The sequence below is a fragment of the Silene latifolia genome, chromosome 2 (assembly GCF_048544455.1).
Source record: "Silene latifolia isolate original U9 population chromosome 2, ASM4854445v1, whole genome shotgun sequence".
Classification (NCBI taxonomy): domain Eukaryota; kingdom Viridiplantae; phylum Streptophyta; class Magnoliopsida; order Caryophyllales; family Caryophyllaceae; genus Silene; species Silene latifolia.
Genome location: NC_133527.1, coordinates 4,550,078 through 4,661,854, shown reverse-complemented (window position 1 = coordinate 4,661,854; position 111,777 = coordinate 4,550,078). Strand labels below are relative to the sequence as shown.

Here is a 111,777-nt window from a genome sequence, read left to right as displayed (position 1 = left end):
TTTTTCTTAGAGGGTAACTCAATTTTTTTTAATCTTATTATTGGTAATCTAATCATACACATTTGATACGTTATAGAAAGTCAGAGTTTAAACTATTTCATGCCATCGTTCAAGTTGTTTACTTCTAATATTGGCATTGTAGGAATTTTTCTCTGCCAAATGTTAAGTAAATGTTAATCTCTGCTTCTTTTTTCCTATTATGATATGTTACTTTTTCCAGAACTATTTTTTTAAAAATAAAAATCAGTTTTTTCCTATGGTTTTTTAAAAATATTTTTTTAAAAATAAAAATCAGAATTAAGACTATTTTATGCCAACGTTGAAGTTTTTTATTTCTAATATTTTCACTGTAGAAATTGTCTCTGCCAAATGTTAAGTAAATGTTAATCTTTACTTCTTTTTCCTATTATAACATGTTGCTTTTTCCTGAAATATTTTAAAAAAAATAAAATCAGTTTTTTCCTAAGGTTAATTTTTGTAAGACAATTATGGATTTGGTTATAATTAATAACCCGAATCTTTTGTAAATCTTTTAAATATTCAAAAAAGTTTTTAAATAAAATTATTTTTGTTACTACACGAGTTTCACTTTAAAATCGAACAACTTAGATTTTTGACAGTATTTTATATTTTTTTTTTGCGTTATAAATATTTCTAAAATAAATATTCTTTATAAAGTTATTTTTCTATTATTATTTTAGTAATTATTAGATCAACTTCTATTAATATTATTTTTCTCATAAATTATTAGATTTACCTCTATTAGGATTATACTTTCTCATAAATTATTAAGAAGAAAAAGCTAGATCTACACCTATTATGATTTCTAAAAAAGTTGGACTCTCTAATATTGCTCGAATAAGTTAACTTATCAATTAGTATGACTAATGAAATTTAAGATATAGTATAAGAATAATGTTTATGTTATTAATATACTATATAATTAGTTACATTGTGTATTTTGAGTATCACCTACTTATATTGGGATAATTTTATTAAAATATTAAGAAATCTACTTTTATTAGGATAATTTTATTTATTTAACTTTTTTCGAAATCTACTTTTGTTAGGAATTCTAAAAAAGTTGGACTCTCTAATATCGCTCGAAAAGTTTCTGCTTTATATATATGTATTGATTAATTAATTTTCTTATCCTTTGCGAGTTCTCACCGTTGACCAACTTCTTTTGATTGATTGATTGACCCCGTGCTATATTATGTACTCCCTAGTCCCTATCCTATAACATACGGAATACTTCATATAGAACATGAGTGAATAAGAAGGTGAGCTTAATAAGAGAAGTTAGCCCAATAATAAAGAGAATTAAAAGCCAAAATAAGATCATAAAAACTTCTGAGAGAGCTCTCTCATTAACATTATTGAGAGATCTCTCAGTTGATGAGGTATGATGGGTGAGCAAATTATTTAATTTATTTTTCCCCTCTAATGTCAAGTGAAAGATGGTTTCTCAGGAGACCTTATAAAATAAAATATGACCGCCACCACCATTACAATCGTCGATTCTTAGGGTAATGGGAATTATGGCTCCATAATTCCTAGTATTTAGTTTAATAATAAATGGTTAGGTAAGGATCTTTTGCTATATCTTAGGTTTTGTTTCGCACGCCACTTCAGGTACCTTATTTGATCAAAGTAACTTATTTATCCACAATTTCAGCTACCTGATTTTTTTGGACGTGTTTAGCATGTAGCTTATTTGGTCAAATAAGGTACCTGAAATGAAATGCTACCTCATGTAGCATTTGGGATTTCAGGTACCTGAAATAAAAATTATTCCATTTTTAACCCCTTTATTCTAAATAATTACTAGTCTTATACCCGTGCAATTTTAAGAAGATTCTTTAAGAATATATATATAAGATAAGTTTTACAATAATTAATTAATTATCTTCTTTTAAAGTTACTTGTTTAAAAAAATAAATCTCTCTATATTTTAATGAATTTTAAATTACACTAAAAATTGAGTTATAAAGTCGTATTTAAATATTTAGAGTTCAATTATAAATTTTATTTGCAATTAACGTAAATAATGGATCAAGGTCAATTGACCAGGTAGTTATTGTAGTACGATATATCCTTTTGTTAGCTAAATTTTAGTTACTACTTTGTCTTAATATTCAAGCGATTTCAGGAAAACTCGACTTACATATCAAACAAAATTATTTGGATGAAAATAAAACAAACAAACTGAATCAGCCAGAATAGTTGCAGAGGCTAAAATATTAAACTTGTTTTTCATTTAGTCAAACTCGTGCAAGGTTAAATGAAAATTTTGATCTGTGAACGTTTTAAATGAAAATTTTGACCCCGTTTTTCATGTAGTACCACTTGTTAATTGGTGAAACGGAATTAAGTGAAGATTATGACCCCGTGCATTTTTAAAACGAAAATTTAGTCTCATGCACTTTTGAAATGAAATTTTGACTTGTGTATTTTTAAAACGAAAATTTAGACCCATGTACGTTTGAAATGAAATTTTGACTTGTGCCCTTTTAAAACGATTTTTTTTTTTTTTTTTTTTGGACGGCTAGACATAGAATAACCTACAACAATGCTCGCTGAGCAAGGGAGTGAGCTATTCTATTAACTCCCTAGGACAGTAACTAAGAGAGCAACAGTGAAAATAAACTATTTCCGACTTAATTTCATTTAAAAGGAAACTAATATCCATATCAAGGAGTTCCGCTCCGATCATCTGAAGCACAAGATTGAGGCAGTCCGTATCCAAGTGGATGTGCAAAATTCCATTCTCCCTAGCCCATCTTAAACCATGAAGCATAGCAATACCTTCCGCCTGAAGGGGAGATGAAGCCATAAAAGGATGTGATCCTTCCTCACATCGTACACCATACATATCCAAAATAAACCAACCCAGCCCCGCACTCCTATCATCCTTCCAGGCCGCATCACACTTCATACGAAAAACAGTATCACAACCCGACTGACCCACAATCCAAAACGGGTAACAGTTTCTACACTTCAGAACCATATCCGTCCCTAGGAGATCCGTCCTATCATTGTCATCCGTAGGGATTACATCCCTCACTTCTGCAGACACCCCAGAATTCATCTTCCATTCCACCGCCTCATGCATACCCTGCACATCCTCAACCACGCTCCTTAGCGCAAGCAAAGGAGAATGGCAATGCTTCCTGAACACCATTTCATTACGACAACACCAAATCCACCACAGAGTAGCCACAAGGGTAAAAATAAGCGATCTGGAATTGTCACATTTAACAAAGTAATTAATCCAATTAATGAACCAAATTCTCACATCAATGTCAATCCCAGCTGAAACTTTCAGGCTAAGCTGACAACCGAACCAAAGGGATTGTGCAAACCTACAGTCCATGAAAAGATGGTTGGCTGTTTCCACCATATTATCAGACGACTGACAAAGGGTGCAGAAGATATTATAGTTCAACTTTCTCTTAAGAAAGCCAATCCCCAAAGGGAGAGCATTTGCCAAAAACTTCCATATAAATAGGCGCCACTTCAAGGAGATCGGCAACTTCCATAATCTACCCTTGCAGAACGACACAATATGGGGATTCATTCGATAAACATCAGTCCTAGTCGAAGATCTACTCAAGTTGGAATCAAGGGCGGCATAATATCCCGTTTTAACCGAATACCTACCACCCTTAGACAGTTTCCAATAGGCAGCATCACAAGTATTTCTCAATGGAATGAATGTTGCATAAATCTTTTTTCTTACATCCACGCCCAAACCGAAATCGAAACACGAAAGATTCCAATCTCTGAAAGCACTTTGCAGCTCCCCCACAAAAAGAGAATTATCAATACGATCATGAAACTGGGAATCAATAAGCTGAGACAAACAATTCCCTTCAATCCACCTATCCTTCCAAACTCTTAACTTAGATGGAAAACCTAATACCTTCCAACCAATATTGGCCATAATAAGCTCCAAACCCCAAAAGAGACTTTTGAGAGCCCAAGAGGAAGTATTAGGAGCCCCACAAAAACTAAGATCAGTCATAGAATCTATAAAACCTAATTTTGGTCCAATAGTTTTACTAATTAAACTATTAGTATCAAAGAAGACCCTCCAAGCAACTTTAGCCACAAGAGCCTGGTTGAAACATATCACATTACGAATACCCAATCCACCTTCATCCACAGGCTTACTCAAAAACTCCTTACTACACCAGTGAACTGCCTTCCTATCCTCAGCACCCCTCCACCAAAAATGCACCATCAAAGACTGTAACTTCGATGCTACACTTACCGGTATACGAAATACCGATAGAGAATAAATAGATAATGAAGAGAGTACCGATCGAATAAGAGTCAATCTCCCAGCAGAGGAAAGAAGAATATTGTTCCATGAGGAAAGTCTCATCTTTGCACTTTCTATGACAAATTGAAAGAACACCTTTTTTGAAGCACCCATAGCCGTTGGGAGGCCCAAATAGTTAGCTAAATCTCTCTTAGGTTTTGATGGGGCATATTCTGCACCGCTGACCAAGTCAACACTTTGAGCAAGGTCAAGGATATCCACAGCAAGGTCAACGACTTAGACAGCCTAGCCGATGAAGCCTATCGGCCTGTCACCTCGGTCTCGGCGTGGCAACCCGCCAGCCGGGACACATATCCGCGTACTCATATCCAAGACCCTCGGCCGGCCTGCCATGGGTCCAGCGGCCGAGGGTAGAACGGTCTTTCCACCTGCTAGCCACTTGGCCACTTGGCCACTACGTGACAAAAGGTGAAAGTCTATAAATACTCCTCAACCTTCATTGAGGAAAGGATCCACAAATTAACCTAAGAATCACTATTCATCTGGTAATATCTTCCTTATCTCTCTACAATACATCCTTAGCCAAGTAACAACAACTTACCCCTCTAAGTTTACTGACTTGAGCGTCGGAGTGAGTACGCTTGGCACAAAGCCAAGCCCTCAGTTCGTTCATTGTTGTAGGAGAGGCCGAGAGGAACGACAGAGACGAAGGATCCAACTCAAGACATCATTCCACAAGCCACGGGTGGTAACAATACTTGCTCTGGAATTACACCCGGAACAATTGGCGCCGTCTGTGGGGAAGACACTAGAAGCTAGTCACATTCATTCCCAAACAAAAAAAACAAACAAAAAAAAAACCCACCCCAAAAGCTAAGAAGATGTCGAAACAACAAGAGGCATTCGTGACTGACGAAACCGAATCCTACCAAGATAACGCCATCCACAATTCCGGAGTTGTGCAACCCTCCACCGGCGGAGAAATCCAACCGGAATTCGGGATGCCGATAATACCAGACACGCCGCCGTCGCACAACTGGTCACCATCATGGGACATGTGGTGGACGTAGCAAAACTGAAGATGCTCCTGGACCTAATTGGTAGTACGCCTGCTCACACTGTCACGCCGACAAGAGCGGCGGAAACCGTCCAGGAGACCAGGGCCCAAAATGTGACCCCAAGAAACTTGGACGGAGCATTAGGAGAAGCTGACCCCGTCAAGACACCGGAGAAGCCCAAAGTGGTCGTGGTAGACCTAAGTCCTTCTCGCACTCGTGAGAAGGCGGCGTCGCCGCGGCACGAACGAGGCACACCTCGGAGGAGCGAAAGAAGCCCAACCCGTCAGAGTTGGAGAAGAAGCCCGACTCACCAGAGTCGGAGGAGAAGTCCTTCTCGCTACGAGGAGAGAAGCCGGACTAGGAATGCGAGGAGCCGATCGCCGCGTGTCGCTCGACATGTGGTCGACGGCCCCTCGGCGCCACGTCCTAGATACCCGGTCGACTAAGTGAAGTTACCACCTATAGCATACAAAGGAGAAGGTGACCCAACCGACCACGTCGAGGCTTACGAGTCTCACATGTCGGTATGGGAGCAACCCGATGAGGTTTGGTGTCGAGTCTTCCCAACGACACCGCACGGGATGGCGCGAGTTGGTACAAGGGGCTACCCGACGGGTCGGTATCGTTACGCCGATCCGAAGGACACGTTCCTAGCCCGGTATTCGCAACGGGGAGGAGGGCCGTGGAGACATCAGACCTCCTGACTATCAGACAGGAGGGAGGCGAGTCCCTCCGAAGTTATGTAAAGAGGTTCGACGCCAAGGTTCAAGCAAATTCGTGAGTGAGCAATGAACGGCGACCTTCGCGGCGATGAAAGGCCTCCCAAGGAGAGACCTAAAAACGAGCTCATCAAAAGCGGCGGCCCGACCTTGGACGCCGCCAGAAATTGGCCGATCAAGCCATTAAAGTGGAGGACTATCACAAAACCTGGGTAGGCCCTAGCGAGGCCGAACCCTCGAAAAGCGAGCGCGGGAGGACAACCCGGATGAAGGACGCCGTGACAACATTCGGTCACGGTCTGGTGAAAGACGCCGAGACAATAATCGGTCACGGTCTGGGGAAAGACGCCGTGACAATAATAGGTCACGGTCTGATAAACCTGCCAGGAAACAGGACTCGACGGGCGCCGGGTGGAGTTCGGGAACGTACCGCCAGAGGCGGTATAATGATAAAACCCCCCTCGTCGTATCGGCCGCCGAGGTCTTCGCCCTGAGCAAAAACGAGGGCCAGAAGTGGGAAAGGCCCCCCAAGCCGAAGGGAGACGGTGACGCGAGCCAGTACTGTGAGTACCACGGCCACACCGGTCACCTTACTGACAACTGCCGGCATCTGAAGAATGCCATTGAAGAACTGATCCGGAAGGGAAGCCTCGGCAAGTACGTTGCCAAAGGCCAAAAGACTGACGCCGGCAGTTCAGATAAGAAATCCGTCTTCGAACGGATATGAGTGATCCATGTCGTCATCGGGGGCAACGAGAACGGAGGGTCCGCTCATTGGCACAAACGACACCTGAACGAGCTATATCAGGCCATCAACTTTGTGCCCAACACAGCGACCCCCGCTTCCAACATCCCCGATATGACTATTGGAAGGAAGGACTACGAAGGAGTCATCGCTCCTCACAGCGACCCACTTGTGGTCAATTTGGACATATCCAACCACCTGGTCAAGAGGTGCCTGATTGACACAGGCGCCTACACGAACATCATGTTCAGGGAGTGCTTCCTCAGCCTCGGTCTGAAAGTCAAGGACTTAAGCCCCTGCACCAACCCATTATACAGCTTCTCTGGGGCCGGCCTGGTACCACTGGGGTCAGTCAGACTGCCGGTGATGTTCGGCGAAGGGAATGCGGCTAAGAATGTCCTAGCTGAGTTCGTGGTCATTGACGGCTCGTCCGCCTACAACGTTCTCATAGGCCGAGTCACTCTGAGCGAGGCCGACGCAGTGATGTCCATCCGGGCCCTAACACTGATGTATGTCTCGGACCGGGGGGAAGCGCATAAGCTCGTCTCCAAGGACGAGAAGGACGAGGTGGTCAACGTCCAGATAGCTGCCAGAGGATGCAACATGCAATCCCTCAAAGTGGCAAAGAAGTCGGAGAAAGGGAAGAGTCCATCCTTACAACAGGAGGGCGACCTCATGGATGCAACTAGCGGCTGACTGGGAAGGTGTGCCTTAGATGAGCCATTAGGACGCTGGTAATCTCGGGAAAACTTTGTATAGCGGCGGAGGTGTCCAAAATAGCTGTGGGCACTCCAACGCATATTTATACCTAATGAAAAATCGTCCAAATCTTCCATCAAAATGTCCATTTTCCCCATAAGTCGCCGGCAAAAAGCAGACGCCAGCTCACACTGTCACATCGACAAGAGCGGCAGTCACTATCAAGAAGCAGGCGCCGTCGCAGTCACCCCAAGTAGTAGACGCCACGGCAGTCACCCCAAGAGGTGGACGCCATCGCAGTCACTCTCATCATCAAGAAATAGACGCCATCTCACACTGTCACATCGACAAGAGCGGCAGTCACTATCAAGAAGTAGGCGCCGTCGCAGTCACCCCAAGTAGTAGACGCCACGGCAGTCACCCCAAGAGGTGGACGCCGTCGCAGTCACTCCAAGTGGTAGACGCCACGGCAGTCATCATCAAGAAATAGACGCCAGCTCACACTGTCACATCGACAAGAGCGGCAGTCACTATCAAGAAGCAGGCGCCGTCGCAGTCACCCCCAAGTAGTAGACGCCACGGCAGTCACCCCAAGAGGTGGACGCCGTCGCAGTCACTCCAAGTGGTAGACGCCACGGCGATCATCATCAAGAAATAGACGCCGACTCACTTTGTCACATCGACAAGAGCGGCAGTCACTATCAAGAAGCAGGCGCCGTCGCAGTCACCCCAAGTAGTAGACGCCACGGCAGTCACCCCAAGAGGTGGACGCCGTCGCAGTCACTCCAAGTGGTAGACGCCACGGCAGTCATCATCAAGAAATAGACGCCAGCTCACACTGTCAAATCGACAAGAGCGGCAATCACTATCAAGAAGCAGGCGTCGTCGCAGTCACACCAAGTAGTAGACGCCACGGCAGTCACCCCAAGAGGTGGACGCCGTCGCAGTCACTCCAAGTGGTAGACGCCACGGCAGTCATCATCAAGAAATAGACGCCACCACACCTTTGTCACATCGACAAGAGCGGCGATCACTATCAAGAAGCGGCGCCGTCGCAGTCACCCCAAGTAGTAGACGCCACGGCAGTCACCCCAAGAGGTGGACGCCGTCGCAGTCACTCCAAGTGGTAGACGCCACGGCAGTCATCATCAAGAAATAGGCGCCAGCTCACACTGTCACATCGACAAGAGCGGCAATCACTATCAAGAAGCAGGCGCCGTCGCAGTCACCCCAAGTAGTAGACGCCACGACAGTCACCCCAAGAGGTGGACGCCGTCGCAGTCACTCCAAGTGGTAGACGCCACGGCAGTCATCATCAAGAAATAGACGCCAGCTCACACTGTCACACCGACAAGAGCGGCAGTCTCCATAAAGAAGCAAACAACGCGACGGTCACGACCAGCGCAGTCGATACTCGCTAAAGCGATCGAAATGCCTTGGAAGCGGTAAACGCAATTGAGATACACACTCTAAACTGCCTCGGCCAAGCCGAGGCGGAAACAAAAGAGACGCTCAATCAATAACGTAAGAAGACAACTCGGACGAAGACGAGAAAAGACCTCGGCCAAGCCAGAGGCAAAGTAAAAACGCTAAGAACAGTTGAGACCCTCGACTATTAGCACAAGGAAAAGAAATGAGGTAAAGACCTCGGCCAAGCCGGAGGCAGAAGAAACGAACTCTTATTAAAAATGATCACATTTTACAAGCGAGGAGAATACGGACGACGGCCGTCCCCATAGGGATGAGCCAAAACACAACTTACCGAAGTTGTACAAAATACAGAGAAGTTACAAATATGTCATTTAGAGCGCCAAAAGATAGCAGGGAGGAAGCTATCCGAAACGCCGGGTGAGCCTGGTGACAACCGCCCGCCTCCCTATGCCTATTGCTGCTTGCCATCAGCAGCAATTGCAGCATCCTCTTCAATGGGCAACCCGGTAGTTTTCCTAGCAGCCTCAGCTTCAGCAGCCTCAGCTTTAGCCTCAGCAGCATCAGCTGCCCTCATTCTCTCGGCTTCCTCCTTGGCCGCCTTAGCCTTCTCAGCAAGGGCTGCCTTCTCCGCGGCCACCTCTTCCTCCTGCTTCACCCTCACTGCCTCCTTGGCCTTCTCCGCCACGGCCTTCTCCTTAGCTTCGAGCTTGTCGTCAAACAGCTCGTCAAATTTGCCCCACGGAAAGGAACCGGCAAGAGGGAAGAGCTCCTCAATCACTTCCCTGGCAGCTTCTTCGGCCAGGTCCCGGAATTCGGTGCACATGTTGGGGAGCATGACGGTTTGGAGCATCTCAATGTCCTCCTCCTTTTGTCTAATAATGGCCTCCTTGCTCCGAATCACCTTCCCCTGGATCTGATGCATGCCCCTGAATTCATTCCTCTGCTGAAAATAAAGGTCGGCGTGCCTCTGAACAAGGTCACACTTCTCCAGCAGCTTTACAACTTCGGCCGCAGCAGCCTCGGCCTTGGCTCTCTCAGCAAGGACCTCCTTTTCAGCGTCCTCCCTGAGTTTTCTCTCAGCCAAGAGCGCTTTCTCAGCATCTCCCCTAAGCCTCTGCTCATTAAGGAGATCCAGCTTCGCCTTCACGGCCACCTTCTTAGTGGCATCAAGCTCAAGAGCGGATTGAGCCACGGCCTTCTCCTGCTCTATAATACGAGCACCGGTCAGCTCGTTCCACCTCGCCAGCTTCTCGATCAACCTCGCGCTTTCCGCTACAAGCTGGGAGGGGGTAACCTTCTGGGATGAAGAATTAGCGGTGACGTCTCAATCACCGGCCTGCAGTCGGGAGGGGGAAACCTTCTGGGATGAAGAGTCAATGGTGGCGTTATGATCGCCAGCCTGCGCGGGGTTCTCCTCCGCTTGCTGCTCAATAAAAGCGACGGCCGACAGCGGCTGATCTGCAAAAATTTAACGAAAGCATCAGTATCAACATGCATAGACATGCCAGGGAGCCTGTCATCAGCAGCGCCTGATGAACCGGCCAAACCTGAGCCGCAGGATAGATCAGTACCATGCTTGGCCTTCTTCGCCAGAGGACGCATTTCCTCGCCAGCAGAAGAAGCAACGGCAGCGGCAGAGGCTGTCTCTTTTCTCTTACGGACAAGGGGAGACCCCTCCTCATCGGAGTCCTCCCCATTGGTGATATCAACAATCTCCACCGTCTCCTTCCGAGCAGGAACAATGGGAGGTGGAACTGATGTCGACACCCTCGCCGCCGAAGACTTTGTTTTTCGCGTATGACGCGTCATGCTACTAACAACCTTCGCCTGAGCCTCCACCGCATTCAAGCTTTTCAGCTGCTGATCCATGAGATCATTCGGCGACGTCCTGCGGTCATGGGTTAGAGCCTTGGGATGCAAGTTAGCAACGGTTTTATCTTTGTGCGGCCCATTCTCGGAGGATATCCTCGAGCAGTCCGGTCCAAAGTGGTCTGCGAAGGAAACAAAGCAAGAGTTAAGTAGAAGAAATGAATCGAATTTCGAGAAACAGGAACATTGAGAGCGGTGATGGGCCTCACACCGACCCCACTCACTCTGTGCTAGGGCCGGTATGAGGCCGACATGGCAGAGCGGCTCATCCTGAAGGATAATCTGCGTTGGGGGAATCCATCTTTTCGGCACCCCACTCTTGTCCGCCTCAAAGAGCCTCATCGCCAGCTTCTCATCCTCCTTAAGAGGCACCTTGCTGGCATCCATCTTGAGCTTTTTCCGGGCAACCCATCTGTCGTGCTCCGCCTTAGTCTCACACAGCAAATTAACTTGGTGCTGAAAGGAGCGGGGCAGCGGATAGTCATCCGGCACCTTAACGTACACCCACCGATCTTTCCAGTCCTTGCAAGAAGTAAGTTTGTCAACAGAGACATAACCCTGCTCCGTTTGCACACTATACCATCCGACGCGGCCAGAGATTGAGGGCCGGAGATGATGAAGCCGGCGGAATAAATTCACCGTTGGGGCCTCTCCCTTGAAGAGACAAAGCCAGACAAAGCCGACTATGGTCCTCATAGCCAACGGGTGCAGTTGGGCAACAGCAACGTTCATGGCCCTAATGATGGCCATAACGTACTCATTCAGCGGAAACCGGAGCCCATACTCCAAGTGCCGCATGTATACGCCGGTGTAGCCCGGTGGAGGGCAACAGACGGCCTGACCCTCCTCAGGGATAACAATTTTGTATCCCCTGCCAAAGAAAAAATGGCCCTCGAAAAATTTCTCGCCGGAACAACTGGCGAACTTATGGGTCCAAGCACGGTCAAGGCGGACCTTACAGGCGTCGCCGTGATCCATAACGTACCGCCTCCCCTCATTAGGACGAGCCCTTTCAGCATCATCACCAAAATCGTCTGCGTCATCATCAACATCATCGTCATCCTCCCATTCCTTTGAGGATCAACTTCGGGAGAAGGGGACCTAGGACCCCCAAACCTTATCGGGATGGCATCTAGTATCCCCTCCCCATCAAGACGCGACGGGGAACCCCCCGGCGCAGAAGTGCTAGTCCCAGCGTCAGCAGAAGACATGATAGCAATGATTATTTAACAAAATAAGAAGTGAGGAAATGTGTGTGTTTACCTTGAAGAAAAACACTCGCCGGAGTAACAACTCTGAAAATTAGAAGACAAAGAAGCCCTTGAAAGTTTAGAGAGAAGAAAATTTTGGAGAGAATGAAATTGGTGGTCAATTTCACGGAACAACTGCCCTATTTATAGGGAAAAGCCCATGAAGAAGGACCAATCAGAGAACAGCCCATGAAGCGCCAGCCAATCAGCAAAAAGACGCGTGTCAGACATGCAACCATGGAATGTCAATCGTTGCAACAGTTGAACGTCAATCAATGCAACAGTGACCAAGCGTCTTCAACACGCCCATTCACATCTCTTCGCCTATTCATCTTCCTCAAACAAATTCCTAGGTATATGCTCTCCGCCGGCCACATGATCAACCAAGCTACATAGCACCGGCCGGGGACAATCAAAAACAACCGGCACTCTCAACCCTGGTCTCGGCCAGCGTCACTTTCTCTTCCACATCGGATGTCCTTTAAACATCCATGCGGAGGGGGGATATATATGGTACGGCCTAAAAAGAATGATGCCGAGGTAGAAGAAGCCGATGCGGAATAAATTTTTCAAATAATTACTTGCGCAGAATATACGCTCAACATACATCGAAGCCCATACCACGGCATAGACTACGCTGGGGGGCAAATTGATGGGGCATATTCTGCACCGCTGACCAAGTCAACACTTTGAGCAAGGTCAAGGATATCCACAGCAAGGTCAACGACTTAGACAGCCTAGCCGATGAAGCCTATCGGCCTGTCACCTCGGTCTCGGCGTGGCAACCCGCCAGCCGGGACACATATCCGCGTACTCATATCCAAGACCCTCGGCCGGCCTGCCATGGGTCCAGCGGCCGAGGGTAGAACGGTCTTTCCACCTGCTAACCACTTGGCCACTTGGCCACTACGTGACAAAAGGTGAAAGTCTATAAATACTCCTCAACCTTCATTGAGGAAAGGATCCACAAATTAACCTAAGAATCACTATTCATCTGGTAATATCTTCCTTATCTCTCTACAATACATCCTTAGCCAAGTAACAACAACTTACCCCTCTAAGTTTACTGACTTGAGCGTCGGAGTGAGTACGCTTGGCACAAAGCCAAGCCCTCAGTTCGTTCATTGTTGCAGGAGAGGCCGAGAGGAACGACAGAGACGAAGGATCCAACTCAAGACATCATTCCACAAGCCACGGGTGGTAACAATACTTGCTCTGGAATTATACCCGGAACAGGTTTAATAGCAAGTTTCGAGAGGCAATTCTGAACCGTAGAGAGCGAACAGCTCGGGCTGAAAAGAATAGAGGATTTATCCTTGTTAAGACGTTGTCCCGACGCAATGCAGTACCCATCAATGATGCTCACAAGAAAGTCCATATTTTCAAATCCCCCACGTATGAAAAATAACGAATCATCCGCAAAAAGCAGATGAGAGATTTCCGGACTCCTCTTACGCACCTTAACCCCTCTCAAACACTTAGACTCCTGTGCATACACAACCATTTGTGATAAAACCTCCGTGCATAAAGCAAAAATATACGGTGACAACGGGTCCCCTTGTCGAATACCACAGGATGGTTCAAACCTTTCCATCGAAGCCCCATTGATGAGAATTTCAAAAGTGACAGACTCAATACAATTCATAATCACATACCATAGTCATAGGAAGATTCAGCTTATGCAAAACCCCTCGAATAAAGTTCCACTTCAATCTATCATATGCCTTGCTCATATCAGCCTTCAGCGCTAACATACCATGTTTCCCATATTTATTATTGTTAATTACTTTGAATAATTCCTGAGCAATCACAATATTATCAGCGATACTTCTCCCCGGAACAAAGGCATTCTGAAAAGGGCCAACTAACTTATCCATAACATTCTTAAGTTTATTAGAAATGCACTTCGTCACAATTTTCATGATGACATTACAAAGACTAATCGGTTGAAATTCCTCCACCCTCTCCGGACAATCATTTTTAGGAACAAGGACGATAAAAGTTTTATTAAACTCTTTACAAACCCCCCTCCGTTGAGAATAAATAAGGCCCCTTTCACCACATCATCCTTAACCACCGCCCAATATTTTTGATAAAAAGCGGCAGGTATACCATCCGGACCCGGAGACTTCAACGGACCCAACTGAAAGACTGCCTTACGCACCTCACCCTTACTGTAGTCACGACCAAGCACTAGTTTTTCCTGATCAGAAATTTGCAGTTTCAGATTGTCCAATAAGTAACCATGTGCACTCATATAATGCTCGAAATTTTCTTGTTGTTGATCACAATTATAAATAGACTTCAAATGATTAAGAAATAATCCTCCAATCTCTTTTAAATCAAAGGTCCACTCATTCTAATTCTTCTTAATACCCAGAATTGTATTCGCACCAGACCGACCTTTCACCCAATTAAAGAAATACTTGGTACAAATATCACCTTCACATTGCCACTTTATCTTAGCCCTCTGTTTCCAGTAAATTCCAGCAGCTTTTGAAAACTCCATTAAATTCTTATGACAAGAGATATACTTGTCACAATCTCCACCATTTTCAATCTCATAAAGTTGACATTCAAGTTCCTTATCAAACTCACTCCACTTTAGACCCCATTCATCCTTCTTATTGCAAGCCCAAATTCTTAATGCATTCTTAACACGACGCAATTTTCCACAGAGAGCATTTGCATCATCCCCTCTATCCTTCCAACACCAATTCTGTTTCACAATAACACCACATTCCTCATAGTTAAAACACCAAGCTTCCAACCTATACACTTTCCTCTTCATCGGCATAGTCATATTAGTATCAATGATAATGGGTGCATGGTCCGAAATTTGAATTGGTAAATGTTTAATAAAAGTATTTGGAAAAAAAGACATCCAATCCGCAGAGGCATAACCCTTATCAATTCTTTCATAAATGCGTTGCGATGACTCTCTATTATTACACCAAGTAAACTTAGGCCCCTTAAATGGAATGTCCATTAGACAATTCTTATTCTTCCAATAAGTAAAAAGATCCGCCCCCCTAATTCCTTGGCTACTACCACCCATTTTATCAGATGAAAATTCCACCTGATTAAAATCACCAAAAAGCAAGAAAGGCTTATCAAGTCTCGCCAATTGTTGATCAAACATATCCCATACCACACTCCTTCCAGCATGATTTGGGTCACCATACACACAACACAAGTACCAAATACTTCCCATACATTGATTAACCACTAGAATAATAAGATTACAACTAATAAAAACACACTTAAGTTTACTACTGGGTTTCCATCCCACCCATAGCCCCCCTTTTGTCCCATCTGCATCACAACCAACAGAACATTGAAAGCCCAAGGGGCGCAAAAGTACATCCACAGACCTAACACTACACTTCGTTTCAGAAAGAAATGCAAAGTCTAAATTATTGTTAGCCCTACATAGTGCTCTTATTTTTTGAATTGCAGGGGCGAGCACGTCATTCAAACCCCTACAATTCCAGGTCATCCCTTTCATGGAGAAGAAGGAGGTTGTGACGGACCAACCTCCGCAACACCCATATCCGCATCTTCATCAGACGACGAATCAGAAAGCACAACATTATCAACAGTCATTTTAAAACCCACAAAAGCTTCAAATTTTGACGGCGGTGGTTTTTCAGAAGAGAATGAAAACCCCTTACTCTTAGGCCTACAAGAACCAGAAGACTGTAAAAGCCCAGACCTCAGAGCAGGAGACTCCACAGTCCACACCCCATACAGTACACTGCTTCTTTTGAATATTAATCAGAAACTTTCGTGCATCATCCAACATAGCCCATCTTTCCTTTGGAACATCAATAAAGGCAGGCTCAGAATTAGCCCTTCTCTTACGGGAATTCCTGCTTCCAGAAACTCCAGAGTCAGCAGGAGACAGCATCAGGCAAGACTCAGAATGAGCCCTGATCATACATTCAACACGCGGCCTTGGGGACAAATGCACACCTGACTCCTCAGCTAGAACATCCACAGAAGTTGACCCACCACCATCTACACCCAAATCAAACTTTGCACCATTATGAACTGACCCACTACCCATAACCACATCACAGCTTACACGTTCAACCGGAGACACCTGTCTCCCCACATTATTTTGAAGGAGACGATTAAGCTCATCCACATCCAGACTATAAGAAGAATTTGTAGCCTCAATATCCACAAACACCGACGAGTCAGCAGATGAATCAGAAGACTCCCTCGTACTTAGGACACCAGTAGGTTAGACCCATGCACTTTTGAAATAAAATTTTGACTTGTGCATTTTGATAACGAAAATTTAGACCCATGTACTTTTGAAATGAAATTTTGACCCGTTTCACCAATTAACAAGTGGTGAACTAAATTTCATTACAAATTCATAATGCACCGAAAAGGTGGGGGCACCAATCGTTGGTTGGCGCAGTGGTAGCATGAGGCTGCGCTTGGTAGGGAGGTCTGCGGATCGATCTCCCACAACTGCGGTTGGGAGGGGTTTAAATACCATGATTTTTGGACACGCCCCGAAATCCGGATTAGTCGGCCCAATGTGGTTTGGATTACCGGATGGTTTAGACAAAAAAAAAATGATATAAGGCAAAACCGGCCCAAATGTTTTTGGTTTGGTCTAGTCCAAGATCAAATGTTTTAGAATCGGTCTTACGCCCACCTTCATTTTCGGTCTTCGATTAGGTCCTTCGGGTCTTGAACCAATGCTCCGCTTAAGAGTTTGAGTTAGGGGTGTTCATTGGTCCGGGACCGGACCGGACCGGACCAAACTCTCTGGACCGAAGACCAAATAAGGGTTAAGAGGTGGACCGAGGACCGGACCATATTAATATTGGTCCGGTCCGGTCTGGATCACAAAAACACGTGGACCGGACCGGACCGGACCAAATGGACCAAATATTATTGTCATTGACATGTTTTACCATATAAAACTAGAACTCGAGAAGTTCGTTATGATCAAAATAAACAACATTATTTTCTTACGAGATTTAACTACATAATTACACATCTTATAATACGTGTAAACAAAGTAGAAAATAAAATCAATAATATTACAAATGTAAAATTTCTTTTATTACATAACTTCGGTCAATGGTCCGGTCCGCGGTCCATTCGGGTTGGTCTAGGACCGGACCGAAGACCAAAGTAGAGTAAATAGGTGGACCGTGGACCGGACCAAACAAAATTCGGTCCGGTCTGGTCCGGACCAAATGGTCCGGTTCGGTCTGATCTTTGGTCCGGACCACTGAGTGAACAGCCCTAGTTTGAGTCATTTAGACTCGGGTGAGTTATGAACTTTTGTTCACTATACTTGAGAAGTATTTTAATCAAACGTTAGTATAAAACCGGGTTTAATAGACGGGACGGCTCTTCGAAAGCTCAGAGCCTACGGCACACTATATTATCGGACCACCCAAAAAATCCATCTACACACAAAATAAGCCAAACTTTCTGCTGCATAAAATCTGGTTAATTTCCAACATAAATTGGACCTCCATGAATTCGGTAATGAAGCTTCTCTTCTACTCATACTCCATTTACGTTCTCTCTTTCGCCTCGTAACACTTTCCAGTTAAAATTCCGTTAATTTTTATTATTAGTTTAATATGCATGCCAACTGTTTGTCGAAATGCCTGACTGGATATTTGAGTTTTTTTGTTTGATATGGTTACTATGTTGTCACTCTTTGATGTTTTCAGCTTGATTATGAAGATTTTACCTTTTGCTTATTTAAATTTGATAACTTTTTCGTCGGGTTTTCCCCCAAATTTGTTCTCGGCCTGGCAAACGGGTCAGTCAGGTTGGGTCAACTTGGGTCGGGTCAGTTTGGAGGTGTCATACATTTGGGACAGTTCAGGTCAGGTCAGGTTATTTCGGGTTTTGGGTTTGTTTCATGTATGTTGTTTGAGGTCATTCTGTTCTATGGACTCGTACCTCTGTATTGTTGTTTGAGGTCATTCTTTTCTAGTAGTCTTAAACTCTTAATCAACTTGTTTAAATTATGTACTTTCTCCGGTTCAGAAATACCCGTCCCTTTTGTATTGATGTGAGAGTTAACAAGTAAGAGTTGAAACTCCCACGCGTGTTTCTTTCTGTTTCATATACCTCATGACAATACAAAACAGACAAATAATGATATTGCAATACGTATTTCTTAATTTATGTATGTATATGATACGGAAACTACTTGTGAATTGGAGAGAGTATGTTGTTGTACTGCTTCAAATATTTTAGTACATGGTGTTGATTTGGCTCAGAGGTAGTTCCTGTTTGTTGGGTTTTCAGGCTTGCACCTCCGTGATTCTGATAGGTTTTTTCTGGTTACTTTAAGGGTTTCTGTTTGGTTGTAAAAATTGAATGCCTATTAACTCAAGTTTGATTATTATCTTTGCTAGATGGGGTTTGGAATATAATTTGCATGCTGCTACCCGGGACAACATAGCATTGTTTTTTTATGTGTAGTTAAGAGCTGGGTGTAGTCCTGATAACTCTGTAAGTCATTCTTCGACAAATGCTACAGACACTGAATATGGCATTGTGTCCGCCTGTCTTGTTAACGCAAAAAGGAAGGCCCTTGCTTGGTGAAAAATCGGAATTTATGACCCCCGGTGTAGACAGTATGTGTAGAAATGAAAAGGTTTCTGTATGTATGAGGAGATTTAGAAAATTGTCCCTTACCATATGTTATTCAGCTCCATTGCGTGTACGAGACCGTTCTTTAGATAGGCATGTGGTAAAACAAAACAAAATCAGGTTTGTGCAAAAGCTTAGGACTTTACTCCTTTCAAAACCTAAACATTTCATGTCCATTCACATTCTATCGAAATGTCGCTCCTACCTGTGTTTAGAGAAGCCTCGATCCATGGTCTCTATGATCCAACGCTATCCTACCATTTTTGAGCTCTTCTACATTCCATATCCCCAAACGCCATTGAATGCAACTAAAACATCATCCCAACTTTGTGTGCGTCTAACCCCTGCGGCAGAAGCTCTTTCCACCCGGGAAGCTTACCTCAAGTCAATTGCTTCTACGGCTCTAGCCACCAAGCTTCAAAAGCTTCTCATGTTATCCCCTCATAGGAGGCTTGTTTTGTCTAAGCTTGTCCACTTGGGCCCTGATTTTGGCCTTCCTGTCAATTTTAGGTCCCGTCTTTGCTTTGAACATCCTGATAAATTTAAGATCGTTGACACGTCCTATGGCCGGGCACTTGAACTTGTTTCATGGAATGATGACTTAGCAATCCCAAAAGTAAAGATAAGAAATCAGACATGGGATTTGATAGTTGATCGTCCGTCGAAGTTCAAGCTGGTTAAACTTAGAAAAGGCATGACCGTGAAGCGACGCCATCATGACTTTTTGATCAAATTTGAGGAACTGCCAGATATCTGTCCGTATAGATCATCTTTTGAGGATTTTCCAAAAAATTCTCTGGAGGCAGAAAAGAGGGCTTGCAACGTAGTGAGGGAGATTTTGGGGATGACAACGGAGAAGAGGACTTTGATTGACCATTTGACGCATTTTAGAAAGGATTTTGGGCTACCTAATAAATTAAGGGGGATGTTGTTCAGGCACCCAGAGTTATTCTATGTGTGTTTGAAAGGGCAAAGACACTCGGTATTCTTAGTGGAGGCATATGATGATAATGGTGACCTAATCCAGCATGAAGAACCTCTTGCGATGAAAGAGCAACTGCTGGCATTGGTCAGGGAAGGGAAGAGAATTAGGCGAGAAAAAAAGTGGGCCCTAAAAAATGATGATACAATGCGTATTGAGTATCCTGTGACTATTTTTGAACATGAAATGGAGCCTTATCAGGTTGACGAAGATGATGCATTAGAAGATCTGTTTGACCCTTCTGATTTTGAATCTTATGATGAAGACAGTGATGATGAGTATAATCCGACAGTGCATATGAATGATGAAAGTCAGTTCTGGAGTTCAGAAGTTTCTGGAACTCCTCATCGTAAAGCTGGTGAATATTCTGACCGCTGGTAGAGTGGTAGCAATGTATGTTAATGCTGTACAGTTCACCTAGAAAAAGATCAATGGAAAGGAAAGAAATGAGTAAGGTTATTGTTCTTGTTTAATGTTTTATAGCTGTTCTTGTATGTTTTATATGCTGTACATGTCTGTTTTAAGTTCCAAGGGCAAGAAGAAGGAGGCACAATTTTAAATTAGCAGACAGCCAATATCAATGCAATGTTCGTAAGTCGTAACTCAGAGATCATTATTTTATGTTTTCGACACATTATGGGTAAGGTTTTGAGCATCTAGCTCCCCTTACCTCAGCAAAGGCGGGAGCCTTATTCTTGCTCTCATAACCTAAAACATTAATACATGCTCTTATATGTTTCCTTACACTACAGAATTGCCATGTGCTTAAATTCTGCTAAGCCACTTGATACTGACTCAAGAGTAAGATCATTACTTGGCCCATTGTTAGAGGCTTAGAGCCAGTTCTTGCCCCCTTGTACAATTAGGATCTGTTTTAGTGAATTCTCTGTGGTGGAATTTTTTTTTTTTTTTTTTTTTTTTTTTTTTTTTATTTGCATCCATATTTTCAAAATGTTTCAAGTTGATAGTCGTGCATGGGGTTATATTTCGGAGCATAGTGGAAGGTCCCTTCTAGCTTTGGAGGAGTTCTGTAGTTATGCTCCAAAAACAAGCTGGCTTCTGATGACCGCACACTAATAGAGCTACTGTGTGGACAGATACGGGTCATACATCTTTCTGATAATCAAGTAATATAACTTCACTAGCTAGCTTAGTTGACATCCGCTTGTGGAACTCTATTCCTCCCGCCCCCCTCCCTCTCCTGTTTTTGTTCAGCTGTTCGGCCTGTGATGCAGCCTTGTTGTGTATTGGTTTCATGCTTGTGGTTGTCGCAGCAATATAACCTGGGGATTGTGTTTCTCCATGATAGCTCTTTGGCATTTAAGGATGTATTCCCAGTCTCCCCTTGCTCTTTGTTCTCTTAGAAGCTTATATTGCTTGCAGGCTATTAACCTCGATGCCCATGCATTGGCCTACATTTTGAAATTACGGAGAATAATGAAAGGTTCCTTCTAGCTTTGGAGGAATCTGTAGTTTATACTCCAAAAACAACTTGGCTTCTGATGACCGCACACTAATAGAACTACTGTGTGGACAGATACGGGTCAAACATCTTTCTAATAATCAGGTCGTGTAAGGTGTAACTTCCACTAGCTAACTTAGTCGACATCAGCTCATCAGCCACCCTACAAATTTCCTATGTTACACTTTGTGCAGTTTTTATTAGGGCAGGTGTTGGAAAATCCGTTTTTATTATTATTCTGGTCTTTTATGCAGCATGTTGTACATGAGTTACATTCTTGTGGTTGCACCAGTATACCCTGGGGATTGTGCTTCTCCAGACTAGCTCTATATGGATTTGAAGGTCGCGCTTCTCTTGTTCTCGGTTCTCTTGGAAGCTTGTTTTTCTTGCAGGATCAATTTATCGCATTATTCTCTAGTTTTCTTTTTGAAACTAGTTGCAGTCTGCAGACACGGCTCCGAGCTTGGATCTGTGGAAGATTTTCCTTTTTTTGCAATAACATGGAAATCTTCAGCTTCAGTCTTGCTCAGAATCAATGCGAGAAATGCAAATAAAGGTACCAAGCAGAGGACGCGCTTCCTCAAAGCAAGGGATTACATTACTAATTTAGTACTCAGTATTATTTAGCCCCCTAGCTTCAAATTCTAGCTTTGCTACCGCTTGATATCCTTCGTCGAGGTTTGATCACAGTAAAGCGTTGGTGGCGTCAAGCCACTGCAGCCCTCGTGTGAGCCGACCAGCCTGCTATGCATTTGTCTCATGTTTCGACTTTCCTTTGAATAAAATAACATGTTCTTAGGTATACTTGACTATTGGGTGTATCATGTTATCGTACACCGAACCAATAAGAATATTGAAATTGAGAGCAATTAATAACTAAGCTGACTGAAATGAAGGAAACTTCTGGCTTGGTGTAGTATTTTCTCTTTCACATACGGTTTTTACAATCTATGTTCTCCGGATTACTAAGAGCTGAATCCGTGATCCGACATGATTGCTGATAGTAATATGCTATCATGGGTAGCAATAATCATTTATCACAAATGAAGATCTCAGTTTCACTTGGTACAAATTTGTTATTTGTGCAATGTATTAAATCATTAAATCATCACTCCCTTCGTGGGTTCAATTTTCCAGAAAAGATTGCGTAATGAGTTTGGCTTCTTCTTCCAATTAAAAGGTGTTTAGATTTCTCTATTTCATTACCTCTATTTTCTTATGTTTCTTTTCGGTAGTCTAAGTTTTATTCTGAAACGATATAACGGTTATATGCTCAAATAATGGATGGAGTCGTGAAGGTCAAAATACAGTCCCCTATTCCTTTTAGAAGATCAGTTATTAGTCTCCCTTAAGATGGATTTGTATCCGTCTTAACATTAAAACAGAGTAAGTGTAAGTTCTAAAGTCTGAACTCCTATTAAAGTGTTCTTTTCTATTACTAGTTATAAAAAAGAGTGTCCTATCTACATACTACTCGTAAATTTAGAGGTGATTTAATGCGGGCTTAGGTTGGCCTTGATCCGGGCTTATGTTAAATTTTCGTCCCACGAACAAGCGGGTTAATGGATTGAGCCTTTGTAATTTTCTTAAAATGCTTTGTCCATATCCATTTATTTTGTGTGGCGAATGACCAGATTAATAGACGAGATGATTCATAAACAACTCTCCTAGTAATGAATAGTAATATGATTCTCTGAGTTTTGCTTAGTTGCTTATATACTACTCCTACAGCCACTATTAAAGACTTGAATTGAATATGCAAGAAGATGATCATCCAAAGTCAAAATGCTCTTATCCAATCCCAATACGTACTTGATCTAGTTGACTTTCCATAAGTCAATCACCCAAGTCAACCACCAATGTCAGAATGTCAACAAACCTTTATAAGGCGTTCCCTAGTTACATGGAGATTGACCATGGTAAAAAAAATTGTATAGTATTATTGGTTTTAACGGGTGTACAACATGTTATTTAGAGAAAAAAAAAACTTGTAAGAGATTCTTTCAGTAATTATGGTAAAAACAAGTTTGTTAATTAATTTTTCATGATATAATCATGCAGTCCTTTCTCTAATTAACATATGAGCGTGTATTTTAAGGGCACGCGTTAAAAAAAACATACGAAGCAGTATTATTTACCTGCCTTTTGTCCTTTTCATATTTGATAGGTATAACTACATATGTATGTCGTCAAAGAAGTTAACAAAATTAAAATTGTTATCCTCTAGACTTTACTGTGATTGTATTATTTTAATCGATATTAGGTGTTTCAAGTTTTATGTTCGATAAATGCTGGACATTGTATTATTGTAATATAGAGTCATATAAGAAATATAAGAAATATTTAAAATAGAATGATAGAATAATATTTAACATGGTTTATAAAAAGGGTCTTACAAATTTCAATATCAAATTATAAAATCACGACAAAACATAAGATATAACCAATCTTTATATTTTGACTAAGTACCTTCAGCCTTATAGACTATAGTTCATTAGTTCGTTTATACTTCATATAATTTACATTTCTTTTTTTTTTTGGTTAAAACATTTGTTTTTGTAAATATAAGTTTTTTGTTCTTACTACGAGAAACTAACTTCTCTTTCAATGTCTCTAAAATTTATGAGTAAGTATTATAAAATGTATACTCATATCGAAATAACCCAACTACATAATTTTTATAATTTCTAGCCAAACATATTTTCATAAAAGTTAAAGTCAAAGACCGACCTTGAAAAGCAAACACGTTACTCATAAATCTTAGAAACATTGAAAAATGGAGGAAAAGTTGTATGACCTGATTATTTCAATATGAGATAATTGTATAGAAAAAACTTCATTAAAAAGCAACTTATATTATTTTTTTATATTAGATTTGGAAAGATCGTCTCTCTCTTAATATGATAGCCCCTTCATTTTTCTTGTATATACACACAATTATGTTTAATTCACGTATTTATTTTACTTGTATGATCCAATTTAATCATAATTAGAGTCAAGCATCCTTAAAAAAAAAAAAAAATAATTAGAGTCAAGTATAAAATCACAAAACAACATTTTGCGTTGGTTAAGTTAATTACAGTTAAAGGCAAACGATCGTTAATGTTGCGTTGCAACTTGGGAGGAATTGATAAAGGTTATTATGATGGATGGTCGGTTAAGTTGAAGCATATATACAAGGAAGCTAATTAGGCTAGTGATTAGCTCGCTAATTAAGAGGTTAATTTTACGATACGTATTACCGTTCTGGCCACCCCCTCCCAAGGTCCACAACATCCCTTATAGACTAAAAGAATAATACATCTGTATTATTCTCGCTCAAGTTTCCCGCTCATCTCTCCTCCATAAGGAATATTCCCTTCTAATATATTTCCCATCTAATAGATTGTAGTCAAAATATTTTAGTCAACACATATATGAAATATTTCTACTACAATATTTTACACAATTAATAATAATATTGTCGTCAATCACTATGCCCCTATATATGGAACATTTTTTATGGTTACGTTTTATATATAAAAGTACATCTACATCTGCACTAAATCTCTAGAATTAACCTTTATAAAATTATCGTATAGCACGGGTTGCTATACTAATTCTTTAAAAAGACATTTTCGTGGATGGCTATTCTCCTTGTTATAACGAATTACTTGGTAGTAATTTATGTGGGGGTGGGGAATGGGGATGAGGATCGCCCTTCTAGAATCAATTAGACAAGTTGGTGGTCCATAAACATTATACCATACTCCGTAGTTATTAAGAATTCGTCATCGTTAATATCCTATTATACCTGATCAATTTACGCCGCCAATTAATCAATTCATTAATCACAAAATCTCATTGAAGACGGCACGTATTCGTTACTTTGGATTGACGGATATCATTTTCTTTCACAAATGATCCAAATAGAGGAGAGAGGAAAGCACATGGAAGTGCCCCCACCTTGTCCTCCTATCCGTTTTGTGAGTGACATTACTCGTTACTTGCTCCGACCCGTCTTTAGCAAGACTAACTGTTAATTAATAGTGCTACAATGCTACCATCAAGATGACTGACTAGAGGAGGGTACAACTTGGCTAATAAATTCTAGATTATTTAGCTAAATCACATGCAGTCCATCTTACTTCAGATCGCCTTATTTCAGATCGTAATAAGACTTCTCACAAGTGAGAAGTACATGGGTGGTGTGACACCCCCATGTGCTTTCCCATTCACACCCTAAATGGTTTTTTTGTGAGAGAAAATGGTATCCGTCTGATAATTTTAGACGGATATGACGATCTGAAATAAGAATTTGTGAATTAGATGATATATCCATATGTAGATTTAAAATTAATTTAACGTAAATAGTATACATTCCGAAGTCGTAAAGATGTAGTGGTGTACATTTTTAAAGTCATTCATAGACAAAATTTATGATAATTTATATACAGACCACGTAAACATATATTATAATACATAAACCTCTTCTTACGCCTCTTTTATTGTTGTTATATTACAACACAATTTATGTTCATGTAAATACATTCGACATTCGTATAAGATAATTTTAAAATAGTCTAATGTACCATTTTTGTTCTTTGAGGAAAGTAATACTCCCTTATAGTCTGATTGTTGGTTCTTTTTCTTTTGGGCATCAAATTTAAGGAAATGAATTTGGATAACACAAAACACCCTACCCGATATAAAATTGAATTTAGACCACATAAAACTTACCAATAAAGAAAAGGGGAACCAAAACCCGACTAACATGGAAAAGGAAAGCGGAACCAACAATCAGATTAGGAGGGAGTATAAAATATGGGTACCATTTTCTCGAGGACCGATTATTTCCGTATTTTCTTTAACCTTTGTGGAAAATAATTTTAATATCTCATTTCTTAATGATCAATTGATCATATATAACAATTTTGTCGTTGATGGTAATTCTTTTTATTTGCTATATTATCTCATTCATGAATATTTACATTTTTGCTAATAAATTGTCTTACATAAGATTGTTTTTTTTTTTCCTAAAATCATATGTACGCTATATAGTTATGTAAAATAATAATAATAATAATAATAATAATAAATACATTTGAAATAGCATTTTTTAGCCACTAAAACTTGGGAGAGACGGTCTCTCACTAAGTTATTGAGAGACCAATCTTTCATACCCTTTTATTTGTATTTCGTACCCTTTTTATTGTTGATCGTGACATAGTAATTTCGTACCTATTTACATAATAAATGTACCTATTTTATCATTAATCATGATTTGTACCTATTTTATTACTTTTAGTACCACTTTTTCTTAAAATTGTACAATAGTCTCTCAATAAAGCTTAGTAAGAGACCGTCTCTCAGAAGACCTACTGTTTTTTAGCAGGATGTATATGTACCACAATTCTTTTGACAGATGTGAGTTAGCTTGAAACGAGCTCATCGTTTCTCATTTTATTCCCACATATGCCATAAAAGTCTTTTTTTTTTTTTTAAAAAAAACTCCTATAGGTTATAACACATACAACATTTTGTATGTTATAAAACGGTCTTATGTTTATATTGTATAAATCAAATAGAACACGAGTATTGAGTTAAGTATATAACCCATAATAATTAGGCAAATTTTCATGTAAAACAGTTTTACATAACTTTTATTGTAAAAGCAATGGATAATTTACCTTAGTAAACCTTCTAAAATAACTTCTACCAGCCACCATTCGAGAAAAAAGATTGTAATCAGATGTACTACATCACACTTAATGACTTTTTGAGTTTTTGTGTATTTTTTTTCGAGTACTATAGAGTTTATAAATTACATTTTAGTTTTATAATGTCAAAGTCAATTTTTTTTGAGCTTATATGTAATTTTTTTGAGTTATAATGTAAGTTTTTGAGATTAAAGTTTAAGTAAATAAACTCAAAATTTTTATAATAAAACTCAAATTTTTTAGATTAAAACTCAAAAACTTTATCTTAATGCTCAAAAACTATACCATTTGATGTACTACATAAGATGTATAATCCACTTACTGCCAGTCTGCCATCATTCTCCTTGATAGCGTCATCAAACTCTCTAATAAATGGTTTTTCAATGTTTATTGTAAAACTGTTTTATAAGAGACTTACTCGTTTCACGACATACTTACGCGAATTCGCATAACACAAATATTTGTATAAAGATAATATCTCTCATTTTTTTTCCTTTTTTTTTTGAATCTAAAACCGTTTTATAGGAGACTTATTCATTTCACGACATACTTATGTAAAACCGCATAACACAAATATTTGTATAAAGAAAATATCGTATTTTTTCATTTTTTCCCTAATTTTTTCTGGTATTGAAAAAAGAGAAATTGAGTACAATATAATTTCAAGGGGACAAAGAAAAGAAAGTAAGATAAAGAAGACTTTTATTTACCAGATTAGACCCAGAAACACAGCCAAACTCCATTTTCAAGGTGCCATATTTTTCCTTTAATTTCCCTTATTAATTAATTTCTTGTTATTTTAATTTTATTATTCTTTTACCTTTGATATTATTATGTCATACATATTATGTGCGTCATGATTTATTGATATTGTTTATATAAATTCCTTGTATATGTATGATACTACTCCTATGATGTATCTCAGTATCTGTGATTCTGTATATATTTTTTTTTAATTTTTATCTGGGTTTTTATTGTATTTATTTGATTGTAAATTAAGGGTAAGCATTAAAATTGAGTACTTTTTTTTGGTTGATTTATATTTTATATAAAGGATATAAAGGGGTTTAAGTTTGGGAGATGGGTTATTAAAATTTCTGGGTTTTGTTGTTTTCTCGAGGTTTATTGCATGGTACATCTGTTAATTTTTGATCAATTCTAAAGTTTTCATCTTCTATTTTTCTTGGGTTATTTAGAAATATCCTCTTTGTGTTGCTAACACAAGTGTAAGGTTGGGTACATCCGAACCCCCTTACCTCGCAATTTATGTAAGTCATTGTGGCACTGGGTAATGTTGTTTCCCTTTGGTTTTTAGGAGGGGTGTTCTGGGGATGATCATACTTTTTTGTATGCAAATATTTTTATTTGTTTAAAATTTATGAATGTGAAACTTAATTTGGTTTTTGTTTGCTGATTTTATGATTAATTAGCTTAAGGATTGGTAAGTACAGAATTTAGATTGTTTCGCTAGATTAGTGTATGGCTGTGTACATCTGACCCCTTACGCTTAATTTTGGGAACCCTCGAGGCACGGGGGTAAATTTGTTGGTTGTTGGTTGTTGTTGATTGCTAGTTGATCATGAAACCATGCCTGTGATGCTAAGTTAATTTTTAAGATGGTGTTTTATGTCTTCTTTGATGCAGGCAAATCATGTCGGATCACCCAGTCGTTGAATTCGAATACATGGCTGATGAACAAGATGCAGTAGATTTGGATGAACTGGACGGGGAGTATTATCCTAGAGATGATGGCAGTATGGAGATGGATGAGTTTGATTTGGTGTGTAGTCTCTCTTTTTGCTGACACATTCACAATCTAGGACAGTGTTGCATAATTCATGTTCGATTCGGTTCATTTACTCCTGAAACAAGCACAACACTTGCATTACACTTTTAAGTGGGATTGGTTATATTCAATTCATATACGTGTATTATGTGAAACTCGAAATCTCTTATAGATTCAGTCTGGCCTTTTTTTATTGATGATGTTCTTTCCATTCAAAATAATAAAATAAAATCTCTCCCCCAGAAGTTGATGGATTTTTATTTCTGATCACAGCTTAATAAGGCAACAGATACGTCAGCTGCTAGTGCAAGGCAAGGTAAAGATATCCAGGGAATTCCTTGGGGAAGATTGAATATAACGAGAGATAAGTACAGGCTGACTAGGCTGGAACAGTACAAGAACTACGAGAACGTTCCTTCGTCTGGAGACACTGTGGACAAGGTTACTCACTTTTCTTGAGTATTTGTCGATAGTCTATGTATAGTATGTTACATTGTGGTTCTGTGAGCTGAGCTTTTATTGCGGTTATTAGGAATGGAAGTCAAAGGAGAAAGGTGGAAACTATTATGATTTTTTTTACAACTCAAGAATGGTGAAGCCTACTATTCTACACTTTCAGGTATCTGGATTACGTCCGAGTTGGTCTTTTGTGTTTTGACTTTGTAAAAAGAAAAAGATTTTAAAGTAGCAACCTTTGTTTTTGACATATTTACAGCTAAGGAACCTTGTCTGGGCCTCTTCAAAACATGATGTCTATCTCATGTCCAACTTTCAAGTTATGCATTGGTCGTCATTGTCTCGCAATTTGACAGAGGTTGTCAACTTTGAAGAGCATGTTGCGCCTTCTGAGGTATTCATAGTACTGTAATGTTAATTTTAGTTTTCCATTTCTATGCTTTTATTGCCGTTGTATGTGAGAGTAGTGTAAAGGATTATCTTATGATTTTCTTTCCTGCTTCTTCCTGCACGTCTTTGAATGATTCTTTGTGGCTTGGTGTAGAAACACAAAGGAAGTTTCTTGGATGGGTTTACTCAAACTCAGATTAGTACACTTGCAGTGAAGGACAGACTTATGGTTGCTGGAGGTTTCCAAGGGGAATTAATATGCAAGGTATGCATTTACGTTCGTAAAATTTCCATTGCCCTTACATCCCTGTTAATATTTTTTTTCGTGGTATTGATCCCGTCCTTAGAGTACTTGCTTAACACGATGCAAATAAATTACAGCATTTGGATAAACCTGGAATTAGTTTTTGTACAAGGACAACATATGACGATAATGCTATCACCAACGCTGTTGAAATATATGACAGTTCAAGGTAATGGAGTCTTGTTTAACTTTCAGTTATTCTTTTGCTTTTGCTCTTCCTTTTGTTTCTAAATTTTTCTCTTTTTTTTGTTGATTGAGCTTCTCCTTAGCTGTGCTTTTGGTGTTACAGTGGTGGATATCGTTTTATGGCTTCAAATAATGATTGCGGAATTCGAGAGTACGAGATGGAAAGATTTCAGCTTTTAAGACACTTTTGTTTCCCTTGGCCAGTGAATGTATGTTTTCCTAGTTCCACTTACATTAAAGCCTAACTTCTCAATGGTTGCGAACTATCTATTCGAGGATTTCTAGCAGATAAGTCGATGAAAAGTCCATATGTTGGGATGGATACATAGTCATAATTTGTACTGTCTTTGTTTTAACACGAGGATAAGGCTGCATATACTCGACCTCTTACCATGCCATTGTTAGGAGCATTTGAGGCATTGAAGAATGCTGTTTCGATTGTAATGGCCTAAAACGCCTATTGCCGTCAAAAGTCAAACATTGGGATCATAATATTGAATAGAGATAATCGTCACATATTCACATGTCATGGCAGCCTATGTTACTCGGATTCGTTTAGAAGTATCCGACACGGGTGCGTGTACAAGTGTCTTACTCGGCTATTTTTTTGAAAAATAAGCATATTCTTGTCTAAAATGAGGTGTCCAAGTGCCATACCCATGTCCGAGTGTTGACTGTCGGACACGGGTACACGAGGAAATTAGAAGAGTCGGAGTAACATAGATGGCAACTTCTTGTGCCAGTGTAGAAGTAGTTGTATGGGATATATATTGCCAAAGATTAGCCAAAAACCGGGCCTAACAGCCAAATATCAGCCACTTTTAATAGCTCAGTTGGTTATTCGAAAATATTTGGTAGTGTAGAGTAGAACCTTCATGTATTAGATATCTTGTACCATGATCTAGATGGGGTAGAGAATATAGTTTGCGGCATCTTTTGTTTTGGGTATTCTTTTCGGATGTCCTATTTTGCTGATGTCTGATTTATCAACAAATGCAGCACACATCAATTAGTCCGGATCGGAAGCTTGTTGCCGTTGTTGGTGATCATGTTGATGGCTTGCTAGTTGATTCTCAAACTGGAAAGGTATGTTGAACTTTGTAGCATTTTCATTTATTTCATGCATGCGAATGAGTGAGTACCGAGCATCTTTCAAAGAAAAGGTTTTTTGTAGGTAATTAGCCTTCTTGTATTGAAAGGCCAACTTCATGATGAAGTTTTACATTTTTTAGGCTTCTTCTCGCAAAATAAGTGGTTGTGGGTCGATGGGCTTCGGTGGGGTTAAGTTACTCCTTAAAACCTAAGTACCGATCGGTTACCTAGGTAGCACCAAAACGGACATGCACACAACACGGACACATGACACGGCATCCCATGAAATTTAGGACACGGAACACGTTATTTAAATTTAATAAAATATATATTTATTAGTTATAAACGTTCGATTTTATTTTGTAAAAGTATTTGATATTAAATTTAAATAAGTGAGGCTAAAATTTGGGCTTGATTATAACTCATTTTCATTTCCTAGCCAAACCCATATTCTATTCCAGGGTTACCTAATTCGCTCGTCCCCCCTCCGAATTGCGAATTAATTCGAACGAATTAATTCGCAATTCATTTTCATCTTAATATTCGCTGAGATGAGCGAATTGTATGATTATATGCTAAAAACCAAAAAAAATCAGGAAAAATTGAAGTATAGACAAGATACCTGGTTATTTTGAAGTTTGAACTTTGAAGCCAAGCACAATGATTTGATTTACTATTGTAGATTTGTAGATTTAGCTTTAATTTGATTTTGATTTCTGACAGGAAGATGATTTTTTTTAGCTTTGTTGATATAAAAGGATAATCTTTTTGCGAATTGGATTCGACGAATTACCGAATTTTAAAATAATGTAATTCGCCATCGCTAAATTGAGCGAATCGCGAATTAGAATTAAGAAAGCGAATTGAACGAATTGCGAATCCGGTAACCCTAATCTAATCAATCTCTTTCGTCTAAAGAACATCCTTCACCCCAAATAAAGTACAAATACCAAGGACACGCGTCGGACACGTGCCCAAATAAAAGTAGAAAGTTAGACACGACTTTATAGGTGTCCGACACGTTTAGACGTGTGTCCGACGAGTGTTGGTATCGGACACGGTGTTGGACACGGGACGGCTGATTAAGAGAAGTGTCCGTGCTACCTAGTCGGTTTGGAGTTTTTCATAAAAAGTTTAATGAGGTTAAGATAAGTTTAACGCTGACACCTGCATTTGATTATCTAGATAACGGTAGCAATCATTTAGGTTAATGATAGCAATCATTTAGATTAACAATAGGAAGTCAACATATATATGCAGGAGGTGGCATCTGTGGTTGGTCATCGCGATTACTCCTTTGCTACAGCGTGGCATCCGGATGGACAAGTTTTTGCCACGGGCAATCAAGACAAGACCTGCCGAGTGTGGGACGTGAGGAAGTTGACAGAGCCAGTGGCGGTCTTAAAGGGTAACTTAGGGGCAGCTCGGTCAATCCGGTTCTCATCAGATGGGCAATTTATGGTGGTTGGTGAACCGGCCGATTTTGTCCACGTGTACAATACAAAAGGAAATTATGAAAAGAGACAGGAGATTGATTTCTTTGGAGAGATTTCGGGGGTATCTTTGAGCCCCGATGACGAGTCTTTATACATAGGAATATGGGACCGAACTTATGCCAGTTTGCTTCAGTATAACAAGAGGCATACCTATCAATACCTGGATTCGTTCGTGTGATCAGAGAAATTATCATCCGAAACTTGAGAATAAATAGGCCGGAGGTGATATATGAGCCAAGTATACAGAGTACGTTATAGCGGTGTACATACAGGTTGCTTCTGTAAAACGGGTAGACGCGTGCTTTCGTTTTGATGCTATGGGGTGTTGTGGACCTGTGGTCGTCGTCCTGTAATGTGTCCGATGTACAATGTCCATTGCTTAGATGGACATGTACAAGTGTTTTGACTCAGAGACCGCCATGTCCAGGATTGCTACCATCTATGGCTTCTTGAGTTTCCAGGTTTCTCTCTTTCTCGTTGTTTGTCGTTCCTTTGGGACAAGTGTATGTGTCGTTCTCCTGATTCCGGAGTGTAATTCTCGGTCTATTTTCAAGGACTTTTCGGCTTTTGCAAGTATTTGACTATGGGATGATCCTCTTGAAATGTATATATGCTCGAGACTTAATAATGAGTTCCAGATTCATGTGCCTTAACATTTTCTTCTAAATCTTTTTTTTTTTTTTGGCAGCGGTAAAGAACTAATGAATTACAAACCCAATTCAGCCCTAACTAGGTCATGGGCCACCTTATTAAGACGACGCGGTATAAAACTAAAGCAAATACAATGAAAATAAGATAAAAAACTCATAATATCCTCAAGGAGTCCCTTAATTATGTGATGCGGCTTCTCCACCTCAGCTATTTGGAAGAGAAGTTGAAGGCAGTCGGAAGAGACGTCAAAATGGAAGATATTATGGCTTTTAGCCCACGAGAGAAGATCCCTATTGCCCAAAGCCTCCGCTTGTAAAGCCGACTCGGCTTCAAAACTTTTAGTAAAGGTATTGATTCTATGACCATCTTCTATGGGTTGGGTGGTTTAGAGCATCTGCAAAGGTGGAAATCAAGCTCCCCATATACACTCTTTTTCCTTATATGGGGCTCCTTATTGTTGCACCAACCTCCCCAATATTTGGGGCTTCACTGTTTTTAGGGAAGGTCCCCAAAAGAAAAAGTAAGGTAATTTGTATTACTTTTGGGGAGGTTCCCAAATTTTTGTGTGTGAATTGGGGAACCTCATTGTTGTATAGATGTAGTTATGAAATGGAGAAGGTAAATGGAAAAGTTAGTGAAAAATAAGGTGGACGAATAAGAAAAGGAAAGAGAAAAATATGGGGAGCTTCACCTTTGCGGATGCTCTGATCCCACGATCTTCTAAATCTTTGTTTACTACTGATGTACAGACAGCAATCCAACTGTAGAAAGAAATGCAATGAGACTAATTTTAAACCAAACTTGGGAGAACTTCAGTACTTCACCCAAACAAAACTAGAGCTTTGAAACGCGGTTTGAGTTATTCTTGGTTAGCTTTAGAGGTGATTAAAGGCGTGCGCGGGCTGAACATAGACAAAGCTCGAGTACAATTTTTGGTCCAGTGATAAGTGGGTTAGTCGGATGGACTAGTAGACCAGAACTTTGGAAATTTCTAAAAATGTCATTCACATCTACATACTTGTTGAGCAACTTTAGTTTATAAATTCTTGTTTAAGACGATAATATTTGTTTAAAAATTAAAATGGGTCATGTATGATAGATGAAACAAGATGAGGATGCCTAAGGACTAACAAAAGATTTGTCTAATATGTGTAAGTTAGAGTATATTGACACGTTTTCATCTTAAGGCGGGTATTGTTATCCAAAGAGAGACTTCCAAACTTTAGTTAGCATTACTTTTTCAGTAGACCTGACCCATTTTCATCTTAAGGCGAGTACGGTCATCCTAATAGAAACTTACCAACTTTAGTTAGCGTAGCTGTTACCTTTCACTAGACCTGACAAACAAGCCAATTGGGTCGGGCTAGTTCGTGTCAGGTCAATTTCAGGTTTACAAGAATTTGGGTCGTGCCGAGTCGAGGTCACTACGGGTTTGGTCATTTTTAGATAAATTATTATCAAGCTATTTAGGGATAATAATCAATATGCAACAATACACATTAGGTCAGGAGATATTGAGTCAACTCTAGCTTTCAAGTCGAGTTATTTAGATCGGTCGATTTTGTCAAGCTCTAGTTTTCAGGTGGAGTCTAGTTTATATTCCGGTCCACTTTTATTTCATTATATTATCCAAGTATTGGATGAGGAACAAAGATTTTTTAAATCCATGATCACAAAAACACCAATAAAAAAATGCCAACTCACTTCTCTAAATCATACACCAACACATAACATCCTCACATATTACTTGGTCCATTTGCATTGCCACTAACACCACACTCTTTATCCTTCATTTCTACCAACAAATATTCATCAAAATTCACAAAAACAATCACTTATTTTTGTAATACAAACATTTGTCTAAGGAAAAAATGGCAGCAGCTTCAAGCACAGCCTTAATTTCCCCATACACATCAACAATCACTAGGAACACTCCTAGCAAACATGTCCAAATGGTCACTTTCCAAGGCCTAAAAGCCCTAAAACCCGTCTCCGCCACCGTCTCCACCTCCTCAATCACCACAAGCCGTCGTAAAATGACGTGCAAGGCGGAACTGAACCCGTCTATAGTGATCAGTCTAAGCACAGGACTATCATTGTTCCTAGGCCGGTTCGTGTTTTTCAACTTCCAACGTGAGAATGTTGCTAAACAAGGGTTACCGGAGCAAAATGGGATGACCCATTTCGAAGCGGGCGATTCTAGGGCTAAGGAATATGTTAGTTTGCTTAAGAGTAATGATCCAGTTGGGTTTAATATTGTTGATGTTCTTGCATGGGGATCTATTGGTCATATTGTTGCTTATTATATTCTTGCTACTTCTAGCAATGGTTATGATCCTAACTTCTTTGGTTAATTATTGGGATTTTAATGTAATCTTTTATGTATAATGATGTACTTTTATGTCATGATTATATTGTTGATTTTAATGTATTATTATTACTCTTAATTTCATGTTTGTTATTCTCAATGTTTGTAATATGGAGTATGTGTTTTCAAGTCAAGGTGAGATGAACTTTGGTTTTTATTTTCAGCCTTTGCTTGCATATTCTCCTAGCTAGTTAAGGTTAATGTATCATTGAATTGTATGATTGTAATTTATACCCCTTCTTTCTACTTTTTCTTTGTTTTACCAATTACCACTACCAAAGGTGGTAATTGGGTGATTTGGGTCAGCCGGGTTGGGTTTTGATCGGGTCTAGTCCGGTTGGGTTATACTTCGTATTGAGTTAGCATATTCTTTTGGGTCAAGTAGTTATCGGGACGGGTTATATTGGGTCAATTGATATACCGGGTTTGATTTCGGTCATTAATGGTCGTTATTTTATTGCATTATTACTTCAATTTTTTACCATTGAGTTTAATTTTCGACCATTATTTAGTTTAATTACTTCATTATGAAGTCAAATATCAAACTAAACTCTAAATTAAATCATCAAAAGTTGAACACATGGTCCATAATAATTCCGATCTACCACTTATAACAAGCTCGAAAAATGTAATAATAATACACTTTACTCGATTTAAAAAATGACTTTTCAAGGTTCAAACTTATCCTATAAAAAAACAATGGTTTATGATAGATAAATCCAAACCTGATAAACCATTTCTCCAATATAATCAAATATGCTAGAAAATATAGGAAATATGAGTAGTCTCTTTACCTCATCACTAACACAGCCACCGTTAGAGCCGATATCACCACCATCATTACCACAAGAGTTGGACATTTGTGCGGGATAGCCCGGCTCACACAAGCCACGAGCCTGCTGATGACCCGCTCCATGGTCTGCATGGTCTATACCCTTTACTCGGGCCAAGCTTGGGTTAGGATTGATGTAGCCCGTCCGGGTGTGCTGGACGGTGTGTCACTTGAGCGAGCTACCACCCCCGGTTGGCCGGTAGGCTATATGGTTCGAACGTTTGGATATTTGACTCAAGAAAATCCTAAACCTCACACCCTAAGTCAGAAAAACCCCAAAAAAGGAAAAAAAGAAATCAAACAAACCCCAGCCCACAAACCAAACCGGGTCGGTCCGGGGTCACCACATTCCCACCCTGCCCTGCCGGCTGCCGCAAACCCCCACCATCAGTCTGTGGCGTGAGCTCGAACTTCTCTCCACTAACTCGACCAACAACCAGCTCGGCCCAGCGTGACCAACTTAGCCCATTGTCCCGATCAATAACTACCATCACCACCATCGGCATCAACACCACAAGCTTTCTTGCGATGAGGGTGCTACTCAAATAATCACTACGGTAGATAATTATCGATTACAAACACCGACTCGAGCAACTCGATTGCAAAGTAAACCTGGCAAAATTGACCGATCCAAATAATCTGAACCGCACCGAGTTAACCAGACTCCCAAATTAACCAGACTCCCTTCAACCCAACCCGAATAGCTATTGTCGCAATCTTACCGTTATTTACCAAATATCTAGATAACAACCCACTCGCAAAACCCAAACTCGAATTAACCTAATACGATTAACCCGCCTACCATGTCTAAACTGCCACGTTTATAAGATAAGAGGATATGCTTGTCAATCTATCATATACTCTCCTTGGCCCATGTTGATCAAATATCGAACCCAAAGCCCAACCTAAACCATCAATCGACTCCTATATATCTCCCTGAAACCTAAATCCGCAAACTCTCTCACAAAGCCTGCAACCACACATTCTCGGAAACCCTAAATCCCCAATTCCTCAAATTAAAACCCTAAATCTCCAATTCTTCTTCAACATTCAACAATGGTGAACAAGCGAAAGGCCACCGCCGCCGCCTCCACCACCACTCCACAATCAAACAAACAACAAAAGAAACAAGAACAACCAATTATCGAAGAAAAACCAGAACCAATCGAAGAAATAAAGGAAGAAAAAGTTGAAGAAAAAGTTGAAGAACAGGTTGAAGAAGAAGTTGAGGAAGTCGAAGAAGAAGTAGAAGAAGAAGTTGAAGAGGAAGAAGAAGAAGAGGAAGAAGAAAACCAAGAAGAAGAAGAAAATCAAGAAGGACAAAATCAAGAAGTTGATGAAGATGAAGAACCAATTGAAACCCTAATTGAACCCTTCACTAAAGAGCAATTAATCATGATTGTTCGCGAAGCAGCGGAGAAACACTCTGACGTTGCTTCACGAGTACGCAAGTTAGCAGACATGGATATTGTTCATCGCAAAATCTTCGTTCATGGATTAGGTTGGGATACAACTACAGATACTTTGCGCGAGACGTTTAAAGAGTACGGCGATATCGAGGATTGTAAAGCTGTATCCGATAAATTAACCGGAAAGTCGAAAGGATACGGTTTTATTCTGTTTAAAACCCGGTCTGGAGCGAAGAAGGCGTTGAAGGAGCCGCAAAAGACGATATCGGGTCGAACTGCGTCGTGTCAGCTTGCTGCGGTTGGGCCTGTGGCGGGAAATAGTGGGACCGCGCCGGGTTTGTCGAATGTGGGTGGATTTCAGACGGAATATACACAGAGGAAGATTTATGTGAGTAATGTATCGGCGGATTTGGACCCGAAGAAGATAACCGAGTATTTTGCGAAATTTGGGGAAATTGAGGAGGGCCCACTTGGGATTGATAAGGGGACGGGGAAGTTTAAAGGGTTTTGTTTGTTTGTGTATAAGAGTGTTGAGAGCGCGAGGAAGGCGTTAGAGGAGCCGCATAAGCAGTATGAGGGACATACATTGCATTGTCAGAGAGCAATTGATGGTCCGAAACACGGAAAATCATCATTTGGTGGTGGTGGGCATCATCATAATCATCATCATTCTGGTGGTGGGCATGGTAGGAGAGGGGAGAACCCGGGTTTGGGTGTTGGAGCTGGTATGGGTTCGGGTGGAGTTGGAGGAGTAATGGGAGGGAATGTGGCAGGTGGGGCCGGGTTTAATCCGGCTTTAGGACAGGCTTTGACGGCTTTGTTGGCTTCGCAGGGTGCGGGATTAGGGTTGAATAATATATTGGGGAATTTAGGAGGTGCGGCTGCTGGGCATTTGGGACAAGGAGGGAGTGGGTATGGAGGGATTGGGCCTGGTGCGGTTGGTGGTTTGGGTGGTGGGTATGGGAATCAAGTTGGGTATCCGAATCAGATGGGTGGTCAAGGTGGAGCGGGGCGGTCGCAGCATGGGTATAATGGTGCACCGTATGGTAATCATTGAGCCTCTGTTGTGGACTGTCAGTCTGTCAGGTATAATATATGCTCATTTAGGTTTCTCAAGTGATATGTGTGTGTATGTTTGTTGTTCATGTTGATTTGTAGATGTTTGTTTATTGTTTTGGTTCGAAATTTGGGTGTGGTGGTGGGTAATATTGCATAGTTTGAAGATGAAGGGTAGTTTCTATTTTGGAAGGAGCGAATGACTAACCATATTTTGAGTCTAGAACAGTGGAGTATAGGTAATTTAATAAAGCGAAATTGCTTACTAATGTCTGTGCTTTGTGTGTGGCTTGCTTTACAAGCCAATGTTCATCATTAGTGATACCGAACAACCTATCTGTGAGGCCGTGTACATTTGAACCCCCTTGCAGACTTCGCTCAAAGAAGGAGCTATTGTGGAACTAGGCCGTGACTCGTGAGGAACTAGTTCTTGAACTAGTCTTGTGAGTTGGTGTAAGTTGCACTTGATTACGGTTAGGAGAATAATGTTGCCTTATTTTTGGGTTGAGTTGCTTTTACAATGTTGTAGTATGGCTTGTATCTGTTGCATTTAGGTTTCTTTTCCTTGATCCATTCACTTCACGCTGAAACTGTTGACAGTCTTGTATGTTCTTGTGGATTTGATGATATCTGGTATAGGTTAGTTGTCTGTTTGTGACCTTGGGTGCGGCAGAGGTCCCCATTGTTCAAATACTAAAATTTTGGTACTTTAAAGATTCTCCCATTGTGTATGATGTACTGTCTAATAAGTTCTTGAGGTGTCCTCCCTGGTTCCTATATCACATTATTTGTCATGTCTTCCTTTGTCGTTTTAACATATGAAGTAAATGTTATCGAGCTTTGCTTTTATCAGAAATCATATTGTTATCGCATGTGAAGCTGTTTGAGGTTGCTATTCCTCTGCAGACTTACAAATGGGTTATTTCGTGATATTATTGTTTTGTTAGGTGATTGTTATTCTAATCTTAGTCAACAATTTATTAGTAAACTTTTTATCTGGGTTATTTTTTTGATGTCTTGTTGAAGGGAATGCAATTTGAAGGGGACTCCATATTTATAAATATTTTTGCTGTGAGTGCCTGAATAAGTTTGCTTTCAAATGTTGATCCCGGATTACTAAAAATTTGAATCGAAAGAGCTTTCATCATTTAGCCAGTACTTGTGCTCTGCAACATTTTAAGTTTTGTTAAATTGATTTTTTATGGTTTAATTATTTCGTTGTGCAGATCATAATAGCTGATTCAGTGTTTTTAGTACTGGCCTGGTGATTGTTCTGAAGTTTGAGGAGCTTATGCAAACAAGATCTTTACAACAAATTTATGTTTGCCAAATCTTTCCAACTAGAAGGACTGCAGTATTTGAACTATCAAATGGATTTACTATTTTCATTTGCTTTCTTTATCTTTAATATACTCTTGCGCTGCTTTCCGAAAGCTGTAATATTTTAAGATTCTCTTCTTCAAATTTCCTTATTGAGTACCTTTTCCATTTTAATTTGGTTATGTAACTTCGAAAATGGTTCTGATGTTTTATTAAACCGTACTACGTACTCTTATCTACTTATCCTTGGTTTTCTACTAACATGGTTTTTACTTCTCTGTTTTCCTTTTGATATACATGTGTTTGGTCTTTATGTGTTAGCATTACTGTTTCATTAAGGTATGTTATTGTGGATACCACTTTGTACTCTTTGTTTTCTCTCAGGAAGGTGGCTGCTGTCGGGCCTGTCACAGTTAAATGATCTGAAGTTCTGAACTGCAATTTGAATGAGTGATTTTGGCCTTTTAGCAGCTTCAAAACCCTAAAAGTCTGAGATGTTCTAAAAAATATTTAATTTAAGCTCATTTGGGGAAAAGTAATTTTTATATGGTTAGCTTTGGGTCGGGTTCCTTTTGTTCCCCTCCCCCTCTCGTTTTCCTCTTTTGGTGATTTGTCCCCTCCCGTTCTCTCGATTAGCCTCTACCTGCCCTGAAGTTATGTGGTCGAGATTGATGTAGTTCACGGTTTCAAAACTACTGATTAAACAAGCCATAGTACTGGTAATAAAAAGACCTGCCAATTGTGCATGTGAAGAGCCTTGCTTTGGATCTCCTTCAACTAGGTGGTTCTGTACATCTAATGAGGGCTTGCAGCAAGTATACGTTACTATGATGGGTTGCCGTCTTGCACTTGTCTATATGTTTACTGCCCGTTTTATTTTTGGGTTGTGTCCGTTTGTGTGTAACAACTGTTGAAGTCCATAGTCTCATAGAGTACTCTTACACTCTTCTTAAGCCTTTCTCTTATACCATTGTATGATTGTTAATGGTTAAACCCAATTTTGATGTAGTTGAGATGGGCTGCTAACAGCTTATTTTAGTCGTGCTGTATCATTTGACTTGTTTCCCATTTTGATTAAACTTTTGAAGTTTGTACAGCTCTGCCGCACACATCTACACTCATCTGATGGATGCTAGTTAGGCTGTTTGCTGCATCCTTTATGTGTGGTTTTTGCCTTGAATTTCCATAATTATAACCCAAGAGTTCTTAAGCTAGTACGCCTTATCTTTGTTCTAAAGTGTTAGAATCACCCCAATTCAGTGTCCGAGCATATACCATAGGCCTCTCATTTCTTCGTGTGTTTTAAGATAGGGTTCCCTTGTTAGCTAGTTTGGGAGTTGCACTTTTGACTCGTTAACAAGTTAAACATCCTGCCACTCTGTTAACACTTTGTGTTTGGTATATGTATGGTTATGTGTCAATGATTTGTGAATTACCAAGTCAATGATTTTTTTATGCTTTTTATGGCCTCAACCAAATGCTCGTACTGTTCATAATACTGTGAATTTGGTCAAAAATCCGGCGGAGGCAAAATGGCGCTATGGATATCAAGGAGATGGGTGATATATCTTTGCCCTATGTTGGTGAAGATTTGCAAGTAGCCATTATCGCTCCTGTAAGTGCATTCTAAGGTTGTATCACTTGTACCATGGATGTCAGGCATTACCGCTGATTTCATAGTCAAGTTTGAAGTCGAGATTTAATACCATTGCATCTAGGGGTCATATTTTCGGTTTACTTTGGTTATTTTTGTGCTGCTTGTGTTAAATTGTTTATAAGACACGTTTGATTATATAAAATTGTGCTGAATTTGAATACTGAGGGCCCGAGGATGACCATGTTGAAAGCGTGTATTTCCCCCAGTTGTTTCAGACGGTAAAGGTCGGGTGGTCAAGTTTACCCCTCGTTTGCTACTTGTTTTGGTAATGGTTCGTTTTTGTAAACTGGATGATGTTCAACCAGTTCTTAGGCCGAGCTAGAAGAAGGTAGGCTTGATCTGATTATGGGTTGCGTCATTTTCAGTATGGGCTTTAACTCAATTCACATTTCTATGCCGTACCAGATATCTTTATCTAAAACAAAGTGGAGAACACAATCGTACGAAATATGGTCTTCTTATATACGATTATACGGAGTATATCATTTGTACCCATCTCTATCGAATTCTTGTAAGACCGTCTCATGAACATTAAGATTTGGTTCTTGCAAATATTTTGCGCCTAGACATGCTTTTGTAAAATTGACTTACATTGTTTATTCAAACGGGTTCAAGATAGTTTTGACGAGATGACCCCACTAATCCCTCCTCGTTTGTTTCAAATTTTTGATAGAATATACTGTTGAAAATTTTATTAATAATCGAAAAGATTAAAAGAGTGATGCACTGATGCCATTAAACTGAACTCTGAAGTTTAACAAAATGATTAACTTCTCAACCCATTTGACGGAGCGAGTATTTAATAGGGTAATTAATTAGGAAAAAGAAATGATAATAAAGCTTACAAAGTTACAATGTGGTGTGACTTCTGAGTAGACCTGGCAAAATGGGTCAGACCCGAATGACCCGACCCGTAAAGGTTGACCCGAGACCCGAAAATGACCCGAACTTGCTTGACCCGAATATGACCCGAAACCCGAACTAACCCGACCCGACCCAGACCTGACCCGAACATTGTTTGACCCAATGTTGACCCGACCCGAGGTGACCCAATCCGAAAAGACCCGACTCATAACTCACCTGATCCCAAATGACTTGAAGTGACCTAAAATGATCTGAAATGACTAGTATTAACTCATATTAATACTATATATATCAAAATAAAGTTTCATTGGTTATAATAATCCCTAATAAATAGTTAAATTTGCAAAATAGTATTTCTTAATCAAAATAGTATTAACTTAAGTGCTTAGCCATTAACTCAAAAGTAACTCGACCCAAAATGACCTATACCCGAAAATGACCCGATAACAGGTCACTCGAAATTGACCCGAAACCCGAAAGTGACCCGACCCGACCTGAAATATGTGACAGACCCGAAATGACCCGACCCAAACTGACCCGACCCGTACCCGACCCGAGTGACCCGTTTTGCCAGGTCTACTTCTGAGTATTAATTTTGGCTTGAAATTATGCTTTGTTGTTGGGATGGATATCGTGTTTTATAGGCTATCGCATATTTTGGGGTTTATCTAGTGCGCATCTTGTAAAAAGTAACGGTTGTGTGTTACGATGTTACCCCATTATAAATAGACTTAACAAAGGGTCAATAGGGATACGTCAATTCGAGTCAAGTTGCTTTTGGGTTTGCAAGAATTCGAGTCATATGACGTCGGATCGGGTTGCGTCATTTCGGTTTCCGGTCGTTTTTTTAGCATTATTAAGTTATTATAATGATCAGTTTTCAACAATAAACATTCGGTCAGGTCAAACTCATTTGGATCAAGTCGAATGTCAGACCATGTTCGGATCCTCAGTTCGGGTGTCAGATCGAGCTTTTTGGGCCGGGTCAAGTCAGTTTCGTGGGTCTAGCTACAAGTATGCACATAATGAAGACACTTGGGTGAGGACATGGTTAACATGTGTCATCCCCACAAACAAAAGACTAAACAACATAAACATTCTCGAAATGGAAAACTTGTTTAACCAAAATATGGAAAAACTTTTTGCCTAGTTGAGCGTTACTTATTGTGTCCCCCACTTTATACAATGCATGAGTATGACCCTTCCTCAATTTCATACTTTTCTAATCATAATTTATCATTTTTCACATAAATTAACACTAATTATTTTTGTTTATAGAATATTTAATGCCACTTTTTTTTTTTTAATTTATTAGTGTCAGATCTCATCATGCTCCCTCCTGCTTTGTGTAAGTGATTCTCTCCCTTTTCTCTCACTTTCACTTGACACTTTCTTCAATTTTTTTTTAAATTTTTATTTGTACTATTTATTTAGATTTTTTGTGTTATGATTTCATCTAATTTGTCTTGTTTATAAATTCACTAATTACCCAATTAACAAATCTTAATTTATCAACTTTTTTTTTTAAATTTTTATGTAATTTATTGTACTAATTTCCTTAGTTATTAATTAATTTAATTTATTTGATTATGTTGGTAGCTTGAAATGATAGAATGTGATGATTCTAGTGGGATTTCCTTAAGTTAGAATTTTTGTTTTAGGTGGGTATCTGTATCTCACAATCTTAGAAAATCCCTTTTTTCTTTGTTAACTAAGGTTTCCATTAAAGTATATAGTACTATGATTCTATGTTGGTGTGCATCCACTACCAACCACTAATTTAATATTTAATTAATTGTTTAGTCATGTAGATTTTAATATTATTATTATTGTTGTTGTTTGTTGCTAGAAATGAGAGAAGGGTTTTTGTGTGTTGTTCTTATTTCTATTTCTATTCATTTCACTAGTTTTTAGAGTTTTAATGAGTGATTTTTTTGCAGGAATGTATCTTTTCTGTCTTGCATGTGTTGGTCAGAAGAGTTATTTTGTTGATTTTTGATTTGGTTTGGTGAAATAATTGCATGTTTTGTTCAAAGATTTAAGCTTTAGATTGAGATTGAGGTGAAAGATTGGATTTTTATGTAGGTAGGTGTTGTAGATAATATATGAGGTGGGGTGGTTTAAATGGGTACTCAAACAATGGGATCTCAAGCTGGTGTTGGTGATAGTTCGGTCCCGAAACTTCCGGGTTTGTCTAGACAAGGTTCTTTGTATAGTCTTACCTTTGATGAGGTTCAAAACCAGTTGGGAAATTTAGGGAAACCTTTAGGAAGCTTGAATCTTGATGAACTTTTGAGAACAGTGGAAGCTACCCAAACTGTGGATAATGGTGGTCAAAATCTTAGTCGGGGCGGTGTTGGACAGCCGGGTCCAGGACTTGGTAAGCAATCGAGTATTTCATTGTCGAGGGATCTTAAAGAGAAAACTGTTGAGGAGTTGTGGAGAGAGATACAACAAGGAGGGAAGAGTAGTAGTCAGGGACAGGACCCCGAAAGGCAGAATACGCTTGGTGAGATGACATTGGAGGATTTCCTGGTTCAGGCTGGGATTGCTATTGATGCAGCAGCTGGTGTTGGCGGAGGCGGAGGTGAAGGTGGTGTTGGTGGTGGTAATGATAGCAGCAATGTGGGTCAAAGTAATTTGGGTGGTGGTGGTGTTGATCCAAATGGTGGGCCCCTTACCAATGTTGCACAGCATGGTCAGTGGATGCCATACCAGATGCTTCCACATCAACAACAACAACAACACGGTATGATGCCGATGTTTATGCCAGGTCACCCTGTCCCTCAGCCTTTAAGCGGTGGAGCTCTCTCAGATACAGGTTATGCTGATCGCCAGCTGGTGGTGTCAACGTCTGCTATGATGGGGACATTGTCTGATACACAGGCAGTTGGTGTTGGTCGGAAAAGGATTATCTCTGGGGATGTGGTTGAGAGGACTGTCGAGAGGAGGCAGAAGAGGATGATTAAAAATAGGGAATCTGCTGCACGTTCACGAGCTAGAAAGCAGGTATGTTGAGAATGTTTCTTTCATCTTGTGGTCCGTTTAAATCTGTTTCTGTGTTTATCAATTGCTGTCAGGTCCTGCTAAGCACTGATAATGGTTTGATGGACAGGCTTACACAAATGAGTTGGAAAATAAAGTTTCGCGGCTTGAAGAGGAGAATGAACGGCTAAGAAGAATGATGGTATGAAATTTGTTTTTCGCAAAGAAATTTTTTTCTATTTGTGTGTGCTTCAGTTAACACGGGTTCTTCCTCATCCAAGGTAGTGTGGCAGTTCATGTGAATAAAAATAACTTAAGCCTAGAGGCTATGTAAGAGTCTAGTCAAGTTTGTTATCACACGTGTTAGTACAAGTACAAACGTGACGGCTGCTCATGTATCTGCTGCTGCTACCCATATATAGTTGGAAGAGGCAAACATTTACTTACTGTGGTTAAGAAATACTCTGTCCGGTATTTGGGGTAAAGACATGTGCTTTTGGTGGGAGAGTAAGCTCCGATAGAGGCGGGAGATGATTGAAATTTTGAAGGTTTGATTAGTTTTTTCGTACTGCTTAACACGAGCATGATATGAAATTTTGGTTTCAACCTTGATCTCAAAATTGCCCTATGCGGTTTGACGGACGAATATCGCCTTAAAATGTGGTCGCTGAAACTTTCTTACCTTAACTGGTCGTGACCTGCAATTTTCGTACCATGTATATTGGTACTTTGAGTTCAAATTTGAAGGGGTAGTATTCAATCTACATGTTCATTTTCTCCAAAATATGAATGTCGCAATATTAACAAATTGAACAAAAAAGGAAAATTTTGGTGCAAGTAGGAAGCACCAACTTGGAAGCTACTTTTTCCAACCACTAGTTCTGGTATAGCTATAATGGGGGTGATGGTGGCGTGATCTATGTTGCTCCGAGTCTTTTGTTTTCCTCATGTACCCGTAGTCGACACTCGACACTCGGACAAAGGGTATGACACTTAGACACCTCATTTGAGCAAAAATATGCATATTTTTCATAAAATTGGCCTAGTCCGACACTTGGACACGCACCTGTGTCAGATACTTCTAAACGAGTCCGAGCAACTAGGGGTGTTCATTCGCGGTTCGGTTCACCGAACCTCTAATTTAATTCGGTTTGCACACGGTTCGGTTCGGCAAAACTCCGAACCTAAACCGTACCGTTAGAAACGGTTATAAACGGTTCGGTTAACCACTTTAAACGGTTATTAGCGGTTCGGTTACCGGTTAACCGATAATCGTTCTATATTACTTTTTTTTCAGTTTTCGTTAATTTTTGGAATTTTTTTCTAATAGTTTAATTAAATTTCATTATATATTATACCCAACAATAAAGTTAACAAGCAAAACTTTAGCATTAATCAATTTAAGAACTTTTAAATTTGGATACACTAAGAAAATTAAACAAACGAACAGTTTTTTATATAATATTTTAATTTTTTGCTTACTTTTTTGTGAAACGGTTCGGTTCGCGGTTAACCGGTTATCTAAAATTGCGAACCTTAACCGAACCTTTTCCATAATAAAGTTAACGGTTCGGTTCAAAGAACTGCTTTGTCGAAACGGTTCGGTTAATCGAACATTAAAAATGGACGGTTTTTCGGTTTTGCGGTTCGGTTATTGCGGTTCGGTTTATTCTGAACACCCCTACGAGCAACATAGGTCGTGATGGAGTATCGGGTTATCGGCAGTGTCTTATCAATTCCAATTACCTATACTTTCTCTGGTCTCTAACTCTATGTCGAACATGTTGCTCTAAAGCTGCTGATAAGGTTAGGTAATACCTATGATTGGACAACGGACATGGTTGGTTGGTGCAGTTGCACAAATGTAGGGTAAGTTATGCAAATAGGCTGGAAAGAGGGACCCGTGGTTATGGAATGCGCTTCTTTGAGCATATTGAGCTGTGATTTAAGTTCTTTATGCTAGATCACTTATTATAAGTCCAAAATGGTTGAACTTGTAACTCGAGTTGTCTGTAGTTGCAATATTTTGGATCAAGTTAACAGTTCCTGAGTATCAGTTGCCTTTGAGTTTGTTACAAAAATTTTGTTCTTGGGGCTTCCTATTTCCCGAGTCCCTGTTAACCGTTCTATGTCTGTGCTTAATCACCCACTTATCTCTTCAAATGGGCACCTGTATCAAGCTTTTTTATATTCTTTTAAGCTGCTGTTGGCTTTTTATAAGTTGTTTTGCTGCCGGCATACATCCGGAACTTGTCGAACTGATGCATAATACAATAGTTAAGATGAGTATCTTACATTCAAAGTAGGTTTTCTTATTATAAGCTGTGTATGTTTCGGCTTCAATATTGTTTGCTTGTAAAAGTACTGTGTAGTTCTTTTACATGGGTTGGACGCTTGACTCGGTTTAAGCAAGGGAAACTACTGTGTTAAAAAACAAAATCACTCTGTTGACCTAGTGAACAGAGAATTCGTTTAGAGGATCAAGCTACCCGTATCCTGAATGAGGCAACCGTGTTACTTTGTATTAAGCCTATTTGCCATGCTCTAATTCTCCTTTTTCTTCTGTGTCCCAGGAGGTGGAGAAGGCGCTGCCGAGTGTTCCCCCTCCTCCGCCCAAGCACCAACTCCGTCGAACAAACTCAGGGCCTCTCTAGAGATTGTTGAAAAGAAGTTGATGGGTTTCAGGCTTTCAGCCATGGAATGAGTAGGACTTCTAGGTTGAAACTATCAGTGTCAACGATGTCTGAACTGTTAGCGATAGTCATAAATTTCTGGCTTCTCCGATTCTGCAACTGTGCAGGCTTCTTTCTTTTTTTTTTTTTTTTTTTTTTTTTTTTTTTTTTTTTTTTTTTTTTTTTTAATATTTTTTTTTCATACAGACCATTGTGAATGTACATTTCCTAGTTTAATTTAAGTTCCGAACCTTAAATTGAGAGACTCCTCCTACCGTCTTACATTTGTCCAACAGTAATTCCTTGTAAGTCGGTCTTTTCCCTATTTTTTATCACAAAATCTCATTGAAGACAGGCGATATCCGTCACAAGCTTGTGACGGATACCGTTTCCTCTCACAAAATACCCATTGAGAGGTGAGTGGGAAGAAAAATGGGGGGTGCCCCACCTTGTCCCCTCTCCCTTTTTGTGAGAATGTGAGAGTTCACAAGCTTGTGACGGATTAACCCGTCACAAGCAAGACTAGCTGATTTTTTATTTTGCAAAAATTGAACACTTTTTGGTCAATAGTGATCACTTGAGTAATAGAGTTAGACCTAGCAAATGAGTCAATCGAGTCGGGTTTGGGTCAGGCTAATTCAGGTCGGATTAGTTTGGGTCTTCCCTTGATTTCAAGTTAATTCTGCCGGACCAGGTTATTTCGGGTTTCAGGTCTATTTCAGGTTTATTGGCCGGTTGTTTCGGGTTGGGGGGTGGGGTTATTTTGGGTTGGGTCACTTTCGGGTTAATGAATAGAAGGGTGAGTCCTTTAGGTCTTCTCGGTTGGTCATTTTCGGGTTTAGTGGTTTTAGATCGGGTCATTTTCGAGTCGAGCAAGTTACGGGTCAAGAAATCTCAGGTCAAGTTCGCGCCGGGTCGGGTTACTTGGGCTTCGGGGCACATTCGGGTGATGTTCGAGTCAATTTTGGATCTCGGGTGAGCCTTCTCGGGTCGGATCAATCGGTCGGGTTGCTTTTGCCGGGTCTACTCAAATATGCTATGTTGCTTTGACTGACAACGGGTCAAACGGGCCGGGTTCGGGACTGGCCAGTTCGGGTCAGGTCATTTCGGGTCTTTCACTAATTCAAGGTTAATTCGGATGAGGTCGGGTCATTTCGGGTTTCTGTTTTGTTGGTCGGGCCAGGTAAAGCGGGACGAATTATTTCAGGTCAGGTCATTTTCGTTAACAAATAAGAGAGGAAAATCAATTTCAAGTCCTTTCGGTTCAATTAGAGTTATGTTTTCAGGGTTGGGTTGTTTCAGAACGTGTCATTTTCGGGTCAAAAGTCAATAAAGGGTAAAGAAATCTCGGATCATGTTTGGGTCCGGCCGCGTCAATTCGGGTTTTGGGTCACATTCGGGTATGTAGTCCGGGTCAATTTCGGGTCTCGGGTCCGTCTTTTCAAGTCAGTTCAATCGGGTTGGGTTGCTTTTGCCGATTTTACTTAGTTCTCAAAATATGTGTGTCTGCTTTAACTGACCGAAAGAACTTTTCCATAATTTACGGAGAGTTTTATTTCAGGACCCAGAAATCACGAAAACCGTGTATTATATACTTAAGTTTGAGCCATTTGGGAGTTCGTACCTGGTCATGATTCTTTTTCTCTTAGTTTTTTTTACCACGTGTCTCGGGTCGCTTCATAAAGTACCTTATTCGATTTCAGCTCTAAATAACAAGTATTCATATATTTAAGGAGTACCCGATTTTTGGCTGAGAATCGTTTATCGCGTGCCCGTACCCTCAAATGTCATCTAATGCTTCTCAAAATTTGTGTGGTTACTTCATTTGACCTGAGAAACTGTCCATATGATTTTTTGGACATTTTGGTTGCGGGACCCTGAAATCTCGAAAACCGTGTATTATACACTTAAATTTGAGCCGTTTGGAAGGTTGTACCTGATCATATTACTGTTTCTCCCAATTTTTCTACCACGTGCTTGCGGCCGTTTCATGAGGTACCGTATTCTATTTCAGCTAGAAATAACAACTATTTATCTATTTTCAAGGAGTTCTCGTTTTTTTGTCCAAGACTCGTTTATCGCGTATCGGCACACTCAAATATTCTCTGTTATTGCTTAAAATTTGTGGGGCTACTTTATCTGACCTGGGGAACTGTTCATATAATTACGTACATTTTTGTTCCGGGACCCTGAAATCTCGAAAAATACACGGTTTTTCGGGATTACGGGTCCCGGAACAAAATTCTCCGGAAATCGCATAAAAAGTTCCTCGGGTCAGATAAAGCGGCCACGCAAAATTTGAGCACCAACAGAAGTCATTTGGGGGTGCCAGTGTGCCAGAAACCTACATTTGCCGAACCTCGGATTATCGTGAAAAATGTGTTAAAGCTCGTTATTTGAGGCTGAAATCGAACAGGTTAATTCCTGAAATGAGCTCGAACGCGTGATTGAAAAACAGGGAGAAAAAGAAACAAGGTTCGGTTCGACCTTCCGAACGGCTGAAATTGACGTGTATAATACACGGTTTTTAGGGATTCCGGGGTCCCGGAACAAAATTCTCCGGAAATCACATAGAAAGTTCCTTGGGTCAGATAAAGCGGCCACGCAAAATTTGAGCACCAACGGAAGTCATTTAGGGGTGCCGGTGTGCCAGAAACCAGCATTCGCCGAACCTCGGATTATCGTGAATAATGTGTTAAAGCTCGTTATTTGAGGCTGAAATCAAATAGGTTAATTCCTGAAATGAGCTCGGACGAGTGATTGAAAAATAGGGAGAAAAAGAAACAGGGTCCAGTACGACCTTCCGAACGGCTAAAATTGAAGTGTAATACATGGTTTTTCAGGATTCCGGGGTCCTGGAACAAAAGTCTATGGAAATCACATAGAAAGTTCCTCGGGTCAGACAAAGCGGCCACGCAAAATTTGAGCACCAACGGAAGTCATTTGGGGGTGCCGGTGTGCCAGAAAACAGCATTCGCCGAACCACGGATTATCATGAAAAATGTGTTAAAGCTCGTTATTTGAGGCTGAAATCGAACAGGATAATTCCTGAAATGAGCTCGGACGCGTCATTGAAAAACAGGGAGAAAAAGAAACAGAATCCGGTACGACCTTCCGAACGGCTGAAATTGAAGTGTAAATACACGGTTTTTCGGGATTCCGGAACAAAATTCTCCGGAAATCACATAGAAAGTTTCTCGGGTCAGATCAAGCGGCCACGCAAAATTTGAGCACCAACGGAAGTCATTTGGGGGTGCCGGTGTGCCAGAAACCAACATTCGCCGAACCTTGGATTATCGTGAAAAATGTGTTAAAGCTCGTTATTTGAGGCTGAAACCGAAGATGTTAATTCCTGAAATGAGCTCGGACGCGTGATTGAAAAACAGGAAGAAAAAGAAACAGGGTCCGGTACGACCTTCCGAACGGCTAAAATTGAAGTGTATATATATAATACACGGTTTTTCGAGATTCCGGGGTCCCAGAACAAAATTCTCCGGAAATCACATAGAAAGTTCCTTGGGTCAGATAAAGCGGCCACGCAAAACTTGAGCACCAACGGAAGTCATTTGGGGGTGCCGGTGTGCCAGAAACCAGCATTCTCCGAACCTCGGATTATCGTGAAAAATGTGTTAAAGCTCGTTATTTGAGGCTGAAATCGAACAGGTTAATTCCTGAAATGAGCTCGGACGCGTGATTAAAAAACAGGGAGAAAAAAAAAACAGAATCCGGTACGACCTCCCGAACGGCTGAAATTGAAGTGTAAATACACGAGTTTTTCGGGATTCCGGGGTCCCGGAACTAAATTCTCCGGAAATCACATAGCAAGTTCCTCGAGTCAGATAAAGCGGCCACACAAAATTTAAGCACCAACGGAAGTCATTTGGGATGCCGGTGTGCCAGAAAGCAGCATTCGCCGAGCCTCCGATTATCGTGAAAAATGTGTTAAAGCTCGTTATTTGAGGCTGAAATCGAACAGGTTAATTCCTGAAATGAGCTCGGACGCGTGATTGAAAAACAGGGAGAAAAAGAAACAAGGTCCGGTACGACCTTCCGAACGACTGAAATTGAAGTGTATATACACGGTTTTTCGAGATTCCGGGGTCCTGGAACTAAATTCTCCGGAAATCACATAGCAAGTTCCTCGGCTCAGATAAAGCTGCCACGCAAAATGTGAGCACCAACGAAAGTCATTTGGGGTGCCGGTGTGCCAGAAACCGTCATTCGCCGAACCTCGGATTATCATGGAAAATGTGTTAAAGCTCGTTATTTGAGGCTGAAATCGAACAGGTTAATTTCTGAAATGAGCTCGGACGCGTGATTGAAAAACAGGGTGAAAAAGAAACAGGGTCCTGTACGACCATCCGAACGGCTGAAATTGAAGTGTATATAATACACGTTTTTTCGGGATTCCGGGGTCCCGGAACAAAATTCTCCGGAAATCACATAGAAAGTTCCTCGGGTTAGATAAAGCGGCCACGGAAAATTTGAGCTCCAACGGAAGTCATTTGGGGGTACCGGTGTGCCAGAAAACAGCATTCGCCGAACCTCGGATTATCGTGAAAATGTGTTAAAACTCAGTATTTGAGGCTGAAATCGAACAGGTTAATTCCTGAAATGAGCTAGGATGCGTGATTCAAAAACAGGGAGAAAAAAAAACAGGGTCCGGTACGACCTTCCGAACGGCTGAAATTGAAGTGTATAATACACGGTTTTTTGGGATTCCGGGGTCGCGGAACAAAATTCTCTGGAAATCACATAGAAAGTTCCTCGGGTCAGATAAAGCGGCCACGCAAAATTTGAGCACCAACGGAAGTCATTTGGGGGTGTCGGTGTGCCAGAAACCAGCATTCGCCGAAGCTCGGATTATCGTGAAAAATGTGTTAAAGCTCGTTATTTGAGGCTGAAATCGAACAGGTTAATTCCTGAAATGAGCTCGGATGCGTGATTGAAAAACAGGAAGAAAAAGAAACAGGGTCCGGTACGACCTTCCGAACGGCTGAAATTGAAGTGTATAAATACACGGTTTTTCGGAATTCCGGGGTCCCGGAACAAAATTCACCGGAAATCACATAGAACGTTCCTCGGGTCAGATAAAGCGGCCACGCAAAATTTGAGCACCAACGGAAGTCATTTGGGGGTGTCGGTGTGCCAGAAACCAGCATTCGCCGAACCTCGGATTATCGTGAAAAATGTGTTAAAGTTCGTTATTTGAGGCTGAAATCGAACAGGTTAATTCCTGAAATGAGCTCGGACGCGTGATTGAAAAACAGGGAGAAAAAGAAACAAGGTCCGGTACGACCTTCCGAACGACTGAAATTGAAGTGTATATACACGGTTTTTCGAGATTCCGGGGTCCTGGAACTAAATTCTCCGGAAATCACATAGCAAGTTCCTCGGCTCAGATAAAGCTACCACGCAAAATGTGAGTACCAACGAAAGTCATTTGGGGGTGCCGGTGAGCCAGAAACCGGCATTCGCCGAACCTCGGATTATCATGGAAAATGTGTAAAAGCTCGTTATTTGAGGCTTAAATCGAACAGGTTAATTCCTGAAATGAGGTCGGACGCGTGATTGAAAAACAGGGAGAAAAAGAAACAGGGTCCGGTATGACCATCCGAACGGCTGAAATTAAAGTGTATAATAATACACGGTTTTTCGGGATTTCAGGGTCCCGGAACAAAATTTTCCGGAAATCACATAGAAATTTCCTCGGGTCAGATAAAGCGCCACACAAAATTTGAGCACCAACGGAAGTCATTTGGGGGTGTCGGTGTGCCAGAAAACAAAATTCGCCGAACCTCGGATTATCGTGAAATATGTGTTAAAGCTCGTTACTTGAGGCTTAAATCGAACAGGTTAATTCCTGAAATGAGCTCGGACGCGTGATTGAAAAACAGGGAGAAAAAGAAACAGGGTTCGGTACGACCATCCGAACGGCTGAAATTGAATTGTATAATAATACACGGTTTTTCGGGATTCCGGGGTCCCGGCACAAAATTCTCCGGAAATCACATAGAAAGTTCCTCGGGTCAGATAAAGCGCCACGCAAAATTTGAGCACCAACGGAAGTCATTTGGGGGTGTCGGTGTGCCAGAAACTAGCATTCGGCGAACCTCGGATTATCGTGAAAAATGTGTTAAAGCTTGTTATTTGAGGCTAAAATCGAACAGGTGAATTCCTGAAATGAGCTCGGACGCGTGATTGAAAAACAGGGAGAAAAAGAAACAGGGTCCGGTACAACCATCCGAACGGCTGAAATTGAAGTGTATAATAATAATACACGGTTTTTCGGGATTCCGGGGTCCCGAAACAAAATTCTCCTGAAATCATATAGAAAGTTCCTCGGGTCAGATAAACAAGCTACGAAAAATTTGAGCACCAACGGAAGTCATTTGGGGGTGCCGGTGTGCAAGAAACCAGCATTCGCCGAATTTCGGATTATCGTGAAAAATGTGTTAAAGCTCGTTATTTGAGGCTGAAATCGAACAGGTTAATTCCTGAAATGAACTCGGACGAGTGATTGAAAAACAGGGAGAAAAAGAAACAGGGTCCTGTACGACCATCCGAACGGCTGAAATTGAAGTGTATATAATACACGTTTTTTCGGGATTCCGGGGTCCCGGAACAAAATTCTCCGAAAATCACATAGAAAGTTCCTCGGGTCAGATAAAGCGGCCACGGAAAATTTGAGCTCCAACGGAAGTCATTTGGGGGTACCGGTGTGCCAGAAAACAGCATTCGCCGAACCTCGGATTATCGTGAAAATGTGTTAAAACTCAGTATTTGAGGCTGAAATCGAACAGGTTAATTCCTGAAATGAGCTAGGATGCGTGATTGAAAACCAGGGAGAAAAAGAAACAGGGTTCGGTACGACCATCCGAACGGCTGAAATTGAACTGTATAATAATACACGGTTTTTCGGGATTCCGGGGTCCCGGAACAACATTCTCCGGAAATCACACAGAAAGTTCCTCGGGCCAGCCAAAGCGCCACACAAAATTTTAGCACCAGCGGAAGTCATTTGGGGGTGTCGATGTGCCAGAAACCAGCATTCGCCGAACCTCGAATTATCGTGAAAAATGTGTTAAAGCTCGTTATTTGAGGCTGAAATCGAACAGGTTAATTCCTGAAATGAGCTCGGACGCGTGATTGAAAAACAGGGACCAAAAGAAACAGGGTCCGGTACGACCTTACGAACGGCTGAAATTGAAGTGTATAAATACACTGTTTTTCGGGATTCCGGGGTCCCGAAACAAAATTTTCCAGAAATCACATAGAAAGTTCCTCGGGTCAGATAAAGCGCCACGAAAAATTTGAGCACCAACGGAAGTCATTTGGGAGTGCCGGTGTGCCAGAAACCAACATTCGCCGAAACTCGGATTATCGTGAAAAATGTGTTAAAGCTCGTTATTTGAGGCTGAAATCGAACAGGTTAATTTATGAAATGAGCTCGGACGCGTGATTGAAAAACAGGGAGAAAAAGAAACAGGGTCCGGTACGACCTTCCGAACGGCTAAAATTGAAGTGTATAATACACGGTTTTTCTGGATTCCGGGGTCCCGAAACAATATTCTCCGGAAATCACATAGAAAGTTCATCTGATCAGAAACAGCGGCCACGCAAAATTAGAGCTCCAACGAAAGTCATTTGGGGGTGTCGATGTGCTAGAAACCAGCATTCGTCGAAACTCGGATTATCGTGAAAAATGTGTTAAAGCTCGTTAGTTGAGGCTGAAATCGAACAGGTTAATTACTGAAATGAGCTCGGACGCATGATTGAAAAATAGGGAGAAAAAGAAACAGGGTCCTGTACGACCATCCGAACGGCTGAAATTGAAGTGTATATAATACACGTTTTTTCGGGATTCCGGGGTCCCGGAACAAAATTCTCCGGAAATCACATAGAAAGTTCCTCGGGTCAGATAAAGCGGCCACGGAAAATTTGAGCTCCAACGGAAGTCATTTGGGGGTACCGGTGTGCCAGAAAACAGCATTCGCCGAACCTCGGATTATCGTGAAAATGTGTTAAAACTTAGTATTTGAGACTGAAATCGAACAGGTTAATTCCTGAAATGAGCTAGGATGCGTGATTCAAAAACAGGGAGAAAAAAAAACAGGGTCCAGTACGACCTTCCGAACGGCTGAAATTGAAGTGTATAATACACGGTTTTTTGGGATTCCGGTGTCCCGTAACAAAATTCTCTGAAAATCATATAGAAAGTTCCTTGGGTCAGATAGAGCGGCCACGCAAAATTTGAGCACCAACAGAAATCATTTGGGGGTGCCGGTGTGCCAGAAACCAGCATTCGCCGAACCTCGGATTATCGTGAAAAATGTGTTAAAGCTCGTTATTTGAGGCTGAAATCAAACAGGTTAATTCCAGAAATGAGCTCGGACGCGTGATTAAAAAACAGGGAGAAAAAGAAACAGGGTTCGGTACGACCATCCGAACGGCTGAAATTGAATTGTATAATAATACACGGTTTTTCGGGATTCCGGGGTCCCGGCACAAAATTCTCTGGAAATCACATAGAAAGTTCCTCGGGTCAGATAAAGCGGCCACGCAAAATTTGAGCACCAACGGAAGTCATTTGGGGGTGTCGGTGTGCCAGAAATCAGCATTCGCCGAAGCTCGGATTATCGTGAAAAATGTGTTAAAGCTCGTTATTTGAGGCTGAAATCGAACATGTTAATTCCTGAAATGAGCTCGGATGCGTGATTGTAAAACAGGAAGAAAAAGAAACGGTCGGTCCAGACGACCTTCCGAAGCAATTTGAAATTGAAGTGTATAAATACACGGTTTTTCGGAATTCCGGGGTCCCGGAACAAAATTCACCGGAAATCACATAGAACGTTCCTTGGGTCAGATAAAGCGGCCACGCAAAATTTGAGCACCAACGGAAGTCATTTGGGGGTGTCGGTGTACCAGAAACCAGCATTCGCCGAACCTCGGATTATCGTGAAAAATGTGTTAAAGTTCGTTATTTGAGGCTGAAATCGAACAGGTTAATTCCTGAAATGAGCTCGGACGCGTGATTGAAAAACAGGGAGAAAAAGAAACAAGGTCCGGTACGACCTTCCGAACGACTGAAATTGAAGTGTATATACACGGTTTTTCGAGATTCCGGGGTCCTGGAACTAAATTCTCCGGAAATCACATAGCAAGTTCCTTGGCTCAGATAAAGCTGCCACGCAAAATGTGAGCACCAACGAAAGTCCATTGTGGGTGCCGGTGAGCCAGAAACCGGCATTCGCCGAACCTCGGATTATCATGGAAAATGTGTAAAAGCTCGTTATTTGAGGCTTAAATCGAACAGGTTAATTCCTGAAATGAGCTCGGACGCGTGATTGAAAAACAGGGAGAAAAAGAAACACGGTCCGGTATGACCATCCGAACAATTTGAAATTGAAGTGTATAATAATACACGGTTTTTCGGGATTTCAGGGTCCCGGAACAAAATTTTCCGGAAATCACATAGAAATTTCCTCGGGTCAGATAAAGCGCCACACAAAATTTGAGCACCAACGGAAGTCATTTGGGGGTGTCGGTGTGCCAGAAAACAACATTCGCCGAACCTCGGATTATCGAGAAATATGTGTTAAAGCTCGTTACTTGAGGCTTAAATCGAACAGGTTAATTCCTGAAATGAGCTCGGACGCGTGATTGAAAAACAGGGAGAAAAAGAAACAGGGTTCGGTACGACCATCCGAACGGCTGAAATTGAATTGTATAATAATACACGGTTTTTCGGGATTCCGGGGTCCCGGCACAAAATTCTCTGGAAATCGTATAGAAAGTTCCTCGGATCAGATAAAGCGGCCACGCAAAATTTGAGCACCAACGGAAGTCATTCGGGGTGCGGTGTGCGAAACCAAAGATTCGCCGAACCTCGGATTATCGTGAAAAATGTGTTAAAGCTCGTTATTTGAGGCTGAAATCGAACAGGTTAATTTATGAAATGAACTCGGACGCGTGATTGCAAAACAGAGAGAAAAAGAAACAGGGTTCGGTACGACCATCCGAACGGCTGAAATTGAATTGTATAATAATACACGGTTTTTCGGGATTCCGGGGTCCCGGCACAAAATTCTCTGGAAATCGTATAGAAAGTTCCTCGGATCAGATAAAGCGGCCACGCAAAATTTGAGCACCAACGGAAGTCATTCGGGGGTGCCGGTGCGCCAGAAACCAGCATTCGCCGAACCTCGGATTATCGTGAAAAATGTGTTAAAGCTCGTTATTTGAGGCTGAAATCGAACAGGTTAATTCCCGAAATGAACTCGGACGCGTGATTGCAAAACAGAGAGAAAAAGAAACAGGGTCCGGTACGACCTTCCGAACGGCTGAAATTGAATTGTATAATACACGGTTTTTCTGGATTCCGGGGTCCCGGAACAAAATTCTCCGGAAATCACATAGAAAGTTCCTCTGATCATAAAAAGCGGCCACGCAAAATTTGAGCATCAACGGAAGTTATTTGGGGGTGCCGGTTTGCCAGAAACCAGCTTTCGCCAAACCTCGTATTATCGTGAAAAATGTGTTAAAGCTTGTTATTTGAATCTGAAATCGAACAGGTTAATTTTTGAAATGAGCTCGGACGCGTGATTGAAAACCAGGGAGAAAAAGAAACAGGGTTCGGTACGACCATTCGAACGGCTGAAATTGAATTGTATAATAATACACGGTTTTTTGGGATTCCGGGGTTCCGGAACAACATTCTCCGGAAATCACATAGAAAGTTCCTCGGGTCAGCTAAAGCGCCACGCAAAATTTGAGCACCAACGGAAGTCATTTGGGGGTGTCGATGTGCCAGAAACCAGCATTCTCCGAACCTCGGATTATCGTGAAAAATGTTTTAAAGCTCGTTATTTGAAGCTGAAATCGAACAGGTTAATTCCTGAAATGAGCTCGGACGCGTGATTGAAAAACAGGGACCAAAAGAAACAGAGTCCGGTACGACCTTCCGAACGGCTGAAATTGAAGTGTATAAATACACTGTTTTTCGGGATTCCGGGGTCCCGAAACAAAATTTTCCAGAAATCACATAGAAAGTTCCTCGGGTCAAATAAAGCGCCACGAAAAATTTGAGCACCAACGGAAGTCATTTTGGAGTGCCGGTGTGCCAGAAACCAGCATTCGCCGAACCTCGGATTATCGTGAAAAATGTATTAAAGCTCGTCATTTGAGGCTGAAATCGAACAGGTTAATTCATGAAATGAGCTCGGACGCGTGATTGAAAAACAGGGAGAAAAAAAACAGGTCAGCACGACCTTCCGAACTATTTGAAATTGAAGTGTATAATACACGGTTTTTCTGGATTCCGGGGCCCCGGAACAATATTCTCCGGAAATCACATAGAAAGTTCCTCTGATCAGAAAAAGCGGCCACGCAAAATTAGAGCTCCAACGAAAGTCATTTGGGGGTGTCGATGTGCTAGAAACCAGCATTCGCCGAAACTCGGATTATCGTGAAAAATGTGTTAAAGCTCGTTAGTTGAGGCTGAAATCGAACGGGTTAATTACTCAAAATAAGCTCGGACGCGTGATTGAAAAACAGGGAGAAAAAGAAACAGGGTTCGGTACGACCATCCGAACGGCTGAAATTGAATTGTATAATAATACACGGTTTTTCAGGATTCCGGGGCCCCGGAATAAAATTCTCTGGAAATCGTATAGAAAGTTCCTCGGGTCAGATAAAGCGGCCACGCAAAATTTGAGCACCAACGGAAGTCATTCGGGGGTGTCGGTGTGCCAGAAACCAGCATTCGCCGAACCTCGGATTATCGTGAAAAATGTGTTAAAGCTCGTTATTTGAGGTGAAATCGAACGAGTTAAATCTGAAATGAACTCGGACGCGTGATTGCAAAACAGAGAGAAAAAGAAACAGGGTCCGGTACGACCTTCCGAACGGCTGAAATTGAATTGTATAATACACGGTTTTTCGAGATTCCGGGGTCCTGGAACTAAATTCTCCGGAAATCACATAGCAAGTTCCTCGGCTCAGATAAAGCTGCCAAGCAAAATGTGAGCACCAACGAAAGTCCATTGGGGGTGCCGGTGAGCCAGAAACCGGCATTCGCCGAACCTCGGATTATCATGGAAAATGTGTAAAAGCTCGTTATTTGAGGCTTAAATCGAACAGGTTAATTCCTGAAATGAGTTCGGACGCGTGATTGAAAAACAGGGAGAAAAAGAAACACGGTCCGGTATGACCATCCGAAATTTGAAATTGAAGTGTATAATAATACACGGTTTTCGGGATTCCGGGGTCCGGAACAAAATTTTCCGGAAATCACATAGAAATTTCCTCGGGTCGGATAAAGCGGCCACGCAAAATTTGAGCACCAACGGAAGTCATTTGGGGGTGTCGGTGTGCCAGAAAACAACATTCGCCGAACCTCGGATTATCGTGAAATATGTGTTAAAGCTCGTTACTTGAGGCTTAAATCGAACAGGTTAATTCCTGAAATGAGCTCGGACGCGTTATTGAAAAACAGGGAGAAAAAGAAACAGGGTTCGGTACGACCATCCGAACGGCTGAAATTGAATTGTATAATAATACACGGTTTTTCGGGATTAGGGGTCCCGGCACAAAATTCTCTCGGAAATCGTATAGAAAGTTCCTCGGGTCGATAAAGCGGCCACGCAAAATTTGAGCACCAACGGAAGTCATTCGGGGTGCCGGTGTGCAGAAACCAGCATTCGCCGAACCTCGGATTATCGTGAAAAATGTGTTAAAGCTCGTTATTTGAGGCTGAAATCGAACAGGTTAATTCTTGAAATGAGCTCGGACGCGTGATTGAAAACCAGGGAGAAAAAGAAACAGGGTTCGGTACGACCATCCGAACGGCTGAAATTGAACTGTATAATAATACACGGTTTTTCGGGATTCCGGGGTCCCGGAACAACATTCTCCGGAAATCACATAGAAAGTTCCTCAGGTCAGCTAAAGCGCCACGCAAAATTTGAGCACCAACGGAAGTCATTTGGGGGTGTCGATGTGCGAAAACCAAAGCATTCGCCGAACCTCGGATTATCGTGAAAAATGTGTTAAAGCTCGTTATTTGAGGTTGAAATCGAACAGGTTAATTCATGAAATGAGCTCGGACGCGTGATTGAAAAACAGGAAGAAAAAAAACAGGGTCCGGTACGACCTTCCGAATGGTTGAAATTGAAGTGTATAATACACGGTTTTTACGGATTAGGGCCCCGGAACAATATTCTCGGAAATCACATAGAAAGTTCATCGATCGAAAAAGCGGCCACGCAAAATTAGAGCTCCAACGAAAGTCATTTGGGGGTGTCGATGTGCTAGAAACCAAAGATTCGCGAAACTCGGATTATCGTGAAAAATGTGTTAAAGCTCGTTAGTTGAGGCTGAAATCGAACGGGTTAATTACTCAAAATAAGCTCGGACGCGTGATTGAAAAACAGGGAGAAAAAGAAACAGGGTTCGGTACGACCATCCGAACGGCTGAAATTGAATTGTATAATAATACACGGTTTTTCAGGATTCCGGGGCCCCGGAATAAAATTCTCTGGAAATCGTATAGAAAGTTCCTCGGGTCAGATAAAGCGGCCACGCAAAATTTGAGCACCAACGGAAGTCATTCGGGGTGTCGGTGTGCGAAACCAAAGCATTCGCCGAACCTCGGATTATCGTGAAAAATGTGTTAAAGCTCGTTATTTGAGGCTGAAATCGAACAGGTTAAATCCTGAAATGAACTCGGACGCGTGATTGCAAAACAGAGAGAAAAAGAAACAGGGTCCGGTACGACCTTCCGAACGGCTGAAATTGAATTGTATAATACACGGTTTTTCGAGATTCCGGGGTCCTGGAACTAAATTCTCCGGAAATCACATAGCAAGTTCCTCGGCTCAGATAAAGCTGCCAAGCAAAATGTGAGCACCAACGAAAGTCCATTGGGGGTGCCGGTGAGCCAGAAACCGGCATTCGCCGAACCTCGGATTATCATGGAAAATGTGTAAAAGCTCGTTATTTGAGGCTTAAATCGAACAGGTTAATTCCTAAAATGAGTTCGGACGCGTGATTGAAAAACAGGGAGAAAAAGAAACACGGTCCGGTATGACCATCCGAACGGCTGAAATTGAAGTGTATAATAATACACGGTTTTTCGGGATTTCAGGGTCCCGGAACAAAATTTTCCGGAAATCACATAGAAATTTCCTCGGGTCAGATAAAGCGCCACACAAAATTTGAGCACCAACGGAAGTCATTTGGGGGTGTCGGTGTGCCAGAAAACAACATTCGCCGAACCTCGGATTATCGTGAAATATGTGTTAAAGCTCGTTACTTGAGGCTTAAATCGAACAGGTTAATTCCTGAAATGAGCTCGGACGCGTTATTGAAAAACAGGGAGAAAAAGAAACAGGGTTCGGTACGACCATCCGAACGGCTGAAATTGAATTGTATAATAATACACGGTTTTTCGGGATTCCGGGGTCCCGGCACAAAATTCTCTGGAAATCGTATAGAAAGTTCCTCGGGTCAGATAAAGCGGCCACGCAAAATTTGAGCACCAACGGAAGTCATTTGGGGGTGTCGGTGTGCCAGAAACCAGCATTCGCCGAACCTCGGATTATCGTGAAAAATGTGTTAAAGCTCGTTATTTGAGGCTGAAATCGAACAGGTTAATTCATGAAATGAGCTCGGACGCGTGATTGAAAAACAGGGAGAAAAAAAACAGGGTCCAGTACGACCTTCCGAACTATTTGAAATTGAAGTGTATAATACACGGTTTTCGGGATTAGGGCCCGGAACAATATTCTCCGGAAATCACATAGAAAGTTCCTCTGATCAGAAAAAGCGGCCACGCAAAATTAGAGCTCCAACGAAAGTCATTTGGGGGTGTCGATGTGCTAGAAACCAGCATTCGCCGAAACTCGGATTATCGTGAAAAATGTGTTAAAGCTCGTTAGTTGAGGCTGAAATCGAACGGGTTAATTACTCAAAATAAGCTCGGACGCGTGATTGAAAAACAGGGAGAAAAAGAAACAGGGTTCGGTACGACCATCCGAACGGCTGAAATTGAATTGTATAATAATACACGGTTTTTCAGGATTCCGGGGCCCCGGAATAAAATTCTCTGGAAATCGTATAGAAAGTTCCTCGGGTCAGATAAAGCGGCCACGCAAAATTTGAGCACCAACGGAAGTCATTCGGGGGTGTCGGTGTGCCAGAAACCAGCATTCGCCGAACCTCGGATTATCGTGAAAAATGTGTTAAAGCTCGTTATTTGAGGCTGAAATCGAACAGGTTAAATCCTGAAATGAACTCGGACGCGTGATTGCAAAACAGAGAGAAAAAGAAACAGGGTCGTACGACCTTCCGAACAGTGAAATTGAATTGTATAATACACGGTTTTCGAGATTTAGGGGTCTGGAACTAAATTCTCGGAAATCACATAGCAAGTTCCTCGGCTCGAGATAAAAGCGCCAAGCAAAATGTGAGCACCAACGAAAGTCCATTGGGGGTGCCGGTGAGCCAGAAACCGGCATTCGCCGAACCTCGGATTATCATGGAAAATGTGTAAAAGCTCGTTATTTGAGGCTTAAATCGAACAGGTTAATTCCTGAAATGAGTTCGGACGCGTGATTGAAAAACAGGGAGAAAAAGAAACACGGTCGGTATGACCATCCGAAGCATTTGAAATTGAAGTGTATAATAATACACGGTTTTTCGGGATTTCAGGGTCCCGGATTAAAATTTTCCGGAAATCACATAGAAATTTCCTCGGGTCAGATAAAGCGCCACACAAAATTTGAGCACCAACGGAAGTCATTTGGGGGTGTCGGTGTGCCAGAAAACAACATTCGCCGAACCTCGGATTATCGTGAAATATGTGTTAAAGCTCGTTACTTGAGGCTTAAATCGAACAGGTTAATTCCTGAAATGAGCTCGGACGCGTTATTGAAAAACAGGGAGAAAAAGAAACAGGGTTCGGTACGAACATCCGAACGGCTGAAATTGAATTGTATAATAATACACGGTTTTTCGGGATTCCGGGGTCCCGGCACAAAATTCTATGGAAATCGTATAGAAAGTTCCTCGGGTCAGATAAAGCGGCCACGCAAAATTTGAGCACCAACGGAAGTCATTCGGGGGTGCCGGTGTGCCAGAAACCAGCATTCGCCGAACCTCGGATTATCGTGAAAAATGTGTTAAAGCTCGTTATTTGAGGCTGAAATCGAACAGGTTAATTCTTGAAATGAGCTCGGACGCGTGATTGAAAACCAGGGAGAAAAAGAAACAGGGTTCGGTACGACCATCCGAACGGCTGAAATTGAACTGTATAATAATACACGGTTTTTCGGGATTCCGGGGTCCCGGAACAACATTCTCCGGAAATCACATAGAAAGTTTCTCAGGTCAGCTAAAGCGCCACGCAAAATTTGAGCACCAACGGAAGTCATTTGGGGGTGTCGATGTGCCAGAAACCAGCATTCGCCGAACCTCGGATTATCGTGAAAAATGTGTTAAAGCTCGTTATTTGAGGCTGAAATCGAACAGGTTAATTCATGAAATGAGCTCGGACGCGTGATTGAAAAACAGGGAGAAAAAGAAACAGGGTCCGGTACGACCTTCCGAACGGCTGAAATTGAAGTGTATAATACACGGTTTTTCTGGATTCCGGGGCCCCGGAACAATATTCTCCGGAAATCACATAGAAAGTTCCTCTGATCAGAAAAAGCGGCCACGCAAAATTAGAGCTCCAACGAAAGTCATTTGGGGGTGTCGATGTGCTAGAAACCAGCATTCGCCGAAACTCGGATTATCGTGAAAAATGTGTTAAAGCTCGTTAGTTGAGGCTGAAATCGAACGGGTTAATTACTCAAAATAAGCTCGGACGCGTGATTGAAAAACAGGGAGAAAAAGAAACGGGGGGTTGATACGACCATCCGAACAGTGAAATTGAATTGTATAATAATACACGGTTTTTCAGGATTCCGGGGCCCCGGAATAAAATTCTCTGGAAATCGTATAGAAAGTTCCTCGGGTCAGATAAAGCGGCCACGCAAAATTTGAGCACCAACGGAAGTCATTCGGGGGTGTCGGTGTGCCAGAAACCAGCATTCGCCGAACCTCGGATTATCGTGAAAAATGTGTTAAAGCTCGTTATTTGAGGCTGAAATCGAACAGGTTAAATCCTGAAATGAACTCGGACGCGTGATTGCAAAACAGAGAGAAAAAGAAACAGGGTCCGGTACGACCTTCCGAACGGCTGAAATTGAATTGTATAATAAACGGTTTTTCGAGATTCCGGGGTCCTGGAACTAAATTCTCCGGAAATCACATAGCAAGTTCCTCGGCTCGAGATAAAGCGCCAAGCAAAATGTGAGCACCAACGAAAGTCCATTGGGGGTGCGGTGAGCGAAACGGCATTCGCAAACCTCGGATTATCATGGAAAATGTGTAAAAGCTCGTTATTTGAGGCTTAAATCGAACAGGTTAATTCCTCAAAATGAGTTCGTACGCGTGATTGAAAAACAGGGAGAAAAAGAAACACGGTCCGGTATGACCATCCGAACGGCTGAAATTGAAGTGTATAATAATACACGGTTTTTCGGGATTTCAGGGTCCCGGAACAAAATTTTCCGGAAATCACATAGAAATTTCCTCGGGTCAGATAAAGCACCACACAAAATTTGAGCACCAACGGAAGTCATTTGGGGGTGTCGGTGTGCCAGAAAAAAACATTCGCCGAACCTCGGATTATCGTGAAATATGTGTTAAAGCTCGTTACTTGAGGCTTAAATCGAACAGGTTAATTCCTGAAATGAGCTCGGACGCGTTATTGAAAAACAGGGAGAAAAAGAAACGGGGTTGATACGACCATCCGAAGCGAAATTGAAATTGAATTGTATAATAATACACGGTTTTTCGGGATTCCGGGGTCCCGAAACAAAATTCTCCTGAAATCATATAGAAAGTTCCTCGGGTCAGATAAACAGGCCACGCAAAATTTGAGCACCAACGGAAGTCATTTGGGGGTGCCGGTGTGCAAGAAACCAGCATTCGCCGAATTTCGGATTATCGTGAAAAATGTGTTAAAGCTCGTTATTTGAGGCTGAAATCGAACAGGTTAATTCCTGAAATGAACTCGGACGCGTGATTGCAAAACAGAGAGAAAAAGAAACAGGGTCCGGTACGACCTTCCGAACGGCTGAAATTGAATTGTGTAATACACGGTTTTTACGGATTCCGGTCCGGAACAAAATTCTCGGAAATCACATAGAAAGTTCTTCGATCGAAAAAGCGGCCACGCAAAATTAGAGCTCCAACGAAAGTCATTTGGGGGTGTCGATGTGCTAGAAACCAGCATTCGCCGAAACTCGAATTATCGTGAAAAATGTGTTAAAGCTCGTTATTTGAGGCTGAAATCGAACAGGTTAATTCCTGAAATGAGCTCGGACGCGTGATTGAAAAACAGGGACCAAAAGAAACAGGGTCCGGTACGACATTCTGAAAGGCTGAAATTGAAGTGTATAATATATGGTTTTTCGGGATTCCGGGGTCCCGGAACAAAATTTCCAGAAATCACATAAAAAGTTTCTCGGGTCAGATAAAGCGCCACGAAAAATTTGAGCATCAACGGAAGTTATTTGGGGGTGCCGGTGTGCCAGAAACCAGCTTTCGCCAAACATCGGATTATCGTGAAAAATGTGTTAAAGCTTGTTATTTGAGGCTGAAATCGAACAGGTTAATTTTTGAAATGAGCTCGGACGCGTGATTGAAAACCAGGGAGAAAAAGAAACAGGGTTCGGTACGACCATCCGAACGGCTGAAATTGAACTGTATAATAATACACGGTTTTTCGGGATTCCGGGGTCCCGGAATAACATTCTCCGGAAATCACATAGAAAGTTCCTCGGGTCAGCTAAAGCGCCACGCAAAATTTGAGCACCAACGGAAGTCATTTGGGGGTGTCGATGTGCCAGAAACCAGCATTCGCCGAACCTCGGATTATCGTGAAAAATGTGTTAAAGCTCGTTATTTGAGGCTGAAATCGAACAGGTTAATTCCTGAAATGAGCTCGGACGCGTGATTGAAAAACGGGGACCAAAAAAAGCAGAGTCGAGTCACGACCTTCCGACGGCATTTGAAATTGAAGTGTATAAATACACACTTTTTTCGGGATTCCGGGGTCCCGAAACAAAATTTTCCAGAAATCACATAGAAAGTTTCTCGGGTCAGATAAAGCGCCACGAAAAATTTGAGCACCAACGGAAGTCATTTTGGAGTGCCGGTGTGCCAGAAACCAGCATTCGCCGAACCTCGGATTATCGTGAAAAATGTATTAAAGCTCGTTATTTGAGGCTGAAATCGAACAGGTTAATTCATGAAATGAGCTCGGACGCGTGATTGAAAAACAGGGAGAAAAAGAAACAGGGTCCGGTACGACCTTCCGAACTATTTGAAATTGAAGTGTATAATACACGGTTTTTCTGGATTCCGGGGCCCCGGAACAATATTCTCCGGAAATCACATAGAAAGTTCCTCTGATCAGAAAAAGCGGCCACGCAAAATTAGAGCTCCAACGAAAGTCATTTGGGGGTGTCGATGTGCTAGAAACCAGCATTCGCCGAAACTCGGATTATCGTGAAAAATGTGTTAAAGCTCGTTAGTTGAGGCTGAAATCGAACAGGTTAATTACTGAAATAAGCTCGGACGCGTGATTGAAAAACAGGGAGAAAAAGAAACAGGGTTCGGTACGACCATCCGAACGGCTGAAATTGAATTGTATAATAATACACGGTTTTTCAGGATTCCGGGGTCCCGAAACAAAATTTTCCAGAAATCACATAGAAAGTTTCTCGGGTCAGATAAAGCGCCACGAAAAATTTGAGCACCAACGGAAGTCATTTTGGAGTGCCGGTGTGCCAGAAACCAGCATTCGCCGAACCTCGGATTATCGTGAAAAATGTATTAAAGCTCGTTATTTGAGGCTGAAATCGAACAGGTTAATTCATGAAATGAGCTCGGACGCGTGATTGAAAAACAGGGAGAAAAAGAAACAGGGTCCGGTACGACCTTCCGAACGGCTGAAATTGAAGTGTATAATACACGGTTTTTCTGGATTCCGGGGCCCCGGAACAATATTCTCCGGAAATCACATAGAAAGTTCCTCTGATCAGAAAAAGCGGCCACGCAAAATTTGAGCACCAAAGGAAGTCATTCGGGGGTGCCGGTGTGCCAGAAACCAGCATTCGCCGAACCTCGGATTATCGTGAAAAATGTGTTAAAGCTCGTTATTTGATGCTGAAATCGAACAGGTTAAATCCTGAAATGAACTCGGACGCGTGATTGCAAAACAGAGAGAAAAAGAAACAGGGTCCGGTACGACCTTCCGAACGGCTGAAATTGAATTGTATAATACACGGTTTTTCGGGATTCCGGGGTCCCGAAACAAAATTCTCCTGAAATCATATAGAAAGTTCCTCGGGTCAGATAAACAGGCCACGCAAAATTTGAGCACCAACGGAAGTCATTTGGGGGTGCCGGTGTGCAAGAAACCAGCATTCGCCGAATTTCGGATTATCGTGAAAAATGTGTTAAAGCTCGTTATTTGAGGCTGAAATCGAACAGGTTAATTCCTGAAATGAACTCGGACGCGTGATTGCAAAAAGAGAGAGAAAAAGAAACAGGGTCCGGTACGACCTTCCGAACGGCTGAAATTGAATTGTGTAATACACGGTTTTTCTGGATTCCGGGGTCCCGGAACAAAATTCTCCGGAAATCACATAGAAAGTTCTTCTGATCAGAAAAAGCGGCCACGCAAAATTAGAGCTCCAACGAAAGTCATTTGGGGGTGTCGATGTGCTAGAAACCAGCATTCGCCGAAACTCGAATTATCGTGAAAAATGTGTTAAAGCTCGTTATTTGAGGCTGAAATCGAACAGGTTAATTCCTGAAATGAGCTCGGACGCGTGATTGAAAAACAGGGACCAAAAGAAACAGGGTCCGGTACGACATTCTGAAAGGCTGAAATTGAAGTGTATAATATATGGTTTTTCGGGATTCCGGGGTCCCGGAACAAAATTTCCAGAAATCACATAAAAAGTTTCTCGGGTCAGATAAAGCGCCACGAAAAATTTGAGCATCAACGGAAGTTATTTGGGGGTGCCGGTGTGCCAGAAACCAGCTTTCGCCAAACCTCGGATTATCGTGAAAAATGTGTTAAAGCTTGTTATTTGAGGCTGAAATCGAACAGGTTAATTCCTGAAATGAGCTCGGACGCGTGATTGAAAAACAGGGACCAAAAGAAACAGGGTCCGGTACGACCTTCCGAACGGCTGAAATTGAAGTGAGTAATACACGGTTTTTCGAGATTCCGGGGTCCCGAAACAACATTCTCCAGAAATCACACAGAAAGTTTCTCAGGTCAGATAAAGCGCCACGAAAAATTTGAGCACCAACGGAAGTCATTTGGGGGTGCCGGTGTGCCAGAAACCAGCATTCGCCAAACCTCGGATTATCGTGAAAAATGTGTTAAAGCTCGTTATTTGAGGCTGAAATCGAACAGGTTAATTCCTGAAATGAGCTCGGAGGCGTGATTGAAAAACAGGGAGAAAAAGAAACAGGGTCCGGTACGACCTTCCGAACGGCTGAAATTGAAGTGTATAAATACACTGTTTTTCGGGATTCCGGGGTCTCGGAACAAAATTCTCCAGAAATCACATAGAAAGTTTCTCGGGTCAGATAAAGCGCCACGAAAAATTTGAGCACAAACGGAAGTCATTTGGGGGTGCCGGTGAGCCAGAAACCGGCATTCGCCGAACCTCGGATTATCATGGAAAATGTGTAAAAGCTCGTTATTTGAGGCTTAAATCGAACAGGTTAATTCCTGAAATGAGTTCGGACGCGTGATTGAAAAACAGGGAGAAAAAGAAACACGGTCCGGTATGACCATCCGAACGGCTGAAATTGAAGTGTATAATAATACACGGTTTTTCGGGATTTCAGGGTCCCGGAACAAAATTTTCCGGAAATCACATAGAAATTTCCTCGGGTCAGATAAAGCGCCACACAAAATTTGAGCACCAACGGAAGTCATTTGGGGGTGTCGGTGTGCCAGAAAACAACATTCGCCGAACCTCGGATTATCGTGAAATATGTGTTAAAGCTCGTTACTTGAGGCTTAAATCGAACAGGTTAATTCCTGAAATGAGCTCGGACGCGTTATTGAAAAACAGGGAGAAAAAGAAACAGGGTTCGGTACGACCATCCGAACGGCTGAAATTGAATTGTATAATAATACACGGTTTTCGGGATTAGGGGTCCCGGCACAAAATTCTCTGGAAATCGTATAGAAAGTTCCTCGGGTCAGATAAAGCGGCCACGCAAAATTTGAGCACCAACGGAAGTCATTCGGGGGTGCCGGTGTGCCAGAAACCAGCATTCGCCGAACCTCGGATTATCGTGAAAAATGTGTTAAAGCTCGTTATTTGAGGCTGAAATCGAACAGGTTAATTACTGAAATGAGCTCGGACGCGTGATTGAAAAACAGGGACCAAAAGAAACAGGGTTCGGTACGACCATCCGAACGGCTGAAATTGAACTGTATAATAATACACGGTTTTTCGGGATTCCGGGGTCCCGGAATAACATTCTCCGGAAATCACATAGAAAGTTCCTCGGGTCAGCTAAAGCGCCACGCAAAATTTGAGCACCAACGGAAGTCATTTGGGGGTGTCGATGTGCCAGAAACCAGCATTCGCCGAACCTCGGATTATCGTGAAAAATGTGTTAAAACTTGTTATTTGAGGCTGAAATCGAACAGGTTAATTCCTGAAATGAGCTCGGACGCGTGATTGAAAAACAGGGACCAAAAGAAACAGGGTCCGGTACGACCTTCCGAACGGCTGAAATTGAAGTGTATAAATACACTGTTTTTCGGGATTCCGGGGTCCCGGAACAAAATTCTCCAGAAATCACATAGAAAGTTTCTCGGGTCAGATAAAGCGCCACGAAAAATTTGAGCACAAACGGAAGTCATTTGGGGGTGCCGGTGTGCCAGAAACCAGCTTTCGCCAAACCTCGGATTATCGTGAAAAATGTGTTAAAGCTCGTTATTTGAGGCTGAAATCGAACAGGTTAATTCATGAAATGAGCTCGGACGCGTGATTGAAAAACAGGGAGAAAAAGAAACAGGGTCCGGTACGACCTTCCGAACGGCTGAAATTGAAGTGTATAATACACGGTTTTTCTGGATTCCGGGGTCCCGGAACAAAATTCTCCGGAAATCACATAGAAAGTTCCTCTGATCAGAAAAAGCGGCCACGCAAAATTAGAGCTCCAACGAAAGTCATTTGGGGGTGTCGATGTGCTAGAAACCAGCATTCGCCGAAACTCGGATTGTCGTGAAAAATGTGTTAAAGCTCGTTATTTGAGGCTGAAATCGAACAGGTTAATTCCTGAAATGAGCTCGGACGCGTGATTGAAAAACAGGGACCAAAAGAAACAGGGTCCGGTACGACATTCTGAACGGCTGAAATTGAAGTGTATAATACATGGTTTTTCGGGATTCCGGGGTCCCGGAACAAAATTTCCAGAAATCACATAGAAAGTTTCTCGGGTCAGATAAAGCGCCACGAAAAATTTGAGCACCAACGGAAGTCATTTGGGGGTGCCGGTGTGCCAAAAACCAGCATTCGCCGAACCTCGGATTATCGTGAAAAATGTGTTAAAGCTCGTTATTTGAGGCTGAAATCGAACAGGTTAATTCATGAAATGAGCTCGAACGCGTGATTGAAAAACACGGAGAAAAAGAAACTTGGTCGGTACGACCTTCCGAACGCCTGAAATTGAAGTGTATAATACACGGTTTTTCTGGATTCCGGGGTCCCGGAACAAAATTCTCCGGAAATCACATAAAAAGTTCCTCTGATCAGAAAAAGCGGCCACGCAAAATTAGAGCTCCAACGAAAGTCATTTGGGGGTGTCGATGTGCTAGAAACCAGCATTCGCCGAAACTCGGATTATCGTGAAAAATGTGTTAAAGCTCGTTATTTGAGGCTGAAATCGAACAGGTTAATTCCTGAAATGAGCTCGGACGCGTGATTGAAAAACAGGGACCAAAAGAAACAGTGGTCGTGACGACATTACGAAAGGTGAAATTGAAGTGTATAATATATGGTTTTTCGGGATTCCGGGGTCCAGAACAACATTCTCCAGAAATCACATAGAAAGTTTCTCAGGTCAGATAAAGCGCCACGAAAAATTTGAGCACCAACGGAAGTTATTTGGAGGTGCCGGTGTGCCAAAAACCAGCTTTCGCCAAACCTCGGATTATCGTGAAAAATGTGTTAAAGCTTGTTATTTGAGGCTGAAATAGAACAGGTTAATTCCTGAAATGAGCTCGGACGCGTGATTGAAAAACAGGGACCAAAAGAAACAGGGTCCGGTACGACCTTCCGAACGGCTGAAATTGAAGTGAGTAATACACGGTTTTTCGAGATTCCGGGGTCCCGAAACAACATTCTCCAGAAATCACACAGAAAGTTTCTCAGGTCAGATAAAGCGCCACGAAAAATTTGAGCACCAACGGAAGTCATTTGGGGGTGCCGGTGTGGCAGAAACCAGCATTCGCCAAACCTCGGATTATCGTGAAAAATGTGTTAAAGCTCGTTATTTGAGGCTGAAATCGAACAGGTCAATTCCTGAAATGAGCTCGGAGGCGTGATTGAAAAACAGGGAGAAAAAGAAACAGGGTCCGGTACGACCTTCCGAACGGCTGAAATTGAAGTGTATAAATACACTGTTTTTCGGGATTCCGGGGTCCCGGAACAAAATTCTCCAGAAATCACATAGAAAGTTTCTCGGGTCAGATAAAGCGCCACGAAAAATTTGAGCACAAACGGAAGTCATTTGGGGGTGCCGGTGTGCCAGAAACCAGCTTTCGCCAAACCTCGGATTATCGTGAAAAATGTGTTAAAGCTCGTTATTTGAGGCTGAAATCGAACAGGTTAATTCCTGAAATGAGCTCGGACGCGTGATTGAAAAACAGGGAGAAAAAGAAACAGGGTCCGGTACGACCTTCCGAACGGCTGAAATTGAAGTGTATAATACACGGTTTTCGAGATTCCGGGGTCCCGGAACAAAATTCTCCGGAAATCACATAGAAAGTTCCTCTGATCAGAAAAAGCGGCCACGCAAAATTAGAGCTCCAACGAAAGTCATTTGGGGGTGCCGATGTGCCAGAAACCAGCATTCGCCGAACCTCGGATTATCGTGAAAAATGTGTTAAAGCTCGTTATTTGAGGCTTAAATCGAACAGGTTAATTCCTGAAATGAGCTCGGACGCGTGATAGAAAAACAAAAGAAACAGGGTCCGGTACGACATTCTGAACGGCTGAAATTGAAGTGTATAATACACGGTTTTTCGGGATTCCGGGGTCCCGGAACAAAATTCTCCAGAAATCACATAGAAAGTTTCTCGGGTCAGATAAAGCGCCACGCAAAATTTGAGCACCAATGGAAGTCATTTGGGGGTGCCGGTGTGCCAGAAACCAGCTTTCGCCAAACCTCGGATTATCGTGAAAAATGTGTTAAAGCTCGTTATTTGAAGCTGAAATGGAGCAGGTTAATTCCTGAAATGAGCTAGGACGCGTGATTGAAAAACTGAGAGAAAAAGAAACAGGGTCCGGTACGACCTTCCGAACGGCTGAAATTGAAGTATATAATACACGATTTTTCTGGATTCCGGGGTACCGGAACAAAATTCTCCGGAAATCACATAGAAAGTTCCTGGGGTCAGATAAAGCGGCCACGCAAAATTTGAGCACCAACGGAAGTCATTTGGGGGTGCCGGTGTGCCAGAAACCAGCATTCGCCGAATCTCGGATTATCGTGAAAATGTGTTAAAGCTCGTTATTTGAGTCTGAAATCGAGCAGGTTAATTCCTGAAATGAGCTCGGACGCGTGATTGAAAAACTGAGAGAAAAAGAAACAGGGTCCGGTACGACCGTCCGAACGGCTGAAATTGAAGTATATAATACACGGTTTTTCTGGATTCCGGGGTCCCGGAACAAAATTCTCCGGAAATCACATAGAAAGTTCCTGGGGTCAGATAAAGCGGCCACGCAAAATTTAAGCACCAACGGAAGTCATTTGGGGGTGCCGGTGAGGCAGAAACCAGCATTCGCCGAAACTCGGATTATCGTGAAAATGTGTTAAAGCTTGTTATTTGAGGCTGAAATCGAACAGGTTAATTCTTGAAATGGGCTCGGACGCGTGATTGAAAAAAAAGGAGGAAAAAAAAGGATTCGGTACGACCATCCGAACGGCTGAAATTGAATTGTATAATAATACACGGTTTTTCTGGATTCCGGGGTCCCGGAACAAAATTCTCCGGAAATCACATAGAAAGTTCCTTCTGATCAGAAAAAGCGGCCACGCAAAATTAGAGCTCCAACGAAAGTCATTTGGGGGTGTCGATGTGCTAGAAACCAGCATTCGCCGAAACTCGGATTATCGTGAAAAATGTGTTAAAGCTCGTTAGTTGAGGCTGAAATCGAACAGGTTAATTCCTGAAATGAGCTCGGACGCGTGATTGAAAAACAGGGAGAAAAAGAAACAGGGTTCGGTACGACCATCCGAACGGCTGAAATTGAATTGTATAATAATACATGGTTTTTCGGGATTCCGGGGTCCCGGAATAAAATTCTCTGGAAATCGTATAGAAAGTTCCTCGGGTCAGATAAAGCGGCCATGCAAAATTTGAGCACCAACGGAAGTCATTCGGGGGTGCCGGTGTGTCAGAAACCAGCATTCGCCGAACCTCGGTTATCGTGAAAAATGTGTTAAAGCTCGTTATTTGAGGCTGAAATCGAACAGGTTAATTCCTGAAATGAGCTCGGACGCGTGATTGAAAAACAGGGAGAAAATGAAACAGGGTCCAGTACGACATTCTGAACGGCTGAAATTGAAGTGTATAATACATGGTTTTTCGGAATTCCGGGGTCCCGAAACAAAATTCTCCAGAAATCACATAAAAAGTTTCTCGGGTCAGATAAAGCGCCACGCAAAATTTGAGCACCAACGGAAGTTATTTGGGGGTGCCGGTGTGTCAGAAACCAGCTTTCGCCAAACCTCGGATTATCGTGAAAAATGTGTTAAAGCTTGTTATTTGAATCTGAAATCGAACAGGTTAATTTTTGAAATGAGCTCGGACGCGTGATTGAAAACCAGGGAGAAAAAGAAACAGGGTTCGGTACGACCATTCGAACGGCTGAAATTGAACTGTATAATAATACACGGTTTTTTGGGATTCCGGGGTTCCGGAACAACATTCTCCGGAAATCACATAGAAAGTTCCTCGGGTCAGCTAAAGCGCCACGCAAAATTTGAGCACCAACGGAAGTCATTTGGGGGTGTCGATGTGACAGAAACCAGCATTCGCCGAACCTCGGATTATCGTGAAAAATGTGTTAAAGCTCGTTATTTGAGGCTGAAATCGAACAGGTTAATCCCTGAAATGAGCTCGGACGCGTGATTGAAAAACAAGGACCAAAAGAAACAGGATCCGGTACGACCTTCCGAACGGCTGAAATTGAAGTGTATAAATACACTGTTTTTCGGGATTCCGGGGTCCCGGAACAAAATTCTCCAGAAATCACATAGAAAGTTCCTCGGGTCAGATAAAGCGCCACGAAAAATTTGAGCACCAACGGAAGTCATTTGGGGGTGCCGGTGTGCCAGAAACTAGCATTCGCCGAACCTCGGATTATCGTGAAAAATGTGTTAAAGCTCGTTATTTGAGGCTGAAATCGAACAGGTTAATTCATGAAATGAGCTCGGACGCGTGATTGAAAAACGGGGAGAAAAAGAAACAGGGTCCGCACGACATTCGAACTTTTGAAATTGAAGTGTATAATACACGGTTTTTCCGGATTCGGGGTCCCGAGAACAAAATTCTCGGAAATCACATAGAAAGTTCCTCTGATCAGAAAAAGCGGCCACGCAAAATTAGAGCTCCAACGAAAGTCATTTGGGGGTGTCGATGTGCTAGAAACCAGCATTCGCCGAAACTCGGATTGTCGTGAAAAATGTGTTAAAGCTCGTTATTTGAGGCTGAAATCGAACAGGTTAATTCCTGAAATGAGCTCGGACGCGTGATTGAAAAACAGGGACCAAAAAAACAGGGTCCGATCGACATTCGAACGGTGAAATTGAAGTGTATAATACATGGTTTTTCGGGATTCCGGGGTCCCGGAACAAAATTTCCGGAAATCACATAGAAAGTTTCTCGAGTCAGATAAAGCGCCACGAAAAATTTGAGCACCAACAGAAGTTATTTGGGGGTGCCGGTGTGCCAGAAACCAGCTTTCGCCAAACCTCGGATTATCGTGAAAAATGTGTTAAAGCTTGTTATTTGAAGCTGAAATCGAACAGGTTAATTCTTGAAATGAGCTCGGACGCGTGATTGAAAACCAGGGAGAAAAAGAAACAGGGTTCGGTACGACCATCCGAACGGCTAAAATTGAACTGTATAATAATACATGGTTTTTCGGGATTCCGGGGTCCCGGAACAACATTCTCCGGAAATCACATAGAAAGTTCCTCGGGTCAGATAAAGCGCCACGAAAAATTTGAGCACCAACGGAAGTCATTTGGGGTGCCGGTGTGCCAAAAACCAGCGTTCGCCGAACCTCGGATTATCGTGAAAAATGTGTTAAAGCTCGTTATTTGAGGCTGAAATCGAACAGGTTAATTCATGAAATGAGCTCGAACGCGTGATTGAAAAACAGGGAGAAAAAGAAACATGGTCGGTACGACCTTCCGAACGCCTGAAATTGAAGTGTATAATACACGGTTTTTCTGGATTCCGGGGTCCCGGAACAAAATTCTCCGGAAATCACATAAAAAGTTCCTCTGATCAGAAAAAGCGGCCACGCAAAATTAGAGCTCCAACGAAAGTCATTTGGGGGTGTCGATGTGCTAGAAACCAGCATTCGCCGAAACTCGGATTATCGTGAAAAATGTGTTAAAGCTCGTTATTTGAGGCTGAAATCGAACAGGTTAATTCCTGATATGAGCTCGGACGCGTGATTGAAAAATAGGGACCAAAAGAAACAGGGTCCGGTACGACATTCTGAAAGGCTGAAATTGAAGTGTATAATATATGGTTTTTCGGGATTCCGGGGTCCAGGAACAACATTCTCCAGAAATCACATAGAAAGTTTCTCAGGTCAGATAAAGCGCCACGAAAAATTTGAGCACCAACGGAAGTCATTTGGGGGTGCCGGTGTGCCAGAAACCAACATTCGCCAAACCTCGGATTATCGTGAAAATTGTGTTAAAGCTCGTTATTTGAGGCTGAAATCGAACAGGTTAATTCCTGAAATGAGCTCGGACGCGTGATTGAAAAACAGGGAGAAAAAGAAACAGGGTCGTCACGACCTTCCGAACAATTTGGCCGAAGTGTATAAATACACTTGTTTTTCGGGATTCGGGGTCCGGAACAAAATTCTCCAGAAATCACATAGAAAGTTTCTCGGGTCAGATAAAGCGCCACGAAAAATTTGAGCACCAACGGAAGTCATTTGGGGGTGCCGGTGTGCCAGAAACCAGCTTTCGCCAAACCTCGGATTATCGTGAAAAATGTGTTAAAGCTCGTTATTTGAGGCTGAAATCGAACAGGTTAATTCATGAAATGAGCTCGGACGCGTGATTGACAAACAGGGAGAAAAATAAACAGGGTCCGGTACGACCTTCCGAACGGCTGAAATTGAAGTGTATACTACACGGTTTTTCTGGATTCCGGGGTCCCGGAACAAAATTCTCCGGAAATCACATAGAAAGTTCTACGATCGAAAAAGCGGCCACGCAAAATTAGAGCTCCAACGAAAGTCATTTGGGGTGCCGATGTGCGAAAACCAAAGATTCGCGAACCTCGGATTATCGTGAAAAATGTGTTAAAGCTCGTTATTTGAGGCTTAAATCGAACAGGTTAATTCCTGAAATGAGCTCGGACGCGTGAAAGAAAAACAAAAGAAACAGGGTTCGGTACGACATACTGAACGGCTGAAATTGAAGTGTATAATACACGGTTTTTCGGGATTCCGGGGTCCCGGAACAAAATTTTCTAGAAATCACATGGAAAGTTTCTCGGGTTAGATAAAGCGCCACGCAAAATTTGAGCACCAACGAAAGTCATTTGGGGGTGCCGGTGTGCCCGAAACCAGCTTTCGCCAAACCTCGGATTATCGTGAAAAATGTGTTAAAGCTCGTTATTTGAGGCTGAAATGGAGCAGGTTAATTCCTGAAATGAGCTCGGACGCGTGATTGAAAAACTGAGAGAAAAAGAAACAGGTCCGATTACGACCTTCCGAGCATTTGAAATTGAAGTATATTATACACGGTTTTTCTGGATTCCGGGGTCCCGGAACAAAATTCTGCGGAAATCACATAGAAAGTTCCTGGGGTCAGATAAAGCGGCCACGCAAAATTTGAGCACCAACGGAAGTCATTTGGGGGTGCCGGTGTGCCAGAAACCAGCATTCGCCGAACCTCGGATTATCGTGAAAATGTGTTAAAGCTCGTTATTTGAGGTTGAAATCGAACCGGTTAATTCCTGAAATGAGCTCGGACGCGTGATTGAAAAACAAGGAGAAAAAAAAGGATTCGGTACGACCATCCGAACGGCTGAAATTGAATTGTATAATAATACACGGTTTTTCTGGATTCCGGTGTCCCGGAAAAAAATTATCCGGAAATCACATAGAAAGTTCCTCGGGTCAGATAAAGCGGCCACACAAAATTTGAGCACCAACGGAAGTCATTTGGGGGTGCCGGTGAGGCAGAAACCAGCATTAGCCGAACCTCGGATTATCGTGAAAATGTGTTAAAGCTCGTTATTTGAGGCTGAAATCGAACACGTTAATTCCTGAAATGAGCTCGGACGCGTGATTGAAAAACTGAGAGAAAAAGATACAGGGTCCGGTAGGACCTTCCGAACGGCTGAAATTGAAGTGTATAATACACGGTTTTTCGGGATTCCAGGGTCCTGGAACAAAATTCTCAGGAAATCACATAGAAAGTTCATCGGGTCAGATAAAGCGGCCACGCAAAATTTGAGCACCAACGGAAGTCATTTGGGAGTGCCGGGGTGTCAGAAACCAGCATTCGCCCAACCTCGGATTATCGTGAAAAATGTGTTAAAGCTCGTTATTTGAGGCTTAAATCGAACAGGTTAATTTCTGAAATGAGCTCGGACGCGTGATTGAATAACAGGGAGAAAAAGAAACAGGGTCCGGTACGACATTCTGAACGGCAGAAATTGAAGTGTATAATACACGGTTTTTCGGGATTCCGGGGTTTCGGAATAAAATTCTCCAGAAATCATATAGAAAGTTCCTCAGGTCAGATAAAGCGCCACGTAAAATTTGAGCACCAACGGAAGTCATTTGGCGGTGCCGGTGTGCCAGAAACCAGCGTTCGTCAAACCTCGGATTATCGTGAAAAATGTGTTAAAGCTCGTTATTTGAGGCTGAAATCGAACAGGTTAATTCCTGATATGAGCTCGGACGCATGATTAAAAAACAGGGAGAAAAAGAAACAGGGTCCGGTACGACCTTCCAAACGACTAAAATTGAAGTGTAATACACGGTTTTTCTGGATTCCGGGAGTCCCGGAACAAAATTCTCCGGAAATCACATAGAAAGTTCCTCGGGTAAGATAAAACGGATACGCTAAATTTGAGCACCAACGGAAGTCATTTGGGGGTGTCGGTGTTCCAGAAACAAGCATTCGCCGAACATCGGATTATCGTGAAAATGTGTTAAAGCTCGTTATTTAAGGCTGAAATCGAACAGGTTAATTCCTGAAATAAGCTTGGACGCATGATTGAAAAACAGGGAGAAAAAGAAACAGGGTCCGGTACGACCTTTCGAACGGCTGAAATTGAAGTGTATAATACACGGTTTTTCGGGATTCCAGGATCGCGGAATAAAATTCTCAGGAAATCACTTGAAAAGTTTCTCGGGTCAGATAAAGCAGCAACGCAAAATTTAAGCACCAAAAGAAGTCATTTGGGGGTGCCGGGGTGACAGAAACCAGCATTCGCCCAACCTCGGATTATCGTGAAAAATGTGTTAAAACTCGTTATTTGAGGCTTAAATCGAACAGGTTAATTCCTGAAATGAGCTCGGACGCGTGATTGAATAACAGGGAGATAAAGAAACAGGGTCCGGTACGACATTCTGAACGGAAGAAATTGAAGTGTATAATACACAGTTTTTCGGGATTCCGGGGTCTCGGAACAAAATTCTCCAGAAATCACATAGAAAGTTCCTCGTGTCAGATAAAGCGCCACGTAAAATTTGAGCACCAACGGAAGTCATTTGGGGGTGCCGGTGTGCCAGAAACCTGCTTTCGCCAAACCTCGGATTATCGTGAAAAATGAGTTAAAGCTCGTTATTTGAGGCTGAAATCGAAAAAGTTAATTCCTGAAATGAGCTTGGACGCGTGATTGAAAAACAAAGAGAAAAAGAAACAGGGTCCGGTACGACCTTCCGAACGGCTGAAATTGAAGTGTTTAATACACGGTTTTTCTGGATTCAAGGGTCCCGGAACAAAATTCTCCGGAAATCACATAGAAAGTTCCTGGGGTCTGATAAAGCGGCCACAGAAAATTTGAGCACCAACGGAAGTCATTTGGGGGTGCCGGTGTGGCAGAAACCAGCATTCGCCGAACCTCGGATTATCGTGAAAATGTGTTAAAGCTCGTTAATTGAGGTTGAAATCGAACAGGTTAATTCCTGAAATGAGCTCGGACGCGTGATTGAAAAACAGAGAGAAAAAGAAACAGGGTCTGGTACGACCTTTCGAACGGCTGAAATTGAAGTGTATAATACCCGGTTTTTCTGGATTCAAGGGTCCCGGAACAAAATTCTCCGGAAATCACATAGAAAGTTCCTGGGGTCAGATAAAGCGGCCACGCAAAATTTGAGCACCAACGGAAGTCATTTGGGGGTGCCGGTGTGGCAAAAACCAGCATTCGCCGAACCTCGGATTATCGTGAAAATGTGTTAAAGCTCGTTATTTGAGGTTGAAATCGAACAGGTTAATTCCTGAAATGAGCTCGGACGCGTGATTGAATAACAGGGAGAAAAAGAAACAGGGTCCGGTACGACATTCTGAACGGCAGAAATTGAAGTGTATGATACACAGTTTTTCGGGATTCCGGGGTCTCGGAACAAAATTCTCCAGAAATCACATAGAAAGTTTCTCGTGTCAGATAAAGCGCCACGTAAAATTTGAGCACCAACGGAAGTCATTTGGGGGTGCCGGTGTGCCAGAAACCTGCTTTCGCCAAACCTCGGATTATCGTGAAAAATGAGTTAAAGCTCGTTATTTGAGGTTGAAATCGAAAAAGTTAATTCATGAAATGAGCTTGGACGCGTGATTGAAAAACAGAGAGAAAAAGAAACAAGGTCCGGTACGACCTTCCGAACGGCTGAAATTGAAGTGTATAATACACGGTTTTTCTGGATTCCAAAGTCCCGGAACAAAATTCTCCGGAAATCACATAGAAAGTTCATCGGGTCAGATAAAGCGGCCACGCAAAATTTGAGCACCAACGGAAGTCATTTGGGGGTGCCGGTGTGGCAGAAACCAGCATTCGCCGAACCTCGTATTATCGTGAAAATGTGTTAAAGCTCGTTATTTGAGGTTGAAATCGAACAGGTTAATTCCTGAAATGAGCTCGGACGCGTGATTGAAAAACAGAGAGAAAAAGAAACAGGTTCTCGTACGACCTTTCGAACGATTGAAATTGAAGTGTATAATACACGGTTTTTCTGGATTCCAGGGTCCCGGAACAAAATTCTCCGGAAATCACATAGAAAGTTCCTGGGGTCAGATAAAGCGGCCACGCAAAATTTGAGCACCAACGGAAGTCATTTGGGGGTGCGGTGTGGCGAAAACCAAAGATTCGGCGAACCTCGGATTATCGTGAAAATGTGTTAAAGCTCGTTATTTGAGGTTGAAATCGAACAGGTTAATTTCTGAAATGAGCTCGGACGCGTGATTGAAAAACAGAGAGAAAAATAAACAGGGTCTGGTACGACCTTTCGAACGGCTGAAATTGAAGTGTATATACACGGTTTTTCGGGATTCCGGGGCTCCCGGAACAAAATTCTCCGGAAATCAAATAGAAAGTTCCTCGGGTCAGATAAACAGGCCACGCAAAATTTGAGCACCAACGGAAGTCATTTGGGGGTTCCGGTGTGCCAGAAAACAACATTCGCCGAACCTCGGATTATCGTGAAAAATGTGTTAAAGCTCGTTATTTGAGGCTTAAATCGAACACGTTAATTCCTAAAATGAGCTCGAACGCGTGACTGAATAACAGGGAGAAAAAGAAACAGGGTCCGGTACGACCTTTCGAACGGCTGAAATTGAAGTGTATAATACACGTTTTTTCCGGATTCCAGGATCGCGGAATAAAATTCTTAGGAAATCACATAAAAAGTTCATCGGGTCAGATAAAGCGGCCACGCAAAATTTGAGCACCAACGGAAGTCATTTGGGGGTGCCGGGGTGCCAGAAACCAGCATTCGCCCAACCTCGGATTATCGTGAAAAATGTGTTAAAGCTCATTATTTGAGGCTTAAATCGAACAGGTTAATTCCTGAAATGAGCTCGGACGCGTGATTGAATAACAGGGAGAAAAAGAAACAGGGTCCGGTACGACCTTCCGAACGGCTGAAATTGAAGTATATAATACACGGTTTTTCTGGATTCCAGGGTCCCGGAACAAAATTCTCCGGAAATCACTTAAAAAGTTCCTCGGGTCAGATAGAGCGGCCACACAAAATTTGAGCACCAACGGAAGTCATTTGGGGGTGCCGGTGTGCCAGAAACCAGCATTCGCCGAACCTCGGATTATCGTGAAAAATGTGTTAAAGCTCGTTATTTGAGGCTGAAATCGAACAGGTTAATTCCTGAAATGAGCTCGGACGCGTGATTTATTAACAGGGAGAAAAAGAAACAGGGTCCGGTACGACCTTTCGAACGGCTGAAATTGAAGTGTATAATACACGGTTTTTCGGGATTCCAAAATCGCGGAATAAAATTCTCAGGAAATCACATAAAAAGTTCATCGGGTCAGATAAAGCGGCCACGCAAAATTTGAGCACCAACGGAAGTCATTTAGGGGTGCCGGGGTGCTAGAAACCAGCATTCGCCGAACCTCGGATTATCGTGAAAAATGTGTTAAAGCTCGTTATTTGAGGCTAAAATCGAACAGGTTAATTCCTGAAATGAGCTCGGACGCGTGATTGAAAAACAAGGAGAAAAAGAAACAGGGTCGGGTACGACCTTCCGAACGGTTGAAATTGAAGTGTATACACGGTTTTTCGGGATTCCTGGGTCCCGGAACAAAATTCTCCAGAAATCCCATAGAAAGTTCCTCGGGTTAGATAAAGCGGCCACGCAAAATTTGAGCACCAACGGAAAAAATTTGGGGGTGCCGGTGTGCTAGAAAACAGCATTCGCCGAAACTCGGATTATCGTTATTTGAGGCTGCAATCGAACAGGTTAATTCCTGAAATGAGCTCGGACGTCTGATTGAAAAACAGGGAAAAAAAGAAACAGGGTCCGGTACGACCTTCCGAACGGCTGAAATACACGGTTTTTCGCGATTCCTTGGTCCCAGAACAAAATTCTCCGGAAATCACATAGAAAGTTCCTCGGGTCAGATAAAGCGGCCACGCAAAATTTGAGCACCAACGGAAGTCATTTGGGGGTGCCGGTGTGCCAGAAACCAGCATTCGTCGAAACTCGGATTATCGTTATTTGAGGCTGAAAACGAACAGGTTTATTCCTGAAATGAGCTCGGACGCGTGATTGAAACACAGGGAGAAAAAGAACCAGGGTCCGATACGACCTTCCGAACGGCTCAAATTGAAGTGTATAATACACGGTTTTTCGAGATTCTGGGGTCCCGGAACAAAATTCTCCGGAAATCACATAGAAGGTTCCTCGGGTCAGATAAAACGGCCAAGCAAAATTTGAGCACCAACGGAAGTCATTTAGGGGTGCCGGTGTGCCAGAAACCAGCATTCGCCGAACCTCGGATTATCGTGAAAAATGTGTTAAAGGTCGTTATTTGAGGCTAAAATCGAACAGGTTAATTCCTGAAATGAGCTCGGACGCGTGATTGAAAAACAAGGAGAAAAAGAAACAGGGTCGGGTACGACCTTCCGAACGGTTGAAATTGAAGTGTATACACGGTTTTTCGGGATTCCTGGGTCCCGGAACAAAATTCTCCAGAAATCCCATTGAAAGTTCCTCGGGTCAGATAAAGCGGCCACACAAAATTTGAGCACCAACGGAAGTCATTTAGGGGTGCCGGTGTGTCAGAACCAGCATTCGCCGAACCTCGGATTATCGTGAAAAATGTGTTAAAGCTCGTTATTTGAGGCAGAAATCGAGCAGGTTAATTCCTGAAATGAGCTCGGACGCGTGAATAAAAAACAGGGAGAAAAAGAAACAGGGTCCGGTACGACCTTCCGAACGGCTGAAATTGAAGTGTATGATACACGGTTTTTCGGGATTCCGGGGTCCCGGAACAAAATTCTTCATAGAAAGTTCTTCGGGTCAGATAAAGCGGCCACGCAAAATTTGAGCACCAACGGAAGTCATTTAGGGGTGCCGGTGTGTCAGAAACCAGCATTCTCCGAACCTCGGATTATCGTTATTTTAGGCTGCAATCGAACAGGTTAATTCCTGAAATGACCTCGGACGTCTGATTGAAAAACAGGGAGAAAAAGAAACAGGGTCCGGTACGACCTTCTGAACGGCTGAAATTAATGTGTATAATGCACGGTTTTTCGGGATTTCGGGGTCCCAGAACAAAATTCTCCGGAAATCACATAGAAAGTTCCTCGGGTCAGATAAAGCGGCCACGCAAAACTTGAGCACTAACGGAAGTCAATTAGAGGTGCCGGTGTGTCAGAAACCAGCATTCGGCGAACCTCGGATTATCGTGAAAAATGTGTTAAAGCTCGTTATTTGAGGCAGAAATCGACCACGTTAATTCCTGAAATGAGCTCGGACGCGTAATTAAAAAACAGGGAGAAAAAGAAACAGGGTCCGGTACGACCTTCTGAACGGCTGAAATTGAAGTGTATAATACACGGTTTTTCGCGATTCCTGGTCCGAGAACAAAATTCTCCGGAAATCACATAGAAATTTCCTCGGGTCAGATAAAGCGGCCACGCAAAATTTGAGCACCAACGGAAGTCATTTGGGGTGCCGATGTGCCAGAAACCAGCATTCGCCGAAACTCGGATTATCATTATTTGAGGCTGAAATCGAACAGGTTTATTCCTGAAATGAGCTCGGACGCGTGATTGAAAAACAGGGAGAAAAAGAAACAGGGTCCGGTACGACATTCCGAACGGCTGAAATTGAAGTGTATAATACACGGTTTTTCGGGATTTCGGGGTCCCGGAACAAAATTCTCCAGAAATCACATAGAAACTTCCTCGGGCTAGATAAAGCCGCCACCTAAAATTTGAGCACCAACGGAAGTCATTTGGGGTGCCGGTGAGCTAGAAACCAGCATTCGCCGAAACTCGGATTATCGTTATTTGAGGTAGAAATCGAACAGGTTAATTCCTGAAATGAGCTCGGACGCGTGATTGAAAAACAGGGAGAAAAAGAAACAGGGTCCGTTACGACCTTCTGAACGGCTGAAATTGAAGTGTATAATACACGGTTTTTCGGGATTCCGGAGTCTCAGAACAAAATTCTCCGGAAATCACATAGAACGTTCCTCGGGTCAGATAATGCGGCCACGCAAAATTTGAGCACCAACGGAAGTCATTTAGGGGTACCGGTGTGTCAGAAACCAGCATTCGCCGAACCTCGGATTATCGTGAAAAATGTGTTAAAGCTCGTTATTTGAGGCTGAAATCGACCAGGTTAATTCCTGAAATGAGCTCGGACGCGTGATTAAAAAACAGGGAGAAAAAGAAATAGGGTCCGGTACGATCTTCCGAACGGCTGAAATTGAAGTGTATAATACACGGTTTTTCGCGATTCCTGGGTCCCAGAACAAAATTCTCCAGAAACAACATAGAAAGTTCATCGGGTCAGATAAAGCGGCCACGCAAAATTTGAGCACCAACGGAAGTCATTTGGGGGTGCTAGTGTGCCAGAAACCAGCATTCGCCGAAACTCGGATTATCGTTATTTGAGGCTGAAATCGAACAGGTTTATTCATGAAATGAGCTCAGACGCGTGATTGAAAAACAGGGAGAAATAGAAACAGGGTACGGTACGACATTCCGAATGGCTGAAATTGAAGTGTATAATACACGGTTTTTCGGGATTCCAGGGTCTCGGAACAAAATTCTCCGGAAATCACGTAGAATGTTCCTTGGGTCAGATAAAGCGGCCACGCAAAATTTGAGCACCAACGGAAGTCATTTAGGGGTGCCGCCGTGCCGGTGTGTCAGAACCAGGATTCGCCGAACCTCGGATTATCGTGAAAAATGTATTAAAGCTCGTTATTTGAGGCAGAAATCGAACAGGTTAATTCCTGAAATGAGCTCGGACGCGTGAATAAAAAACAGGGAGAAAAAGAAACAGGGTCCGGTACGACCTCCCGAACGGCTGAAATTGAAGTGTATAATACACGGTTTTTCGGGATTCCGGGGTCCCGGAACAAAATTCTCCGGAAATCACATAGAAAGTTCTTCGGGTCAGATAAAGCGGCCACGCAAAATTTGAGCACCAACGGAAGACATTTAGGGGTGCGGTGTGTGTCGAAACCAAGCATTCGCCGAACCTCGGATTATCGTTATTTGAGGCCGCAATCGAACAGTTAATTCTGAAATGAGCTCGGACGTCGATTGAAAAACGGGGAGAAAAAGAAAGAGGGTCCAGACGACCTTCCGAACGGTGAAATTGAAGTGTATATTACACGGTTTTCGGGATTCCGGGGTCCGGAACAAAATTCTCCGGAAATCACATAGAAAGTTCCTCGGGTTAGATAAAGCGGCCATGCAAAATTTTAGCACCAAAAAAAGTCATTTGCGGGTGCGGTGTGTCGAAAAAAGCATTCGTCGAAACTCGGATTATCGTTATTTGAGGTGAAAACGAACAGGTTATTTCTGAAATGAACTCGGACGCGTGATTGAAAAACAGGGAGAAAAAGAACCAGGGTCCGGTACGACCTTCCGAACGGCTCAAATTGAAGTGTATAATACACGGTTTTTAGGGATTCCGGGGTCCCGGAACAAAATTCTCCGGAAATCACATAGAAGGTTCCTCGGGTCAGATAAAGCGGCCAAGCAAAATTTGAGCACCAACGGAAGTCATTTAGGGGTGCCGGTGTTCCAGAAACCAGCATTCGCCGAACCTCGGATTATCGTGAAAAATGTGTTAAAGCTCGTTATTTGAGGCTAAAATCGAACAGGTTAATTCCTGAAATGAACTCGGAAGCGTGATTGAAAAACAGGGAGAAAAAGAAACAGGGTCCGGTACGACCTTCCGAACGGTTGAAATTGAAGTGTATACACGGTTTTTCGGGATTCCTGGGTCCCGGAACCAAATTCTCCAAAAATCCCAAAGAAAGTTCCTCGGGTCAGATAAAGCGGCCACGCAAAATTTGAGCACCAACGGAAGTCATTTGGGGGTGCCGGTGTGCTTGAAACCAGCATTCGTCGAACCTCGGATTATCGTGAAAATGTCTTAAAGCTCGTTGTTTGAGGCAGAAATCGAACAGGTTAATTCCTGAAATGAGCTCGGGCGCGTGATTGAAAACCAGGGATAAAAAGAAACAGGGTCCGTTACGACCTTCCGAACGGCTGAAATTGAAGTGTATAATGCACGGTATTTCGGGATTCAGGGGTCCCGGAACAAAATTCTTCTCCGGAAATCACATAGAAAGTTCTTCGGGTCAGATAAAGCGGCCACGCAAAATTTGAGCACCAACGGAAGTCATTTAGGGGTGCCGGTGTGTCAGAAACCAGCATTCGCCGAACCTCGGATTATCGTTATTTGAGGCTGCAATCGAACAGGTTAATTCCTGAAATGAGCTCGGACGTCTGATTGAAAAACAGGGAGAAAAAGAAAGAGGGTCCGGTACGACCTTCCGAACGGCTGAAATTGAAGTGTATATTACACGGTTTTTCGGGATTCCGGGGTCCCGGAACAAAATTCTCCGGAAATCACATAGAAAGTTCCTCGGGTTAGATAAAGCGGCCATGCAAAATTTTAGCACCAACAAAAGTCATTTGCGGGTGCCGGTGTGTCAGAAACCAGCATTCGTCGAAACTCGGATTATCGTTATTTGAGGCTGAAAACGAACAGGTTAATTCCTGAAATGAACTCGGACGCGTGATTGAAAAACAGGGAGAAAAAGAACCAGGGTCCGGTACGACCTTCCGAACGGCTCAAATTGAAGTGTATAATACACGGTTTTTAGGGATTCCGGGGTCCCGGAACAAAATTCTCCGGAAATCACATAGAAGGTTCCTCGGGTCAGATAAAGCGGCCAAGCAAAATTTGAGCACCAACGGAAGTCATTTAGGGGTGCCGGTGTTCCAGAAACCAGCATTCGCCGAACCTCGGATTATCGTGAAAAATGTGTTAAAGCTCGTTATTTGAGGCTAAAATCGAACAGGTTAATTCCTTAAATGAACTCGGAAGCGTGATTGAAAAATAGGGAGAAAAAGAAACAGGGTCCGGTACGACCTTCCGAACGTTTGAAATTGAAGTGTATACACGGTTTTTCGGGATTCCTGGGTCCCGGAACAAAATTCTCCAAAAATCCCATAGAAAGTTCCTCGGGTCAGATAAAGCGGCCACGCAAAATTTGAGCACCAACGGAAGTCATTTGGGGGTGCCGGTGTGCTTGAAACCAGCATTCGTCGAACCTCGGATTATCGTGAAAATGTCTTAAAGCTCGTTGTTTGAGGCAGAAATCGAACAGGTTAATTCCTGAAATGAGCTCGGGCGCGTGATTGAAAACCAGGGATAAAAAGAAACAGGGTCCGTTACGACCTTCCGAACGGCTGAAATTGAAGTGTATAATGCACGGTTTTTCGGGATTCAGGGGTCCCGGAACAAAATTCTCCGGAAATAACATACAAAGTTCCTCGGGTCAGATAAAGCGGCCACCCAAAATTTGAGCACTAACGGAAGTCAATTAGGGGTGCCGGTGTGTCAGAAACCAGTATTCGCCGAACCTCGAATTATCGTGAATAATGTGTTAAAGCTCGTTATTTGAGGCAGAAATCGACCAGGTTAATTCCTGAAATCAGCTCGGACGCGTAATTATAAAACAGGGAGAAAAAGAAACAGGGTCCGGTACGACCTTTCAAACGGCTGAAATTGAAGTGTATAATACACGGTTTTTCGCGATTCCTGGTCCCAGAACAAAATTCTCCGGAAATCACATAGAAAGTTCCCCGGGTCAGATAAAGCGGCCACGCAAAATTTGAGCACCAACGAAGTCATTTTGGGGTGCGGTGTGCTTGAAACCAAAGCATTCGTCGAACCTCGGATTATCGTGAAAATGTCTTAAAGCTCGTTGTTTGAGGCAGAAATCGAACAGGTTAATTCCTGAAATGAGCTCGGGCGCGTGATTGAAAACCAGGGATAAAAAGAAACATGGTCCGTTACGACCTTCCGAACGGCTGAAATTGAAGTGTATAATGCACGGTTTTTCGGGATTTCGGGGTCCCGGAACAAAATTCTCCGGAAATAACATAGAAAGTTCCTCGGGTCAGATAAAGCGGCCACGCAAAATTTGAGCACCAACGGAAGTCATTTGGGGGTGCCGGTGTGCTTGAAACCAGCATTCGTCGAACCTCGGATTATCGTGAAAATGTCTTAGAGCTCGTTGTTTGAGGCAGAAATCGAACAGGTTAATTCCTGAAATGAGCTCGGGTGCGTGATTGAAAACCAGGGATAAAAAGAAACAGGGTCCGTTACGACCTTCCGAACGGCTGAAATTGAAGTGTATAATGCACGGTTTTTCGGGATTCCGGGGTCCCGGAACAAAATTCTCCGGAAATAACATAGAAAGTTCCTCGAGTCAGATAAAGCGGCCACGCAAAATTTGAGCACTAACGGAAGTCAATTAGGGGTGCCGATGTGTCAGAAACCAGCATTCGCCGAACCTCGGATTATCGTGAAAAATGTATTAAAGCTCGTTATTTGAGGCTGAAATCGAGCAGGTTAATTCCTGAAATGAGCTCGACGCGTGATTAAAAAACAGGGATAAAAGAAATAGGGTCCGGTACAACCTTTCGAATGGCAGAAATTGAAGTGTATAATACACGGTTTTTTGGGATTCCGGGGTCCCGGAACAAAATTCTCTGGAAATCATATAGAAAGTTCCTCTGTCAGAAAAAGCGGCCACGCAAAATTTGAGCACCAACGGAAGTCCTTTGGGGGTGCCGGTGTACCAGAAACCAGCATTCGCCGAAACTCGGATTATCGTTATTTGAGGCTGAAATCGAACTGGTTAATTCCTGAAATGAGCTCGGACGCCTGATTGAAAAACAGGGAGAAAAAGAAACAGGGTCCAGTACGACCTTCCGAACGGTTGAAATTGAAGTGTATAATACACGGTTTTTCGGGATTCCGGGGTCCCGGAACAAAATTCTCCGGAAATCACATAGAAAGTTCCTCTGTCAGAAAAAGCGGCCACGCAAAATTTGAGCACCAACGGAAGTCCTTTGGGGTGCGGTGTGCGAAAACCAAAGATTCGCCGAAACTCGGATTATCGTTATTTGAGGCTGAAATCGAACAGGTTAATTCCTGAAATGAGCTCGGACGCCTGATTGAAAAACAGGGAGAAAAAGAAACAGGGTCCGGTACGACCTTCCGAACGGCTCAAATTGAAGTGTATAATACACGGTTTTTCGGGATTCCGGGTCCCGGAACAAAATTCTCCGGAAATCACATAGAATGCTCCTCGGGTCAGATAAAGCGGCCACGCAAAATTTGAGCACCAACGGAAGTCATTTAGGGGTGCCGGTGTGTCAGAACCAGCATTCGCCGAACCTCGGATTATCGTGAAAAATGTATTAAATCTCGTTATTTGAGGCAGAAATCGAACAGGTTGATTCCTGAAATGAGCTCGGACGCGTGATTAAAAAACAGGGAGAAAAAGAAACAGTGTCCGGTACGACCTTCCGAACGGTGAAATTGAAGTGTATAATACACGGTTTTTCGGGATTCCGGGTCCGGAACAAAATTCTCCGGAAATCACATAGAAAGTTCTTCGGGCGGATAAAGCGGCCACGCAAAATTTGAGCACCAACGGAAGTCATTTAGGGGTGCCGGTGTGTCAGAAACCAGCATTCGCCGAACCTCGGATTATCGTTATTTGAGGCTGCAATCGAACAGGTTAATTCCTGAAATGAGTTCGGACGTCTGATTGAAAAACAGGGAGAAAAAGAAACAGGGTCCGGTACGACCTTCCGAACGGCTCAAATTGAAGTGTATAATACACGGTTTTTCGGGATTCCGGTGTCCCGGAACAAAATTCTCCGGAAATCACATAGAAGGTTCCTCGGGTCAGATAAAGCGGCCAAGCAAAATTTGAGCACCAACGGAAGTCATTTAGGGGTGCCGGTGTGCCAGAAACCAGCATTCGCCGAACCTCGGATTATCGTGAAAAATGTGTAAAAACTCGTTATTTGAGGCTAAAATCGAACAGGTTAATTCCTGAAATGAACTCGGACGCGTGATTGAAAAACAGGGAGAAAAAGAAACAGGGTCCGGTACGACCTTCCGAACGGTTGAAATTGAAGTGTATACACGGTTTTTCGGGATTCCTGGGTCCCGGAACAAAATTCTCCAAAAATCCCATAGAAAGTTCCTCGGGTCAGATAAAGCGGCCACGCAAAATTTGAGCACCAACGGAAGTCATTTGGGGGTGCCGGTGTGCTTGAAACCAGCATTCGTCGAACCTCGGATTATCGTGAAAATGTCTTAAAGCTCGTTGTTTGAGGCAGAAATCGAACAGGTTAATTCCTGAAATGAGCTCGGGCGCGTGATTGAAAACCAGGGATAAAAAGAAACAGGGTCCGTTACGACCTTCCGAACGGCTGAAATTGAAGTGTATAATGCACGGTTTTTCGGGATTCAGGGGTCCCGGAACAAAATTCTCCGGAAATAACATAGAAAGTTCCTCGGGTCAGATAAAGCGGCCACCCAAAATTTGAGCACTAACGGAAGTCAATTAGGGGTGCCGGTGTGTCAGAAACCAGTATTCGCCGAACCTCGAATTATCGTGAATAATGTGTTAAAGCTCGTTATTTGAGGCAGAAATCGACCAGGTTAATTCCTGAAATCAGCTCGGACGCGTAATTATAAAACAGGGAGAAAAAGAAACAGGGTCCGGTACGACCTTTCAAACGGCTGAAATTGAAGTGTATAATACACGGTTTTTCGCGATTCCTGGTCCCAGAACAAAATTCTCCGGAAATCACATAGAAAGTTCCCCGGGTCAGATAAAGCGGCCACGCAAAATTTAAGCACCAACAGAAGTCATTTGGGGGTGCCGGTGTGCTTGAAACCAGCATTCGTCGAACCTCGGATTATCGTGAAAATGTCTTAAAGCTCGTTGTTTGAGGCAGAAATCGAACAGGTTAATTCCTGAAATGAGCTCGGGCGCGTGATTGAAAACCAGGGATAAAAAGAAACATGGTCCGTTACGACCTTCCGAACTATTTGAAATTGAAGTGTATAATGCACGGTTTTTCGGGATTTCGGGGTCCCGGAACAAAATTCTCCGGAAATAACATAGAAAGTTCCTCGGGTCAGATAAAGCGGCCACGCAAAATTTGAGCACCAACGGAAGTCATTTGGGGGTGCCGGTGTGCTTGAAACCAGCATTCGTCGAACCTCGGATTATCGTGAAAATGTCTTAGAGCTCGTTGTTTGAGGCAGAAATCGAACAGGTTAATTCCTGAAATGAGCTCGGGTGCGTGATTGAAAACCAGGGATAAAAAGAAACAGGGTCCGTTACGACCTTCCGAACGGCTGAAATTGAAGTGTATAATGCACGGTTTTTCGGGATTCCGGGGTCCCGGAACAAAATTCTCCGGAAATAACATAGAAAGTTCCTCGAGTCAGATAAAGCGGCCACGCAAAATTTGAGCACTAACGGAAGTCAATTAGGGGTGCCGATGTGCCAGAAACCAGCATTCGCCGAACCTCGGATTATCGTGAAAAATGTATTAAAGCTCGTTATTTGAGGCTGAAATCGAGCAGGTTAATTCCTGAAATGAGCTCGACGCGTGATTAAAAAACAGGGATAAAAGAAATAGGGTCCGGTACAACCTTTCGAATGGCAGAAATTGAAGTGTATAATACACGGTTTTTTGGGATTCCGGGGTCCCGGAACAAAATTCTCCGGAAATCATATAGAAAGTTCCTCTGTCAGAAAAAGCGGCCACGCAAAATTTGAGCACCAACGGAAGTCCTTTGGGGTGCGGTGTACGAGAAACCAGCATTCGCCGAAACTCGGATTATCGTTATTTGAGGTGAAATCGAATCGGTTAATTCTGAAATGAGCTCGGACCTTTGATTGAAAAACGGGGAGAAAAAAAACGGGGTCCGATGCGACCTTCCGAACGGTTGAAATTGAAGTGTATAATACACGGTTTTTCGGGATTCCGGGGTCCCGGAACAAAATTCTCCGGAAATCACATAGAAAGTTCCTCTGTCAGAAAAAGCGGCCACGCAAAATTTGAGCACCAACGGAAGTCCTTTGGGGGTGCCGGTGTGCCAGAAACCAGCATTCGCCGAAACTCGGATTATCGTTATTTGATTTGAAATCGAACAGGTTAATTCTGAAATGAGCTCGGGCCTTTGATTGAAAAACGAGGAGAAAAGAAACAGGGTCCGGTACGACCTTCCGAACGGCTCAAATTGAAGTGTATAATACACGGTTTTTCGGGATTCCGGGTCCCGGAACAAAATTCTCCGGAAATCACATAGAATGCTCCTCGGGTCAGATAAAGCGGCCACGCAAAATTTGAGCACCAACGGAAGTCATTTAGGGGTGCCGGTGTGTCAGAACCAGCATTCGCCGAACCTCGGATTATCGTGAAAAATGTATTAAAGCTCGTTATTTGAGGCAGAAATCGAACAGGTTGATTCCTGAAATGAGCTCGGACGCGTGATTAAAAAACAGGGAGAAAAAGAAACAGGGTCCGGTGCGACCTTCCGAACGGCTGAAATTGAAGTGTATAATACACGGTTTTTCGGGATTCCGGGGTCCCGGAACAAAATTCTCCGGAAATCACATAGAAAGTTCTTCGGGCCAGATAAAGCGGCCACGCAAAATTTGAGCACCAACGGAAGTCATTTAGGGGTGCCGGTGTGTCAGAAACCAGCATTCGCCGAACCTCGGATTATCGTTATTTGAGGCTGCAATCGAACAGGTTAATTCCTGAAATGAGTTCGGACGTCTGATTGAAAAACAGGGAGAAAAAGAAACAGGGTCCGGTACGACCTTCCGAACGGCTCAAATTGAAGTGTATAATACACGGTTTTTCGGGATTCCGGTGTCCCGGAACAAAATTCTCCGGAAATCACATAGAAGGTTCCTCGGGTCAGATAAAGCGGCCAAGCAAAATTTGAGCACCAACGGAAGTCATTTAGGGGTGCCGGTGTGCCAGAAACCAGCATTCGCCGAACCTCGGATTATCGTGAAAAATGTGTAAAAACTCGTTATTTGAGGCTAAAATCGAACAGGTTAATTCCTGAAATGAACTCGGACGCGTGATTGAAAAACAGGGAGAAAAAGAAACAGGGTCCGGTACGACCTTCCGAACGGTTGAAATTGAAGTGTATACACGGTTTTTCGGGATTCCTGGGTCCCGGAACAAAATTCTCCAAAAATCCCATAGAAAGTTCCTCGGGTCAGATAAAGCGGCCACACAAAATTTGAGCATCAACGGAAGTCATTTGGGGGTGCCGGTGTGCTGGAAACCAGCATTCGTCGAACCTCGGATTATCGTGAAAAATGTGTTAAAGCTCGTTATTTGAGGCAGATATCGACCAGGTTAATTCCTGAAATCAGCTTGGACGCGTAATTAAAAAACAGGGAGGAAAAGAAACAGGGTCCGGTACGACCTTTCGAACGGCTGAAATTGAAGTGTATAATACACGGTTTTTCGCGATTCCTGGTCCCAGAACAAAATTCTCCGGAAATCACATAGAAAGTTCTCCGGGTCAGATAAAGCGGCCACGCAAAATTTGAGCACCAACGGAAGTCATTTGGGGTGCCGGTGTACCAGAAACCAGCATTCGCCGAAACTCGGATTATCGTTATTTGAGGCTGAAATCGAACAGGTTAATTCCTGAAATGAGCTCGGACGCCTGATTGAAAAACAGGGAGAAAAAGAAACAGGGTCCGGTACGACCTTCCGAACGGCTGAAATTGAAGTGTATAATACACGGTTTTTCGGGATTCCGGGGTCCCGGAACAAAATTCTCCGGAAATCACATAGAAAGTTCCTCTGTCAGAAAAAGCGGCCACGCAAAATTTGAGCACCAACGGAAGTCCTTAAGGGGTGCCGGTGTGCCAGAAACCAGCATTCGCCGAAACTCGGATTATCGTTATTTGAGGCTGAAATCGAACAGGTTAATTCCTGAAATGAGCTCGGACGCCTGATTGAAAAACAGGAGAAAAAGAAACAGTGGTCCGAGCACGACCTTCCGAACGGCTGAAATTGAAGTGTATAATACACGGTTTTTCGGGATTCCGGGGTCCCGGAACAAAATTCTCCGGAAATCACATAGAAACTTCCTCGGGTTAGATAAAGCGGCCACCCAAAATTTGAGCACTAACGGAAGTCATTTGGGGGTGCCGGTGTGCCAGAAACCAGCATTAGCCGAAACTCGAATTATCGTTATTTGAGGCAGAAATCGAACAGGTTAAATCCTGAAATGAGCTCGGACGCGTGATTGAAAAACAGGGAGAAAAAGAAACAGCGTCCGTTACGACCTTCTGAACGGCTGAAATTGAAGTGTATAATACACCGTTTTTCGGGATTCCGGGGTCTCAGAACAAAATTCTCCGGAAATCACATAGAAAATTCCTCGGGTCAGATAATCCGGCCACGCAAAATTTGAGCACCAACGGAAGTCATTTAGGGGTACCGGTGTGTCAGAAACAGCATTCGCCGAACCTCGGATTATCGTGAAAAATGTGTTAAAGCTCGTTATTTGAGGCTGAAATCGACCAGGTTAATTCCTGAAATGAGCTCGGACGCTTGATTAAAAAAACAGGGAGAAAAAGAAATAGGGCCCGGTACGACCTTCCGAACGCCTGAAATTGAAGTGTATAATACACGGTTTTTCGCGATTCCTGGGGCCCAGAACAAAATTCTCCAAATTCTCCAGAAATCACATAGAAAGTTCATCGGGGCAGATAAAGCGGCCACGCAAAATTTGAGCACCAACGGAAGTCATTTGGGGGTGCTAGTGTACCAGAAAACAGCATTCATCGAAACTCGGATTATCGTTATTTGAGGCTGAAATCGAACAGGTTTATTCCTGAAATGAGCTCGGGCGCGTGATTGAAAAACAGGGAGAAAAAGAAACAGGGTCCGGTACGACATTCCGAATGGCTGAAATTGAAGTGTATAATACACGGTTTTTCGGGATTCCGGGTCCCGGAACAAAATTCTCCGGAAATCACATAGAATGCTCCTCGGGTCAGATAAAGCGGCCACGCAAAATTTGAGCACCAACGGAAGTCATTTAGGGGTGCCGGTGTGTCAGAACCAGCATTCGCCGAACCTCGGATTATCGTGAAAAATGTATTAAAGCTCGTTATTTGAGGCAGAAATCGAACAGGTTAATTCCTGAAATGAGCTCGGACGCGTGATTAAAAAACAGGGAGAAAAAGAAACAGGGTCCGGTACGACCTTCCGAACGGCTGAAATTGAAGTGTATAATACACGGTTTTTCGGGATTCCGGGGTCCCGGAACAAAATTCTCCGGAAATCACATAGAAAGTTCTTCGGGTCAGATAAAGCGGCCACGCAAAATTTGAGCACCAATGGAAGTCATTTATGGGTGCCGGTATGTCAGAAACCAGCATTCGCCGAACCTCGGATTATCGTTATTTGAGGCTGCAATCGAACAGGTTAATTCCTGAAATGAGCTCGGACGTCTGATTTAAAAACAGGGAGAAAAAGAAACAGGGTCCGCTACGACCTTCCGAACGGCTGAAATTGAAGTGTATAATACACGGTTTTTCGGGATTCCGGGGTCCCGGAACAAAATTCTCCGGAAATCACATAGAAAGTTCTTCGGGTCAGATAAAGCGGCCACGCAAAATTTGAGCACCAATGGAAGTCATTTATGGGTGCCGGTATGTCTGAAACCAGCATTCGCCGAACCTTGGATTATCGTTATTTGAGGCTGCAATCGAACAGGTTAATTCCTGAAATGAGCTCGGACGTCTGATTTAAAAACAGGGAGAAAAAGAAACAGGTCCAGACGACCTTTCGAGAACTTTGAAATTGAAGTGTATAATACACGGTTTTTCGGGATTCCGGGGTCCCAGAACAAAATTATCCGGAAATCACATAGAAAGTTCCTCGGGTCAGATAAAGCGGCCACGCAAAATTTGAGCACCAACGGAAGTCATTTAGGCGTGCCGGTGTGTCAGAACCAGCATTCGCCGAAACTCGGATTATCGTGAAAAATGTGTTAAATCTCGTTATTTGAGGCAGAAATCGAACTGGTTAATTCCTGAAATGAGCTCGGACGCGTGAATAAAAAACAGGGAGAAAAAGAAACAGGGTCCGGTACGACCTTCCGAACAGCTGAAATTGAAGTGTATAATACACGGTTTTTCGGGATTCCGGGGTCCCGGAACAAAATTCTCCGGAAATCACATAGAAAGTTCTTCGGGTCAGATAAAGCGGCCACGCAAAATTTGAGCACCAACGGAAGTCATTTAGGGGTGCCGGTGTGTCAGAAACCAGCATTCGTCGAACCTCGGATTATCGTTATTTGAGGCTGAAAGCGAACAGGTTAATTCCTGAAATGAGCTCGGACGCGTGATTGAAAAACAGGGAGAAAAAGAACCAGGGTCCGGTACGACCTTCCGAACGGCTCAAATTGAAGTGTATAATACACGGTTTTTCGAGATTCCGGGGTCCCGGAACAAAATTCTCCGGAAATCACATAGAAGGTTCCTCGGGTCAGATAAAGCGGCCAAGCAAAATTTGAGCACCGACGGAAGTCATTTAGGGGTGCCGGTGTGCCAGAAACCAGGATTCGCCGAACCTCGGATTATCGTGAAAAATGTGTTAAAGCTCGTTATTTGAGGCTGAAATCGAACAGGTTAATTCCTGAAATGAGCTCGGACGCGTGATTGAAAAACAGGGAGAAAAAGAAACAGGGTCCGGTACGACCTTCCGAACAGCTGAAATTGAAGTGTATAATACACGATTTTTCGGGATTCCGGGGTCCCGGAACAAAATTCTCCGGAAATCCCATAGAAAGTTCCTCGGGTCAGATAAAGCGGACACACAAAATTTGAGCACCAACGGAAGTCATTTGGGGGTGCCGGTGTGCTTGAAACCAGCATTCGTCGAACCTCGGATTATCGTGAAAATGTCTTAAAGCTCGTTATTTGAGGCAGAAATCGAACAGGTTAATTCCTGAAATGAGCTCGGGCGCGTGATTGAAAAACAGGGATAAAAAGAAACAGGGTCCGTTACGACCTTCCGAACGGCTGAAATTGAAGTGTATAATGCACGGTTTTTCGGGATTCCGGGGTCCCGGAACAAAATTCTTCGAAAATAACATAGAAAGTTTCTCGGGTCAGATATAGCGGCCACGCAAAATTTGAGCACTAACGGAAGTCAATTAGGGGTGCCGGTGTGTCAGAAACCAGCATTCGCCGAACCTCGGATTATCGTAAAAACTGTGTTAAAGCTCGTTATTTGAGGCAGAAATCGACCAGTTAATTCTCGAAATCGGCTCGGACGCGTAATTAAAAACAGGAGAAAGAGAAACGAGTGGTCGTCGACCTTCCAAACTTTGAAATTGAAGTGTATAATATACGGTTTTCGCGATTCTGGTCCCAGAACAAAATTCCCCGGAAATCACATAGAAAGTTCCTCGGGTCAGATAAAGCGGCTACGCAAAATTTGAGCACCAACGGAAGTCATTTGGGGTGCCGGTGTGCCAGAAACCAGCATTCGCCGAAACTCGGATTATCGTTATTTGAGGCTGAAATCGAACGGAGTTTATTCGAAATGAGCTCGGACGCTGATTGAAAAACAGGGGAAAAAGAAACAGGGTCGATTTACGACCTTCCGAACGGCTGAAATTGAAGTGTATAATACACGGTTTTTCGGGATTCCGGGGTCCCGGAACAAAATTCTCCGGAAATCACATAGAAAGTTCCTCGGGTCAGATAAAGCGGCCACGCAAAATTTGAGCACCAACGGAAGTCATTTAGGGGTGCCGGTGTGCCAGAAACCAGCATTCGCCGAACCTCGGATTATCGTGAAAAATGTATTAAAGCTCGTTATTTGAGGCTGAAATCGAGCAGGTTAATGCCTCAAATGAGCTCGGACGCGTGATTAAAAAACAGGGAGAAAAGAAACAGGGTCCGGTACAACCTTTCGAATGGCAAAAATTGAAGTGTATAATACACGGTTTTTCGGGATTCCGGGGTCCCGGAACAAAATTCTCCGGAAATCACATAGAAAGTTCCCCGTGTCAGATAAAGCGGCCACGAAAAATTTGAGCACTAACGGAAGTCCTTTGGGGGTGCCGGTGTGCCAGAAACCAGCATTCGCCGAAACTCATATTATCGTTATTTGAGGCTGAAATCGAACAGGTTAATTCCTGAAATGAGCTCGGACGCCTGATTGAAAAACAGGGAGAAAAAAAAACAGGGTCCGGTACGACCTTCCGAACGGCTGAAATTGAAGTGTATAATACACGGTTTTTCGGGATTCCGGGGTCCCGGAACAAAATTCTCCGGAAATCACATAGAAACTTCCTCGGGTCAGATAAAGAGGTCACGCAAAATTTGAGCACCAACGGAAGTCATTTGGGGGTGCCGTTGTGCCAGAAACCAGCATTCGCCGAAACTCGGATTATCGTTATTTGAGGTGAAATCGAACGGGTTTATTCTGAAATGAGCTCGGACGCGTGATTGAAAAACAGGGAGAAAAAAAAACAGGTCCGTGACGACATTCGAGAACAGTGAAATTGAAGTGTATAATACACGGTTTTTCGGGATTCGGGGTTAGGAACAAAATTCTCCGGAAATCACATAGAAAGTTCCTCGGGTCGATAAAGCGGCCACGCAAAATTTGAGCACCAACGGAAGACATTTAGGGGTGCGGTGTGCGAAACCAAAGATTCGCCGAACCTCGGATTATCGTGAAAAATGTATTAAAGCTCGTTATTTGAGGTCAAATCGAAGCGAGTTAATTCGAAATGAGCTCGGACGCGTGATTAAAAAACAGGAGAAAAGAAACAGGTCCGGTACAACCTTTCGAATGGCGAAATTGAAGTGTATAATACACGGTTTTTCGGGATTCCGTGGTCCGGAACAAAATTCTCCGGAAATCACATAGAAAGTTCCTCGGGTCGGATAAAGCGGCCACGCAAAATTTGAGCACCAACGGAAGTCCTTTGGGGGTTAGGTGTGCGAAAACCAAAGATTCGCGAAACTCATATTATCGTTATTTGAGGCTGAAATCGAACAGGTTAGTTTCTGAAATGAGCTCGGACGCCTGATTGAAAAACAGGGAGAAAAAAAAACAGGGTCCGGTACGACCTTCCGAACGGCTGAAATTGAAGTGTATAATACACGGTTTTTCGGGATTCCGGGGTCCCGGAACAAAATTCTCCGGAAATCACATAGAAACTTCCTCGGGTCAGATAAAGAGGTCACGCCAAATTTGAGCACCAACGGAAGTCATTTGGGGGTGCCGTTGTGCCAGAAACCAGCATTCGCCGAACTTTAGATTATCGTGAAAAATGTGTTAAAGCTCGTTATTTGAGGCTGAAATCGAACAGGTTAATTCCTAAAATGAGCTCGGATGCGTGATTGAAAAACAGGGAGGAAAAGAAACAGGGTCTGATACGACCTTCCGAAACGCATTGAAATTGAAGTGTATATAATACACGGTTTTTCGGGATTACGGGGTCCCGGAACAAAATTCTCCGGAAATATCATAGAAATTTCCTCGAGTCAGAAAAAGCGGCCATGCAAAATTTGAGCACCAACGGAAGTCATTTGGGGGTGCCGGTGTGCCAGAAATCGGCATTCGCCGAACCTCGGATCATCGTGAAAAATGTGTTAAAGCTCGTTATTTGAGGCTGAAATCGAACAGGTTAATTCCTGAAATGAGCTCGGACGCGTGATTGAAAAACAGGGAGAAAAAGAAACAGGGTCCGATACGACCTTCCGAACGGCTGAAATTGAAGTGTATAATACACGGTTTTTCGGGATTCGGGGTCCCGGAACAAAATTCTCAGGAAATCACATAGAAAGTTCCTCGGGTCAGATAAAGCGGCCACGCAAAATTTGAGCACCAACGGAAGACATTTAGGGGTGCGGTGTGCGTAAACCAAAGATTCGCCGAACCTCGGATTATCGTGAAAAATGTATTAAAGCTCGTTATTTGAGGTCGAAATCGAGCGAGTTAATTCTGAAATGAGCTCGGACTCGTGATTAAAAACAGGAGAAAAGAAACAGGGTCGGTACAACCTTTCGAATGGCGTAAATTAAAGTGTATAATACACGGTTTTTCGGGATTAGGGGTCTCGGAACAAAATTCTCGGAAATCACATAGAAAGTTCCCGTGTCGATAAAGCGGCCACGCAAAATTTGAGCACTAACGGAAGTCCTTTGGGGGTGCCGGTGTGCCAGAAACCAGCATTCGCCGAAACTCATATTATCGTTATTTGAGGCTGAAATCGACCAGGTTAATTCCTGAAATCAGCTCGGACGCGTAATTAAAAAACAGGGAGAAAAAGAAACAGTGGTCGGTACGACCTTCCAAACGGCATTGAAATTGAAGTGTATAATATACGGTTTTCGCGATTCTGGTCCCGAACAAAATTCTCCGAAATCACATAGAAAGTTCCTCGGGTTAGATAAAGCGGCCACGCAAAATTTGAGCACCAACGGAAGTCATTTGGGGGTGCGGTGTGCGAAAACCAAAGATTCGCGAAACTCGGATTATCGTTATTTGAGGTGAAATCGAACAGGTTAATTCGAAATGAGCTCGGACGCGTGATTGAAAAACAGGAGAAAAAGAAACAGGGTCCAGTGACGACCTTGAACGGCTGAAATTGAAGTGTATAATACACGGTTTTTCGGGATTCCGGGGTCCCGGAACAAAATTCTCCGGAAATCACATAGAAAGTTCCTCGGGTCAGATAAAGCGGCCACGCAAAATTTGAGCACCAACGGAAGTCATTTAGGGGTGCCGGTGTGCCAGAAACCAGCATTCGCCGAACCTCGGATTATCGTGAAAAATGTATTAAAGCTCGTTATTTGAGGCTGAAATCGAGCAGGTTAATTCCTGAAATGAGCTCGGACTCGTGATTAAAAAACAGGGAGAAAAGAAACAGGGTCCGGTACAACCTTTCGAATGGCAGAAATTAAAGTGTATAATACACGGTTTTTCGGGATTCCGGGGTCTCGGAACAAAATTCTCCGGAAATCACATAGAAAGTTCCCCGTGTCAGATAAAGCGGCCACGCAAAATTTGAGCACTAACGGAAGTCCTTTGGGGGTGCCGGTGTGCGTAAACCAAAGCATTCGCGAAACTCATATTATCGTTATTTGAGGTGAAATCGACCAGGTTAATTCTGAAATCGGCTCGGACGCGTAATTAAAAAACAGGAGAAAAAGAAACAGGGTCGTGACGACCTTCCAAACAAATTGAAATTGAAGTGTATAATATACGGTTTTTCGCGATTCCTGGTCCCAGAACAAAATTCTCCGGAAATCACATAGAAAGTTCCTCGGGTTAGATAAAGCGGCCACGCAAAATTTGAGCACCAACGGAAGTCATTTGGGGTGCCGGTGTGCCAGAAACCAGCATTCGCCGAAACTCGGATTATCGTTATTTGAGGCTGAAATCGAACAGGTTTATTCCTGAAATGAGCTCGGACGCGTGATTGAAAAACAGGGAGAAAAAGAAACAGGGTCCGGTACGACATTCCGAACGGCTGAAATTGAAGTGTATAATACACGGTTTCGGGATTAGGGGTTAGGAACAAAATTCTCCGGAAATCACATAGAAAGTTCCTCGGGTCAGATAAAGCGGCCACGCAAAATTTGAGCACCAACGGAAGTCATTTAGGGGTGCCGGTGTGCCAGAAACCAGCATTCGCCGAACCTCGGATTATCGTGAAAAATGTATTAAAGCTCGTTATTTGAGGCTGAAATCGAGCAGGTTAATTCCTGAAATGAGCTCGGACGCGTGATTAAAAAACAGGGAGAAAAGAAACAGGGTCCGGTACAACCTTTCGAATGGCAGAAATTGAAGTGTATAATACACGGTTTTTCGGGATTCCGGGGTCTCGGAACAAAATTCTCCGGAAATCACATAGAAAGTTCCCGTGTCGATAAAGCGGCCACGCAAAATTTGAGCACTAACGAAGTCCTTTGGGGGTGCGGTGTGCGAAACCAAAGATTCGCCGAAACTCATATTATCGTTATTTGAGGCTGAAATCGACCAGGTTAATTCCTGAAATCAGCTCGGACGCGTAATTAAAAAACAGGGAGAAAAAGAAACAGGGTCCGGTACGACCTTCCAAACGGCTGAAATTGAAGTGTATAATATACGGTTTTTCGCGATTCCTGGTCCCAGAACAAAATTCTCCGGAAATCACATAGAAAGTTCCTCGGGTTAGATAAAGCGGCCACGCAAAATTTGAGCACCAACGGAAGTCATTTGGGGTGCCGGTGTGCCAGAAACCAGCATTCGCCGAAACTCGGATTATCGTTATTTGAGGCTGAAATCGAACAGGTTAATTCCTGAAATGAGCTCGGACGCGTGATTGAAAAACAGGGAGAAAAAGAAACAGGGTCCGGTACGACCTTCAGAACGGTTGAAATTGAAGTGTATAATACACGGTTTTTCGGGATTCCGGGGTCCCGGAACAAAATTCTCCGGAAATATCATAGAAAGTTTCTCGGGTCAGATAAAGCGGCCACGCAAAATTTGAGCACCAACGGAAGTCATTTAGGGGTGCCGGTGTGCCAGAAACCAGCATTCGCCGAACCTCGGATTATCGTGAAAAATGTATTAAAGCTCGTTATTTGAGGCTGAAATCGAGCAGGTTAATTCCTGAAATGAGCTCGGACTCGTGATTAAAAAACAGGGAGAAAAGAAACAGGGTCCGGTACAACCTTTCGAATGGCAGAAATTAAAGTGTATAATACACGGTTTTTCGGGATTCCGGGGTCTCGGAACAAAATTCTCCGGAAATCACATAGAAAGTTCCCCGTGTCAGATAAAGCGGCCACGCAAAATTTGAGCACTAACGGAAGTCCTTTGGGGGTGCCGGTGTGCGAAAACCAAAGATTCGCCGAAACTCATATTATCGTTATTTGAGGTGAAATCGACCAGTTAATTCCGAAATCGGCTCGGACGCGTAATTAAAAAACAGGAGAAAAAGAAACAGGTCCGACGACCTTCCAAACTATTTGAAATTGAAGTGTATAATATACGGTTTTTCGCGATTCCTGGTCCCAGAACAAAATTCTCCGGAAATCACATAGAAAGTTCCTCGGGTTAGATAAAGCGGCCACGCAAAATTTGAGCACCAACGGAAGTCATTTGGGGTGCCGGTGTGCCAGAAACCAGCATTCGCCGAAACTCGGATTATCGTTATTTGAGGCTGAAATCGAACAGGTTTATTCCTGAAATGAGCTCGGACGCGTGATTGAAAAACAGGGAGAAAAAGAAACAGGGTCCAGACGACATTCGAACAATTTGAAATTGAAGTGTATAATACACGGTTTTCGGGATTAGGGGTTTAGGAACAAAATTCTCCGGAAATCACATAGAAAGTTCCTCGGGTCAGATAAAGCGGCCACGCAAAATTTGAGCACCAACGGAAGTCATTTAGGGGTGCCGGTGTGCCAGAAACCAGCATTCGCCGAACCTCGGATTATCGTGAAAAATGTATTAAAGCTCGTTATTTGAGGCTGAAATCGAGCAGGTTAATTCCTGAAATGAGCTCGGACGCGTGATTAAAAAACAGGAGAAAAGAAACAGGTCCGGTACAACCTTTCGAATGGCGAAATTGAAGTGTATAATACACGGTTTTCGGGATTAGGGGTCCGGAACAAAATTCTCCGGAAATCACATAGAAAGTTCCCGTGTCGATAAAGCGGCCACGCAAAATTTGAGCACTAACGGAAGTCCTTTGGGGGTGCGGTGTGCGAAAACCAAAGATTCGCCGAAACTCATATTATCGTTATTTGAGGTGAAATCAAACAGTTAATTCTGAAATGAGCTCGGGCCTGATTGAAAAACGGGGAGAAAAAAAAACAGTGGTCCCAGACGACCTTCCGAACATTTGAAATTGAAGTGTATAATACACGGTTTTTGGGATTTCGGGGTCCCGGAACAAAATTCTCCGGAAATCACATAGAAACTTCCTCGGGTCAGATAAAGAGGTCACGCCAAATTTGAGCACCAACGGAAGTCATTTGGGGTGCCGTTGTTTAAAACCAAAGATTCGCCGAACTTTAGATTATCGTGAAAAATGTGTTAAAGCTCGTTATTTGAGGTGAAATCGAACAGGTTAATTCCTGAAATGAGCTCGGATGCGTGATTGAAAAACAGGAGGAAAAGAAACAGGGTCGATACGACCTTCCGAACGGCTGAAATTGAAGTGTATATAATACACGGTTTTTCGGGATTACGGGGTCCCGGAACAAAATTCTCCGGAAATATCATAGAAATTTCCTCGTGTCAGAAAAAGCGGCCATGCAAAATTTGAGCACCAACGGAAGTCATTTGGGGGTGCCGGTGTGCCAGAAATCGGCATTCGCCGAACCTCGGATCATCGTGAAAAATGTGTTAAAGCTCGTTATTTGAGGCTGAAATCGAACAGGTTAATTCCTGAAATGAGCTCGGACGCGTGATTGAAAAACAGGGAGAGAAAAAAAAGTGGTCCAGACGACCTTCCGAACGGTTGAAATTGAAGTGTATAATACACGGTTTTTCGGGATTCCGGGGTCCCGGAACAAAATTCTCCGGAAATCACATAGAAAGTTCCTCGGGTGAGATAAAGAGGTCACGCAAAATTTGAGCACCAACGGAAGTTATTTGGGGATGCCGGTGTGTCAGAAACCAGCATTCGCCGAACCTCGGATTATCGTGAAAAATGTGTTAAAGCTCATTATTTGAGGCTGAAATCGAATAGGTTAATTCCTGAAATTAGCTCGGACGCGTGATTAAAAAAAAGGGCGAAAAAGAAATAGGGTCCTTTACGACCTTCCGAACGGCTGAAATTGAAGTGTATAATACACGGTTTTTCGGAATTCCGGGGTCCCGGAACAAAATTCTCCGGAAATCACATAGAAAGTTCCTCGGGTCAGATAAAGCGGCCACGCATAATTTGAGCACCAACAGAAGTCATTTGGGGGTGCCGGTGTGCCAGAAACCAGCATTCGCCGAAACTCGGATTATCGTTATTTGAGGCTGAAATCGAACAGGTTAATTCCTGAAATGAGCTCGGACGCGTGATTGAAAAACATGGAGAAAAAGAAACAGGGTCCGGTACGACCTTCCGAACGGTTGAAATTGAAGTGTATAATACACGGTTTTTCGGGATTCCGGGGTCCCGGAACAAAATTCTCCGGAAATCACATAGAAAGTTCCTCGGGTCAGATAAAACGGCCACGCAAAATTTGAGCACTAACGGAAGTCAATTAGGGGTGCCGGTGTGTCAGAAACCAGCATTCGCCGAACCTCGGATTATCGTGAAAACTGTGTTAAAGCTCGTTATTTGAGGCAGAAATCGACCAGGTTAATTCCTGAAATCAGCTCGGACGCGTAATTAAAAAACAGGGAGAAAAAGAAACAGGGTCCGGTACGACCTTCCGAACGGCTGAAATTGAAGTGTATAATACACGGTTTTTCGGGATTAGGGGTCCGGAACAAAATTCTCCGGAAATCACATAGAAAGTTCCTCGGGTCAGATAAAGCGGCCATGAAAAATTTGAGCACCAACGGAAGTCATTTAGGGGTGCCGGTGTGCCAGAAACCAGCATTCGCCGAAACTCGAATTATCGTTATTTGAGGCTGAAATCGAACAGGTTTATTCCTGAAATGAGCTCGGACGCGTGATTGAAAAACGGGAGAAAAAAAACGGTCCGATACGACATTCGAACATTTGAAATTGAAGTGTATAATACACGGTTTTTCGGGATTCCGGGGTCCCGGAACAAAATTCTCCGGAAATCACATAGAAAGTTCCTCGGGTCAGATAAAGCGGCCACGCAAAATTTGAGCACCAACGGAAGTCATTTAGGGGTGCCGGTGTGCCAGAAACCAGCATTCGCCGAACCTCGGATTATCGTGAAAAATGTATTAAAGCTCGTTATTTGAGGCTGAAATCGAGCAGGTTAATTCCTGAAATGAGCTCGGACTCGTGATTAAAAAACAGGAGAAAAGAAACAGGTCCGGTACAACCTTTCGAATGGCGAGAAATTAAAGTGTATAATACACGGTTTTTTCGGGATTAGGGGTCTCGAAACAAAATTCTCCGGAAATCACATAGAAAGTTCCCGTGTCGATAAAGCGGCCACGCAAAATTTGAGCACTAACGGAAGTCCTTTGGGGGTGCGGTGTGCGAAAACCAAAGATTCGCCGAAACTCATATTATCGTTATTTGAGGCTGAAATCGACCAGGTTAATTCCTGAAATCAGCTCGGACGCGTAATTAAAAAACAGGGAGAAAAAGAAACAGGGTCCGGTACGACCTTCCAAACGGCTGAAATTGAAATGTATAATACACGGTTTTTCGGGATTCCGGGGTCCCGGAACAAAATTCTCCGGAAATCACATAGAAAGTTCCTCGGGTCAGATAAAGCGGCCACGCAAAATTTGAGCACCAACGGAAGTCATTTAGGGGTGCCGGTGTGCCAGAAACCAGCATTCGCCGAACCTCGGATTATCGTGAAAAATGTACAAAGCTCGTTATTTGAGGCTGAAATCGAGCAGGTTAATTCCTGAAATGAGCTCGGACGCGTGATTAAAAAACAGGGAGAAAAGAAACAGGGTCCGGTACAATCTTTCGAATGGCAGAAATTGAAGTGTATAATACACGGTTTTTCGGGATTCCGGGGTCCCGGAACAAAATTCTCCGGAAATCACATAGAAAGTTCCCCGTGTCAGATAAAGCGGCCACGCAAAATTTGAGCACTAACGGAAGTCCTTTGGGGGTGCCGGTGTGCCAGAAACCAGCATTCGCCGAAACTCATATTATCGTTATTTGAGGCTGAAATCGAACAGGTTAGTTCCTGAAATGAGCTCGGGACGCTTTGATTGAAAAAAACGGGGAGAAAAAAAGTGGGGGGTCAGTACGACCTTCCGAACGGCTGAAATTGAAGTGTATAATACACGGTTTTTCGGGATTTCGGGGTCCCGGAACAAAATTCTCCGGAAATCACATAGAAACTTCCTCGGGTCAGATAAAGAGGTCACGCCAAATTTGAGCACCAACGGAAGTCATTTGGGGGTGCCGTTGTGCCAGAAACCAGCATTCGCCGAACTTTAGATTATCGTGAAAAATGTGTTAAAGCTCGTTATTTGAGGCTGAAATCGAACAGGTTAATTCCTAAAATGAGCTCGGATGCGTGATTGAAAAACAGGGAGGAAAAGAAACAGGGTCTGATACGACCTTCCGAACGGCTGAAATTGAAGTGTATATAATACACGGTTTTTCGGGATTACGGGGTCCCGGAACAAAATTCTCCGGAAATATCATAGAAATTTCCTCGAGTCAGAAAAAGCGGCCATGCAAAATTTGAGCACCAACGGAAGTCATTTGGGGGTGCCGGTGTGCCAGAAATCGGCATTCGCCGAACCTCGGATCATCGTGAAAAATGTGTTAAAGCTCGTTATTTGAGGCTGAAATCGAACAGGTTAATTCCTGAAATGAGCTCGGACGCGTGATTGAAAAACAGGGAGAAAAAGAAACAGGGTCCGGTACGACCTTCCGAACGGTTGAAATTGAAGTGTATAATACACGGTTTTTCGGGATTCCGGGGTCCCGGAACAAAATTCTCCGGAAATCACATAGAAAGTTCCTCGGGTCAGATAAAGAGGTCACGCAAAATTTGAGCACCAACGGAAGTTATTTGGGGATGCCGGTGTGTCAGAAACCAGCATTCGCCGAACCTCGGATTATCGTGAAAAATGTGTTAAAGCTCATTATTTGAGGCTGAAATCGAATAGGTTAATTCCTGAAATTAGCTCGGACGCGTGATTAAAAAAAAGGGCGAAAAAGAAATAGGGTCCTTTACGACCTTCCGAACAGTGAAATTGAAGTGTATAATACACGGTTTTTTGAATTCGGGGTCCCGGAACAAAATTCTCCGGAAATCACATAGAAAGTTCCTCGGGTCGATAAAGCGGCCACGCATAATTTGAGCACCAACGAAGTCATTTGGGGGTGCGGTGTGTGCGAAAACCAAAGCATTCGCCGAAATCGGGATTATCGTTATTTGAGGTGAAATCGAACAGTTAATTCGAAATGAGCTCGGACGCGTGATTGAAAAACATGGAGAAAAAGAAACAGGTCCAGTACGACCTTCCGAACGGCTGAAATTGAAGTGTATAATACACGGTTTTTCGGGATTCCGGGGTCCCGGAACAAAATTCTCCGGAAATCACATAGAAAGTTCCTCGGGTCAGATAAAGCGGCCACGCAAAATTTGAGCACCAACGGAAGTCATTTGGGGGTGCCGGTGTGCCAGAAACCAAAGATTCGCCGAACCTCGGATTATCGTGAAAAATGTATTAAAGCTCGTTATTTGAGGTGAAATCGAGCGGAGTTAATTCTGAAATGAGCTCGGACTCGTGATTAAAAAACAGGAGAAAAGAAACGTGGTCCAGTACAACCTTTCGAATGGCGAAATTAAAGTGTATAATACACGGTTTTTCGGGATTCAGGGGTCTCGAAACAAAATTCTCCGGAAATCACATAGAAAGTTCCCCGTGTCAGATAAAGCGGCCACGCAAAATTTGAGCACTAACGGAAGTCCTTTGGGGGGTGTAGGTGTGCGAAACCAAAGATTCGCCGAAACTCATATTATCGTTATTTGAGGTGAAATCGACCAGTTAATTCTGAAATCAGCTCGGACGCATAATTAAAAAACAGGAGAAAAAGAAACAGGTCCGACGACCTTCCAAACGGTGAAATTGAAATGTATAATACACGGTTTTCGGGATTTAGGGGTCCCGGAACAAAATTCTCGGAAATCACATAGAAAGTTCCTCGGGTCAGATAAAGCGGCCACGCAAAATTTGAGCACCAACGGAAGTCATTTAGGGGTGCCGGTGTGCCAGAAACCAGCATTCGCCGAACCTCGGATTATCGTGAAAAATGTACAAAGCTCGTTATTTGAGGCTGAAATCGAGAGTTAATTCTGAAATGAGCTCGGACGCGTGATTAAAAAACAGGAGAAAAGAAACAGTGGTCCAGTACAATCTTTCGAATGGCGTAAATTGAAGTGTATAATACACGGTTTTTCGGGATTCCGGGTCCGGAACAAAATTCTCCGGAAATCACATAGAAAGTTCCCGTGTCGGATAAAGCGGCCACGCAAAATTTGAGCACTAACGGAAGTCCTTTGGGGGTGCGGTGTGCGAAAACCAAAGATTCGCCGAAACTCATATTATCGTTATTTGAGGTCGAAATCGAAACGGGTTAGTTCTGAAATGAGCTCGGACGCCCGATTGAAAAACGGGAGAAAAAAAAATGTGGTCCGCACGACCTTCCGAACGGTGAAATTGAAGTGTATAATACACGGTTTTTGGGATTTCGGGGTCCGGAACAAAATTCTCCGGAAATCACATAGAAACTTCCTCGGGTCAGATAAAGAGGTCACGCCAAATTTGAGCACCAACGGAAGTCATTTGGGGGTGCCGTTGTGCCAGAAACCAGCATTCGCCGAAACTCGGATTATCGTTATTTGAGGCTGAAATCGAACAGGTTTATTCCTGAAATGAGCTCGGACGCGTGATTGAAAAACAGGAGAAAAAGAAACAGTGGTCCCGACGACATTCGAACGGTGAAATTGAAGTGTATAATACACGGTTTTTCGGGATTAAAGGGGTTCCGAACAAAATTCTCCGAAATCACATAGAAAGTT

The 111,777-nt window shown here is 42.7% G+C and overlaps 5 protein-coding genes across 9 annotated transcripts; all 5 read left to right on the top strand.

Annotated features, from left to right (window-relative positions):
* The first annotated feature begins 17,441 nt into the window (after positions 1 to 17,441).
* On the top strand, positions 17,442 to 22,037 carry LOC141642076 (protein WHAT'S THIS FACTOR 1 homolog, chloroplastic). Of its 3 annotated transcripts, none has more exons than XR_012543172.1 (3): positions 17,442 to 17,579; positions 18,470 to 20,139; positions 21,406 to 22,037. XR_012543172.1 is itself a non-coding variant. In XM_074450761.1 (2 exons), exon 2 carries the CDS (start codon positions 18,586 to 18,588, stop codon positions 20,068 to 20,070), a length of 1,485 nt encoding a protein of 494 aa, XP_074306862.1. In that variant the 5' UTR covers positions 17,442 to 17,579; positions 18,470 to 18,585; the 3' UTR covers positions 20,071 to 20,291. The 3 variants fall into 3 exon arrangements, 1 of the variants encoding a protein (XP_074306862.1); XR_012543171.1 differs by having other exon boundaries at positions 18,470 to 20,144; XM_074450761.1 differs by lacking the exon at positions 21,406 to 22,037 and having other exon boundaries at positions 18,470 to 20,291.
* A 5,396-nt stretch (positions 22,038 to 27,433) lies between these two features.
* LOC141642075 (putative WD repeat-containing protein C2A9.03) lies at positions 27,434 to 33,215 on the top strand. Of its 2 annotated transcripts, none has more exons than XM_074450759.1 (10): positions 27,434 to 27,600; positions 28,495 to 28,630; positions 28,910 to 29,077; positions 29,169 to 29,255; positions 29,352 to 29,486; positions 29,637 to 29,747; positions 29,864 to 29,955; positions 30,076 to 30,181; positions 30,972 to 31,058; positions 32,325 to 33,215. In XM_074450759.1, exons 2-10 carry the CDS (start codon positions 28,502 to 28,504, stop codon positions 32,736 to 32,738), a joined length of 1,329 nt encoding a protein of 442 aa, XP_074306860.1. In that variant the 5' UTR covers positions 27,434 to 27,600; positions 28,495 to 28,501; the 3' UTR covers positions 32,739 to 33,215. The 2 variants fall into 2 exon arrangements, with proteins under 2 accessions (XP_074306860.1, XP_074306861.1); XM_074450760.1 differs by lacking the exon at positions 27,434 to 27,600 and adding an exon at positions 27,603 to 28,138.
* Positions 33,216 to 34,957: 1,742 nt separating this feature from the next.
* LOC141642074 (photosystem I reaction center subunit V, chloroplastic) lies at positions 34,958 to 35,742 on the top strand. The gene has a single exon (XM_074450758.1). The coding sequence runs from the start codon at positions 35,083 to 35,085 to the stop codon at positions 35,563 to 35,565; it is 483 nt and encodes a 160-aa protein (XP_074306859.1). The 5' UTR covers positions 34,958 to 35,082; the 3' UTR covers positions 35,566 to 35,742.
* Positions 35,743 to 37,357: 1,615 nt separating this feature from the next.
* LOC141642069 (UBP1-associated protein 2B-like) lies at positions 37,358 to 41,290 on the top strand. 2 transcript variants are annotated; one of them, XM_074450752.1, is made up of 2 exons: positions 37,358 to 38,906; positions 40,581 to 41,290. In XM_074450752.1, exon 1 carries the CDS (start codon positions 37,468 to 37,470, stop codon positions 38,875 to 38,877), a length of 1,410 nt encoding a protein of 469 aa, XP_074306853.1. In that variant the 5' UTR covers positions 37,358 to 37,467; the 3' UTR covers positions 38,878 to 38,906; positions 40,581 to 41,290. The 2 variants fall into 2 exon arrangements, with proteins under 2 accessions (XP_074306853.1, XP_074306852.1); XM_074450751.1 differs by lacking the exon at positions 40,581 to 41,290 and adding an exon at positions 40,103 to 40,439.
* A 2,611-nt stretch (positions 41,291 to 43,901) lies between these two features.
* LOC141642068 (ABSCISIC ACID-INSENSITIVE 5-like protein 2) lies at positions 43,902 to 48,635 on the top strand. The gene is made up of 4 exons (XM_074450750.1): positions 43,902 to 44,065; positions 44,658 to 45,726; positions 45,833 to 45,904; positions 48,276 to 48,635. The coding sequence occupies exons 2-4, from the start codon at positions 44,842 to 44,844 to the stop codon at positions 48,354 to 48,356; spliced, it is 1,038 nt and encodes a 345-aa protein (XP_074306851.1). The 5' UTR covers positions 43,902 to 44,065; positions 44,658 to 44,841; the 3' UTR covers positions 48,357 to 48,635.
* The last annotated feature ends 63,142 nt before the right edge of the window (positions 48,636 to 111,777 follow it).

Bases quoted from the DNA above. Each gene is read 5' to 3' on its own strand.
- LOC141642076 (XM_074450761.1), top strand. From the start codon at position 18,586: ATGCTACAGACACTGAATATGGCATTGTGTCCGCCTGTCTTGTTAACG.
- LOC141642075 (XM_074450759.1), top strand. From the start codon at position 28,502: ATGTCGGATCACCCAGTCGTTGAATTCGAATACATGGCTGATGAACAA. The intron at 28,631-28,909 runs GTGTGTAGTCTC...TTCTGATCACAG, and splicing joins AGATGGATGAGTTTGATTTG to CTTAATAAGGCAACAGATAC. The intron at 30,182-30,971 runs GTATGTTTTCCT...CAACAAATGCAG, and splicing joins GTTTCCCTTGGCCAGTGAAT to CACACATCAATTAGTCCGGA.
- LOC141642074 (XM_074450758.1), top strand. From the start codon at position 35,083: ATGGCAGCAGCTTCAAGCACAGCCTTAATTTCCCCATACACATCAACA.
- LOC141642069 (XM_074450752.1), top strand. From the start codon at position 37,468: ATGGTGAACAAGCGAAAGGCCACCGCCGCCGCCTCCACCACCACTCCA.
- LOC141642068 (XM_074450750.1), top strand. From the start codon at position 44,842: ATGGGTACTCAAACAATGGGATCTCAAGCTGGTGTTGGTGATAGTTCG. The intron at 45,727-45,832 runs GTATGTTGAGAA...TTTGATGGACAG, and splicing joins GTTCACGAGCTAGAAAGCAG to GCTTACACAAATGAGTTGGA. The intron at 45,905-48,275 runs GTATGAAATTTG...TCTGTGTCCCAG, and splicing joins AACGGCTAAGAAGAATGATG to GAGGTGGAGAAGGCGCTGCC.